The following is a 144,179-nucleotide window of genomic DNA, read 5'->3' on the forward strand; positions in this document are numbered from 1 at the left end:
TGTTACATATATTTGCCGCACCGGACAATGAGCCGCAGATATATACCGGTACAAAAGATTTTGTAAATGTTTATTTACATACCGTATTTTTCGGAGTATAAGTCGCTCCGGAGTATAAGTCGCACGGGTCGAAAATGCATAATAAAGAGGGAAAAAAACATATATACTGTAAGTCGCACTGGACTATAAGTCGCATTTTTGGGTAACATTTATTTGATAAAACCCAACACCAAGAATAGACATTTGAAAGGCAATTTAAAATAAATAAAGAATATTGAACAGGCTGGATAAGTGTATGTTATATGACGCATAAATAACCAACTGAGAACGTGCCTGGTATGTTAACGTAACATATTATGGTAAGAGTCATTAAAAAAACTATAACATATAGAACATCCTATACGTTTACCAAACAATCTGTCACTCCTAATCGCTAAGTCTGATGAATTCTTATACGTCTAGTCTCTTACGTGAATGAGCTAAATAATATTATTTGATATTTTACGGTAATGTGATAATAATTTCACACATAAGTCGCTCCTGAGTATAAGTCGCACCCCCGGCCAAACTATGAAAAAAACTGCGACTTATAGTCCGGAAAATACGGTACCTAAAATGTTTCCAAACAGTGCCTGTTACACGGCAGTAAAGTGGCTGATCAAACAAAACAGAAGTCATCGTTTTGGACCCACTAGCTGTGGAAGCTAGTTCTCTAATAAGCTAAACAGACTCAATAACACAACACTGACGTTTTGGTGAATTTACAAAACTGAAACAACACAAAAATAATGCCATTGTAAGTTAATAATACTAACACAGACACTTGTAAATGTTTTAGCATATTCGCTAATGCTAAAGAATACATTACAATAGCACGTTCAAATATACATGAAAACACTCCTACAGACATCACACATGGAATGGTTTAGTAAGTGTGAATTGTTTTAGTTATAGTGTAAGACTTACAAATGTTGCTTTGAGTAATGAATGAAGAACAAGGTAAAGTGAAATGTATTTGTTATTCCTAATTGTAGTGACCTGACTGATAAAGAGTTGTAAGTGCGCAATAGGCCACAAGTTGTTTTGCCTTTGTTATTAAGTAGAAAGTTTAACCATCACCTTCTTTTTTTGTTTGCTATACAAACACTTTATATTGTGTTCTAAGTGTACAAATTTTATTAAAATATGGATTTTATGTCAAGGCTGGAACCCATAATTTATGTTTATATTGTTTCTTATGGATAAATTTGCTTCAATATACAAACATTTTTATTTACAAAACCTGTTCAAGGACCTGCCTCTGATCACTAATCAAGAGGGTTTATCTGTCAGTGTCGGCTTCCTTGCGACACTGTTTCGTTTGTCTATTGAGACTAATGTTCATGGTGTGCCTTTTGGTCTTTTTGCACATTAAACCTTCTTTTTACCTGCATGTCGCTTCGTGTCTCTGCATCCCGGAGTCACACCAACAACCACCTTGTGAGTTCTTGACACATCAGTTATATTAATTGTTTTGGAACTATGTTGAACTGTATCTTCCCTGTCAAAATGAAATGTTATTCCCTTTGTACTTTGCTACGAGTTCTTTCTATAAACCCGTATTGTTTTTCACCTTCTTTATCAGTGTGTTGCTTTTTTGGCCCCGTGGTGGGTTATTTTGCAGCCGTACTCAATATGAAAAAACACTGTGTCAGTTAGCAAAGAACTACAGTGTCAGCCAATGATGATGTCATCAAGGGCTGACGACACAGGCACATTTTGTATTTTGTTCTACGTTTGTAATTTACGCAGTTTATTAATAACATGACAAGACTGAGACACCAACACGCGAGATTCTGTTTGGGCACTTTATTCTGCAGAATGATACACAGGTGAACAGTTTGTTAGGTGCAAACTCAGACCATCAACTGTGTCTTTGCTCTAAACTTCCTTATTGCTCATGCAAAATGAACAGATTTGAGTGACATATTAAATTTAAGCTCAAACCATTAATTGGTTACTTCTGGCAATCAATGTCAGCAGGTGTATAATTTGGAAGCTCACCTGAAGACAGGCAATACAAGTAAAAATAATTCATTATGGGACAGATAGGATTTTAATAGAAAATGATTCTACACTACAAGTGTCAAGGGCTTCGGCAGCCAGCTGAGGTTAATTTAATTCTCCCCTCCCTTTTTGCCAGCAAAAACATTATCTCTGCTTTCACATTTAAAAGAAGGATTAATTGAATAATTTGTGTAGCAAAGGCATTTGAAGGCCACACTTTATAAAACAAAACAAGCCTGCAATTGGGAGGTGCCTTTCTCTATTTCGGTTCAGTTGGAGCTATTGTGTAGCTGACTAATTAAAAAATGTAAATGTTTCAAATTGAGCTTAGATGATGATACGATGTCTCTTAATGAATTTTAATAATAACGTTTGGACAGCATGTTGGCACATGCACATGTCATAAAATGAGAGTAGCAAGCATTCTGATTCCTTTTTACAACACGCTGACACACATTTGACTTTACATTGTTGGAAATTAGGCAAAGGACACCCAAACTGAAGTGTTTTAAATCAACCCTTGTGTTGTGTTCATATTTTTGTTACTCAGCCAGTGTTTGTGGGTCTGATGGACCTGTTGCATTTTGTGGCTTTTAATGCCTCACAACCAAACACTTTTATGTTAAAATACTGAACAGATGTTTACCTTATCCCAAAAAACGTCTGTAATAAAGTGCTTCGAGAGGCTGGTAAAGGAATACATTGTCTCCAGACTTCCCCCCACATTCGACCCATACTAGTTTGCTTATCGCCCTAACCGCTCCACAGAGGACGCCATCTCCTCTGCACTCCACCTGAGCTTAGAACATCTGGAAGGAAAGGACACACACGTGCGGATGTTGTTTCTGGACTTCAACTCGGCACTCAACACCATCATCCCGCAGCACTTGGTGAGCAAACTGGCCCCCCTTGGATTCAGTACCCCCCTATGCAACTGGCTGCTTGACTTCCTCACAGTCTGTGAGAGTGGGCAACAACACCTCCTGTGCCATCTCCCTGAGCACCGGCTCCCCCCAGGGCTGCGTCCTGAGTCCACTGCTGTTCACGTTGATGACCCATGACTGCTGCGCCGGGTCCACTACTAACCACATTGTGAAGTATGCGGACGACACGACAGTAGTGGGCCTCATCCGTGACAACAACGACATGGACTACAGGGAGGAGGTGAAACATCTGGTTGACTGGTGCAGAACCAACAACCTGGTCCTGAACGTCGACAAGACCAAGGAGATCATCGTCGACTTCAGGAAGCACCAGTCCAGCCACGCTCCACTCTTCATCAAAGGCACAGCGGTGGAGATGGTAAGCAACACGTTCTTATCTGTACTGCAAAGTTCAAATTTGAATGACAATAAAAAGTAAGTCTAAGTCTAAGTCTAAGACCCACAAACGCTGGCTGAGTAACAATAATATGAACGTTGCATGGAAATTCCTCTGCTAGTTTCTGCATCCCACAGGGATTCTTCTTTTGTGTTTCTGCACCTGCGGTTCCCACACAAGGTTGCAACATCGTTTGTCAACACTGTCTGCTCTCATTTTCTCGCACATTTGACCCTCTGATGTTCTGTGTACCTACACTCTGTCCTCCTCCTGTCTAGGCCTGCTGTGTGTGTGTGTGTGTGTGTGTGTGTGTGTGTGTGTGTGGTGTGTGTGTGTGTGTGTGTGTGTGTGTGTGTGTGTGTGTGTGTGTGTGTGTGTGTGTGTGTGTGTGTGTGTGTGTGTGTGTGTGTGTGTGTGTGTGTGTGTGTGTGTGTGTGTGTGTGTGTGTGGTACACAGAACATCAATATCCACACTTCTATTACCCCGGGTTCAGTGGACCCGAACATCTTATATGTAATAGAAATGTGTAGGGGGGGTGTATGGTGTGTGTTCATTAAATATGTATTCTGATATATGTTCTTCACAGAAAATGAGCCAAAGCCAGTGAGTCTCAGCTTGAAAAATTAAATAATTGTATAATTTTTCTTTTAATAAAAATCGAAAACGATTGTAGCTGAGATAGGCTCCAGCGCCCCCCGCGACCCCGAGGGGAATGAGCGGTGGCAAATGGATGGATGGAAAACGGGTCCCACAGACCCGAACACCACACAAGGGTTAAACCGGTCCTAAAGTGACCTTGTTATTGTGCAATACTCACCTTTCTCTCCTCGTTGGAGAAATACAATAAATAAAATAATAAATAAACTCCTTATGTGACTGTTTCAGTCTCTTAGTCTCTCTCAACGTCACATCACACTCCATATTCATCAAGCGCTCCAAAGCCAAGCAACCTTCACAATAATATACCATGCTTGACTGCATTGAATTTAATAACAACATTAAAACATATAACACATACAGATACTATAATGAAATAAGAGGAAAGACATTACACATACTTTAATCTCTGTGGTTGATTTGCAGTCCTGTCTACCTTATTTTAACCTGTTGTCTTTCATGTGTTTGTGCCTTCCTAAAATATTGCCCCATGCTCGTCAGGAAGGATAACCTGATATTTTCCTACCGTAACCTTGGAGGATGTTCATTCAGTTGTTTAATTTTATAGAAATAAAGCAGATAAAAAACATGAAACATAACTATAGTTTATTTCAAATGGCAACTTTCTGGCTTTTAGAATTGTGGTAGTCATTAACAGTTTCATTTTTAGATCAAGCATAGAGAAACAAACTATAGTACTTTGTTGCACCACCTCAGGCTTTTAAAAAAGCTTGCAGTCTCTGAGGCATTGACTTAACAAGTAGCAAGCAGTACTCTTCTTCTATCTGGCTCCAACTTTCTCTGATTGCTGTTGTCAGATCAGCTTTGCTGCTTGTCATGGACAATGTTGTCCAATTTCCCCTACAGATTTTAATTGAATTGAGATCCAAACTATTTTCAGGCCATGACACTGACCTTATGTATCTTTCTTCAAGGAAAGTTTTTACAGTTTTTGCTTCAAGACGAGATGCATTATCATCTTGCAATATTTTGTCATCCCCAAACATCTTTTCGATTTATGGAATAAGAAAAGTGTCCAAAATCTCAATGTAAACTTGTCCATTTATTGAAGGTGCAATGACAGCCATCTTCTCAGTGTCATTACCTTACATTACCATTACATGCAGCCCCATATCATCAATGACTGTGAAAATGTGCATGTTTTCTTCAGGCAGTCGTCTTCATAAATCTCATTGGAACGATACCAAACAAAAGTTCCAGCATTATCACCTTGCCCAATGCAGATTCATCAATGGATTTGACTTTTATCTAGTAATCCATGGTCCACGATTGCTTTTCATTTGGCCATTGTAACCTTGTTTTTTTTCCTGTATAGATGTTAACGACGACTTGTCACGGTTGGGTCGCATGTTTATGCCTAGTCCTTCTCCCAGGATGCAGACGGGAAACTCCGGACGAAGCGTGCAGGTAGGAGATGATTTATTTGTCATAAATCATACGACATACAAAAAGACAGGAAACAAACAAAAGAGACATGTGCCGATCGCACGGGAAGCCAAGGCAAAAACTTACCACAAGAATCAGGAATCGAGAAACTGAGAAACAGGAATTAACCAACGTAACCGTTGCATACTGCAAATAAGGAAGCCAGACAGTGTGTGGCGAGCAACGTGAATAAATAGCTCTCTGATTAGTGCCCGGCAGCAGGTGAGCGTGCCGAACACTAATCAGAGGCAGGGGAAACCAATCAGCACCCATGGTAACCAAAACAAACCCAGGGGTGCACAAAACAGGAACTGAGGGAGTCCAAAACTTAACAGAACATGATCCAGGCAACAGATCATGACTCAACTTTCATTTAGTTTTATTGCAAGTTAGCTTTTCTGCAATTAAATCCCATTTTCTTCAGATGCTTTCTTACAGTTCGGTCAAAGACGGTGACTATCTGTTGATTCTTTGACGTTTTCTTTGGTCCAGCAGTATACTGTTTGTACTTGGTCCAGATTTTAGACACAGCAGACTGTGAACAATCAACATCTTTTGCAACATACCATTGATGACAACAATGTATCCCACTGGACAATGTCTTAAGTTTGCCACTATGCAATTATGTATCAAACCACACTTTTTACCATCACAAAAATATAAATCAAATGCTTGTGTATATTCCCTGCTTTGTGTGATGATCATATATTTATGTGTCAACAGCAGCCATTGAGATCAAGCTGTTTGCAAGCAAAATAAAATCAAACTGAAAAACTGAATCAATTAAGTGTGCTCAAAAAGGAGCGGAACATCCTATTTATGTTATTAATAACCACAATCACAGCAACCTGACCAACCAGAGTCAGTCAGGGAAACAGAGATATGAAACAGAGATATGGATTATTTTGGGTGATCATCACAATGATATTGTTTTAATATCTTATGTATGTTTTCAGTGCTGTCATAAGCATTATTTATATTCAACCAGTTTTTCTGCCAAGAAGAATTTCTGTCGGTAAGAAATATATTATTTTAATTATTTCTCCTAAAAAGCAGAAACAAAAACCTAGTCCGTCACACAAAACATGAACAATATAACAGGAAAGTTTGTTTATGTAACTTATTCTGCTCTGCGTGCATTCTATCAATAAAGCAGAAGGATTTAGCATGGTGATGTAATTAAAACCACTTTGGTATTGTTTGTCCATCTCTGTTCTGTTATGCATCAAGGACTTTGCTAAAAACAAGGTGCAACAAGCAAAGAAGAACGGCCTGTCAAGTACACAGCCACAAACTTAATTAAAAAGTGTAATTAGGGAGTCACAATACATTAGGGTTATCTTTAACAAATCACTTTCAATGTCCAATCCGTCTGAATTGTATGTGCAAAATGTTTTTTTTCATGTTTTTGTATGATACATACAGTATATGCTAGCAAGAGAAGAGCTAATATGGTATATCTACAAATAAACAGATTTCATATGTGATATATATATATATATATATATATATATATATATATATATATATATATATATATATATATATATATATATATATATATATATATATATAGTTGTGAAATTAGTAATTTACACAGAAAGATTTTGGAAATGTTTATTTACATACTTTTATTGTTTCCAAACAGTGTCTGTAACACTGCAGTAAAACAGCTGAGCAAACAAAACAGGAGTCATCGTCATGAACCCACTAGCTGCGGAAGCTAGTTCTCCAATAAGCTAAACAGACTCAATATCTCCACAGTGACGTTTTGGTGATGTTACTGGTGAACAGTGTTGGGTTAGTTACTGAAAACCAGTAACTAGTTACAATTACTAGTTACTTTATTTCAAAAGTAACTCAGTTACTAACTCAGTTACTTACACCAAAAAGTAATGTGTTACTGTGAAAAGTAACTATTTAGTTACTTCTTTTTCCCATTAATGCCCTTTTAGCCTTCATTTCAGTACTGTTATTGCACTGGAGAATAATACAATATGTTGATCACCTTGACATGCATTTGCATCACTGAACTCAGAAAGCAATGTGGTCTACATACAACACACAAAGACAAAGATATGTTTCAAAGGGCCAATTTATTTCAGGCCAGAAAAAATTGACAAAACTATTTTAAATAGCTGCAACATAATGGCACTTTCACTTTAACTCTAAGTAGATAGGATCTTTGATCCAAGACACAACTTACATTTAACTAAAATGTTATTTTCTTTGTGCTCGACAAAAGAAAAGTATTGAGAATGTCTCCATGTTAAAAAACTCGACTTCTGGCTTCGCCATGATGTCTTCTTAGTTGTTATGAGAGTAGCGTATGTGTGTGTGTGTGTGTGTGGCCCTTTAAGATATGACAGCATGAGAGGTGAGTGACGTCAGTGAGTGAGTGGGCGAGAGAGGTGAGGGAGCGGCGACAGTGAGTGCGTGTAGGTGCTCTAGCTTGCTGGATGGCTGCGTGCAATAAAGTCACAAAGTTGCAACAAACCGCCAGGCTCGTCATTCACCCTCAGCTGTAAAGACCCTCTTCCGGGTAAAGTGAAGGTTGTTAGACCCGAAGTACGGCTCTGGAGGAACGTCTCCCCTGCGGGGAGGCGTGCTTTCTGTGGGTGGGGGAAAGCACGCCTCTTCTTTTCCACCGGAGCGCTCCAATAAAACACACTCAGATCTTCAGTTTCCACAAATAACGTAAAATAACGCAGTAACGCATCATGCAGTAACGGTAACTGAGTTACTGTATATAAAAAAATAACGCGTTAGATTACTAGTTACCGCCGAAACTAACGGCGTTACAGTAACGCGTTACTTTGTAACGCGTTAGTCCCAACACTCCTGGTGAATATGTGAAACTGAAACAAAACAAAATGAATGCAAGTTAATTTCTGAAGAAGAATTTCTGTTGGTAAGAAATATATTGTTTTAATTATTTCTCCTAAAAAGCAGAAACAAAAAACAAGTCAGTCACACAAAACATGAACAATATCACAGGAAAGTTTGTTTATGTAACTTATTCTGCTCTGCGTGCATTCTATCAATGAAGCAGAAGGATTTAGCACGGTGATGTAATTAAAACCACTTTGGTATTGTTTGTCCATCTCTGTTCTGTTATGCATCAAGGACTTTGCTAAAAACAAGGTGCAACAAGCAAAGAAGAACGGCCTGTTAAGTACACAGCCACAAACTTAATTAAAAAGTGTAATTAGGGAGTCACAATACATTAGGGTTATCTTTAACAAATCACTTTCAATGTCCAATCCGTCTGAATTGTATGTGCAAAATGTTTTATTTCATGTTTTTGTATGATACATACAGCATATGCTAGCAAGAGAAGAGCTAATATGGTATATCTACAAATAAACAGATCTCATATGTGATATATATATATATATATATATATATATATATATATATATATATATATATATATATATATATATATATATATATATATATATATATATATATATATATATATATTGTCATGTCTGTTTATCATGTTTTTGTTTTGGCCATGTGTTTGGTTTTTTTTAATTCTTTTTAGTTCCTGGTTGCACTTCTTTGTTTGTTTCCATAGCAACTCATTAGTTTTCACCTGTCCTGTCACGCACCTGTTTCACGTTTTGAGTCACGCACCTGTTTTCACTGATCATGTCACTATTTAAATCTGTCTGTTTCTGTTGTTCGTCCTGGCGACCTCACACTATTTCACCCCTCTACTTCATGTCATGTTCACAGTTCTTTGAGAGGGGGGGGTTACCCACATATGCGGTCCTCTCCAAGGTTTCTCATAGTCATTCACATTGACGTCCCACTGGGGTGAGTTTTCCTTGCCCTTCTTAAAACCCATTTTTATTCACTGGCTTTTAACCCAGCATGAGACTTTAAACTGTTTTTAACTTTAAACTTTTTTAACTGCTTTTTATCTAACAAAATTGTTCTTAGGGTAATTTTGTATTTGCTTTTTTAATGTGTATTTTACTTCTGTTTTAAATTTTATTTTTTAGTCTGTCCTTTGCCTTTATTTCTTTGTGGTGTACAGCCCTTTGTTTTTCAACTGTGGTTGTTTTTAAAGGGCTTTATAAATAAAGTTGGTATGGTATGGTATGGTATGTGGGCTCTGTACCGAGGATGTCGTTGTGGCTTGTACAGCCCTTTGAGACACTTGTGATTTAGGGCGATATAAATAAACATTGATTGATTGATTGATTGATTCTTTGCCAAGTAAGTTTTTGTTTATTAATGCCACAGTTTGTGTTTTTGTTTTATTGTTCATAGTTTCTGCCTTTGTGCAAGTTTTGTGTTTATACCCAAGTTTTGTATTTCCGCCTTTGTGCGCGCCTTTTGTTTGCTTCCTTTTTTTGTAGTTTATTAGTGTTAAAATAAATAATGTATTTAAATTCACGTCTGACCCGCGCCAACTTTCCGTTGCCTTCCAGAGAAACAAGACCCAAGAACCAAGTCCTGACAGTAGGTCGCCAGCATAACAGTTTCTCCAAACGAAAGCTGGACGGTTTTGACGAGGCAGCGAGGGAGGTCCTCCGCGCCATGGAGGAGGAAACGCTGCGCTACTCCTCCATGGAGTACAGAGACTCCATTTGGTCCGAGGACTGCGCTGCGTCACCGCAGTTCCGTAGGTGCCGCTCCCGACGAAGGACGTCAGGGAGGGCTTCCGCAAGCAGAGAGGACACGTCACTACCGCAAGCTCCTCCCCCTCCGGGTGGAAGCAAGCCACAGGCAGCCCGGCTTCACCCTGATGACATCACAGCTCAAGATTTTTTTCTGTGAACTCTTTTACTTTTGATCAGCCGCCCTCAACAAAGGACTCTGTTTCTATGGTCAAATATTATCAGAACATGATTTTGGACATTAGAGCATATCAGTCACAGCATCTGAATTTCATGCCCCGCCCCCCAGGACTCAAGCCACGCCCAAAAGGGTTGGAGTTGGGGGTTAAATTTTTATTTTTATTGTCTGCATTTTAATTTTGCTTTTATTTTCTTTCATTTCACTTTGTTGTCTGTGAAGCACTTTGAGTCTGCCTTGTGTATGAAAAGCGCTATACAAATAAAGTTGCCTTGCCTTGCCTTGCCTTGCCTAAATCACCAAAAATGATTCCCGGGCGCGGCGCCGCTGCTGCCTACTGCTCCCCAAGGGATGGGACAAATGCAGAGGACAAATTTCACCACATCTAGTGTGTGTGTGACAATCATTGGTACTTAAAAAAATAAAATAAAAGTCACACAAAAAATTTTTTCACCCACTCAATCCCAGGAAGAAGAAAGACTTTTTGGACAGTTTGGAGGGGAGGATTCTGCCCCCCTCCTGACCTCCCTCCACCCACCCCAAAAGACGGTTCCAGACCGCGGGGAGCGCGTCTGGGATCCGCTCCTTGAGGGGGGGGGGGGCTAGGGCTGGGAATTGTTTAGGTGGGGTCGCTCTTCATCATGCCATGCCACAGCCTCAAGCAAGACCGCCACCACCAGTTCTTCGGTCTGCCAAGCCACAGCCTCCAGCTCGGCCACCACCACCTGTCTTTCGTCACGCCAAGCTACAGCCACCAGCACGGCCGCCACCACCAGTCTTTCGACCTGCCAAGCCACAGCCTCCAGCTAGGCCACCTCCACCTGCTCCACGCCCTGCTCCAAGGCTATCAACATGCCTAGCAGCTCCACCATGCCAAGCTCCACCACGCCCAGCTCCACGCCAAGCGCCACCAGTCGCAGCTCCACGCCAAGCGCCACCAGTCGCAGCTCCACGCCAAGCGCCACCAGTCGCAGCTCCACGCCGCCAAGTGCCACCAGTCGCAGCTCCACGCCGCCAAGTGCCGCCAGTATTAGCACGACGCCAAGTGCCGCCAGTCGCAGCTTCACGACGCCAAGTGCCGCCAGTCGCAGCTTCACGACGCCAAGTGCCGCCAGTCGCAGCTTCACGACGCCAAGTGCCGCCAGTCGCAGCTCCACGACGCCAAGTGCCGCCATTTGCAGCTCCACGACGCCAACTGCCGCCAGTCGCAGCTCCACGACGCCAAGTGCCGCCAGTCACAGCTCCACGCCAAGACCAAGCACCCCCAAGCCAAGACCAAGAACCGCCATGCCAAGACCAGGACCAAGATCCCCCACGCCAAGACCAAGACCCCCCACGCCAAGACTCCCCAAGCCAAGACCAAGCACCGTTATGCCAAGACCCTCCAAGCAGCCAAGACCCTCCAAGCGGCCAAGACCAAGCTTCGCCGCCCGAAGCGCCACGCCAAGCTTCGCCGCCCGAAGCGCCACGCCAAGCTTCGCCACCCGACGCGCCACGCCATGCTTCGCCGCCCGCTTTGTCTTCTGCACCCGCACCTGCGTCATCTGCGGCTTCCACGCCTGCAATGACGACGACGCGCCTGCCTCCTCGTCTGCCACGGTTGTGGCCACTACCTGGTCGTCCGCCACGCCAAGTACGCCCACCTCATCGTCGGCCACGCATGTGGCCCGTCCCGGGTTGCCCACCTCGCCGGTGGCGGCGGCGAGTGGAACGCCGCCGCCACATGACTATGCCTCGGTGGATTCGGGGCCACTTGGCCTGGCGACCCACCGGCATGTCCCTCTCCCGCCCTCCCATGACTCTTGATCCTGTTTTTTGTTTTTGGACATCTGGGATCTGTCCATAAGGGGGGGTTCTGTCATGTCTGTTTATCATGTTTTTGTTTTGGCCATGTGTTTGTTTTTTTTGGAGTCTTCTTAGTTCCTGGTTGCACTTCCTTGTTTGTTTCCATAGCAACTCATTAGTTTTCACCCGTCCTGTCACGCACCTGTTTCACGTTTTGAGTCACGCACCTGTTTTCACTGATCATGTCACTATTTAAATCTGTCTGTTTCTGTTGTTCGTCCTGGCGACCTCACACTATTTCATCCCTCTACTTCATGTCATGTTCACAGTTCTTTGCCAAGTAAGTTTTTGTTTATTAATGCCACAGTTTGTGTTTTTGTTTTATTGTTCATAGTTTCTGCCTTTGTGCAAGTTTTGTGTTTATACCCAAGTTTTGTATTTCCGCCTTCTTGCGCGCCTTTTGTTTGCTTCCTTTTTTTGTAGTTTATTAGTGTTAAAATAAATAATGTATTTAAATACACGTCTGACCCGCGCCAACTTTCCGTTGCCTTCCGGAGAAACAAGACCCAAGAACCAAGTCCTGACATATATATATATATATATATATATATATATATATATATATATATATATATATATATATATATATATATATATATATATATATATATATATATATATATATATATATATATATATATATATAAATGATGAATGGGTTATACTTGTATAGCGCTTTTCTACCTTCAAGGTACTCAAAGCGCTTTGACAGTATTTCCACATTTACCCATTCACACACACATTCACACACTGATGGCGGGAGCTGCCATGCAAGGCGCTAACCAGCAGCCATCAGAGGCAAAGGGTGAAGTGTCTTGCCCAAGGACACAATGGACGTGACTAGGAAGGTAGAAGGTGGGAATTGAACCCCAGTAACCAGCAACACTCCGATTGCTGGCACAGCCACTCTACCAACTTCGCCACGCCGTCCCTATATATATATATATATATATATATATATATATATATATATATATATATATATATATATATATATATATATATATATATATATATATATATATATATATATATATATATGTATGTGTATATGTATATATATATATATAGTTGTGAAATTAGTAATTTACACAGAAAGATTTTGGAAATGTTTATTTACATACTTTGATTGTTTCCAAACAGTGTCTGTAACACAGCAGTAAAACAGCTGAGCAAACAAAACAGGAGTCATCGTCATGAACCCACTAGCTGCGGAAGCTAGTTCTCCAATAAGCTAAACTGACTCAATATCTCCACAGTGACGTTTTGGTGATGTTACTGGTGAATATGTGAAACTGAAACAAAACAAAATGAATGCCATTGTAAGTTAATAATACTAACAAAGACACTTAGGTAGAAAAGCGCTGTACAAGTATAACCCACTTACCATTTACCATTTAATTGTAAATGCTTTAGCATATTAGCTCATGCTAACGATGCTAGCTTCATTACATTGCAATAACATGTACAAATATGCATGACAACACTACTATCAATCAATCAATCAATCAATCAATGTTTATTTATATAGCCCTAAATCACAAGTGTCTCAAAGGGCTGCACAAGCCACAACGACATCCTCGGTACAGAGCCCACATACGGGCAAGGAAAAACTCACCCCAGTGGGACGTCGGTGAATGACTATGAGAAACCTTGGAGAGGACCGCATATGTGGGTAACCCCCCCCCTCTAGGGGAGACCGAAAGCAACGGATGTCGAGTGGGTCTGACATAATATTGTGAAAGTCCAGTCCACAGTGGATCCAACACATCAGCGAGAGTCCAGTCCATAGTGGGGCCAGCAGGAAACCATCCCGAGCGGAGACGGGTCAGCAGCGCAGAGATGTCCCCAACCGATGCACAGGCTAGTGGTCCACCCGGGGTCCCGACTCTGGACAGCCAGCACTTCATCCATGGCCACCGGACCTATGCAACTCCCCCTCGCAAGGGACAGGGGAGAGGAGGAGAGAAGAAAAGAAACGGCAGATCAACTGGTCTAAAAAAGGGGGGTCTATTTAAAGGCTAGATTATACAAATGAGTTTTAAGATGGGACTTAAATGCTTCTACTGAGGTAGCATCTCTAACTGTTACCGGGAGGGCATTCCAGAGTACTGGAGCCCGAATAGAAAACGCTGTATAGCCCGCAGACTTTTTTTTTGGCTCTGGGAATCACTAATAAGCCGGAGTTCTTTGAACGCAGATTTCTTGTCGGGACATATGGTACAATACAATCGGCGAGATAGGCTGGAGCTAAACCGTGTAGTATTTTATATGTAAGTAGTAAAACCTTAAAGTCGCATCTTAAGTGCACAGGAAGCCAGTGCAAGTGAGCCAGTATAGGCGTAATATGATCAAACTTTCTTGTTTTTGTCAAAAGTCTTGCAGCCGCATTTTGTACCAACTGTAATCTTTTAATGCTAGACATAGGGAGACCCGAAAATAATACGTTACAGTAATCGAGACGAGACGTAACGAACGCATGAATAATGATCTCAGCGTCGCTAGTGGACAAGATGGAACGAATTTTAGCGATATTACGGAGATGAAAGAAGGCCGTTTTAGTAACACTCTTAATGTGTGACTCAAACGAGAGAGTTGGGTCGAAGATAATACCCAGATTCTTTACCGAGTCGCCTTGTGTAATTGTTTGGTTGTCAAATGTTAAGGTGGTATTATTAAATAGATGTCTGTGTCTAGCAGGACCGATAATCAGCATTTCCGTTTTCTTAGCGTTGAGTTGCAAAAAGTTAGCGGACATCCATTGATTAATTTCATTAAGACACGCCTCCAGCTGACTACAATCCGGCGTGTTGGTCAGCTTTAGGGGCATGTAGAGTTGAGTGTCATCAGCATAACAGTGAAAGCTAACACCGTACTTGCGTATGATGTCACCCAGCGGCAGCATGTAAATACTAAAGAGTGCAGGGCCAAGAACCGAACCCTGTGGAACTCCACACGTTACCTTGACATAGTCCGAGGTCACATCGTTATGGGAGATGCACTGCATCCTGTCAGTAAGATAAGAGTTAAACCAAGACAAGGCTAAGTCTGACATACCAATACGTGTTTTGATACATTCTAATAAAATATAATGATCGACGGTATCGAAAGCGGCGCTAAGATCAAGAAGCAGCAACATAGATGACGCATCAGAATCCATCGTTAGCAATAGATCATCAGTCATTTTTGCGAGGGCTGTCTCCGTAGAGTGATTTGCCCTGAAACCGGATTGAAAAGGTTCACAGAGATTGTTAGTCACTAAGTGTTCATTTAGCTGCTGTGCAACAATTTTTTCGAGAATTTTGGAAATAAACGGAAGGTGGGAGACCGGTCGGTAGTTTACCATGAGGTCAGGATCGAGGTTAGGTCTTTTGAGCAGAGGATGAATAACCGCTTTTTTGAATGCTAGGGGAACCGTGCCATAGGAAAGTGATTAGTTTATAATATTTAACACTGATGGACCTAATAATACAAACAGTTCCTTGATAAGTTTCCCAGGAAGTGGGTCAAGTAAACATGTTGTTTGTTTTATCCCACTTACACGCTGTAATAATTCCTCTAATGTTATTTCATCAAAAATAGAGAGACTATTTTGGAGGGCAGTGTCCGTCGTATATACAGTCGTATTTGTGTTAATAGAACCCAGTTGTAGCTGGGATGCGTTGTTTTTAATCTCCTTTCTAATGAGTTCAATTTTCTTATTAAAGAAATTCATAAAATCATCTGCCGAGTGGGTGGAGCTACTGGGAGGAGTCCCTTGTTGGGTTAGCAATGCTACTGTACTAAACAGAAATTTAGGATCGTTTTTGTTGAGGCGGATGAGATTTGAGTAGTATTTAGCTTTAGCTAAGGTAAGCATGCGTTTATAAGTTATAAGTTATCACTCCATGCTTGATGGAAAACCTCAAGTTTAGTCGCGCGCCATTTGCGTTCCAGTTTTCTACATGATAATTTATGAGCTCTAATTTCTTCTGTAAACCATGGGGTGCGCCTTTTAGGGGCCCTTTTTTGCTTTAGCGGTGCTATACTATCAATAATTTCGCGCAAGGCATCGTCAAAGTTGTTAGTGAGGTTATCAATAGAGCCGACATAATTTGGGAATGGTGCCATTACCGAAGGCAGTAGGTCAGCAAGAGTCATCGTTGTGGCAGCATTAATGTTGCGGCCGCTATAGCAGTTATTGTTATTATTAGCTTGTTGACAATGAGTCAAAACTTCAAATTTTATAAGGTAATGATCGGACATTACTTTAGTATATGGAAGTATCATAACTTTGGAGGTGGTGACACCCCTGACAAGCACTAGATCTATTGTATTACTGTTGCGATGCGTGGGTTCATGTATTATTTGTGTAAGACCACAGCTATCAATTATGGTTTGGAGCGCCACGCACTGAGGGTCCGATGGGGTATTCATTTGGATATTAAAGTCCCCCATTATAATTATATTGTTGGCGTGCGTCACTAGATCAGCAACGAACTCTGAGAATTCACTGATAAAGTCCGAATAGGGCCCAGGGGGGCGGTAGATAACGGCCAGGTCGAGAGGTAGCAGTGTGACAGACCTCATAGTAAGCACCTCAAACGATTTATATTTATTATTTAGGTTAGGGGTAAGGTTGAAATTTTCATTGTATATTAGTGCGACACCCCCTCCCCTTTTAAGAGGACGGGCAACATGCGCATTCGTATAGTTAGGAGGAGATGCCTCATTGAGCGAAAAAAATTTGTCTGGTTTGAGCCAGGTTTCGCTAAGACCAATGACGTTAAGATTGTTGTCTCTAATGACCTCATTAACTAATAACGCCTTGGGAGACAATGATCTTATGTTTAAAAAGCCCATATTATAGGTATTGGGCTGTTTTGACGAGTTTTTGTTAAGATTATCCGCAGTAGCAATATTAAAAATGTTGCGTTTATTATGCGTAGTGCACTTTAAATAGTTTCGACCATATCTAGGAATTGATATGACGGGAATTTTCCGATTGTTTGCTTGGTACTGCAATAGACTGGACATATCATAATTTGCCACCTTAGTAGAATGCATGTCCATCTCTGACACAGACACAACAGAAAAAACATTATGTGAATTGTGTATTATTCTAAGAGAATTGCTATGCGTACATGGATTATCCAGCCTGGCGCTGGCTAGTTCTAGCTTAACTGACTCCTCACCCGGACTAACAGACATTTTAATTGCCTGTGACCGGGCTTGCTCTAGTGTAGTCAGTCAAGTGAGACTTAAATAGTAGTCTATGTTTCTAGACAGGATGATGGCGCCTTCCTGGTTAGGGTGAAGGCCGTCTCTCATCAGCAAGCCTGGTTTGCCCCAGAAAGAGGGCCAGTTATCAATAAACGTTAGTCCCTGTTGCCTACAGAAGATAGACAGCCACTTGTTAAGCGAGACTAATCTGCTATATCTCTCATCATTGCCTCTCGCAGGCAGGGGGCCAGAGACAATTACTCGATGCCTGGACATCTTTCTGGCGAGATCACAAGTCCTGGCTATGTTTCTCTTTGTAATCTCTGACTGTCTCATTCTAGTGTCATTGGAGCCAACGTGTACAACTATATTCGCATAATTAGTGGTGCGATTAGCCTGTCGTACGTGTTTACTAGGCCTGTTGCGAGTTAGCTCCCTAAGATTAGCTTCAATGTCAGGTGCTCTGGCCCCGGGGATACACTTTATTGTGGCTGGTTTGCTAAGCTTTATGTTTCGGGTGATGGAGTCCCCTATGACTAAGGTGTGGTGCCCGGTAGACTGGGGTGTAGGACTAGCTAAAGAGCTAAATCTATTATGCGTCTCAACCGGTACACCGTAGCTTGTAGGCCGCTTAGGACTGCTACAAGCTGGGCTAGTTAGCTTGCTACAGCTAACGCTAGCAGATGTGTCCGCAACATCTAAAGTTACGACATTACTCTGCTCTAACTGGCGGACAAGGCCCTCTAGCAGAGCCAACCTCTCCGTGAGTATGGTGCAAGACGCGCAGGAAGCCATTACTCACAGTGTTTTCTGTCACCGAGTGAAGTTCCTGCTGTCCTCAGGGAAGTGGTCGCGGTCTGCAGGAGTAGCTTCCTACTTACCTTCTGACCGGCGCTGCCTTTTTCCACGCTAGCTTAGCAGCTAGCTAGCTGAGGAAAGGGTGGTGGGACAGAGATCGGGTGATTTGCAAGTTAAATAGTACCACTAAATATGTTTGAGAAGTGATAAAGAAAGCTGTAGAACAATTAAAAGCACACAGATAGAGCGATACTTAGCCTTTTTCGCAACAGTGAACAGACGGCGAGCAGTCACGCACGGACTATCCCGCGACCCCGAAAGCGACAAGCGGTACAAAACGGACGGATGGAACACTACTATCAAACATGACAGTTAAGTTAGTTAGTTACATTGTAAAACTCACAAACGTTGCTTGGAGTAATGAATGAAGAAACCATACAAGTAGAAAACGTTATGGACAACTAGTAGACAGGCTGGCACTCGTACTTCCGGTTCAAGGCCCTAAACAGAGGAAATACTGTAGACCAGTGATTCTCAAACTGTGGTACGTGTACCACTAGTGATACACAGTCTACATTTAGTGCTACGCCAAATAATCACTTAATAAAAGTACAGGGTTTTATTTCTTTATATTCAAACACAGTGTTACTCTTCAAACTGTATAATGTTATAGTGGCCAAAAAATATTAAACATACTTTTAAAATTAAACCTCTGCCATGTTTTAATGAATACTTTGGCCTAGTACACTAATGCATTTTCTGTTTGCTTAAGTAGGAATGCATTTAATGCATTACATTTACAGAAAACAAAGAAAGAAACAACTTAAGAAAATTCATTTGCACTTCTAATCATACTTGACCTTTTTCAACTCACTTTTTATCATTATTCCTCTCTTCTACAGCGTTCATTGCAGTCAATTACGCAAATGAGACGATGACATCATCTGGTGACTTCTCGCGACTTATAGGACAGCCAATGGCTACTTTTCTTACTGAGAAGTTGGCAACACTGATCTCAGGTCACGTGCAGTGTGGCGGCCCTGTCTTGTGTGAATGAACGCATGTAAATTGTGAATGATTAAATGACAGGGCACTTCTTATGACATTTTAACAACATATTTTCAGTCCCTTCCTGCTCAGTCACTGATGAGACTATAAATGCTAATGTACCCGAATGTTCACAATGTCACTTGTAGCGCGCAGCTGCTAATTAGTCATACTGGGATGGAATCATGGTCGAGGGGTGTGTCAGGAAGTTGCAAAAGATGCAAGTGTATGTTTTAATGATGTTAAATTTGTTATTTTGCGCTTTCAAAAGAAATACATGATTGAACTATTCATTTTTCATACATCATTTTTTTAAAAGAGAGAAAATTGCATTTTTAGTTTAAAAATTAAAATTCAAGTTTGAAAAAAATTAAATAAAAACGTATTTAAAATAAACAAGTTCCCTCCGGATACTCCGGCTTCCTCCCACCTCCAAAGACATGCACCTGGGGATAGGTTGATTGGCAACACTAAATTGGCCCTAGTGTGTGAATGTGAGTGTGAATGTTGTCTGTCTATCTATGTTGGCCCTACGATGAGGTGGTGACTTGTCCAGGGTGTACCCCGCCTTCCGCCTGAGTGCAGCTGGGATAGACTCCAGTACCCCCTGCCACCCAAAGAGGGACAAGCGGTAAAAAATGGATGGATGGATGAAACAATTTATCAGACTTGAAACTGTATTAAATGCAAGTTTGATTAAAAATAAGAAATCTTGTTTCACCTATATAAAAAGTGTGACAAAATATTGTGACAGGAGGGGGTGCTCAAAATAAAATCCTGCTCAACTCGACTCCCTGACATAGAAGGGGAGGAGGGGTCTAATGTCCGAAGATTTGCGAGGTTGATTGTCGAGTCCGAGTCCTCCGAAAGAAACAAATCCTCAAATAGTTGACTATTATAAGACACCTCTGATCATATTTTTACTGCTTGAGCATGTTGCAAATTAAAAAGATAAGTTCCTATCTGCCTTAACCAGACTGCACACGCTGTTCTGCTATGTTACACCAAAGTGAGATAACACTGTTGAAGTGTAATTACGCTTTTTTTTTTTTGTATCATTCTTCCGAACTGTTATGTCAGCAATTTTAACTATGTCTGTGAAGCTGCATACAGATGTGAAAAATGAGAGTTGGCATGGATGTGGTTCAGGGGGTAGAGTGAACGCCTCTTTCTCCATCCCAGTCACTGCTGGAGCGTTCATGTCTTCACCCAGAGTCGCCCACAGAGGCTCTCTGACCAGGAGGCTGACCTATGATGACCTGTGCTGCCCCTTGCTCAGCAAGAAGATTAGTTCAATGCAAATATACATTTTATACTCAATACATACATTTCAGTTATTTTTAAGGCTGTTAAAATTAATTCATAATCCATCCACCCATCCATTTTCTACCGCTTGTCCCTTTCGGGGTCACGGGGGGTGCTGGAGCCTATCTCAGCTGCACTCGGCCGGAAGGCGGGGTACACCCTGGACAAGTCGCCACCTCATCTTAAAATATGAATAATCCAAATCAATACAACAGTTATTCTGATTAAAAAACAATTGACAGCACTGGTTATTAATATTATTAAATATTATTTTCAAAAACATAAGGTACTGTAGAAGGTTATTTAGAATGTTTTAGTACTACGGCATTTGAGCCTGCATGTACAGTATTTTTTATTACGATCAATAATGGGATTACCAAACAATCAAATACCTCAAAAGCAACATTACAGTCCAGAATAAAAATGTATTATCAACAGCAAGCATTTTGTGTTATTTAACACGTGTTAGTCAGCACCCCCCGTGACCCCGAAAGGGACAAGCGGTAGTAAATGGATGGATGGATGGATAGTTTATAGTATCATTGTCCACGTGCCCATGAGGCGCCAGTCCATGTCGTCATATGTGTGTGACACAAGACTGCCCCCCAGCGGCAGAGAGATTAACTGACGCTGTGGAATTAAATGAGCGACGTGTCCCAGATTTATTTATCGTAAGAGGCGCCATTATTTTTAGTATTTACAAGGATGACAGCTGAGAACCGAACGCTGCAGGCAAAATGTCCACAGAAGGCTATACAACTTGCAGCGGGGCTCTACAGTGTTGCTTCTGCATGCAAAACTAGGAATGTTGCTGACACAGAATACCCACTGGAAACCCTCACATGAGCATCATAATAACACTCGCTCAAACACCAGCGATAGCAAAGTTGGTTGACATGGACGAATCCAAAAATACAGTACCATAGTTATGATATACATTATTTCAATGGCAAGTGGGTTATATGTTGCGTGTACACATAAAACTGTCACCATCAGAATTAAACCAGGGTTGCGATACTGCAAATGTTGATGCCAATCCAATACCAAGTAACTGCAAGGCCAGTATCACCATTACGGATACTGAAACTTTAATACTTTTTTTTTTTTAGATCATTTAATGAGTTTATTTGTTGATCATGATGAAAATCAGAATAAAACACTTGATAGATTTTCGGCAAAAACTAAATCTTCAGCAACAAACTTTACCAAACTACATGTGAATTTGAACACATCCGCTCATTGAGCAGGAAAAATTAAGCAATTACTTTGCCTTTAAGGATGGGTTGATATATCATTCATATGTGTACAGTCAAGCAACTTTTCCACTGATGTTGCCCTCAGTTTTGTGTGTCATTACTGAAACAGCTGTTAATTTAACAAAGAAGCTTACAGCCTCTTGTGTATTGTTGTGTCTTGGCCTGCATGTGAAGTCTGTGAAGCGATAATGAAGACTTGGAAAATCAGAATATATGGAAATAAAATGTATAAATGCATGAAAAAATTAACCGTACATTTGTTTATTCAGCAGAGTTTCCTGCAAATTGATCTGATTGCATTATTTATTTTTTTTAATAATGTCCTGCCCAGCTTCTCGGGCAAATCATATAGCAGATGTAGATGCCCATATCGGCTGTTCAGATTTACTACACAAAAGAGAAGTGTAGGATACTTCTCTTGTTGCCTTATTTGTATTTTGACTTTATTAAATGTATTTATATTATCATTTGGAGCAGCCGGGCCGGAGCAGGAGGGGATAGAAAGAGAGAAAAAGGAAGACCGAGGGGGGAATTGTGGGGACAAGAAGGGGATTAGACAGAGAGACAAAAACAACAACAGCAAACACACAACAACAACAACAACAACAACAGAGCAACATCAGCAAATACGACATGTACAAATATGATGGTAAAAGTAATAGCAAATAAGCAGTTAGCGAAAATAAAAAATAATACAGAAATGACAATGAGCATTATTACACTAAAAATGGAGCAATATGAATACCAATAGAAATAGTGCTATTGATAATAAACAATACCAATACTTTACCTTTATTATCAGCAATACAATTGTTCAAATGCAACAATACATATACGTAATGATAACTTGAGATACAAAAGAATGCAGAAAAATGGAGGGGAAGAAAGAGAAGGAACCTACATTAACCTTGTAGATTGTTATAGTAACAATAGGTTAAGCTTTGTCAGTGTGCCATGTGTTATACCCAGTTTACCCTAGGGCAACAACGTTAATATATGTTTGATGAAACGTGATTATGTGCATGAGTGTATGTGTGCATATGTACTTGTATATATACAGAATGTGTATATGTGTGCTTGTACAGTGAATGTATATGTACAGTATGTGTATATGTGTGTTTGTACAGTGAATGTATATGTATAGAATGTGTATGTGTGTGTTTGTACAGTGACTGTATATGTATAGTATGTGTATATGTGTGTTTGTACAGTGAATGTATATGTACAGTATGTGTATATGTGTGTTTGTACAGTGAATGTATATGTACATTATATGTATGTGTGTGTTTGTACAGTGAATGTATATGTACAGTATGTGTATGTGTGTGTTTGTACAGTGAATGTATATGTACAGTATATGTATGTATGTGTTTGTACAGTGAATGTGTATGTACAGTATGTGTGTGTTTGTACAGTGAGTGTATATGTACAGTATGTGTATATGTATGTTTTTACAGTGAATGTATATGTACAGTATGTGTATACAGTATGTTTGTATAATGAGCGTGCGTGTGGATGTACGAACTTTGAGTGTGTAAATATGTACTGTATTTGTATATGTATGTGGAAGCGTAGGTATCTATGTATGTGTGTGTGTATGTATGTGTGTGAGTATATGTGAATTTGCATGTACAATACATTTGACTCCCAGTGTGTGCGGGAGCCAGAGTACGGCCCCAGCCTCCCCGAGAGCCCATCCCACAAACAGTAGGTGTGGTGCCCAGGGAACCAGCGACCACCGCCCCCACGCAGCCAAGCCGGACAGCGACAGGAACCCCAGAGCCTGGCCCACCGCGCCGCCCACAAGGGCCAGCAGCAGGCCGCAGACAGACGCACCCGGCAGAGGACAAGGCACGAGAAAAGCAGGGGGCAGCCAGACCCCAAGCCAGCGAGAGACCACACCTCACACGGACAGAAAGGCGGGGCACCCCGCCCGAGGGGCCCGGAGACCCCCCGCAACCGGACGGGAAGACCGCCCCCGCCCCACCAGCAACCGGGCCAACACGAGCCCCCCCACCCCTGGAGAGCGCGGCGAGGCCAGCCCACGGCCACCCCACCCAAGCCGGCCGCCACAGGACCACCCAGCACGGGGCCACGGGAACCACCCACCCCACCCGCAGGGACCCCAACGATAGAGATGGAACAACCAGCAACCGCCCCGCCGAGTCCCCCCCTGAGGTAGGGGGAAATAAATAAATAAAATTAATAAATAAATAATATTAATAATATTAATATTAACAAAATATATTAAAAATAAGAATAAATAAATAATTAAATCTATTTTTTTTTTAAAAAGACTTAAAAGAAGATCACAGACATGCTGACACACAAGGTCGCTACCCCAACAACTGGCCGACTCGCAGCACCTTGGAATAACCTGCAGCACCAAGCTACCACAGTAGACGCAGGGACCAGACCCAGCAGGCCCCAACCAAGACGGGCCCCCGGAAGGGATGGACGGTGGGACCCAGGAGCTCCAGACACGCAGTCCGGATGCAGTAGCCTGAGGCGCCGACCCCCACCCGACAGGCAGGCCCAGAACGTACCCCCAGAAATATACATACATATCTATATACATACACATACACATGTACACGTACACACACATACACATATATATACATATATACATACATACATACATACACACACACACACACACACACACACACGTACACATACATATACACAGTTTGTCAGCCCCGACAACCTTTACGCGCGCGCGCTGCCACCAGTCACAACATCAGCCACCCCCCTGCACCAGACCCAGCAGCCACGGGCGCCCACACCACAAACAAACGGCAGCAGAAACAGCAGCCACAACACCCCCAGACAGCCAGCACCACCCAATCAAATCAAAGCGATAAAAAAAAACCGCGACCGGCAACCACACGCCAACAGGATCACAGAGACCAGCCAGCGCCAGCAAGCCCAAACACCAACACGCAAACAAGAGACACCAACACCCCCCCCCCCCCACACCAAAAGACCCCACCACCCCAAACCAAACCCGCACAAACACACCACCGCCCAAACAACCGAGACACAGCATCCAGACCAGACACGGGCGCCGCGCCGCCACCACATCAAGTCGCCAACAGAGACCCCACAGCGCAAGGTCGGGCCACACGGGCACGGACCCCACCCAACCGGAAGCGAGACCCGCGCGACGCCACGCACAAATAAATAATAAGATTAAACAAAAATAATAATAATTTAAAAAAAATAAATAAATAATAATAATAATAAAATAAAATACAAATTAAATCTGATTCTGATTGCATTATTAATAAAAACAAATTTAATTAAAAGGGGAACTGCACTTTTTTTTTAAAATGTTGCCTATCGTTCACAATAATTATGAGAGACAAGAACACACGTCTTTTTTTAATTAGGATTTTAAAAATGATAAAAACCGCTTGGAAGATGCGGCTTATGGCTAATAGCGAGACTTCCTTCTCTGCCGCATTTATTTCAGTTTCCATAGCAGCGCACCTCTGACTTCCGGCATCGACTGTGTGTTCCTACTTAAGCAAACAAACAAGTGTGTGTTCTAATAGAATAGAATCGAATAGAATGGACTTTATTGTCATTATATTTGCATAGAACGAGATTAAGGACTCCAATTTAAGGTGCGGTAGTGGGAACAAATATGGGGTAAAAATTAAAAAAAATTACACAACAGGTAATAAAGAAAAAACTAACAATTGAAATAAACAGACTACTATCCAATAAAAATAATAAGCAATCCTGTAATCTAATCACGGCAGACTTGGTAACAGACAACAAAGACGACTACTTTTGGACAAATGAATATTCACAACTTTATCTTTTTGAAGCTGAATATACGGAAGATGAACTGCTGCTTATAGAAGCGAGCACGAAGAAGTCCAGAGAGTGAGGTCGGTGCGATTTGATCTCGCTGCAAATCTGGAACTTTTGAGCTAAACTATGCCGAATTATTGGAGTGCCCAAATCAACTGGAAACGTCCCCAGCCAGCTTAACCAAACAAACCATCGAGTGAGTCACCACTATTCTATTGTTCATAATACATGCAGCAAATCACCGTACAACTACAGTACATATGCTGTTGAGCTGGTTGTGTACAAACAAAACATGAACTGTGGGCTAATACTTTACAAATACTGTAATATGATTGTTCATGTTTTTCCAGTCAGTACAGGTAATTGTCCGATCGCATTGTGTTGTGCATTACAAACTCAAACACGTTTCGTCCTGACGTAGAAGCCAGCTTATCTCTTGCCGTGGTTAGCTTTTACAGCTAATACAAAAGCATGCCGATGTGTTAGTATGCTAGAAAAAGAACTCCTCAGTGTTCACTCTTACAATAACATTGTCACTACAGCTTGGTTATTATACAGGTTACGGAACATAAATGAAGTATTGTTGACGGTTTTTGAATGCATTTTTAAAGTGATTTAAAGGTATAATTGATTGCTCCCATTAGCTGCATTGCTAACTACCTAGAACGAGACGATTTTTACATGGTAGAATGCAAAAAAAACAAAAAACTTTTGTCTTCTTGTCTCTCATAAGGATTGTGAACGATAGGCAAAATTCCCCCAAAAAATGCAGCTGTTTTGGACACTGGACACCTAAAATTGTATTTTAACGTGAAATGTAATCATTTACATCAGGGATGTCAAAGTGTGGCCCACAACTAGAGTTTTGTTAGCCCGCTGAAAATTGTCCAAATAAAATCAAATGAAAACTAACAAGAACAGTACATATGTAAGAAAAAAGATGTAATACACGGGAAATATGTAATATAAGGGCAAAAAGCTCAAACTTTTATACTGATAATTAATAATCATATGCTGAAATTTATCAATTGAGTGGGCTTATTGTTGTGAGTATATGTATATTGTAATAACATACTAAATATGGTTATATTTTAAGTTTATGTATTGTATTGTTGATCAAGATTCATATTATTTTATCAGTGATGGGGAAGGACATTATAAGCTTCACAATGTTTCTTTTATTATCAGGTTTTGGTTGTTGTTTTTTTACAAATGCCGATATTGTATTGCAGATGCTTTTTTTTCCTTTTTGAATTGTGATGAAGAATATTTTTTGTTTGGTCTGTCCGAAATAAATAAAACAAACATATTCATTCGTCACATACAACACAAAGTTGGCACAAAGTGTTGTCGTTAAATATGACGTTTGTTTTTATCATTTTTTTCTTTTCCAAAATAAAAACAACAAAATGTGCGTGATTTGACTTTTCAGTATGCGGCACCTGGTGGAAAAAGTTTGGACACGTTAAGTAGCTCAATATGTGTCTTATCTGACTTTGAGTTGAAAAATGCTTATTATTATTTTGTACGTGTTGAAAAGAGCAATAATTTGGTGGAGTGGCCCACATAAAATATTGTGCAATATATTGTACATTCCTGCTTTTTAATAACCCCCAGAGACATCAAATGTTTTCATCATTTTATTTTAACTATAAGCTGTTTTGCAAAAATAATAATATTACAATAATATTATTGTTAAAGTAATACCTTACTGGTATTAAATTAATGGCTTAACTTAATGTCCGCAGTCATTTTTTGCTATTTCCCTCCGACACCCATCGCAACATCACATTTTCCTTGCTCGCTTCTTGGGTCTGTGATTAAAGACGGGCGAAGTGCTCATCAGGGAGTCTGGCGAATGTGAGGCGTAAGTGCCGTCTGATGCTGAGCCAGCGGGAGAGGGTGCCATGGCGCCTCCCGACTCGCTCATGGTGGACATGGGCCCCCCCTCTTCAAACACATCGCCACCCAGGTGGTGGTGATGAGGATGATGGTGGTGGTGATGATGCGCAGCAGCGCCCTGGCCGTCATCGCCATCCTGTGGCTCCACCTTTACCTGTGGCCACAAGGGGGAGTTGTTGGCCACACCTCCACCTTTAAAGAAGGACGAAGAAATGTTAATTGTATAAAATTAAAATTGCACATGGATGCTGCTTCTATGCGCATGTCTCAACCCTGAAATGTTTTATTATACAGAAGCTCCAATATACTGTGTATTCATAAATGCTCATTGCATACATGAACAAAAAACAGGCTTACCTGAGGTCTGAGGCGAATGGTCACCATCCAGGCCTGAGGACAACCTTTCACCGTGAGCCCCAAGAACCCCCATTGGCAAAGTCTGGTCCCCAGAGGCTAGGTCAGCTTCGGGCTCCTCACTAACTGGGAAGGAAATGTCACTCATGGGTTCCTCCTTTATCCTGGGGGGCTTGGAGTCCTCCAGAGCCTTCTCTGGATTCACCAGCCTTTCATATTCTTCTGACAGATCATTACTGACCTGAAATGACAAAATACAGAATATAAAATCACTAATATTCAAAATAAACCTTGATTGTCCATAACACCACATAATTTAGTAGCCCTTTCAGAATTAAAACACCAATAAGTGACTATGGTGTGATGTATTCACACTTCACAGAAATATGAGTGTTTCCCCCAGAAAATGTGTTAGTTAAGGTGGTGACTCTCCAGGGGGAAAGGACCGGGGGAGGGGTGGGTGGGTGTAAGGATCGGTGTAACTCGGCCTGTCGCCATCACGTCTCCACCTCGTCGCTGCCACCATAGCCTGGGGGGAAATAGACTACAGACTGCGTGAAGAAGCCCACAACTTTTGGTTGTGTTTTCCGCTCCATTTGCTGAATGGTGATATACGATATATATCTCGATATTTTTTCCGTAAGGTAAAAACAAAACAGTCCGAGTTACCTGAGATACTAAATACGTCATTATTATGAATTAGTAATTTACTAAGTCAAAATAATGACAAAATAGTGGCTTACAAAGTCAATTTAATGACTTGTGTAAGTAAGCGTTTGCAATAAGCGTTTGGAAAAAAAGAGTTAAAAGTGGGGCCACATGCTGACATATGTTCAACTCATCATGCTTAATTTAGTACAGCATTTGGGAAGCCTGTAGTTGATTTTTATTATGTAAATGTTATATTTTTATCAACATGTGCTTGCAGGCACGCTGCCATTCGAAACTAGGCTGCTACATTAGTAATGATTAATGTAACTATAGCTGAAAAAATAGTACAATAGCAATAGGAGAGACTATTCATCCCTGAACACCATGGAATTCATATAGGCTTTATGATGCAGTTACATTATTATATCAACTATCAGAGACAGCTTCAGGAAACTCTTCATTTAACATAATGTCCTTTTTTGCTGCTTCAACACAGCTCAATCAACACAGAAAAAGGTAAAGTGAAATAACTTTGTTGTTAACTGTAGGTCAATAATGACAGACAGGGCTTTGCTGTCCTTCACACACGCACGCACGCACACACACCGCACAGTGAGCTAACGTTACGCTAAAGGCTAATTAGCCTTGACCTCAAGGACTGCGAGCGAGCTGAGCTGCCGCTTATGTTTCTAGAACGTCAACGGGCTCATAGTGATGTTACTATTAGTTGACTTGGAAGTGTTTATTATAATTTGGGGAGAGTCCGCTGCATTATGCTTACCTGCTAAACACCTTTCTGCTCAATCCACCGTCTCCTCTCTGCCTGTGCCGTGACCAGTGACTCCAGGCGCTCTGAATACGCACTGCTGATTGGCTGTTACATGCGCTCTGAATACGCACTGCTGATTGGCTGTTACATGCGCTCTGAATACGCACTGCTGATTGGCTGTTACATGCGCTCTGAATACGCACTGCTGATTGGCTGTTACCGCTCTGCATGTAACCAATCAGATGGTTCTGTGGGTGGGACAATGCTGGGTGCTGCAGAGACGTACTGACAGAGGCAAAACTAAGCGGAGCAGCTTGTTAAGACTTTAGTTTAGGCGGTGGCTCTTAACAACAAAGCGCTGCGGGAAACCTTGAATATAATAATTAATATTGATTAAGTCCTCACCAGACAATTAATGTTGTGCTAAATTTGGAAGTGAGGAGCAGTTACGTTAAATTAGAATAAATAAATCTATATATTGCCACACTGTAAAAAAAAAAAAAAAGTTGAGAAAACTTTCAAGGCAACATAATGCAACAAGATTTTTGTGTTTTCTCAACTTTTGACTACTATTGTTGACTTAACTAAGATTTACATGTTGAGATAAGAGTTATGTCAACTCGGATCTTTCAATGTTTCAAATCTTTTTTGAAAAATCTATCTTGTTGTAGTTAATTTTGTGGCGAGTTTGGTCCGTTTTACAAAAGAATAAAGCCACAAATCATATGGAATATTAACTTGTGATCATATGTGATATTAACTTGTGAACATATGTGATATTAACTTGTGATCATATGTGATATTAACTTGTGAACATATGTGATATTAACTTGTGATCATATGTGATATTAACTTGTGAACATATGTGATATTAACTTGTGATCATATGTGATATTAACTTGTGATCATATGTGATATTAACTTGTGAACATATTTGATATTAACTTGTGATCATATGTGATATTAACTTGTGATCATATGTGATATTAACTTGTGCTGCTTTAAATGGAATTTAGATATTGACTTTTACAAAAGAATAAATCCACAAATCATATGGAATATTAACTTGTGATCATATGTGATATTAACTTGTGATAATATGTGATATTAACTTGAGATCATATGTGATATTACTGACAAAAAGATCCGAGTTGACATAACTCTTATCTCAAATTGTAAATCTTAGTTAAGTCAACAATAGTAGTCAAAAGTTGAGAAAACACAAAAATCTTGTTGCATCATGTTGCCTTGAAAATTTGCGTTTTCTCAACTTTTCTTTTTTTTACAGTGCATGGACTTTCACTGACTTCTTAAAATGTTGGTATTGATGCACACCAGTTAAAAATGGTGATGTGGCTTTTAGACACAAAACAAAGTGGCTTCATAAAATAAGACTCTCATCTCCCGTTTGTATGTCATTAACTACCGGTACATAAACTAGTTAGCTCTCTGTGATCACGGCACTGCTAAAAGTAGTACTTTAACGTTAAGACTTATAATAACTAGATCGCTAATACTTGGTAAAATATTTAGATCACAACATGGCTCCAGCACTCCCCGCCACCCCAAAAGGGATAAGCGGTAGAAAATGGATGGATGTAAATTGAGTATTGTTGGCAGTTTTTGGATTCTTTTCTAGAGGGATTTATAGGCGTGACATACGCAATGACGTTTTGAATCCCATTACCTCCATTGTTAGCTGACTTTTGCTAGCGCTTATTTACGAGTAAGAATGCTTTAAAAAAAAAAAAAAGATAAACATATGTGTGCCTGTCTTACATAGGGATAGTAAATGATAGGCAACACTTTTTAAAAAAGTGCAGTTCCCTTTGGGATGGGAGAATACATTCAAGCCCTGGTTTGACTGGGAACGCCCACATTTTAGTTTTGAGCCAACCAGAGTACACATCTTGGATGAAGGCGTGCAGGCAAAGACTGCCCAGCGCCGAAAATCCGCACAATTGCACAACGTTTTCCACTTAAACGCTAGGGAGAATAGACCCCTACAACCTGGAAAAAAACTTTAATTGCCAAGCTGAATGGTTTGTAATTTTTCCATTTACAATATTTGGCAGAACCCATGCATGACAAATTGATATAATCCTACAAATTACAGTGCTGCATTATTCCCTCACCTTAAACATGTAGCTGTGATAATCCTTGATGCGCACTTGCCAGAAGCGTTGCAGGGCCAGCACACTGCCGATGCCCACCTCGTGGAATACCTGCTCCATCACGTCCGGGAAGGGGCTGGCCCCCAGCCGGGCCTCCCTGTCCACTGCTACCCGCAGGAGCCGGGTTAGGCGCAGATAGTGCTCATGAACTAGGTCGGTCAGAGTTTCAAGCACACTCTCATGGGCTGTCTCAAAGCCGGCGTGGGCCAAAATGGTGGCCACTGACTGATAGAGGAGCTGTCTGCAGGACGGCCAACTCAGCTCTGTGACTGGCTCACCTTTACCCCTGATATTGGAGAACCCGTTGAGAAACAAAGTGATAAGACCACATATAAAGACAAATTAAAAAATGCTTACTTATAGAAGTCACTTTCAGGGTCACTGTGGCGGAGCTGGAAGGGCTGCCAGGGAGCTTTGCTGTCAAGCGGCAGCAAGTCATCAGGCATGGCAGGCGGGGTGGGAGGCTGCAAGGGCAGACGTGTTTCGACATCCTCTGGCTTTCCGCCAGCCTCGGAGGACGCCGCGCTCTGACCCTGGGCAGTCGCCAAAAGTGCACGAAGGCGGCGGACGTGCTGGCACAGTTGCACCGTGTGAATGGTGAGACTGCAAGGCTCCGACGGGATGTCCAGCATTGTGGTAGGGCGCGGCCGCTGGGCTGACGGCTGATGTAGGGGAGGATCCTGCATCTCCACCGATCGAAACTCACGCTGGAGCAAATCGAAGGAGCTCCGACTGGGAGGAGCCCCTGCGGGCCCAGGGATCTCACCCCAGTAGCGCATCATGATGAGAGGATGCGATGTTGATCAAAGTTGGTGTTCAGTTGACACACTGAGAAAATTGACACAAACAAGAGACAAACATGTTACAAGTTGCCAAAATAGCTGTAAATATAACAATTCCAACATTTTCATGTGAAATATTTAAATAAATAAGGGCCCTTATTTTGGACACGTCCGGTTCACTTTTTAGAATTTGTGGGTTGTTGACAATCACAGAATGAAACAATAATAAATATCTGCACATCAACACATGTTTACATATGATTTCTAAAGGGAGTCATCAGCCAATTTAAGATACAGTACGCTGTAAACATGTCCATTAAGAGAAACGTCTTCATTTTGTGTTATCAGCTACATTCGGCTAACGTTCGGTTTACTTGTCTCACACACTTAATACGATCAACAATTGTGTCTACTTAAAATAACGATCAACTATATATGGTAGTATATCATTGTTTGATTCATGCAATTTACAATTGATGGAAAACAACGTTTTGCGGTCGACACAAGCTTTAGAAAGGCAAAACATGTTTACTGCTTTGCGGAGCACGACTGGATTACGTACATGAATATTAAATCGACAGAAAGCATGCTTACTACTGTGGAAAAACAGAATAGTAACTCACGTTTTCCATAAAAAAGGTTTGTTGAGGTCAGGACAAATGAGCTTCGTTTTTTCAAATTAATGTCTAACCGGAAGTAACTATTTTGCTTTTTCCGGTGATATATGAAAATATATTTGCTTCCGCAAGAACTAAAGAAAAAAACATATTCTGAAAAAATACCCCTAATTTAATCCAATGATAATATTTGTAATAGTTTTGTTGAAATAGTTTTGTTTTTTAAATGCTTTGTATGTTTTGTATCAAGAGACAAAACCCGGGCACAATTGGCAGTCGCACCAAACAAACATGGCCGCCACGCAGCAGAAAGACATGAGTTCGTCAAACACGAATGAAAAAGACACCAACGCGGTGGAAATAGACGGCCTTTCCTCCATTAATCACGACGAGCAACCCGAAAAGAAAGACATACCCACCGACGACCAAGAAACAGCGGCCCCCTTTAAAAAACCAGCGTTCTTCGCGGTGCCTTCTCTTGCTCGCAAACGCAGTCTGAACGCCGCTGCTCCATCCAAACCAGAAGCTGAGACAAGAATCAAGGAAGAACTCGGCGACGCTCCAGTTGTTAACCCTAATTGTGAGTTATCAGCGGATGATAACAAAACGCCACAAGAGAATATAAACACTGATAAACATAGAGACCTTTCTCCGGTGAAGGTGAAAGCAGAAGCTAAACAGAAAACATGCCAGGTACCGCCTGCTGGCAACATCCCTCCCGTCCCGTACGCAGAGCCGCAGTGGGCTGGCCCGCCACCAGACGACGCGTATGCTCTTGAAATTCTAAAAAACGGCACCATAGTAGACCGGGTGCCCCTCACGCTGAAAAGTTACTTTGTGGTTGGACGTTTACCGGTGTGCGACGTCTCTCTGGAGCATCCTTCTATCTCCAGGTACCATGCTGTCATTCAATACCGCCAGCAGCCCGGCGAGACGAGATGTGTGGGTGAGGAACCCGGCTTCTACGTCCACGACCTCAGCAGCACGCACGGTACTGTCGTCAACAAGAATAAGATTCCTCCTAAGACGTACATCAGACTCCGTGTTGGACATGTCCTCAAGTTTGGAGGCAGCACAAGACTTTTCATCCTCCAGGTAAATAGTTTGTCTCTCTTTCTGATAGATAACTACTTTTTTTTTGTTTGTTTTTAGTTTAACTTTGGGTGCGATTTTTTTTAGTTCTGTCGACTACCATTAGCAATTTATTTTGAATTGGAGAAAATCTGATTATATATTATAATAGCAGTGTGTTGCTGCCACTAATTTGCATAACTGACCATGAAATATCTATACAGCAGCATAAGCGTGGGGACAATGTCGAGCACCCAGGTGGGATTGGTGGAAAATTCTTTCTCACCACCAAGCAAAAACCGCGCATGCTCAGACCCCTTCTACACTAAGCCGGCTAAGGTTATCCAGGGTAAATCCCACCTAACATTATCCTTGTCCACACACACACACACAATAGTCGTTTAAGACCCCCTCCCCCCTCCGTCAGCCGGCGTGACGCGACCTGGTATGCATGTGCGGAAAATGCGCACGTCATAGTCACCTTTGTGTGCAAGTTCTTAAATTGAACTTATCTGAACAATATCCAGTGTTGTGGTATTTCAGTTAACTGCAATCCAGTGTGCTGTGGGGCCCTATTGTGGTGAATCACACCTGAGCCATCATAAATTAATCAAATCATTATTGGACACGTGAAAGTACACAATGTGACAAAAAACATTTTACAACAATCAATCTCGGGATCTAGATATCTGGTCAGGACACTCCTCACTCTTTTGCCTTCACCTTCATTGTCCATTAGTTTTTGGTGACTTTATATACTCTGGACCTAGACGTTGAGTCCGTGACATACAGTCTGCTTTGCCAGTCCAAAAGCATTCGCCGTTTTCAGTAGTTTTCCCTCGACGGCCAGGTAATACAGAGCACACGCTACCTTTTATAGTACATCCACGGGAGCCCGCATTCTCGTTGACTCTCCTTCGACAAATGCACAAAGTTTTTCGGTAAGTAGAATCACAGCTGACCTCAACATTTGAAAGTTATTTTACCGTCTGAGAAGTGTTGTATCGGAAATAGCTGCAATCACTTTCTCTTAAGGTATTCATGTGTGATTTCCACAAGTGTCTGTACAGACGGAAGGAGAAACACGGGCATGTCTAGATGACTCGCCTCCATATTTCCAGTGGTTACCTCCGAGTTACGAAACCGCTTTATTATGAAGCTGGCTGTGGTGCGTTCTTTTTGATGTCACTTCCTGTGTGGGGCGCAGTCTTTCTGGCATCACTTCCTCTCCAAACTCAGTTTGTAAACAATCAATGAGTCCATACAGAGCTCAGAGCCAGAGATTCAAGAAATACACGGCCCCCCGTCCCCGTGTAAAAAATTGTCAGAGGAGGGTGACCTTAAACAATAGTTTAGTGTGGCTGAAACAGGGCTTAGGCTAAATAATTATTCATTTAAGGGATTATCCGGCTTAGTGTAGACATAGCCTCAGAAAAGTAGCGTCAGATTTACCGCCCGTCCGAGCACCCACTGGCAGAAATGTAGATCGGCGCCTATGTACAGCAGCACTGCTGTGAGCTTGAGAAGATGAATACCTATTTTTAAGTTAGCGTCTACAAAAGTGTCCAATAGCGCTCCGTTCACACTGCAGGGCCAGAATATCCAATTCGGATTTTTTTTGTCAAATTCGAATTTGGACAGCCGTTGACATTACCAAAAAAATGCTATTTCTAATGTGAATACAATCTGACACGCATGCAGACATGACGTTGCAGTGTTTACGAAAGTAAAATCATTTTAGTTGGTCTAAGTACTTGCACATTTGCGGTAATTCCAAGGATTTTGTGCAATCAAAGTCAACATTTTCTGGACCGAATTGTTGCGCATAGAAGGTTAAGAAGGAAGAGGACAAGTATTTTGGCTCTTGCAGTTTTACGGGATGATTTGCTTAGATGTCTGTTTGAAGAGCGTCAATGTGGGCGAGCAGTCGGAGACTAGAGTGGTTTTCACCTGTTTTCTTCTCTGTTGCCAACTATTTATTTTGTAATCGTCTATTCTGGCATATAATTGTCGCGTTTTAGCAACGTTCTGGTCGGATGAATGCGACCTGAACGCGGGAGCGTTCACATTGAAGACGCATTGCATTTATATCCGACTTATTTCCACATACAAAAAAGGGCTGGGTCGGATACGAAAAATTCGGAATTGCACTGTCCACACAAACATGAAAAAATCAGATGCAGGTCGCATATGGACAAAAAAATCATAATTGACCTGCAGTGTGAACAAGGCCTTAAAACAATTTTGTGATAATAGAAAATATCGACCAAATCACTGTTGTATTGCCCACATACTGTACTGACACCAGGTAATTGTTGCTGTCGGCGTTTGTATCGTTTTGCCGATGTCTGTTTACATCCAAGAGTTCCATCTTAGCTGTTAGCATATCTTATTGCAGTGCTTCTCAATAATTTTTTGTTAAGCCCCCCTCGGACGAAGAAAACATTTTGCGCCACACCCACTCTCCACTGCGACTATAAATAGTATCGTGTGTCTATAAAATCGTTTTAAGTACACCTCTGTATAACATTGTACCCTTATTAACGTTAAAGAAAAAAATAAAGCAATATAGATATACTTAGATGAAAGAATATCTTTATTAGGATTGTGTTTCAGTCTGTAACAGAAAGGATTTAAAGTGCATCAATTTGCCTGAAATAAAAACATTTTTTATCCTTATTCAAAGTATAAACACCGCCCCACTATTTGAGAAAGACTGGCATATTGTATCCCCCTACTGTGTGTAGTGTTGCATTCTTCGCTATTCCTCATTCTTCAGTGATGATACGTGCAAAAAACGTAGTTTTTTATTCTACCATCGAGGGGAGGATTGCTGACTTAGAAACGGCTTTGCATTGTGGAGGGATGTTAGCCACTACTGACGACGCTACAGTGCATTGACGACGCGGCTGTTCCCTTATCGCTGTCAAATTTGCGGGACACAACTAACATTTTTCATCAACATACATTGCACATACATAGTAGTATTAAAAGTTGTATTGTCTGCCAAATTAAAATAATTTATATCATCTCTATCGCACAAACCTATTACATATTCGCGTTGTTGCCCCATCTCTTATTCCCAAAACTTCTCTGAATATAAGATACTGTACAAGGGCTGGGCGATAAGGCTGAAAAATGTATCACGATATACGTTTTTTATATTGGTATATATCGATAGTTATTAATATTTTTTATGACCTATGGAAAAAATGGACCAAGAGAAAAATGTATTAAATGTAACATTTTATTGCAAATGTAACCTTTCTGAGATTATAATCCCCTCAGATACCAAGGGGGAACGGAAAGGAAATGTCAACACAAGGATGGAAAACACTTAATCAATCAATGTAAACAAAATTCTAAAATCACAATAAACATAAACAATAACCTATTTAAATTATGGCAATTAATTGATGTTATGTAATAATTATTTAAACATTATTGGACACAATAATTGTTTCAAAATAGCACATTTGTTATATTTAGTTGATTATTTAAGTTATACAATTCTGCATTTTAGTTCCTACCTGTTGTTTCCGTACATCCTAATAGGGAACGGATGTGGTTTGGAATGAAAAGATGAGCACAGCGAAGGACTACGGTCCATTTGAAAAAATCCCCAAAACTGCTATAGTGTCGAGGTGACTTCTCTTGTTTTATCGACAATCTCTTCGCTCTCTGCAGCACATATTTTTTATTTCTTTTCTCCCTCTATGAAGAGAATCAACAATGAGATGGCGCAACCAATCGCGATATATATTGATATCGTTTTATCGGGCCAGCTCTACACTGTACATATAGTCGCTATATATGTCGCTCGTCTTGTTTTTTTTTTTTGAAAAGTAAAAAAACAGAGGGTTCTACTCTGAATACACATTAAATATAGCAACACTGGTCCCTCCTACTATGTCCTTTTATTCTCTGGTAGACAAGGTGTGGTAAAAAGCAGCTTTACAATGTCATCTACAGTACAAAATTGGAAGGAGAAGTTACATTCACACACAGTCCCAGTCTTTTGTGATCAAGGACGAACAGGTACAAATAAATACAGCACAAATAAAAATGTGCCGATCAATTAGGCACAGATCTGTATAGGCCAATTTTCATGAAAAGTATGTGATTGTCATTGTCGATTAATGCCTTTGAATGCAGATCACAAAAGCAGATCTCCCTCATTGAGACAGTTTATATCTTTAGTCCCCTCCGCTGACAAGTTACGGTATCAGCTAATAGTGAATCTCTATACACAGTAAATAATAATCACCTCCATTGCGACAAATAAACTGCATTTCTTAGTATCTTAAGTATGATTATCAAGTAACAGTATTACTGAAAGACGATGCTAAACATCTTACTAGAGCAGGCCAAGAGCAGACATGCTAATGGATAAGCTAAATGCTAACCTAGCATAAAACGACACCAAGAAATAAGTGCCAAGTAAATTTGAGCAAGTGTAGATGGGAGCGTGTTGCAACAGAAAGCAATCAGATACTAACTTAAAATTAACAAATAATAAGAGAATGAGGACAGTACACAACCTGTAAGAGGAGGACAGATTGATCCATAAATGTGTGGTGTCGATGCCAAAGGTCATACTGTATATATGCATATACTGATACTCAGTATATGATCGATACTAGAGTGATTACTTTGACATTTTGATTTTCTCAAAACATTTTTTTTGTTATTTTCTCTAATGTTTACAAACTCAGGAAATAGTTTCCTGGACACACAAGGACTTTGAGGGCAAAAACTATCTGTCCATCCATCCATGTCTACCACTTAAGGAGATAAAAACATTACTCGATAATAGTTGTTGCTTTTTTTTAGTTATTGTGTACTATTGACTTGATTTTGCTCAAACAGTTGTATGTAATCCAATAAAATAAGGAACTAGTTCAAAAATTAGGGCTGGGCGATGTGGCTAAAAACTGTGTCGCGATATAATTTTTTTTTATTGGTTGATATCTATAAATATTAATATTTTTCATGACATATGGAAAATATGAACCAAGATAAAAAATATAATAAATTTAACATTTTTATTTCAAATGTAACCCTCTTCTGATTATAATCCCTTCAGCTATTGAGGTAGAAAGGAAAGGAAATGTCAACACAACCATGGAAAAAAAATCAATGTAAACAAAATTCTAAAATCACAATAAACACTTAACAATTACCTCTTTAAATTAAGCTGCTAAAATAAGGAATATCTAAGAAATGCTTAATAAAGTAAAACAAAATAGTTCAAAGTGTGAAAATGTAAACGTAGAGAAACCTGAGAAGAACAATTTTTTGCAGGTTCACTGACAGGAAGTTGCATGGTCTGTGTAACATTTAATGTGGTTTGTTATTCTTATTTAAGTATGCAAATTAATTTGTTATGCAGTAATTAGAATTTAAATATTATTGGACCAAATTATTATTTTAAAGTAGCACATTTGTTATAAGGATAAGGAACGGACGAGGGTTGAAAAAGAATTGATGAGCAAGGCGAAGGCCTACGGTCCGTTTGAAAAAAACCCATAAAAACTGCCATACTGTTAAGGTGACTTTACCTATTTTATCTACAATTTCTTCGATCTCTGCAGCGCTCATTTGTACTTTCTCTTCTCACTCCATGCAGAGAACCAACAGTGCCACAGCAAAATAGTGCAATCAAACCTGATAGTTGATACTGTAATGTGATTGGCTGTTTAGCGTGTCCCTCCCACTGCTCACTGATCATTCCCTGTTTTTCTAGGTTACCAGACCACGAGTGCCTTTGTCTATGCAACCAATCATGCTTCATTCTTTCCGGTTTCTTCCGACCCCCAAAAAAATATATGTACCGGTATATCGAATGTTTTATCGAACGCATTTTTTATTGATACTGATTACGTATTTATCGTGAAATATATTCATATCGTTTTATTGGCCCAGCTCTACCCTGAATACATAGAAAAAATTTCAGTTAATGCATGTGATCGGTATCGGACAGTTTTTACTCATGGGTGATCGGAATCGGCTGCATAAAAGCTTGATCGGAACATCTCTAATACTAATAGTTATAAAAGACTGTCCCACACACGCACCCTTTCACATTCAAATATATTGCACATCACAGTATTGCAAATATTTAAAATGAATGTATGGGCAAGCAATATATGGTAGGTAGCAGCAACTACTAGTCACAAATTAAAAACACAGAACGTAAAAATATTTCTTGTGTGCAGCTCTACTATTTCATGAAGTTATTTTTTGTTTTCTCGCTTTGCAGTGTTTTTTCTTGATATTTGACTTGCCAACGTGCCAACACTGCATATGAAATTGATCAAAAGTCTGTTTTTTATCCGTGCGTAACAGTTGCAGATGATGATATCCTCAGGCAGCAAAATAATTGGTTTTGCCTTTTTTCTGCTTTGTTTTGACATAATGTCAGCTTTCGATGAAATCCTCTTCTCTGCTCTTTCAGGGTCCAGAATTCGACGAGGAAGAAGAGTCTGAACTAACAGTGACAGAGCTGAGGGAGCAATCTAGGAAACAGAGGGCTGAGCTTGAAAAGATAATGATGGGAGAGGGATCTGAGAAAGAGGAGCGGGAGGAGAAAGTTGAAGGCGAAGGTGACAAGAGGAAACTGTCGAGTGAAGAATCTGGATGTTCATGGGGAATGGGTGAGCTTCTTATCTAACATAAACTGTATATACAGTATGGAAATTTTGTAGTGAGAGATGTGAATTAACTCCATGTATCGTCCAAATCCACTCAGCTGAGGAGCCTGTTCCAGAGGAAGATGAGAACGAGGAAAACCCTTTCTCAACCGAGTTCCATGAAGACCAGGAAGCTGCATACTTAAAGGACCCTAAGAAGGCTTTGCAGGGATTTTATGACAGGGAAGGTAAAATACCTGAATCAACAGAAATTAGGATGACGGTTGTTTTTTCTCCTGAATATACAGTATACATTTTTTTTTCTTAGGGGAAGAGCTGGAGATTGAGTATGAAGATCAAAATCATGGCACCTGGCTCTGCAGAATAAAGTAAGTGTCCTGAAGACCTTGTAGACATACTACAGCTAATTGTTTAATAAAGCTTTCCAAGCTGCTGCTCGGCTTGTATTTCCACGACAATCTACCTGTGTATGTAAGAGGGTAATAGATGTGTAAGTTATGAATTATGAAAAGCACAATATCATACTGTTTGTGTAGAAAAGTTGAATCAAGGCAATTGGACTTTTCTTGTTTAAGACGTTTCAACTTTTGTCCAAAAGGCTTTTTCAGATTTACATTTTTAAGAGATTTGTCTCCACCAAAGATTGTCTCATTCCACGAAAGAAGGGGCCAGTAAACAAGCTGTTTCGCCAACAGGAAGGGAAACGATTAGAGGTGTAACGATATTGTAGACACTGCGGTATTACGGTTTCAAAATCTTCTCAATGATGCCGTGAAGCATAACAGAATCAAATTAAAACTTGACGTGTAGTTTTTTTCTGGCTTTTTTGCTTTGGCGGGTCTGAAAATATATTATTCTTAACATTCTTGCCACTTAATTTTACACACTATGGCATTTTACATTTTTTATTTCTTTTTTGGACATGCAGATATATCACAGTAATATCGTAACGTTGCCTTAATACCGTGATAATATCGTACCGTGATATTTTGATATCGTTACAGCCTTAGAAATGACTTACTATTATACAGCAGCCATCACCAAATGTTGGACTTCAGTCCACATCTGGACCATGGGACTTCCCTTGCCAGACCCGTGACCTATTAAAGTAAGGTTGCGCAATTATAGATCAGATCAATTTGACCAAAATATTTTAATCCTATCATCATGTTTTGTTTCTGCATGTTAATGACACATTCTAGCTGTGTCCCGCAAATTTGACAGCGACAAGTGAACAAACAATGCAATGTAGCGTTTTCGCTAGCAAGCTAGCGACTAATATCCCTCAACAGTGCACCTCCTAAATAACTAGCCTTCGCCTCCATGGCAGAAAATAAACTGTTTCTTACAAGTATTATTATCACTTTACTAGAAGACAGAAAATAACTAAGCATGCTACACTACACACTCTAGGAAGATACAAGAAGTCATGCTTAGGTATAGCTTTTGAATGTAAACAGTGGTGGGTGAATTGATTCAAATATATATCAATGCCAAGTATAGTATCGGTATATAATCGATATTGCAGTTTGATCAATGTTTTTTATTATCACAAAATCGTTTTCTTTTTTTTACTCACTTAAGAGCCCATTTTAGTTTTGCTTTTGTTTTGTTATTTCACTTAATTATACATTTTGTATGTAATAAAGGATAAATGGGACTAAGGAAATAATTTAAATAATTGATATTGTTACACCGCAACCTTGTGTTTTTGTCAGTTGACAGTTGTGATCCAAGTTTGATCATTTAATGACTCTGAACATTTTAAAGGGGAACTGCATTTTTTTATTGTTTGCCTAACATTCACAATTATGAGAGACAAAAACACGTCTTTTTCATTTTTTTTTGTTTAGGATTCTAAAGATTAAAAAAACGTTTACAAGTTGCGGCTAGCATTGCAGCTAATGGGAGCCACCTATATAACTTTCAAAGCCCTTTGAAACTACTTCAAAACCCTCCATCAATGTTTTATAAACATGCTGTAAGTATATATATATATATATATGTATATATATATATGTATATATATATATATATATATATATATATATATATATATATATATATATATATATATATATACGGAAAATGTTGTACATATTATATTATCTGTGTCTGTTACTACATGATATATATATAATGTAGCAACAGACACAGATAATATAATATGTACAACATTTTTCTTATTTTGGTTATTTTAAGCATTACTAGAACTCCTTTCCTGCGGGAATTGATTTTATTGCTCACAGCAACGGACTTCCCACTTCCGTCAACAAACGCGTGTTTTCGTTTGCACTTTAATTTTATTGACAGTTTATTTAAGAAACATTAGTATTATTATTATTAGTTATTAATTTACTTATAATTTATTCATTTTAGGACAGCGTTATTGAATGTAAATGTATTTGTTATCAGTTTTGATGAGTCCATTCTCTCATTAGGATTGTGAACGATAGGCAACATCAAAATAAGTATGAACATTGTTATGCTGGATATAGTCCGATAATTATTTTGCTAATATCGGATTGGGACACCCCTGGCAAAGATGTTGAACATTGTAACGTAATTGTTCCCCAACAGTCGGTTGCACTCTTCACATGCAAGACCCAAACTGCATACTGAATTGAACTGATGAAAACTGGACTTCATTTCTGCTAGAAATGTGTTGCATAGATGTAGTTTGATCATGCTGCTGTCTGCATGTCAGGCTGCCAGTGGACGACGCCCTGGGCCGACAGCTTGTTGCCGAGGTGACCCACACGGGCAAGAAGAAAGAAGCAATGGTCCAGTGTTGTCTGGAATCCTGCAGGATGCTTGAGGCTAGAGGAGTGCTGCGCCAGGAAGCAGGTGCGGCCAAGCTCTTGGAACAGGCAACATCTTAAAAACTTTTTGAGTATTATAACAAGAGTTTGTTGTGTTTGCATCCAGTTTCCCGCAAGCGCAAGAAAAAGAACTGGGAAGATGAAGATTACTACGACAGCGACGATGACACCTTCCTGGATCGGACTGGCACCGTTGAGAAGAAGAGGCAAGAGAGAATGAAGAAAGCAGGAAAGATTCAACAGCGAACCGAGACTTATGAATCATTGGTAAGGCTCAAAGCATAATGACAGATTCATAGTATAGTGGAACCTCCAAAGTTGAACACAATATTAAAACTGTTAAATCATAAGAAATCACGTCGGAGGGGCGCGGATCCATCTATAAATTGGTTGTGTCAATACCGAGTATAGCATCAGTATATGATAGAGTGATTAGGTCGATATTTTTCTTTTTCTTCAAATTGTTTTGTTTTTAATACCCTGGGCACAGGATGACTTGGAGGGCAAAAAACAAAACATTTAAATGAGTAGTAGATTTAGCTTTTGTTTAGTTATGTACTATTGACTTTGCTTTGCTCAAACAATTGTATGTAATTAAAAAGAATACATAATTAGTTTAAATATTGTGGTAAAATTGTTAAACTGTCAATAGCACTTACTATAAGTACAACGGAAAATTTGCAGTTAATACATGTGTACGGTAATGGTTTTGGCCGATCTCACTGATGAATGATCGAAATCGGCAGCATAAAACCCTAATCAAAACATCCCTAATTTCAAACGTGATTGACAGAATTCAATTTTTTATAAATACATTTTCCCCATAAGAAATTATACAAATGCACCTAAATCCATTCCAGAGACATTCAAAAATATGATCACAAAACACTTTGTTTTAGGTAATAATTATAATTTACATGCAGTAAACAATGTAAAATACATAAATAATAAATTAAATTGATAAATGAACATTTAACATAACTTTTTAACTTTATTAAAGACTGCGATGAGCAGAATGAGAGGGGAGAGAAGAGCCACGCGAACGACATCTTTGTAGTTGGTGATCAGTTGCTTGAATTAAATATTTGTTTTTTCACCTTCTTTATTGTGTTAAAATTAATAGGATTATGTTTGGATAGACAGGGTAACGGACTAGTTTGTTAGGCACAATGTTTGGCGTTATGTGTCTGTCGAGAAAGCGTGAGAACACATCTTGAGCTTTTTGATGACCTTTGATGATGATCAATCTGTTGAACTATGACTTTTGGAGCATCCGACTTCAGTGGCTCTACTTAATTTGTGGTTCTTGCTTGATATGAATTCAAGATGGATGCAGTTTGATGATCCTTTTTCCTCCAGATTGCCAAGCTGTCAGAGGTGGAGAAGGAGGTGGCAGAGACACAGAAAAAGCTTGGCACGGGTGGGAAAGGTGAGTCATCGTCACATAAACTGTACATGTATTGGTTACATAATCATCATGATCACCTCCTTATTTCGTACCAGATGCCTCCAGCTCTTCCAACGATGACACATTGGATGCGTTCATGACTGCTGTGCGCAGCGAGGCAGCCATGGATGCCGTGGAGCGCAGGAAGCTTCACGTGCACGTTGCACACCTGCGCAAAGACGCCCAGCGGCTCCGCAAACTGGTGGAACTCACACGGCCCACACAGCTGCCCTCACTGCTCCCCAGGTAAAACGTGGCTCCTTCCCACTGCCAACCCCTCTTTTGTGGCGTAACATGTAAAAATAATATAACATTGCTGACTGTAATGACTGTGATTGGTTGGCTGGTAGAACATTATTTTCTGTGCAACTTGAGTTATAAAAAACAACTGGTTCAGGCCTACAGCCTATGGGGTGGTGGAAAAAAACAATTAAAATCCGAATCGTGATTCATGTTTTTTTTAGTTTCTTTTTTTTGTACCTGTCCTTATTACGTTTATTATTTGGATCAACATTTGCAATAAAATGCATGGATTTGCCTGAATGCAAATCATTTACATTTTAACATACCCTAGTACCAATTTGGTACTTGAAAAACGGTGCCTGAACCAGTACAAATTACACAATGAAATACAATTTTTTTTTAAATAAATAAATAAATACATCAACTTTATAAATAAAATTATATCCAAGCAATACATTCAATAATAACAAATTAAATCCTCAACAAATTTTCATATTAATGGCAGCAACACAGAACATAGCGAACGTGCACAATTTGACTCTTGTAATATTGATACTCATAATTCCCAGTGTTCATAAATGCAGCCTTGTTCGCTGTAGCAGTCCTTGATGCATAATGAAAGTGTTGTGTTGTTGTTGCTGCTTGGCTACTATATAGCTTAGCACTGCGATGTTACGAGGGCTGTTTTTGACGTGTTCAGGTCGGCAATAAAGTTTAAAAAGAGTTTCTGTCAGGACGCTACATTACTAACAAGATGTTACTTGTACAGTATTATCGCCAAGTATTTGTGGCAGTTTGCTGAGACTGCATTCATTTAGCGCCAAGGGTTTTTTTTTCAGTCTGGGTACTGTCACTTATAATGGCACCGGTGCTATTATGGAACTGGCTTTTGGTGCCTATCCCTATTGATTCATTCCAGCTGCAACAACAGTTCCCCCTCTTTTTAATAACCTATGTTGTAATTTTTATCTATCTTTTGTCAAACATTTGAACCGATTACAAACCAGTCAATATTGAGCATTGATTTATGTCTCTAATGTTTAAAACACAGATACTTTAGTCCCTCATACTTAGGTTTTAGCTCAGTAGTCAAGACGCCCGCCTCTCACACCGGCAGCGTGGGTTCGCTCCCTGATCTGAGCAGTAGGAAAAAACAATGCAGTTGAGAGAGATAGAGAGCACACAATCGCTACACGAAGCAGAACTGTTTGTGATTGACAGCCATGAACACCAATCATTGCATTTCGCTGTCAAAATCGGGGGCCCCTGATTGGGTGGAGGCCCCCAGGCTTCAGCCCTGGTAAGCTCATGCATGAAGGCAACCTTAACTATGCAAAAATACCAAACTTGATACTTTGTAGGTAAGTGTTTCATGTAGTTTAGAATTATTCACATTTGGGCCAGGATATGCGTGAAGGGTTACTTTCACTGCTTGAGTTATTTGTAGCATAAACAGAGTGTCATTGTCTATGAACCTGGATGGAAAATAGCCTACTAGCTAATACAAAAATGGACAAACAAACAAATATGATTTGTTTCCCCTACCTTTTTGTTAACAGTTCGAGCGGCTCAGAATCCGAGAAACCAAAGAAGGCCTTGCCCCTTTTTGGTGCCATGAAGGGAGGAAGAAAGTTTAAGCTGAAGACTGGCACACTTGGGGTTGGTGTACTTTATTTTGAAATTCAGTCTTTTGGTTATCTGATGTTGACCTAATAATTCTACATCGGTTTTGTGTAGATGTTGCCTCCTAAGCAGCCCAGCTTGCCTCCCGAACTCTTCATCATGAAGGAACTTCCCCCTGGAGGAGAGGAAGAGGAGGAGGAGGAGGAAAAAGATACAGTGTCCGAAAAAACTGTTGACCCTGAAGAGTCGACCAACGTCATATCCCAAGAGACTTCAGGACAGGAAGAAGAGGAATTAGTGCCACCAAAAGGTCAGATTACAGAAAAAGTGGTGTAATAGACACTGTGCCCTAATTAATAACAATTAGGTGGATGTTATTAATTTTACAATGACATTAAAGACATCATCTTGGAGTTTGCAGTGGTGTTTAAAGTGAAAGTGCTGCAGTTTGCATGAGGACAAAATACTTAACTTTTTAGTATTGACCTAGAAATTAATATTAGAATATAATGAATTAGTAGTTGCTTGTTATAAAAAAATATATAGTTACACGTTCACCTTAATAGACACCGATGGTCGTTATTTTTAAAGAAATATGCAGTTTTTTTAATGTAAAACTTTGTGGTTAGTATGTTTGTTTTTGGGGGTTTTTCAATCGTACTAATGAGTTTAAGTGGTATAGACAATGGATGGTGTAGTGCTTCATGACTTACTTATGCCACTATGTGGCAATAGATTCTCGAAAGCAGGGGTCCCCAACCTTTTTTCCACCAGGGACCGGTTTAATGTATGCATTATTTTCACGGACTGGCTTTCCACGTGTGGCAGATAAAAACAGGCAAAAAATTAGCATGAAAAATCAACTCACCATAACGCTGAAGTAGTGGGAGCCCTGAGCGTGTTTCCTTGCGAGGAGATGGTCCCCAGTATTTCTTAACCAAAGAGCTGTTGGGCCGTGAGCGCCGCCTAGAATGTAATATATCTGTTTTTTCAGCTGTGGTCCGCATAGGCGGCAGCTGTACTTACGGTAGTTGTAACACACTTTTCTACTACTTGTGGCAGTAATGACAATATAAAAAACACAGAAGAAGTCTGGCGCTAATGTCATTGAGAAATGTGTTAAGCGCAAAAATTATGACTAAAGTGGTGAAGCTGTATTTTCATTTGTACTTTAATTTTATTGACAGTTTAGTTACGATTTTAGCAAAACATAATACATATTGTATGTTAATTTATTTTTTTGTAATAAGCCTGACCTAAACCTAACATTTATTTGTTAGATTAATAATCTTTAGGATTTCCACATCCTTATATATAATTGTACAAGGTAGTAAACTGTAAGTAGGTTAGATATTTTATTTTATTTAATATTATCAAAATCAAAAGTAAGATTACTAATTCAGTGTTAATATTGGAGTGGTCCCCGGGTCCCTTTGTAGTGGAAAAGTTGGGTCCTGAGGTCAGACAGGTTAAGAACCCTTGCTATATACAATGACTCTTCAGATGGAAATTAGCCTTTGGCTATAATCTGGCACATTAATATATGTTCATTAATGTGCATGAATGGACTATAACAAATGGTGACTTCCTATCAGGAGTTGTAATATACATCTATAAACAAGTGTATTGGTGTGTTTAGTGGGACAGGTGAAAGTCAAGTTGGAAAAAATGCATTGGTTTGTAAATTAAATAATGTTTCTGTGCGGCCCGGTAGTAAATGCGTCACGGCAAGTGGTCCCCGGATCGATGGTTGGGGACCACTGCTCTATAGTACTTTGTATACACATAGACTGATACGTGTAAACGGTCCGGGGACCACTGCTCTATAGTACTGTATATACACATAGACTGATACGTGTAAACAGTCATTAAAAAATCTCCTTCTGATGTATCTTTTTTTTTCTTCTTTAATCAGAGCCAAGTCCCAAAAAGAGGACAACTAAACCATGTGCGGACACTGACCCGCCGCCGCCTCAGAACACAAAACCCAGTTCTAACCCACCAGTTGCTGGTGAGTCCTTAGTAATTATGACGTTTTGAGCCTACCCTGACATTTCTGTAAAACTTTACAGAATCCAGAGCCAAGGGTGATGAGGAGCCTAGTCTGAGAAAGAGAAAGAAAGTGATGGTAGGTGGCACTTCTTACACTCAATGAGCTCATGTTACATACTGTATACTAACTCTTTGTGGTGTGCGTGCGTGTGTGTCTGTTCACATAGCCGCCAGTGCAGCTCTCAGGCCAGTATCCTCAAGACGACCCTGATTATTGTGTCTGGATGCCGCCCACAGGTAACCTTTCCTAACAGCTAGAACTTTATTCAAGAAGCTTGTATTGAAATTGAAGTATTTACATTTAATTGGACATGATGAGTTTTGACTGAGTGAGCTTTAATGACCTATTGGAATTATTTACACATGGGCCATTCTATCAACTCTGTGCCATTTGCTTGCTCTAACACTCAAAACTAAACTTATTATGTTAAATGTTTAAACTCAAAATGTGATCATACACATAATGAACTACTCAAATAAGGAAGGCCAAATGAAACACAATGGAATAATTAAATATTTAAGTAATTACTTAAATGTGCCATTAAATAAATTAATGTCATGAATGTATTTGATGTAGGGCTGTCAGACGATAAAATTGTTTAATCGCAATTAATCGCATTTTGGTCATTGTTAACTCAAAATTAAGCAGGAGTTTGCAGCATTATCACGGCGAAAAATAGTCCTTTCTTGTCCGGAGAACAACTTGCCATGGCCTTGAACATGATATTTCCATAAGGTTGCCTTTCTTTTGTTCATTTATGCTCGCTTGTGGCTCATCAGTAGCAAGTGATACTGCAGCCAAGTTCCCCCACTACGACACTACGATACTGAGTGCCGTTATTGAAAATGATATCTAACGCGTTATCGCGTTAACTTTGACAGCCCATAATTTAATGTGAAATTACATTGAATTTTTAAATTACTTTAAACCAGGGGTGTCAAAAACATGTGGTTTTATCTGGCCCGCAAGATGAGTTTGCTAAGTATAAAAATACGTACAACATTTTGAATGAAAGAAACGGCTGTGTCCACTGGCCAGAGTTCGCATGACTTCAGAGCACATAAATGTGCTGAATTAACATGTGGCCCTTTCTAACTTCATGTAAATGAGTCCAAATTCACACATTTTGTTGGAGATTATGCTACATATCAGTTTGCGCTCCTGTTTGGAGTATGTTGTCCATGTTTCGCTGCCGTAGAGAAGAACACCTTCCACATGCGCTGCCTTCGCCGCATCCTCGGCATCCATTGGAGTGACAAGGTGACGAATGCCCAGGTCCTCGAACGCGCTGGTCTTCCTACCATGTTCACGCTGCTCAGACAACGCAGGCTGCGTTGGCTCGGCCACGTGTGCCGTATGGAGGATGGACGTATCCCAAAGGACATCCTGTATGGCGAACTTGGCTCTGGCAAGAGATCTGTTGGCCGGCCAAAACTGCGCTTCAAAGATGTCTGCAAGCGGGACATGAAAGCCCTGGACATAAACACTGAACACTGGGAAGATGCAGCAGCTGACCGCAGCAAATGGCGCAGTGTCCTTCACAAACAGCTGAAGACTGGCGAGGAAAAGATCCATGCCACAGCCAATGAAAAAAGAACCAATCGGAAGACACGCACTCCTGCAGTTGCGCCTTCCAGCTACATCTGCAGTAAATGCGGCCGTGTTTGCCTCTCCCACATCGGACTCATCAGCCACAGCAGGCGTTGTCGCTGAGTTTAAACTTGACCTCTGGACTGGCGCAGTTTCCATAGTCGTTACGACTGACGGAGGCCTGATGATGCTACATATGAACAGAATAAACCACGTGATGTTAGTACATCAGTTGGGGAAAATGAGTAAATTACATTATTTTGATGTTATTATTCATTTCATCTTCTGATGAAATGAATAATACTTCTGCACTCTGACCATAGTATCAGATCAGTCATACTGGAAATACAGAAACATTAGAGAAAGATGTGCTGTCTATCATTCATAATTACTATGTTATATTTTCTTTTTTTTTATGCATTCTAAGTCGTAAATACATATATAGTCCGTCAATGGGGGCTCTCTATTCCGCCCACAAAATCCTCTAAATAACCATCAAAACCCGCCAACAATACTCTATACACATATCGTGACCTGAATATTAACCAAATATTAGCGATGTTGTTATTATAAGCGCTAACGCAGACAAACTATTTTTTAACGGCGGATTGATAACACACAGCTAAGTAGCCCTCTACTGCTTTACTGTGAGCTGGCCGCGATGTCCTGCTGCTCCTGCATCATCGCGTCTTGGCTTTTCAAAGTTATTCTAGATTATAAATCATGCCTCTCATCTGGATATTAGGAGGATTTAGGCTTTAGCCATACTTCTGGAAGTTGTTCATCTGTGACATTCAATTTGTACCCAAAGACAGTGTCTGCAGGGAGACTTTTCCCGTTTAACCCTTCGTGTGGCTCATGATTAATTCTTTATCTAAACGAGAAGATATGGACATCCTATCAGTCGTCATCCAAGTAAGAGCAGACATTGTACAGTAAGCGATTGTTTTATTATGTTTGTATTTCTTGTTTAGCACTTAGCAATACTGCTACATGATGCTTAGTGTTTCACTAAAGCTGGATCTGTTTAGCGGAGCTTCTAAAACTTGTAGATCATCCTCATATTAAAGATGAAAAATATAAGTTTCTGGATCATCATTTTTCACAAAATAATCGTCGTTGGCTCTTAAAGTCTGCATGATTTGCATTGTTGTTGGTGAGAAGTGATCAATGGTTCCTACCTCTACATCACGTGACTGGCTTCCTGATTATCTCTTAAAATGGCTCGGGAATCTCAGTGAGATTTATACTTTGTTAATCATATCTATTTACTCGCAAACTTTGCAAGTCTTTGGGTGTCCTACATCAGATATATATGATAATAGCTTCAATATAGAGGCAACTTGTTTTTCCACTCTACTGGTATTTTAATTTGAGGTAGTACTCTACATATTTTCTTTCCTGTGGACGCAAATAAGTAAACACAATAAATGGTTAATTCACAACACAATAAAACAATTCAAGCTGAGCCGCTTATAAAATAAATGGAAATATGTTTCATTCTGTACATTGATTGGTTTAATAATCTAAACTAGTGTTTTTTCACCACGTATCACCATAATGACCAACATTAAAATACAGTGTAGTAGCCCTAAGTATGTATTAAAAACAAGGCAGAGGTTTTATTTAACAAGTATATTTAATATTACATGTATTAATATTACACAGTTTGAATATAGAAAAATAAAACACTAGACTTTAATCGAGTGATTATTTGACGTACAACTAGACGCAGCCTGTGTACCTTTTAGTGGTATACGTACCACAGTTTGAGAATCACTGTTCTAAACATCCCAGCGTTATTTCCAATTCATTCTTTCAATATATGTGGACGTTCTCAAGTGATTCTGTTCATCACTTTTAGGTCAAACTGGAGATGGCCGCACCCACCTTAATGACAAGTACGGCTACTAAGGGAATAGACGTCCATCCTCCACACTCCCGCTGTATTACTCAGCAAGGCACTTGGATTGTACTTTGGTGATATCGTCTGAGGGAGCACAACTGATATCAAGACACGCCCACTGACCCCATTCACCTCAGCACACAACAGTCCCACTCTTGTCTTTTTCCAAGCAGAAGACACACAAAATGGTGGCGCAAGATCGAACTGATGTGAATTCAGCTTTTTTTCCCCCCCGACGTTTTTAGTCTCTGGCGGCTCTTCTTACACTTCCAACCACCTGACATCCAATCTGTATCCCTCCCCTCTTTGGCTCCACTTGATCACAGGCATTACTCCCCTCCCTCCAAAAGGAGAGTGTATAGCAGGAAAGCAGCTTTTCTGACCATCTGGACACTTGGATGGCTTACTGAATGAAACACAAGCTGATAATGACTCAAGCTACAGTAAGCAGAGTTGTGTGTCAGCACACACACCTTTTCCAAGTTCTCTTTTTAACAGGATTGTCGTTGGAAGTCAAACATTGTTAGACATTTGAGCTGTCACTGCTGCTCCTTTCATTTAATTGTTTTTGTCATGTCGCGCTCAAGTTGTAATTATTGTACAAAAAGTGTAAACAAAAAAAAAAAGTGTGTACACAACCGCGCGCTGTGATGTGATGCAATGACCCATTCATCAACGACCGTCTTTGGCTCCACACCTTGCAGTCCCCGTTCTCATACACGCCACAACTGTGACTGGTGTTCAAGTGCGGCCGACACTAGGTCACTCAGTGCAGCGGTCACAGGGCCAATCGTGGGCTTAAGCCACCTCCTTAGGGGTTATTAGGGGCACTTACATAAGGTCAGTTAGGTCTCAACATATTCGGTTTATGTAAGACAAACTGTCCTCAGATTGGAGAGCACCAAAGGGACGCTTGGTGGTTCAAAAGATTGTTTATGAATACAGGTGCTCCAAGTTGCACTACAGTGAAGTCAGACTCACAATGCCGGGTAGTAAATCGCATAATGGAGCGATTGATGTTCAATATTGGTGGGCATTTTCACTTCCATGGTGATGGCATTCCTTTTCTTTGGCACACTTCCTCTAAGAGGACCTGTCTTACAGCTGGGAAACACGACCAAGAGCAAAAAGTTCAGAGGCGTCCCGATTCAACTTTTTCACTCTCAGTACGATACAGATATTGATCCGATACAATATCAACGTTATCCATTTTCTACCGCTAGTCCCTCTCGGGGTCGCGGGGATAGCTGGAGCCTACACAGAGCCCACACAGACAGACAACATTCACACACTAGGGCCAATGTAGTGTTGCCAATCAAGCTATCCCCAGGTGCATGTCTTTGGAGGTGGTACCCAAAGGGGAGAACATGCAAACTCCAAGCACTAACCACTGTACTACCGTGCTGCCGATATCAGCACTGATTATTTTTTGTGTTTAATGTTAGAGAGGGCTTGATCAACCAAACTTGCTCACACAAAACAACGGTATGTATAAAAACACTAACCTGTTTTAGACTGCAATATTGGACTAAATTGTGTGCTATTGTGTGCTTGGCTGTTGTGTAGCTGATAGCGACTTATAGCCTCATAATGTATGGGTGTCCTAATAAAACTTTTTTACTTCCGATACGATATTTAAGCCTTAAGTGTTGGCTGATACCGATAGTAATCCGATATATTAGCAGGAATCATAGATAGATAATCCATCCATCCATCCATTTTCTACCGCTTGTCCCTTTTTGGGAAATTCCAGTATTACACGCTTTAAAAATGTTGTAGTGTGGAATTGTAGAAAAGGTTTTATCGAGTGAAATTAGTTAAACAGAGAACAAGGGTAGGTTTGAAAAACACTAACCCTATGGTATCATAGTATACATGTTTATTATTTTAGAGTGGTAGAATGTTGTTAAAGAACTGAGCAAGTAAAATTATTTAGAGAAAAATGGTAGGTAAAAAAAAACAAAAACATTACAGATTTATGCATTTGAATTGGAGTGTTAATTTGTGTTTTGTCGACATCTAGTGGCCGCAATAAGTCATTACGTAAGCTCATGACGGTAAATTAAATGATGCGGACTCCTTTGTTACTGGATACTTTCTAGTATGCTTGTGACTGTTTTGAAGTAATATGCACCTAAAATTATTTGATACTTGTAAATACCTCATCTTAAGTGCCCCAACTTAAGTGATTTGAGATAAGCGCTCTCTCTTGGCTAATTGTTATGCTCTAAGTTGCAAGCAAAAATTAAAGTTACACGAATCCCCACCATTAGTTGGCGTAGCAAATGGCACAGTGAAGCCCGTACGATTCTAATAAAACATCTGGTCTTACTCGCGAGCGTTAGCTTATAGGTAAAGATGAACGGAACGTCGTATTTCCAACTATGAGAAGGAAGAAAGTGAGCGTGAAGGACATTGCTGAGAAGAAGAATTGACTGAAAACGTGTCGCTAACTTGGCGAAACAATCGTAGCATATCACTGCTAGTCTGCACCATACTGAAGCAGAATGCGACAAGAATGTTAGAATTATATCCAAACAGCATTTATCCATGAAAATATGGAAAAGCAGCTGATTGTGTGGAAGGAAATACCGTAAAAAAAATTCACTCTCCATGATAAATACTGTACATTACATTATTTAATCAAACTACTGTAAGTGTTAGTATACAGTCTAGTGTTTTTATGAAATACTTTTATCTAAAAATAGTTTTTCTTTTTAAAAGGCATGTTAAAATTGTGCTGTTTTGGGGACAGGATTACAATTCATTCCAAAGGGCGATGTTGATTTGAGATAAAGGTGTTTTAAGCTAAGAGTTCTGTCACAGAACCAATTGAGCGTATAAATTGGGGTACTACTGTACTGAAAATGGGGTTTTAGAAATGTTCTAAATGTTTACTTTGTGCAGGACTTTTATTCCAGTGTCTAGCTTGTGTGCTTAGCTGTTGTGTGGCTGTTAGCTCCTCGTAGCCGATAGCCCACCCGGTTTAACTCTTGTAAATAACTTCACCAAAATACAAGACCAACCTTGTGTGCTTACTGGAAGACATGTTGTCATGTTTTTGCATGGTTGCGGACAGAGTGACCCCAAGGTGCAGGGGCGGCAGGCGACATGCAGGTAACAAGTTCTTTAAAATGAAGGACGGTGCAGGATTGTTTTGCAAACAAATAGCTAGTGCACACAGCATGAAGCCACAATAGACAATGAGCCAGCAAGTGAAGGAGGAACTAATTAACAACAAAGAACAGGTGTGTTGGCAGGGCAAGGAACAGAAAGTAAAGGGGGCTGTATACCATAGAAACCAAACAGGAAATCATGGAAACAAAAGAAAACAATCAGCATAACCAAAAATCTGTCACGCGTACCAGTTATATAATTCGATACTTGTTTTTTTGCTGATATCGGACCAATATCTGATATCAAAGTCGAATTGGGACACCTTTACTAATAAGTGATGTTATCCTTCCTCAGTATCTGTAAGCAGGAAGTGTATTTTTCCACTGTAACTACTCGTATTTACAGACCAAAATGAGGGTTTTAATGAATTTATGGGAGCATGTCCAAAACCAGGCAGCACGGTGGAAAAGGGGTTAATGCGTGTGCCTCACAATAAGAAGGTCCTGGGTTCGATCCCTGGGCTTGGGGTCTTTCTGTGTGGAGTTTGCATGTTCTCCCAGTGACTGCGTGGGTTCCCTCCGAGTTCTCCGGCTTCCTCCCACCTCCAGAGACATGCACCTGGGGATAGGTTGATTGGCAACACTAAATTGGCCCTAGTGTGTGAATGTTGTCTGTCTGTGTTGGTCCTGTGATGAGGTGGCGATTTGTCCAGCCTAAATGCAGCTGGGATAGGCTCCAGCATTGCACCCCGTAACCCCCGAAAGGGTCAAGCGGTAGATAATGGATGGATATATGTCCAAAACCTCAAAATGACAATAAAACATGCAAGTCCTTGCCAACAGCCCTTCACACTGTCACACTATCCTTGTGTTTTGGTCACATTTTCCCAAAATAATTGAAATGATCTTGCGGACTACAAAACTGGTGTATGATGTATAAAATATGTACTAATATGTTTTCAGAAGGTGTCCACAGGATTGAAACCTATATATATGACTTAACACTTCATAGATTTCAAAACGTATTTAAAAAGATATTATGAAAAAAATAAAATAAAATGTCTGTTCTCAAACACGTATTTGTATATCTTCTCAATTGCTCTGTACACTTCTATCCTAATTATTGTTGTTCTATTTTCTTGTATTAGATTGATTAACATTGTGTTTTTTGTAAATAAGATAATAAAAAATTGTTAAACATTTTTAGGCCACTTCTGTGCGTATAAGTCATACGTCAGCAGCCAAGAGGAGATTTTGTAACCTGTTTAAAAAGGTTTTGTTATAATTTATTTACCAAACTTTATACAGTGCATCCAGAAAGTATTCACACCGCTTTACTTTTTCCACATTTTCTTATGTGGCAGCCTTATTCCAAAATGGAATACATTATTTTGTGTCCTCACAATTCTACAGACAAACCCCCATATGACAATGCGAAAAGTTTTTATTTTTTATTTTTCAAATGTATTAAAAATAAAATAAAAAAATGACATATACATAAGTATTCAGACCCTTTGCTCAATACTTTGTTGATGCACCTTTGGCAGCAATTACAGCCTCAAGTCTTTTTTAATACGATGCCACATGCTAATTGGCACACCTATCTTTGGGCAGTTTCGCCCATTCCTCTTTGCAACACCTCTCAAGGTTGGATGTGAAGTGTTGGTTTTCATCCAGGATGGCTCTGTGCATTGTTGCATTCATCTTTCCCTTTATCCTAACTAGTCTCCCAGTTCTTGACACTGAAAACCACCCCCACAGCATGATGCTGCCACCACCATGCTTCACTGTAAGCATGGTATTGGCCTGGTTTCCTCCAAACATGACGCCTGGCATTCATGCCAAATTGTCCAATCTTTGTCTCATCAGACCAGAAAATTTTGTTTCTCATGATCTGAGAGTATTTCAGGTGCATCTTGGCAAAAATGGCTTCCGTCTGGCCACTATACCATACAGGCCTGATAGGTGGATTGCTGCAGAGATGGTTGCCCTTCTGGAAGGTTCTCTTCTCTCCACAGAGGAATGCTGTGGCTCCGACAGTGACCATCAGGTTCTTGGTCACCTTCCTGACTAGACTAAGATAAATGCAGCAATGTACAGAGACATCCTGGATGAAAACCAACACTTCCCATCCAACCTGATGGAGCTTGAGAGGTGCTGCAAAGAGGAATGAGCGAAACTGCCCAAAGATAGGTGTGGCAAGCTTGTGGCATCGTATTCAAAAAGACTTGAGGCTGTAATCGCTGCCAAAGGTGCATCAACAAAGTATTAAGCAAAAGCTGTGAATACTTATGTACATGTGATATTTTTTAAATTTTTCAATCATTTTGCAAATAAATAAAAAAACAGCAACATTTTCGCATTGTCATTATAGCGTATTTGTATATTTTTGAGGACAAAAATTGATTAATTCCATTTTGGAATAAGGCTGTAACATAACAAAATGTGGAAAAAGTGCTGTGAATACTTTCCACATGCGCTGTATTATGAGAAACATGTTGAATCGAGAATCGATTCTGAAACACCTTCTACCTTCCTAGTCACGTCCGTTGTGTCCTTGGGCAAGACACTTCACCCTTTGCCTCTGATGGCTGCTGGTTAGCGCCTTGCATGGCAGCTCCCGCCATCAGTGTGTGAATGTGTGTGTGAATGGGTAAATGTGGAAATAGTGTCAAAGCGCTTTGAGTACCTTGAAGGTAGAAAAGCGCTATACAAGTATAACCCATTTATCATTTATCATTTATAATTGAATAGTCACCCCGGAATTGAATCAAGAGGTGCCCAAAGAGTTCCAGCTCTAATGAAAATGGATTACATTTGGGAAGCCATTTTAAAGTTAAAGTACCACTGATAGTCACACACATACTAGGTGTGGTGAAATTACCCTCTGCATTTGACCCATCCCCTTGTTCCACCCGCTGGGAGGTGAGGAGAGCAGTGAGCAGCAGCGGTGGCCGCGCTCGGGAATCATTTTGGTGATTGAACCCCCAATTCCAACCCTTGATGCTGAGTGCCAAGCAGGGAGGTAATGGGTCCCATTTTTATAGTCTTTGGTGTGACTCGGCGGGGGTTTGAACTCTTGAACTTTTAATGAAACGACTTGGCGGGGCGAGATTGGGCACCCCTGCACTCAACTAAATGTTGCTCCAAACAAGAATCACTCTCGAACAAGAGGCCACAGGGCATTTATTGATCCATTTAGTGTAACAAGGAACAGAAACTTGTCACAATGTTACATTCACTTCGGCGAAAATGGTCGTTATGACGGCGACATTGCATGTCCGATCCAACGGTCAGCTGGCAATTCTCCGATTCCGTACGACACAACAGGAATGTTATTGAAAGGCATGTCTAGAAAAAACTGGGCTATTTTTACATCTTACCAACGGTCCTGTTCTACCTAAAAAGTGATGAGGTACAATATTAAAAATAATAAAAATGGCACACTACAAGTAGGCTATGCATAACACAGCACATCCGTTACACTTGCCAAATGTGCAGCAAACTATTGTACTCATTCCTTCTCGCTCTTTCTGCAACACAGTGGAACTCATGCAGGGAAGAGGCTACAAATACTTGACGGGGACTAACACTAATCATATTGGCTGAGAAACACATCAATGGTCAACTAGGTAGAACTAGTCATATGTGTTGGTATAGTTCACCGTCACCTGCATATTCAAAGAATAACATGTTGTTTTCCAGGCAGGCAAATATGACGTTATCATCAAAACATGATTAAGATAGTGGGTGACCATGTTTGTACATTACTTTGGAAACCATTTGATTGTCGTCCATGCAGCTTTCCCCTTGAGCCCATCCAAAGCTAAATGAATGTGATTTGTTGTGCGACATAAGCCATGTGCCTTTCTTTACCAATACCACGATTTAGTCAGGTACAACTATATGTATACAAACCTGAAATATCCTTTAGAAATGTTAGGCCATATTATTCCCCCAAGAGTAATCATCAAAGTGACATCGATACAGGGTGGGAATACCTGAGTGTGCAATAGTTGGACCGGTCTGTTTTAGAACAGTCTTTCTTTTGAGAGAAGGGACGTTTTCAACGAGCAGTTCCTTCATCAGCAGGGAGGATCCTCAGACAGGGGCACGGTGCTCAAAGACCGGAAGGCGAAGATGGAGGGGTCGTAAGTGTACCTGGGTGGAGCGCGACTGCCAGTCAGAGTCTGAGGATGCAGAGATAAGAAGTGTTCACATGCGAGAGCTGTGAAATTATTTTTTTTTTCACATTTCATGAAGACAACTTTTGAAGTTCCTGTCTCTACTGATTTTAAGTGTCAAGCCTAGACATGGCTACCATTCACATTTGAACCAATACGGTACCGATTCCTGGTACCTAGGAATCGAATACCTGTTGTTGACGGTACCAATTGTCGGTACTTTTGTGTGTATTATTAATGATAATTATTCAATCAAATCTAAATAACTGCTTATCATAACTGTGCTGTCCAGTTGTTGTATCTTTTTTCGTATTACCTTTCTCAGTTGCAAGCTTGCATACAGTTGAAATTCAGAGACATTAAAAAGCAGTAGTGTAGATAGACTACAGTGTGTTGCCATGCTAGGAAGTAGTCTTTGCAATTTAGTTGCATCTAGTATATTGCTGAGCCCTAAAAAGTGTTTAAAACAGAGGTGGAAATCTTTAGGCACCTCACGATTCAATTACGACTCAGAGACTATGATTCAATTATAAACATATTATTTATGCATCTTTAATTATTATATTGTACATTGTTGATATATATATAGTATACTAGTATTTAATATTGTAAGTGTATTATATTTAATGATTAATAATATGTATAAAAGGCTCGTCATTTGGGTACTACTACCTTTGGCTCCTGCATCATTTCCTGTTTGATTGTAATGTGCATCTTAGTTGTAGTTTCATTACAAAAGATGTAAAATCGCTTATGCTAATCAGTAGCCTGTATATGGCAAATCCAATGTAAATTAGCATCAAGCTAGTGCATTCTGGAAAAGTGTAGCCTTACTTTACGTTTGAACATTTTCTATCAGGTATTGAAAATTGTAACATTATTACTTTACTTAACCTACTACCTAGCATTATTGGCTGAGTCCTTTTTGAGTGCTGCTTAAATGATTGTTGCCTTGCCAAGTTACTGTTTAGTCTGCAAACGGAAAGTACGTCACCACCAACAAAAGGTATCAAAATATGACACTGTTTGATTTGACATGAATCGATACCCGGTACAACCGACGGAATTTGGTCGGTGCCTCTAAAAGTACCCAATTTGATATCCATCTCGAGGCAAGTCCAAGTTCAAAATGTAATCCAGACTAGGGATGTCCGATAACATCGGACTGCCGATATTATAGGCCGATAATTGCTTTAAAATGTTATATCGCAAATTATCGGTACCAAAAACATGCACCTGGGGATAGGTTGATTGGCAATACTAAATAGGCCCTGTGTGTGAATGTGAGTGTGAATGTTGTCTGTCTATCTTGATTGGCCCTGTGATGATTAAAGATACCAATGATTGTCACACACACACTAGATGTGGTGAAATTTGTCCTCTGCATTTGACCCATCCCCTTGGGGAGCAGTGGGCAGCAGCGGCGCCGCGCCCGGGAATCATTTTGGTGACTTAACCCCCAACTCCAACCCGTGTTACTGAGTGCCAAGCAGGGAGGTTATGGGTCCCATTTTTATAGTCTTTGGTATAGGCCACTGAGCGGATGTGGCGACTTGTCCAGGGTGTACCCCGCCTTCCGCCTGAATGCAGCTGAGATATGCTCCAGCACCCCCTGAAACCCCAAAAGGGACAAGCGGTTGAAAATGGATGGAAAATGGATCGGTATCGGTTTCAAAATTATCGGTATTGGTTTCAAAACGTAAAATGTATGACCTTTTAAAACGCCGCTGTGTACACGGACGTAGGGAGAAGTACAGTATAGTACAGTACAGAAATACAGAGCGCCAATAAACCTTAAAGGCACTGCCTTTGCGTGCCGGCCCAGTCACATAATGTCTACGGCTTTTCACACACACAAGTGAATGCAAGGCATACTTGGTCAACAGCCATACAGGTCACACTGAGGGTGACCGTATAAACAACTTTAACACTGTTACAAATATGCGCCACACTGTGAACCCACACCAAACAAGAATGACAAACACATTTCGGGAGAACATCCGCACCGTAACACAACATAAACACAACAGAACAAATACCCAGAACCCCTTGCAGCACTAACTCTTCCGGGACGCTACAATATACACCCCCCGCTACTCCACACCCCCAGCCCCTCCACCTCAACCCCGTCCACCTCAACCTCCTCATGCTCTCTCAGTGAGAGCATGAGGAGGCATGTTAAAAAAAATAATGCACTTTGTGACTTCAATAATAAATATGGCAGTGCCATGTTGGCATTTTTTTCCATAACTTGAGTTGATTTCTTTTGGAAAACCTTGTTACATTGTTTAATGCATCCAGCGGGGCATCACAACACAATTAGGCATAATAATGTGTTAATTCCACGACTGTATATATCGGTATGGGTTGATATCGCAATCGGTAATTAAGAGTTGGACAATATCGGAATATCGGATATCGGCAAAAAAGCCATTATCGTACATCTCTAATCCAGACCATGACCAAAAGTTTATCAATTCGTAATTAGCTTTTTAAAACTTGTATTTGTTATGTCATGTCCGTGGTCCACCAATCATCAAGTATCTATCATGCCAACGCTGCACACCAAATTTCAGCCAAATCTACTCACAATTTATGCAAGTTGTGCACTAAATTTGACTAAATGCTATATTTTAAGAAAAAAGTAACACATATATATTCACTTCAAACATCAAGAACTATTAGTTTAAACCACAGGTGTGATGTGGCCAACAGAAGCCTGGAAATAATAATCAATAGAGCACTTTTTCTGGCTAAATGTATTTGTTCTTTCAAATTTGACAGCAAAAATATACTGTATACAATTGCATATTCTCAAAACATTATTTGATCATGCGACAACATATTCAAAGCAGTTTTTGGGTGGTAACTTAACTCCTTGTCACTTACTTTTAATTTCACGGCAAGTTATCCATCAATCTGTTATAACCAAATTAATAGGCAATTATGTAATGAGGTTATTATGGGTTTATAGTAGTGTATATATATATATATATATATATATATATATATATATATATATATATATTCACTTCACTGTTATCGGCGGCCCTCTGAGGGTAGCCATTATTGTGGCCCTCAATAAAAACAAGTGTGACACTTCAAGATGAGGTTTGCATGAGTACTCTACAACTAAAATCAGGCTTTGATAAAAAGTTGCATTATAAAACAATATTATAATGTAATACTTCATATCCATCCATCCATCCATCCGTATATTTTCTACCGTTTGTCCCGCATATTAAGTTATTCTTCAACGTCCAAAGTATGGAAGAACTGTATGATCGCAGTGACGTTATTACTTTAAAAACACAGTGTTGTGCAGTGGAAAAAGTGTCATAGACAATTGAAAACATAGGCAGAGTTAACAAGTATCCATCCCAAAGAGATGTTTCACTATGATTATTTTTCAGTGACACTGCAGGTTCAGTGCGATAAATGACTGATAGCAGGAAATGCTCTTTGTGGCTCTGTCAACCCCGCTCTAAAATTAGCCCTGGTCATTCTCCTACCGACAGGAAATGACTTTGTTGAATCTGGCAGGACTTTCTCCAGAGCCGGCAGAGGGGTCGATTGCGTGAGGCGGACTGGGACCTCAAGTGTGTTTCCGAAACATTTTCCATAAAATAAACTCACTCAGGAGCCCTCAATTACTTTTTTCCCACCCAAGGGCCAGAATATTGCTCAGCAGACACAGCAAGGGCCAGTATTGTTAAAAGTACTATACAAATACAACTAATAACATAATGTAAATATTCATGATATTTTTCATAAAACAATAACGATACATGTTAACATTCACCCTGACAGGGATTTGAAGCTTGGTACGCTTGTCCAGATCAAACATTATCACCCCTTAAGCCAGGGCTATAATGAACTGGCGAAACAGCCAGTGGGGGGGGGGGGGGGGGGGGGGGGGGCAACTCATTAACTGTCATCCAGAAAATATATTTGAAGCCAGCAAAGCTAAACATCAGTTTGTGAGGTATTTACATTATTAAACGGTAAATTGTTAGGTAGCTTTTCTGAGAAACAGAATTTTCCAAACTGATATAAACATGTTCTCTGTGGAGGAATTTGCTTGTCAGAAAGTACAAGTTGAAAGACACTAAAGCGAATATTATTGTTTTACACTGGATGTTTACTTTGTCACTTTAAAAGACATCAACTGTTAAAGGAGCTATATGTAAAAATGTAATGTCAAGTCATCATTAAATGGCCCTGATATGCCAAAAGGCATTAATAAATCATGTTCTTTTGAATACTTCTATGTTCATTTCAAAATTAGATTTACAGCTCCGAAATCTTGTTATATTCACTTCGATGCCCCGCCCTCCAGCGTTTGACCAATTAGAAAGTCTGTGAGTGCGTTACATTAAGGTTGCCAGTTGCGCACCGCCATCTTCGTCTAGCTACTGCCACTGGTAAAGTTACTAAGCATGTCAGACCTTAGTAAATCTAAAAGGTGTCATTACGATTCTCAAATTAATCATGACAAAGCCAGGAACAAAACAAGGATTTGTATCGGGGATGCCTTTGAAAAATGGAGACAATTGAAGGCGGAGAAGATTTTTTCATTGGACGCCAAACTTGCTAATTTCCTCCTTGATAGGTAAGTAAGGCATTTACGTTTTCTTATTACTTGTAATGAATGGAAATGGGACATTTGATATGTAAACTATATTGTCCAATACAGTCTATGATCTTGTCTAACAAAGCTAGTATGTTTGTGCAACAAATGCTTAGCATGCTAGCCCGGTCAATGGCACATCGACATATAGGCTAATGGGGGAAAAATATGCCTGTTAGCCTGTATGTCGGTGTATCATCAAACTGGCAGGGCAAAATATATTTTCAACAAATTAAACCTATGTGGAAATGGGTAGTGTCAGTGCCTATTACGTTCTCAATATGCTGATACACTGAGGAAATGGGTTCCGACTAGGGCTGGGCGATATGGCCTTTTATTAATATCTCAATATTTTTAGGCCATGTCATGATACACGATATATATCTTGATATTTTGTACAGAACGCCACTACAATATTTTAAAACAAATAAAGTGCACTTTTGTGCATGAAGTCACACAAGATATTTCAAAAACTGTAAAATTAAAATGAGCTGCATAATAGGAAATCAAATTGTGTATGTCCTTCGGTAAGTGGTAGGTTACTACGGACGTTATCTCCTTCTGTTTTTGACTATTTTTTCATACGGTGTTGATCTGGAAATGGAAGACGGCAGGCTCAATTGGGTCAGTGCTGGTTGCTTCGGCATGTTGTTGGGTGTGGCCGGAGATGTTGACATGAGGAGTTTCAAGCACTCCTTATTCTCTAGCGGGTGACTTTTCAAATGATGGTACACATTAGTAGTGCTGCTACTTTTTGTAGCAACGCATACTTGACATATTACGGTTGTCTTTTCAACATCTTCCTGCTTGAAGCCAAACCACCGCCAGATGATGGACCCTGTGCTGTTTTTCTTGGGAATTAATTATTCTCCCTCCATTTGTTACCAGATTCGCACCTTCTCTCTCTCGTATTACCACTTGCACCGTTCAGCTTGCACCACCTGCCACAGCTAACGTTACCCACGCCGCTACCTCTCTGCTCGGCGAGGGCATATGACGTTGCACGCACAACGGTATGTGACATATGTAAGAAGGTGCGCTTGTTTTATCTCTCTGTGCGAAGGAGAGACAAGAAAGAGTGAGAAAAGCCTGTAGTGTAATGCCCGCAGCTAAAAGCAACTGCGTGAGAACGTATACTCGAATACTCACGAAATAGTAATTTTCTACATCGCACAGAGACAAACCCGCGATATATCGAGTATATTCGATATATCGCCCAGCCCTAGTTCCAACATTAGCTCGGCTGTTATCATGGCAATGTAAAACGTATGGAGACAGCCAAACCACATGATAAAATAATTCCTTGTTCGTGTTTGCGTATTGTGGACTATATGTACCAAGTTATATGGCAATCTGAAACAGTAGCCTATAGGGATACCTTGGTAAAATATCTCCTTAGTTTTGGGCACACATTAGGCTGCTAAGCATGCTCTTCACCAGTATAACCATTGCTAACCTTGGTTGTAGTTCGTTTTAGTCTTTGTTTTCTTATAGTACTGACAATAACCATATGATTGCCATTTATTGTGCAGGACGTACTTGTTCTTGAAAATTGGTTAGAGATTTGTTATTGACAAAACGCTTGTCTATTCAGCTATTATGGTCCCAGCACCTCAACCCCAAGTAAGAGGCAGTGGAAGTTTTGAAATTCCTTGGAGTAGCCCAGTCGATCGAGCTGGATTCGGCTGTGTATCTGGCAACCTCAGTCAGGGAGAGAGGGAGGGGACTACTGAATTTTGACTGTGATTGTAGTCCCATTTCTGGCCAGATTCCTACATATGGCTCATTTAAGTTTTTTTTTAATATATTTGCTTAAAACAGTGGACACAATTATTTGCACCTAAAATATGTTTGTAGTATAATTAGAAAATTATAGCATTATGTGTGTGTTCAATTACAATAATTATGTTTATCCTAAACATTCTTGCCACTTCATTTTACACACTATGGCATTTGTAAAGTTTAATACTGTTACATCCCTACTAGCTATCAAACAGAACACTTGAGTTCAAACTTGTGAATTACATACTCAAGGCACCCATTTGGAAGTTAATTTTTTTTTGTAATATGATTTTGTAACTAAGATGTTGCTGGAACTTTTTTTTTTTTACTTCAGATGCTGTCACTAGTCATTTGTTCAACTTATTTAGTTATACTTGTAGTGTTCCGCAAGGTTCTATTTTAGGTCCTCTCTTTTTCATCATTTGGGCTATTCAACCAGTGGCCAGCAAGTTAGTTAAACAAACCTGTGAAAGACTCACAGTTTTGCAACTAATTCTTAAAAACACTGGAGTGCTGTCATAGAGATGATCTTTGACTAACTTTTTTGCTGTAGGTCCTTAAAGGCCTACTGAAACCCACTACTACCGACCACACAGTCTGATAGTTTATATATCAATGATGAAATCTTAACATTGCAACACATGCCAATACGGCCGGGTTAACTTATAAAGTGCAATTTTAAATTTCCCGCTAAACTTTCGGTTGAAAACGTCTATGTATGATGACGTATGCGCGTGACTTCAATAGTTAAATGGAAGTATTCGGACACCATTGAATCCAATACAAAAAAGCTCTGTTTTCATCTCAAAATTCCACAGTATTCTGGACATCTGTGTTGGTGAATCTTTCGCAATGTGTTTAATGAACAATGAAGACTGCAAAGAAGAAGGTTGTAGGTTGGATCGGTGTATTAGTGGCTGGCTGTAGCAACACAACCAGGAGGACTTTGACTTGGATAGCAGACGCGCTATCCAACGATAGCCGCCGACCGCACGGATGATCGGGTGAAGTCATTCGTCCTTCCGTCGATCGCTGGAACGGCGGTGAGCACGGGTGTTGATGAGCAGATGAGGGCTGGCTGGCGTAGGTGGAGCGCTGATGTTTTTATCATAGCTCTGTGAGGTCCCATTGCTAAGTTAGCTTCAATGGCATTGTTAGCAACAGCATTGTTAAGCTTCGCCAAGCTGGAAAGCATTAACCGTGTATTTACAGGCGTGTATTTACAGGTCCATGGTTTAATAGTATTGTTGATTTTCTGTCTATCCTTCCAGTCAGGGGTTTATTTATTTTTTTTGTATCTGCATTTAAGCACGATGCTATCACGTTAGCTCCGTAGCTAAAGTGCTTCGCCGATGTATTGTCGTGGAGATAAAAGTCACTGTGAATGTCCATTTCGCGTTCTCGACTCTCATTTTCAAGAGGATATAGTATCCGAGGTGGTTTAAAATACAAATCCGTTATCCACAATAGAAAAAGGAGAGAGTGTGGAATCCAATGAGCCAGCTTGTACCTAAGTTACGGTCAGAGCGAAAAAAGATGCGTCCTGCACTGCACTCTAGTCCTTCACTCTAACGTTCCTCATCCACGAATCTTTCATCCTGGCTCAAATTAATGGGGTAATCGTTGCTTTCTCGGTCCGAATCGCTCTCGCTGCTGGTGTAAACAATGGGGAAAGGTGAGGAGCCTTTCAACTTGTGACGTCACGCTACTTCCGGTACAGGCAAGGCTTTTTTTTTTATCAGCGACCAAAAGTTGCAAACTTTATCGTCGATGTTCTCTACTAAATCCTTTCAGCAAAAATATGGCAATATCGCGAAATTATCAAGTATGACACATAGAATGGATCTGCTATCCCCGTTTAAATTTTAAAAAATCATTTCAGTAGGCCTTTAAAAACAGCACAGCGCTCCTGTAATTCCGACAAAATGAATAGACCAAAATCAAATGTCTGCTGTAGAGGACGCTGGTTCTCAGGAATATCCAAAAAAAGGACAAAAAGGAAAGAAGAAGTCCGGCCCCCCCTGGAAATTAAACAATTTAGTTGAATATCCCTGTATTAAAATATCCAGCCACTCACAATGTATTTCACCCAGTAATGAGCAGTGTTCACTATAAGTGTCTGGTTTCATTGTGTGGATGATGTTTGACAGGTCAAATAAAAGGTTTTGTCAGGCTGGATTTGGTCTGTAGACCGTTTGAGGACCGCTGGTCTAAATGTTTGCTATCACAGTTTGTGAGCATCTGACATACATCAAAGCACAGATGTATTACTCCCTGTAAAATCTATGTATGTAATTTGGTTTGTCTAAACAGTGCAAATGAAACTATAAGTGTTGCTATGACTTCAAACATTCTCTTTAAGTATTCAGCATTTACCGAGCCACTGACATGGCAACAGCTCCATTGAAATAGCCCTTCAGAACAGTTAAATTCACCCAAACTTTCTCATACTTGCAACATTTCTCACATCAAACGTCACCAACACAACATTTTTCTATCATGCATGCAACTGCACGCTATCACTGTGGGCATCTGCAGCCTGAGAAACTCTCATCACTTCATCTCTTTACCTCCACGAGGACAGGGCGGCCTCAGCACACACAAAAGCCACAGTAGTTTCCCTCCTGTTTCCATGTTACATGCCGCCCCCCATGGTCAACCTCCTCATACTCGGAAAAGCTCCCATGCTTGAAGCTAGGGGCCCTATCCTGATCACCTGTCTCTTCTGGATGAGGGCCAAAAAAGGGAAGTAATAAAGGAAGCAAACTGAAACTGTACAAACGGTTAAAAGAGTTAACCCATGCTTCAAAATAGCTCATCAGCCCATGTGTTCTCCTTTCAAGACAATTCATTAAAGTATGCCCACAGATATCACTGGTGAAAAAGAGAAGAGTAAATATCTGAGTTTTACCGTAGCTAAAACAGATGTGGTGCACTATAATGGTTAATGTAATTTAAAGGTGTCCAGATCCAATATTGATATCAGATATTGGTCTGATACAAAAAACAAGTATCGGAATATATTAGTTTGCATCTAAAATCTCTGTATAAGTGCTGCGATACAATCAGTCCTACAGTGTGTTTAGTTATGCACAGCCAGTTACATCTAAAAGTCCTCCAATAAGTACACAAGGTTGGTCTTTTCTGTTATTGTAGTGAACTTGAGTCATTTACAAAAAGGTGAACATTGTAGGTTATAGGCTATGTGGAGTTAGTAGCAACACAACAGTTGAGCGCACAATTGCACACAAGTTAGACATATGTATAGGAGTTCCTAATTGAACTATAATGAAAGTCTAAACACAACATTTGTCAATATGAACAAGTATCACATTTTTTTATTTGCATATTACTTACAGTTTCAGTCTCCAAGAAAGAAGCATTTTAGAAAGTATTCAGTAACAATCGTGTCTGCATCATTAAATTATTTTGCACAATGATACCGCAAGTGTTTTATCTTAACTTGTCTTGTATTTCAATTTCTCTTATGATACTTAGTTGATTTTTCACAGTGCCTGGCTGTCATAGGTATATTTTTATCTTATTTTGCCATTTCTAGTACCTTTTTTTCTCAAAACCTTGCAAACCTAATCTTCTAAAGCTGCTACAAATTTAAATTTCTCTTGGAGATGAATAAAGTATCTATATGCATCATTATCTTAAATAATGAATTATTGTGGCCACTAGGTCTTGCCAAAACAACCATTACCACTGCACTTCAACTTAAAGACAGCATAATTCCAGACGGTTGATAAGAAGTAGGTTAGTGTTTTTCATAACTACTCTTGTTCTCGGAGTAATTTGAGTAATTTCACTTATTTGAGCCTTTTCCAACATTCCACACTACAAAATAAACAAAAATAGGTACTATAATTCATGCTGATATTGTATGGAATTAATATTGCTATCACCCAATACTCAAGGCTCTAATATTAGTATCTTGTCAGTAGTGAAAAAGTTGTTTCAGGACACACCTAGTATTTACTACAATATTATTTGAATCAGTTACATTGTACAGTGGTACCTCAACTTACAAGTACCCCAACTTAAGTATTTAAGATACAAGATGTTGCCTTTCAACCATCGGAACTGAGAAAGTGACTGTGAAAGAGAGCACCGAGAAGAAGAAGTGGACCACACCCACTGAATCAGAGAAACAAACCGTTAAAAACATGACCTACCGTGTAGCCGACCCCGCAAGGCAGAATGAGCGCAGAGCGCGGATGACACAAACAGGACACCAAATGTGTAAACGATGAACATTTATAAATAAAAATATGGGGGTTTAATGTTTTTTTTGTTTTTGTTTTTTTGTCATAAAGAAATACAATCATGTGTGCTTACGGACTGTATCCCTGCAGACTGTATTGATCTATATTGATATATAATGTAGGAACCAGAAATATTAATAACAGAAAGAAACAACCCTTTTGTGCGAATGAGTGTGAATGAGTGTAAATGCGGGAGGGAGTTTTTTTTGGGTTGGTGCACTAATTGTAAGTGTATCTTGTGTTTTTTATGGTGATTTAATTTAATTTATTTTATTTTTTATTTTTTCTTGTGCGGCCCGGTACCAATCGATATACGGACCGGTACCGGGCCGCGGCCCGGTGTTTGAGGACCACTGATTTAGATAATGAGGTTCTTGAGGTTACTCTTGTATATAACTCTTATTTCACGTTGCCGCTTTAGCGACATTGTGTGATAAACAGATTGTTTAATGAAGACTACAGTATAAAGGATTGAGAGCCTATTGTGGGTCAACATGTTTGTGGCGCTTCTCACTTTCCCATTTCCCTTAAGATTTGTTATTTGTCTCAGCAATACAGACCTTTCAACAGCATTTGCCAGACTATAAATGGAATACGACTTCATCCCTTGTAATACACCACAGGGGACCTGCAAACCCCTCTTCTTTTTCCTCCTCAGCTGTATGTCTCATCACCAGTCTCCTTTCCTCCTTTGTAGATGTTTTTAATACAGATTTTTCCAGATTGTGCATACTTCACGCTTCTATATGTGGGACTAGAGATGCTGTTATAGTTGGTGCATGCGCGTGTGTACATAAACAAGTGTGGGATGAGGTTCCATTGACACTATCCCACACAAGGTGATAATGACGTCACTCCTCTCAACACACTGTGCATCCTTCTGGAGTGGGCCTCTCTGTGCCACTGCCAAGTATTAACTAGACCAACTTCTCCCATGCACTAAATTTGAAACCTACTGTACCAAACCCCAAATTGATTGTTACTGCAGTGGGTGGATGATTAATAGCAGAGGTTGTGTTTAGAGCAATACTTCTTTGGAAGATGACTATTTTGACAAAATACCTTTGTAAACACAAATCCATTTCACACTGAGAAGTATGAGTATGATTGAAGCACCAAACAAGACCAAACAGAAAAATGTCACATTTCTTTTTATGTATGACTGCAAGATTGAGTTAGGATTGGTGCCGTTTACATGAGGAATCTATCAGTGCTATCAAATCTGCAATTTTGGCTGCTGCTAACAGGGCATGAGAACAAACACTCCTGCCAGATGCTGTCCCTGTATGCAGTTGGACTGACATCAAGGTGCTGGCGACAAGACAGGCTGGACTATTCATGGTGGCCATGGAATCTTGCAACCCTATCACTGTAGTAATGGACACCCCTGATCTGGACTGCACCATATAGTTGCGCATATAAGTAATGTGTTTATGTGAAAATGTGCGTAGATTACAATGAATAACACTTGCGTAAAACTTAACCTAATGGCTACCATCACATTTCAGTGTTTCCCACATGACTACAATTGATTTGTGGCAGTGGTGGCACTATGTATACAGTCGTGGTCAAAAGTTTACATACATTTGTAAAGAAGATAAAGTCATGGCTGTCTTGAGTTTCCAATAACTTCTACAACTCTTATTTTTTTTGTGATAGAGTGATTGGAGCACATACTTGTTTGTCACAAAAAACATTCATGAAGTTTGGTTCTTTTATGAATTTATTATGGGTCTACTGAAAATGTGACCAAATCTGCTGGGTCAAAAGTATACATACAGCAATGTTAATATTTGGTTTCATGTCCCTTAGCAAGTTTCGCTGCAATAAGGCGTTTTTGGTGGCCATCCACAAGTTTCTGGCAAGCTTCTGGTTGAATTTTTGACCACTCCTCTTGACAAAATTGGTGCAGTTCAGCTAAATGTGTTGGTTTTCTGACATGGATTTGTTTCTTCAGCATTGTCCACACGTTTAGTCAGGACTTTGGGAACGCCATTCTAAAACCTTAATTCTAGCCTGATTTAGCCATTCCTTTACCACTTTTGACATGTGTTTGGGGTCATTGTCCTGTTGGAACACCCAACTGCGCCCAAGACCCAACCTCCGGGCTGATGATTTTAGGTTGTCCTGAAGAATTTGGAGGTAAACCTCCTTTTTCATTGTCTCATTAACTCTCTGTAAAGCACCATTTCTATTGGCAGCAAAACAGGCCCAGAGCATAATACTACCACCACCACCATGCTTGACAGGAGGGATGGTGTTCCTTGGATTAAAGGCCTCACCTTTTCTCCTCCAAACATATTGCTGGGTATTGTGTCCAAACAGCTCCGTTTTTGTTTCATCTGACATCACATGGACAAAGATAAGACCTTCTGGAAGAACGTTCTGTGGTCAGATGAAACAAAAATTGAGCTGTTTGTTCACAAACTGCACCAATTTTGTCAAGAGGAGTGGTCAAAAATTCAACCAGAAGCTTGTGGATGGCCACCAAAAGCGCCTTATTGCAGCGAAACTTGCTATGGGACATGTAACCAAATACTAAGTATGTATACTTTTGACCCAGCAGATTTGGTCACATTTTCAGTAGACCTATAATAAATTCATTAAAAAAAAAAACTTCATCAATGTTTTTTTGTGACCAACAACTATGTGCTCCAATCACTCTATCACAAATAAATAAGAGTTGTTGAAATTATTGGAAACTCAAGACAGCCATGACATTATGTTCTTTAAAAATGTATGTAAACTTTTGACCACGACTGTATGTGCTCTCATTTCAGTCTCTGCAAAAGTCTCTAACTATCTCACTTTGAAAAAATGTATCTAGAGGGGTCTGATTACACGGCAAGTTGGCAACATTAATTCCTCCTGTGTTTTCTTATTTCCTGGTAGACCAGGTGTGTTAAAAATTTAAGAGCGAGGGTGAACAGGTAGATCCAAATCTATTTGATGAATGAATGTATTAGAAATACTGCATTTACCCACTAGTACTCATATTTGTTATGAGAGAATTAGGTGTTAAACTTACCCGAATCTTTATGGTCCGTGTTTTCCCTCCACAGTGTTTTTTCAGCAGCATTTTCTGTGAGGGAAAAAAAAGCTAAGTGAAAAATACAAAGCAGCATGAAGTACACCTGTCATACTATATGTATGTAAAACTAACTTTAACACAGTGAAAGTTGAGATCAGTACTATTCAACTGATGTCCCGGGAATGACACCATACCGGCACCCAAGTTCAGTTCAAAACTTGGGAGACAAACATTTTAGCTGCAAATTACTAAAAACACAGGAGTGCTCTTGTTGTTTAGAGGAACTTGGACCACTGTAAACACATCAGATCCATGCATTTACATTTCAACCTCGCTAGCAAACATTTAATGTAGTTAATTAAATGTAGTTTCCAAAACTATTTAGTTGAATATCATAGATGGATGCAAAACAAACCCTAGTAAGTAGCTAAACAGGGAACTTTTAATTCCTTTACTGAAGCATACATAAGCTTCTATTAGAGGAGAAAAATCTACTGTGACTAAAAATGAACACTGGCAGTCAATTAACAATGATGCAGTAGGATCAAGGAAGTGAGGCCAAACCAGCTGACTCACGAAACTAAGCAGTCAGTCAATGAAGCTTATGCAATATCCTGTCTCCCACTACCCTCCATATCCACACAACACCACTATTCTCAAAAAATCAGCAGGGAAGGAGAGACCACACAATTATCAAATTGTCTCCAGTCCAGGAGGTAGCTTCTAAGGGGAAAGGGGCACAGGAAAGAATGAAGGCACAAGACTCCTGCTGTTATATTGGAGAGCGCGAGTGTGCACTGTCTGGACGCTCAACTACTGACAAACCTTATCATTTCCAACATTGTCTTTATGCATAGAAGCCGCTTGAAACAAATTGTTGTTTACAGACAGAGCAGCAATATGAGCATATTCATATTATGTTTATTATCGTTGGTACTGTATATTTTGTAGTGGTGTACAACTGCACTGCTTCAAATAACACCTTCTGCAAAGAAAAAAAAACATGTCTAAGCAAGTCATTGGATGACCTTAGCTAGTACACTAAAAATATAAGTGCTGTAAATCCATGATGATAAAACTAGTCAAATAATCTGCAACAAACACTTGCTCTTCCAAGAAAATCTGCCACATTTGTGCATTTGGACAGGGATTAACATGGGGGGATTATCAGACTCAAAGAAGGAAAAAAAAACGTTGACCTTTTAACCCGGTAAGTCATAATACACTTATAACTGGGGAAAAAAACAATATTTATACATACATATATATATATGCATGTTGCATTGGGTCACATAGGTTACGCAAATCTGACAATTATGCCCCTAGACATCTCTTGAAAAACGTTTGGCACAATGAGGAAAAACACTGGGAAACTTCTTAGTCCAAATGCACTACCCCTCTGAAGACTACACTGATTAACAACCAATTCTGACCGTCACATAACATCTGCTAAATATAGTCAATAGGCTGCTTTTAACATTACTTACATTTTGATGGAAAATAGTGAGTGTTGCTGGAAGTTGTCCAGTTTAAGGGTTAATGGGAGAATGGGGAAGGCTGCGAGCTACCTCTGTAGGCCCCCTATTGTACTCCCTGCAGCACCTCCCCTTCCACTTGACTGAGTGTGCACACACACTTGCAGACAGACACACAGCCAAACAACAAACTCATAGACATGAGGATGCACACATGGAGAAACAAAAGAGACAGGCAGGATGATAGACGCATAACTCAGCGTGACACACACACTTCCCTTTTTCCACTATTTGCCCCATTCCTAGCAGCACCCTGTCTTATCATCTGCTCTTTCTCTCTAAAAACCTAATGGACATATGGACCCCAAAAACTGTCTTAGCAAACACACACACACCCCGTCTCATTTATGATCAGAGCCAAAAATTTGACTGGATTGTCATTAGTAAACCAGCTTCTCCATGACTCATTTGTGAATGCTGTTTTTTCTGTTGTGTATTTAATCCTATCCTTCTGCCACCACCCCTTCATCGTTTTCCTGGCTTGCCAGCCTTTGTGAGAAACGAGGACGGACATCTGCCGTCCCTGTCTGCCTCTCCTTCATCCCTCTCCAACCAGACCACCGTGGTGGAAGACGTCCGGCTATGGAAAGGGGAGACTTTGTTTGCTTGTGTGAGAGTGAACACTTGTGTTGCCATGTGTGTGCACAGAGTAGCTGGGTTGACTGGAGAGAAATCTTTGTGTTAAGTATTTGTATTCTTAGAGGAGTGGCATCCTGTAACCTCACAATATCTAGTGACTATATGAAACACTGACACAATAGAATTGAGTTAGTGCTCTTTAAACACAACCAAAAATGGACAGAACATTGGTTTATTGGTTATTTCTAAAACAAAAGAACATAAACCAAACCTTGGGTTAGGTTTTCTGCTGTAGAGTTTCATATCTTTAAGAGAGGGTTAACGAACAAAATCAGCATGTTATCAAATACTTATTTACCCCATTGTAGGTATGTAATTATTCCACTCTTAATCTTAGTAGCATTGCAAGCATCCATTTAAAGTGTGATTTAAAGACTATATTGTATGTCTCATTCAGAACAGGTAAGATATTACGTTTCTCAAGCCAAAATGTAACAAAGTATCAAAGTCAAGACTTTGTGTGGACTTACCAATGCTAATTCCACCAAGGTTAAGTTTGTTTCCATTGGGATCAAAGGATCCCAAAATAAAACCCCAAAAATCAATAATTAATAAGTTTACATGTCTATGAATGTTCAATTGTTCAAATAAACCGCTCCAGTTGCTAACATATGAATGCTTGCCACTCAGCACTAACGCAAAAATAATAACTAAAGTCTGACATAATTGTCAGTTTTCACCCAAAGAAAATGAAATGGACCACAAACCTGTTGCATCTTCTCTAGATCAAGACTTGGTCTCCCCAACTCCCCACTATAGCTGTGCCGGTATTTTCTGTAAGGTGCTGACTGGTCAAAGTGGGTCAAGATGATTGGCCGAGTGACTGGCTGGACCACCTGGAGTTGAAAGCGCATGGGTGGTGGCTTCAGGCTACATGGAGGGCTAGAGCTGAAAAGCACAGGGCTGGAGACGGCGGCCAGACAAGCACCAGACTCGACCAGTGTCTTTGTAGTAGCAACGGGCGACCCACAACCACAGAGATCTCGCACCTCCTCGTCGCTGGACGTGCTGCTGTGGTGATCACCATGGCGCTGAGGGAGTGAAGACATCCACTTTCTGTTGTCCCCATAGCTGATTCGCTCTAATTCTTCCTCTGACGAGTGTCGATCCAGATTGGCGTCAAGAAGAAGGCGGAGGCGTCGTAAACGAGCTGGAGAGAGGGGACCCTGGTTGTGCTGCTGGCTAGTAGCCAGGGGGGTGAGGGCACAATTTCTCCGTCTCTCTGTAAAAAAAAAAAAAGGACATGTTTGATAAGAATATTAACAAAACATTCTGTTGGCCAAGCGGGCATACCTCTATCAATTTGTGCAAGCTCCTGGTTCTCTCCTTCTGAATCATCACTCTCCCCACCCTCACCACTGCCATGGTAAGAAAACTAGGGGCAGAAAAGGGTTTGTATCTGTGTGAAAATGTGCAAAACAATAAGACCTAGAATTTAAGATTACATTGGCATGGTAGGCATTCCCCAAAAATGCATTCCTTTGTCCTGCCAGATGTTTACAATTACTATCATGGATTCCAATATATAAGGCCCACTTTTATCAATGACATGAGACGATCAAATACTTGTTCAAAAACTAGTTAAGAAATACGGAATATGAATACAGACTCAGAGACCGCAACAAAAATATAAGTATCAGAATTTCAGTATGTACCTCAACAAATAACGGCAAAATTGTTAAATCACTGTGCCTGTACAGGGTTTCCCGCAGCGCTTTGTTGCTAAGGCGGCCGCCTTATCAACAAAGAGCCACCGCCTAAACTAAGGTCTTAACAAGATCTCCAGCCACACGTGCGCATTTAAAAAACTATCTCTGTCCCCAAGCAAACACATACACTGAGTGTCATACACATGCCAAAATACTGGGGGCGCTGTAGCCTAGGACTTAAGACCATTTTAGCCAATCAGAAACATCCAAAACGTCATTTCCGGAGGTGGCATATAGCAAAAATAGCGGGTCACGGCAAGAAAGAATTATATATGTGGACTGACAGAGAAATAGAGCTACTTTTAAGCATCATTTTGGAGTTTAAAGTTTACAAAACTCAATAAAGTGTTGACTGGGAAACTTGCCAGTCCAAGTATGGTGACATTCTTACCCTATTTTGGAACGGTACGGACTTGGAGGGACATCTGAGAAATTTTCTCACCGGAAAGAGGACATCACAAAAATAACTATCGACACTAAACTAAAAGCGATTCGTGGAAAGTACAGACAAGCAGTCGACGCAGGTGGAAGAAGTGGTTACGGTAGAGTTGTTTTGCTGTACTTCCAACTACGCCAGCAGATCTGGGGCGGTTCTCCATCAACTACATCCATTCAATTTGGAATAGAAACATCAGATATTGACACAAGCTCTCACAGGAGTTGGGATTCTCCATTCACCCTTGACAGCCTGGTCACAGACAAAGATATGCCGAATGATGTACAAGAGCAGCAAGATTCCAATGGGAGCAATCCACAATCTTCTGTGGTGAAAGATACTTCAGGTATGTGGGCACTAACTTCACTGCTAGGAAGTAATATTGTTAAAAGGCAGATAGATGGGGCATCAAAACATTTTTATATGAACTGCACTGCAAGTACAAATGCTCTCAGATGACCACTTTCAACAATGTGGAATCATATTTTGCCCATTTGTTTGAATATGATCACTGTTTGACAACAGTGTGACAAAAATACTTGCTTTGGAATCAGAAGTTAAGATGGCAAGCATATATTAAAGTTCAGCTGTTTTACATGTATTTAAATTAGGGTTGTATTGAAATGCTTTGAGTAGTTTCTTGTAATAAATAATACTGAGTTAAGTAAAACTGCAGTTGCATTAAATGTTGTTTTTTTTTTGTCAAAATTAAAATACCTCAAAGTGCTTTATTGACACACATTGTCCCGATGATGTTGAGGGCCATTTGACATGTTGTAAATAACATGTCACTATCTTACACCTGTGCTAAAGTGGGTTTATCCCAAATAACATATTCATGATTATTGAATGTAATTTTGTAAAAATCCTTATAAAATGATTTTTTTTTTTTTCACTAGGCAAAACTCAACAGCCACAAGCACGACAGACTAAAACGAAAACTTCCAATGGAGACAAAGTTGCTGAATGCAGTAGAAGAAGATGTTCAGATAAAGAAGAGACTTCTGAACATGATGGAGACATCAGAGAAGCGATCGTCTGACAATTTAGACAAACTAACATCAAATTACTAAGGCAAAATATTGACGTACTAATAATGACATACTTAGTATCTCAGGTAACTAGGACTGTTTTGTGTTTTGTTTATACTTTACGGAAAAAATATCGAGATATATATCGTATATCGCCATTCTGCAAAAAGAGCGTAAAACAACCAACAATTGTAGGCTTCTTTATTTCTCTAATATTTTTATGTATTATAAGTAATTGTTATTTGGTTATTTTTTTTTATAAACAATGTGTTCAATGTAATCAGAGTTTGTAGTCTATTCGACCCCCCAGGCTGTGGTGGCAGCGATGAGGTGGTGGAGACGTGGAGAGACACCACCTTAAATTTTCTGGGGGGAACACTGCCGTGTTCATGTGGTAATCTTTTAAAACTGTTTAATAATAAAATCTACTTTTTAATTGGTTATAATAATTATATATAATTTATCACACAACTCTTATGCTTAAAGGCCGTTGCTATAGTTATTATCTATTGCGCTCTTTTCTGCTTTGTGCAAGGGCACAAAACGTGTTATCTTCCACAGCATATGAGGGGTGGCCTCATCCCAGATGTTTTCTTTGTTTTAGCCCGCTAACAGCCAAGGACTTCAAGTACCTCAAAGAAGATAAGACGACAGCACGCAGACGAAGCAGAGACAAGGCAATCACAAGGCCCCCAGCACATTCCGTCACGTATTGTGCGTACTGGAGCTGCTTTGCATGATATGTGTGACCACTCCCTTTAGACGCAGCCTCAGTGACGTTAACTAGGGAACTCCTGAATAAATAGAGGAGCGCATGGGGCTGTACCTTAGAGCGTGGTGGGAGACTGTAACTGAGTGTGTAGCCCCAAACGTTTCTTCCCATGAGTAAAATTGAACTCTGTCTCTGCCTGATTCCTAGTTCTTCTCTTGTGTAATAGATAGTTCGGTGTTTGAACCTGACAAAATTAACATTTAACACTAAGCTAACTGTGCTGTCCAGTCCCAGCTGTTAAAGCGTGTTTTCTTACACTTCTCGGTCTCATTTGCAAGTATGCATTCATTTCAATTTGTCCTAGCTGTGTTGCCGTAGCCAGGAAGTAGTCTTTGTCATTAAGTTGAATATACCAGACTTGTCTTTTGTTGAGTATTTTACTTATTACAAACCAGCTGTTTAAAAGCTCACTCATCTATCGAAAGCATCAACATATAACACATTAATTTACTACATAGATTATGTACAAACTCGAGCACAAAAATGCAGAAGCATTAAAATAAAAGAAACCAAAATTAGAGCATCAAAAAGTTATATGCCATTATCAGTTTTAGTTAGTTTATTTCAAACATGCATACAATACAATTTAATGCATCAGATATTTCCATTGTTTCATTACAGCATGTCAGAAAAGGAGTAGGAAGAAGCAGATCTTATTTAATCCTACACCTTTTGATATCATAGTAGTTTTATCCCATTTCTTTGTTCTCTGTAAAAGAACAGTGAAAACAATAAATATACTTAATTAATCAAAGTTTACTTATATATCCCTTAATCACAAATGTCTCAATTTCACCCACACCTAGTGTGTGTGTGACAATCATGGGTACTTTAACTTTAAAAGGCTGCACAAGCCACAACGACATCCTCGGCTCAGATCCCACATTAGGGCAAGAAAAAACTCAACCCTATGGGAACAACGAAAAACCTTAGAAGGGATCCCCCCTCCCCCGGGTGACCGGTGCAATGAATGCCGAGTGGATACAGTTAATAATATCATATGTACGTAAACAAATATTAAATGAATCCATAAATATTAGATATATAAACATATACACAATAATTTAAGTTCTCATAAATAAATAGTTGTTTAATTTTTTAGTTCACCTGGGACATGAATGAGATTATCTCTTTTCTTTTTTTAAAAATATTTTTCTTTATCATAATTCTTCTTCGTTGTACTTTGTGTACACTTGTAGTTTGAACAGTTTCTTAAAGTGGATCATATTTGTGCTTTGTTTGATTTCCTTGCTTTTTAATTGTATGGAATACACTGACTAATTTAGCTATTTTTCTTAGTAATGGTAATATGTTTGTGTGCCATATTGTCAAAATGTTTTTCTCAATGTTGCTTTATTTAACATTTGTTAATTACTTATTCTGCAACACATTAACCTATTATAATTAGACGGAGGGAAAGTAACTATTTACTGTATTGCAACCTTTATCGCAAAAATAGTGAATGGTACATATATTAATATGCACATAATTAGTTGCACATATGAAATATGTACTGTACGGTGCACTGTATACACTGTGGAGCGTTGTATATATGAATAATGAATTGAATGAAAGATGATCTAAAATGTTTATTGATCTTTTAGAATAAGTGGCTGTTAGACTGGTTTGAAACAAACAAGGTATTTTTTTATCTGAACAAATAGTAGTTTAGTCTATGCAAATACTTTTACCTACAGCCTAACCCAGCAGACAAAGATGTCTCTACAGCATTAGTAACAATGCAGATACCCTACAGACACACAGTTAAGTAATGCGCCTCACAATCAGTAATTACCACTTTCAGGCCTCGCTTAGCAGCTGCCATCTGTGCTTGTGTGTGTACGCTTACACACATACATGCACACCAGCATACAACGCACCATTCTAGACTCAAAACACACACACACACGCACACGCACACAGCTCTTTTCTTTCTGAATCACTTAATAAAGAGGAAGAGGGAGAAAAGGGAGTGTCATCAAAGCTTAATGCAATGTGAAGATTCCAGTATGATTTCACAAGCCACTCAACAAGTTGTGAAATGAAAAATATTGTTCCCTCAGACATTGCTTTTCATAACATTTGCAATGCGAGCACATCCAAATGCATGATCCAAATTGTGATTCTTAAAACAAAGTCAAAATTACAAATGTATACAGTACTGACATTTAAGTTACTGTATGAGTGCAGATAATTCCTTCTGTGATCACATTTAAACCACTTTATCGTGCGCATAATGATCAATTTGCATTAAAGAAATTGTTTAAATATGTCTAAGCTGGCATAGGCTTCAGCTCACTTGTGATCCTGAATAGGTTAAGGCGTTTAAAACGAATGATGTACTTGCTTAGTTTGCTAATTTCAGCTGAACTAATGATGAATTCTTGGAGTTTCGTAAATTGTCTTAATTATACACTAAAGAGAGTGGAATACGCCTGCACACATCTAGAGAGAATAATTTCACCCATTTTGTTTCAACCCTATCGCTACATTGCCTTAGTGTGTTACCATTGACGTCAGCCATATATTGCATATTGTATTGCATATTATATTACATATTGTATTGTATTGTATTATGAAGAACCCTGTGATTCATTTTCCTGTTATTTATATTCTTCCTTATACATATACCAGGAAATTAATCATGAATGGAAAATGTGTCAGTTGCAGCTGAGATACGCTCCAGCACCCCCCGCTACCCCATAAGGGACAAGCGGTAGAAAATGGATAGATCCATAGATGGATGGATGGATGGAAAATGTCTTTAGTAGGGCTGGGAATATCAATGTATCCCAAGATATAATATTCTATACACGGCTCAGGGTAATGATAATACAATAATACCTCAACTTACGAACTTACCGTAATTGGTTCAATGACCAAGCTTGTAACTCAAAACACTCAAATCAACGTTGCTCATTTGAGTGAATTGGAATCGATTTAATCGATGTTTGACACCCCTGAAACAGCAACATTTTAACATTGATAAAACAAATGCCTTTTAAAAAGAAAAACAAACTCTTAGATAAGAAATAGTTAGAAAAACAGTACAATAGAATGTACTACAAACAACTGCAGTATATTTTTTGTTTTTGATGAATAAATTATTTAATTCAATGAATATCATCCGCTTCTTCTCAACACTGTCCTTCACACTCACTTTCGCCATTCCAATGGTTGGAAAACAAAGTTATGTTGATCTCCAGCTATAGGCTAATGCTAGCGAGTAAGAGTGAATGTTTTGAGTGGATCTAACGAGGTTCACTGTGGCATTTGCTACCATATCTGGTGCGGGGATGCCTTTAACTCAAATTTGGCTCGCAACTTAAAGCATAACAATTCGCCCAGAGACAGGTGGTATCTCAAAATACTCGTAAGTCTGGGCCCTCCTAAGTAATATAGTCATGTCTTTATAAGGGTGAAACAAAACCAAACAACTTACACACTATACAGTCCTTATCCAGCTTTGTCCCATCCACAGTATAAAAGTGAGCCCACACTTTTGATTGACAGTGTGTTAAAGTGTTTGAAAGTGCATTGGCTGCGGTGTCTCTCCTTGACCACAAGCTCGGGCATAACAACGTAAAATGGTGACTCGAGTCAGTATGAAGGTATGCTGAAAGAAGTTTATGGTGTGGGAAACAATACTAAGCAAGAGCATATTGATATTTGTACAGTAAAGTTAAATATTGCGATAGTTCGCTGTATTGAAATATCATCACAATTTCTTCATTCGCATGTTGATGGTTACTTTGAGTGACTTTGCCGCATCACTGACAACAAATTTTGTTGCAGTGACATAATCCACATGAAAACCAAACAAACTAGATAAATAAAATATTTTTTGTAAAGCTAACACTGTGCACCATGTGAAGGGGTTTCAGTGTATGCATATACACCTACATTACACACGAGAGAGCGTGGTTAAAGCTCTCGCCAATCATTTATAAACGTAATATCATAACTGCACATTTCTAAATGCATAATACAACTATAAGCGTGTGATTTTCTCTGTTTGTATTCAAGTTTATTTTATTCAGGATCTAGTACGGCAAGTGATTACAGAGTTGAGCTTTACTCACGAATAAGACTGAATACATACAGCGTAAAATTGCTTTTGTGCATTCATGCTCCGACAGACGACTTGTGTGTCAAGAAGAGTTGAATGAAATCCTTGTCAGTCCCCTGCATCGCTGAGCAGCTTGCTAAGCTGGATCAATGGCAATGTCACTGTGCACACGAACACAAACATGCACGCACGCATGCACACACACACACACACAATCAGCTTTGCTCTGCCACACTGACATGAACACTGTCACACTCCATTCCCCCTTCTCATGAAAGTGCACCGACAGAGTCAGAGATGGGTGATTGTCTTTTCCTCATACTATTCTGAGTCTTACCCATATAGCGTAGTACCATTAGTCATGATTAGTGTAAGCTCCTGGGAATAGTACAGTGACACGGCCTATTCGTGACCTTGAGTCCTGTCTTGTAAATGGTCAAAACCACCATCGTCCATGTACAGAGTGAAAAGAAGAGTGTTGCTGCTCATTTTCAAGTTCTGTTGATTTAATGTTGATTATCAATATAATAGTGTTAAGCAGACAGAAGCAGGCCACATTGCTTTACATCTCATTTTCTAGTACAGTTCTTCCTTAATTGATTTGCTTTATACGAATTGGTACACAATACAAAAACCATGTTGTTATATTGCAAATCAAATTACAAGGCTGTGATGTGATTGATCAAATGCAGCCAACCACACAGATATGGAATGCAACTTTCCCCCTTTTCATCATAAACCTGAAAATAACCCATCATAGGAGTTATTCCCAGTCATACAGTATATCATGTTTGTTTTTGGAAAAATTTTTATGTGTCTGTGGATTCTTGAATTAGTAATTTCTCTGTTTGAAATTAGACTACTAACATAATACTACTACTGTATTTACTACTACTATATTGATTCTAGTCCCCTGTGGTCTGAACTGGAGATGTAATGTTTGAGACACATACTGTAGATTTGTGTATTTCAAAGAAGGTTGGACAAAATCTGCTACTTGCATCATGGGTAATCCACCATTTCCGGGGCTTGACTCACAGTAAGGACTAAAAGTCAACCTCATCCGCACTAAATTTTTGTCCTGCCCAATCCCCCAATCCTTCCAAATGTTTTCCAACAGACCTGTGCATGAGATTTAGGGAGAATAGACGATGGGAATGTACTATAATAAGAAAGCTTTTAGAAGTCTATAGGTGGCGCTACAATTCATGTTTTGACTAATTTAGAGAATTGTTTAGAGCAGTGATTCTCAAACTGTGCTTAGTGTACCACTAGTGGTACGCAAGCTCCATCCTATATTCAAACAAAGTGTTACTGTTCAAACAGTGTGTTATGTTACAATGGCCAAATTATTAAATATACTTAAATAAAACATCTGCCTTGTTTTAATGACTACTTTGGCCTAAAAAGCTATTGTACTTTAATGTTGGTCAGTATGGTGGTACTTGGAGAGCAGAGTATATCCTAAGGTGGTACTTGGTGAAAAAAGTTTGAGAGCCACTTGTTTAGAGAATCTAGATTAGTCTTTCATATCTATATATACTGTACCATTAAAGGTGCCATATGTAATAATTTCATGTCAAGTCATCATTAAATGGCCCTGACATGTCAAAAGGCATTAACAAATCATGTTTTTTTCGAATACCTCTATAACTGATAACAGTAGTTCAGCCGGCAAATGCTCATTTCAAAATTAGATTTACAGCTCCAAAATCTTGATATTGTTTTCATTTCGATGCCCCGCCCTCCACCGTTTGACCAATTACAAAGTCTGTGAGTGTGTTACATTCAGGTTGCCAGTTATGCTCCGTCATCTTTGTCTAGGTACTGCCACTGGTAAAGTTACTAAACATGTCAGACCTTAGTAAATCCAAAAGGCCTCGTTACGATTCTCAACTTATTCATGACAAAGCCAGGAACAAAAGGAGGATTTGTATCAGGGATGCCTTTGAAAGATGGAGACGATTGTAGGTGGAGAAGATTTTTTCATCGGACGCCAAATTTGCTAATTTCCTCCTTGATAGGTAATTAAGGCATTTACGTTTTCTTATTACTTGGAATAAATGGAAATCAACATTTTGTATGTAAACTATATTTTTCAATACAGTTTATGATCTTGTCTAACAAAGCTAGTATGTTCATGCAAACGAATGCTTAGCATGCTCGCCCGGTCAATGACACAGCCATACAGTATATAGCAGAGGTGTGGACTCGAGTCACATGACTTGGACTCGAGTCAGACTCGAGTCATGAATTTGATGACTTTAGACTCGACTTGACAAAATGTAAAGAGACTTGCAACTCGACTTAGACTTTAACATCAATGACTTGTGACTTCAATCAATCAATCAATCAATCAATGTTTATTTATATAGCCCTAAATCACAAGTGTCTCAAAGGGCTGTACAAGCCACAACGACATCCTCGGTACAGAGCCCACATACGGGCAAGGAAAAACTCACCCCAGTGGGACGTCGGTGAATGACTATGAGAAACCTTGGAGAGGACCGCATATGTGGGTAACCCCCCCCCTCTAGGGGAGACCGAAAGCAACGGATGTCGAGTGGGTCTGACATAACATTGTGAAAGTCCAGTCCACAGTCACTTGGACTTGAGCCTTTTGACTTGACATGACTTGCTACTTTCCCCAAAACCTAAAGTTTAAAAAGTTATTTGGGAGCGCTCCGTAGCTTTCATTTTGTACGTGTCTGTCTATCAGCGTGTGTGCTGCGTGTCAGCGTGTGTGCTCTCAGTACAACAGCCAATCAAATTAGATCTACATTGTTTTCATCACACAGCATTCAGCCAATCAAATTGCAGGACAACCAATGAACAAGAGTTGTCAAACAACGCGCCAGTGAGAAAGATTTATACCAAAGTTGGTTTCGTTCGGGTATAAAAACTACGACTTGGTCAACAAAAAACGAATTGCCGTATGCAAATCACGCAGTTCGAATATTACAGACGGAGACGCAACAACTTCCAACTTCGTTCGACATTTGAAGTTGCACAAAGAAGGGTAAGTTTTGAATGTAAGCTAACGTTTATTGGCTAAGTAACATGACTTTTATTTGCTGTGTAGTTAAATCAGTGAGGCTGTAAACTCACTGCTAACGTCATAACCATAGACATCTTATAAGTAGACGCAGCATCGAGCGCTACTGCTTACTGGCGCAGACGAGACGCGGGGCCGCCATCTTGGAGTGGTGATCCGCTCCACTCAGTGCAATTAATTTGGCAGGAGCAATGAACTGTCAGCGCATTTAATTCATTTTACCTCACTGAATACCACTCATTTTCACACGCTTTTTTGTCATACGTGTAGCTATGATAACGGACACATGTTTTATTATTCATAGTTTGCTTAACAGTAATAGAATATTCTTATATGCTATAAGTGACCAGACGTCTGAGATCAAAACTGGGAATATAAGCCCAGAGAAGGGGGAAAAAAACGGTCAGCTATTTTTAAGTTGAAGAAACAATATAATTACGTTATATATACATGCGTATATCCTACATAAACAATGTATGAATACATTAGATATCTATATATCTTATAGACCATATCTCTGTTGCTGCAGCAGCAGAGAGTTTATTCTGTCTTGACACTTTGTATTGATATTTTGTATTACATTCTTCCCTTAAATGATAATGTTTACAGTGATTGTTTTATATGTATTTTTTATGTATGTCGCTTTGGATAAAAGCGTCTGCCAAATACTTAAACATATATAAACACCTGAAAGTCTTTATATCAGCTAAAACCACCAATCTGTTTCACTGGATTCAGAATAAAACCAAATGCTGTCTTACCCAACAATGTTAGTATTTGAATATTGTTACTTGAAGACTTATTCCTGGTTACAATTATACTGTTAAGAAAGTATTGTCTTATATTTTGCCTAAAATGAGAATGCATCATAATCAGTGGCGGCTGGTGAATTTTGTTTTAGGTGGGGCTGAAAGTTTGTAAACCAAACCCCTGTAGGGGCGTCATCCTCCCCCAGAAGATTTGTTTGTGATTTTCACATACAAATATTGAAGATCTTTGCTCCTTCTCAACTCTGTGGTAATGTTATTTTCATAAAATACAACCAAAAGTACATTAATGTTAAATCTTACTTGTGAAAAGTAATCCCCCGATTCCTATTTTCAACAGTCCGCTCATTTGAGCAGGAAAACGCTGAACACCAGCCCGGCATCTTTGTTTTCTACCTGTCAACTGTCAGTTTAGGCTGCTCGCCGGCTCCTCATCACCACTTCAAGATGCAATTTGCTCGCGTCACAGCAACCAATACTGCGTCTACTTATAAGATGTCTATGGTTATAACATCATTTCAAACACAGCAATATGTTGCGTCCACTGCAGTTTGCTACCTTATTCATACTTTTTGTCAAGTGATTTTTTTAAGCAGGGTTGCATGAGGTACCTATACATAACGTTACGTTAGTCAATGTATCACACACAGTAACATAACGTTAGACGGCGGTCAGCAGCACCGCATATTTTAGCCACCTACAAAAAGACAAACATAGTCAAATAAAGGTCAGTTAAAATGTATACTATATTAAGAATATGTGAACATATTGCATAGGGCCCTGACATCTAAAAAGTACAACTCTGTTCATTGTTATGTTCATGTATTTGTTGTGTTTTTCATGTGTACACACACATAAACACACTTACAGTATGAGATGAGATCAATGAGATAAGGTAAGAACAGAATAGAAACTGCTGTGGAACTAGTTACAATGCAATATGCCATGGAAATACAATGTTAACACTTTTGTACAAATAAGTACAGTTGCACTTGTTTTTGCAAATGTGTTTATTCTGTAAAGGAATGAGTTAAATGTTTAAAATTGTTTAAACTATTAAAATGACTGGTTAATAGTGCTATTATGAATTGCAATGTCAGTACTATTTTTTTTCCTGCTATTTCAAATGCACTTGTTTTAATAAATAAATACAGCGGTTTAAAAGCATACACAATCTGTGTAAAAATATTAGTCTGTGGTTAAAAGGACTTGAAAGGACTCGAAACTCAAAATGCAGGACTTGTGACTTGACTTGAGACTTTCCAGTCTTGACTTTGGACTTGACTCGGGACTTGCCTGTCTTGACTCGGGACTTGACTCGAGACTTGAGGGGAAAGACTTGAGACTTACTTGTGACTTGCAAAGCAATGACTTGGTCCCACCTCTGGTATATAGTATGGGTAGTGTCAGTCCCTACTTCCTTCTCAATATGCTGATACGCTGAGGAAATGGGTTCTACAAGACGGCAGCTGGAGAGAGTCAATCCAGCTAAGTCAGCAGGCCCTGACCGAGTCAACCCCTGGGTCCTGAAGACTTGCGCTGCTCAGCTAACTGGGATCCTGCACTCCATCTTCAACCTGAGTCTGAAGCTATAACGGATACCAGTGCTATGGAAAACATCCTGCATAGTGCCGGTGCACAAGAAGCCCATCCCATCGGGCTCAAATGACTTCAGACCTGTTGCCCTGACGTCCCAGGTCATGAAGGTCCTCGAGAGACTTGTGCTGGATCAGCTGAGACCACTGGTGGCTCCTTCCCTGGATCCTCTTCAGTTTGCATATCAGCCCCATGTAGGAGTGGATGATGCTGTTATCTACCTGCTACATAATGCTCACTTTCACCTGGATGGTGGGAAGGGCACTGTGAGGATCATGTTTTTTGATTTATCCAGTGCCTTTAACACCATTCAGCCAATTCTGATGAGTGACAAATTGCTCAGGATGGGTGTCAGTTCATCCATTGTCTTCTGGATTACTGATTACTCGTCTGACAGGACCCAGTTTGTGCGACTGGGGAGCTCCCTGTCGGATACTGTGGTCAGTGGTGTAGGTGCTCCACAGGGGACCGTCCTGTCTCCTTTCCTGTTCACCCTGTACCATACTTGCCAAACTTGAGACCTCCGATACCGGGAGGTGGGGGTGGAAGGCGTAGTTGGGGGCGTGGTTAAGGGCGTGGTTAAGAGGGGAGTATATTTACAGCTAGAATTCACCAACTCAAGTATTTCATATATATATATATATATATATATATATATATATATTTATTTTATTATATATATAATACATTTTGCGAGGTGGCCCATAATACTGGGCTGTGAACGGTGCTGCGCTGCCGCCGCCATGTGCTTCGCTCTCCGTTCATGAATGAGTATATCATTTTGGCCACCGTGTTCAATGGAGAAGTCTGTTCTACAAAATGTACAGGCAACATACCCCTTCCCCTTCGAACTGTCCTGGATGAACTGAAATTCTTGTTTCCATTCGTTTTTGAACTTGCAAGCGTATTTCTTCATCTTGCTCGTCGACGGCGTCGCCATGTCTGTAACTTCCTCATTCTTCTGCTCCGTCTCCTTGTTGTGTGCGCAGTTGTGCACTCTACTCTCTAAAAGCCGTAGATGTTATGACGTCATTGGGCAGGCAAGCTGTTTATATTGTGGGAAAGCGGACGTGAGAACAGGCTGTCCCCACTCAGGTCCGCATTGAGCTGGAGGGGGCGTGGCCTCCAGCTCCGGCTGAATACCGGGAGTTTGTCGGGAGAAAATTTCTGCCGGGAGGTTATCGGGAGAGGCGCTGAATACCGGGAGTCTCCCGGTAAAACCGGGAGGGTTGGCAAGTATGCCCTGTACACCTCAGACTTCCAGTATAGTTCCAGGTCCTGCCATCTGCAGAAATACTCTGACGACTCTGCTGTGGTCGGGTGTATCAGAGAGGGACGGGAATTGGAGTACAGGACACTGATCGCTGACTTTGTGGAGTGGTCTCAGGCGAACCATCTGGCCCTTAATGTTGACTAGACCAAGGAGCTGGTCATCGACTTCAGGAAGAGAGTGACCCCGGTGGAGCCCATCAAGATACAGGGCCGGGAGGTGGCAGTAGTGGAGCAGTACAAGTACCTGGGAATCCACTTGAACAGCAGACTGGACTGGAAGGACAACTGCAAAGCTGTTTACAAGAAGGGCATGAGCAGACTCTTTTTCCTGAGGAAGCTTAGGTCCAAGCTGTTGGAGATATTTTACCAGTCTGTTGTGGCGAGTGCACTGTACTTTGCAGTGGTTGGTTGGGGGAGCAGCACCAGCAAAAAGGACTCAAACCGGATTGATAAACTGATCCGGACAGCCGGCCAAACTATTGGCACGCAGTTGGAGGCGTTTGTGTCAGTGAGGGACAGGAGGACACTGGACAAACTGCTCGCCATCATGGACAATCCTGCCCACCCACTCCACCTGACAATTGAGGGACAGCGGAGTTCATACTCCAACAGACTCCTTCAGCTTCCTTCCCGCACTGTGCGATTCAAGAACTCCTTCATTCCGTACTCCATCCAGCTGTATAATCACTCGCCATACAGCAATAGATGACATCTGCCTATTACCTGACACCTGACATGTTAGCTACTTCTCTTTGTATTTAATGTCTATTTTCTATTTCCTGCTGGATCTAGTCTCTATTTTATGCTGCTGCTGTCACATATACTGTATATACTGTAATATTGTACATGGTCATTGGTATATATTGTATACATGTTATAGACATAATATAATATGTCTGTATATATATTATTCTGTACACATATGTATATATTCGTATATATGTTAGATTTGTGTATCACTATATTAGTCTACTTATACCTGCATTGTCCTTTCCATCATTGAGCTACTGTGTTGAACAATTTCCCTTGTGGATCATTAAAGTTTGTCTAAGTCTAAGTCTATCATTAGCACGGCTGTCATGGCAATGTAAAACGTATGGAGACAACCAAATCACACGATAAAAGAATTCCTCGTTCGTGTTTGCATATTGTGGACTACATGTACCAAGTTATATGGCAATCTGAAACGTTTGAAAGAGTAGCCTATAGGCATACCTTGGTAAAATGTCTCCTCTTTAGTTTTGGGTGTACATTAGGCTGCTAAGCATGCGCTACTTATTTTGACCAGTATAACCATTGCTAGGGTTGGTTGTAGTTCGTTTTTAATGGTCTTTGTTTTCCTATAATACTGACAATAACCATATGATTGCAATTTGTTGTGATATTGTACACAGGCATGATGTACTTCTTCCTGAAAATATCCTAATTTCTGTGTAAAATGTGTTGGTTAGACATTTCTTATTGACAAAACGCTTGTCTATTCAGCTATTATGGTCCCAGCACCTCAACCCCCAGTAAGAGGCAGTGGAAGTTTGAAGTTCCTTTGAGTAGCCCAATTGATCGAGCTGAATTCAGCTGCGTATCTGGCAACCACAGTCAGGGGGAGGGGGAGGAGACTACTAAATTTTAACCGTGATTGCAGTACCATTTCTGGCCATATTCCTACATATGGCTCCTCTAAAGTGAGTAATTTCCCAGCGTGTTGAAATGGGGTAGGGGTGTAAGTGAAGATGTTGTACCTAGACCACAAGCACAGGGTGTAAAGTTTGTAGATTTATTTTCTGTCATTTAAATATGTAAGTTACTAAAATGCCAAAAATGCTAATACAGAATAAATATACCTGTGAAAGTTAAATAATAAGGTTGGGTGAATCAAATTAAGAATGTCTAAGACTACATACACCCCCTACCAAAATGCAAAATGATTCATTCCACTTGGAGAGAGGCAAACCTAACATCGAACACTTCACTCAACACAGACGTCATAACGTCATCAAAGCTGACTTTTAAGCATTCCCACACAGCACTCACATTTTGTACCAAGGATAAGTGATAGAATAATTGTAAAAATATCCATCTATTTTCTACCGCTTGTCCCATTCAGGGTCGCGGGGGTGCTGGAGCTGTCACGCCAAATTTCTTCCCCCTACAAACCCCCCCCCCCCCATTTACTTCCGGGGCTGCGTCCAATAAAATCACAAAGTTGCCGGGGGTCCTTAACCGGCACGCGACTGTCCTTCACGCCTGTACAAAAAAAAAACAATAATCGATTTCTTCAGATTCCAGCAGCTGTCAAAGACGAAGTATCCTTCCAGCGACGGGCAGTCAAAGCCGAAGTGCTATCAATCGCTGTCAATGATGTAAGAGGAAACATGACCACGGAAGTAAATGGGGGGTGAAGGTTTTTGTAGGGGGAAGAAATTTGGCGTGACAGAGCCTATCTCAGCTGCATTCGGGCGGAAGGCGGGTTACACCCTGGACAAGTCGCCACCTCATCGCAGGGACAACACAGATAGAGAGACAACATTCACACTCACATTCACACACTAGGGCCAATTTAGTGTTGCCAATCAAACTATCCCCAGGTGCATGTCTTTGGAGGTGGGAAGAAGCCGGAGTACCCGGAGGGAACCCACGCAGTCACGGGAAGAACATGCAAACTCCACACAGAAAGATCCCGAGCCCAGAATCGAACCCAGGTACACAAAACTCAAAACCAGTGAAGTTAGCACGTTGTGTAAATCGTAAATAAAAATAGAATACAATGATTTGCAGATCCTTTTCAACCTATATTTAATTAAATACACTACAAAGACAAGCTACCTAACATTCGAACTGGTAAACTAAGTTATTTTTTGCAAATATTATCTCATTTGGAATTTGATTTCTGCAACATGTTTCAAAAAAGCTGGCACAAGTGGCAAAAAAGACTGAGAAAGTTGAGGAATGCTCATCAAACACTTATTTGGAACATCCAACAGGTGAACAGGCTAATTGGGAACAGGTGTGTGCCATGATTGGGTATAAAAGCAGATTCCATGAAATGCTCAGTCATTCACAAACAAGGATGGGGCGAGGGTCCTCACTTTATGAACAAATGCATGAGCAAATTGTCTAACAGTTTAAGAACAACATTTCTCAACCAGCTATTGCAAAGAATTAAGGGATTTCACCATCGACGGTCCGTAATATCATCAAAAGGTTCCGAGAATCTGGAGAAATCACTGCACGTGACATTGAATGCCCGTGACCTTCGATACCTCAGGCGGTTCTGCATCAAAAATCAACATCAGTGTGTAAAAGGATATCACTACATGGGCTCAGGAACACTTCAGAAAACCACTGTCAGTAACTACAGATTGTCGCTACATCTGTAAGTTAGGGCTGGGCGATATGGCCTTTTTTTAATATCGCAAAATTTTAAGGCCATATCACGATACACGATATATACTTCGATATTTTGCCTTAGCCTTTAATGAACACTTGATGCATATAATCACAGCAGTATGATGATTCTATGTGTCTACATACAAACATTCTTCTTCATACTGCATTAATATATGCTACTTTAAAACTTTCATGCAGAGAAGGAAATCACAACTAAAAAAATCACTATTTTTTGATCTGGAAATGTTTGCCTCTGCATTTTGATGGTGTGGGCGTGTGGCACCGAACGGAGATGTTGACATGCGGAGTAAGCACTCTTCATTCTCTAGCAGGTGACTTTTCAAATTATGCTACATATTAGCAGTAATGCTACTTTTTATAGCAACGCTTTTGCCCCACACTTGCCAAATTACGGTTGTCTGTTCGACATATTCCCACTTGAAGCCAAACCACGGCCAGACGATGGACCCCCTGCTGTTTTTTGGGGGAATTAATTATTCCTTCCTTTGTTACCAGATTTGCACCTTCTCTCTCTCATATTACCACTCGCACGGCTACGCTAGCATCACAGCTAACGTTACCCATGCAGCTACCTCTTTGCTGCGCGGGGGCGTATACGTATGTGACGTATGTCGTGACAGTATGTGACGTGTGTAGGAAATTGTGCTTGTCTGTCTGTGAGAAGGAGACACAGGAAAGAGCGAGGAGAGCCTGTAGTGTAATGCCAGCAGCTAAAAGCAACTGCGTGAGAACGTATACTCGAATATCACGATATAGTCATTTTCTATATCGCACAGAGACAAACCCGCGATATATCGCCCAGCCCTACTGTAAGTGCAAGTTAAAACTCTACTATGCAAAGCGAAAGCCATTTATCAACAACACCCAGAAACGCCGCCGGCTTTGCTGGGCCCGCGCTCATCTAAAATGGACTGATGCAAAGTGGAAAAGTGTTCTGTGGTCTGACGAGTCCACATTTCAAATTGTTTTTGGAAATTGTGGATGTCGTGTCCTCCAGACCAAAGAGGAAAAGAACCATCCGGATTGTTATAAGCACAAAGTTCAAAAGCCAGCATCTGTGATGGTATGGGGGTGTATTAGTGCCCAAGGCATGGGTAACTTACACATCTGTGAAGGCACCATTAATGCTGAAAGGTACATATAGGTTTTAGAGCAACATATGTTGAAATTCAAGCAACGTCTTTTTCATGGACGCACCTGCTTTGTTTCAGCAAGACAATGTCAAGCTACATTCTGCAGGTGTTACATTAGCGTGGTTTCGTAATAAAAGAGTGCGGGTACTAGACCGGCCTGCCTGTAGTTCAGACCTGTATCCCATTGAAAATGTGTGGCGCATTATGAAGCGTAAAGTACAACAACGGAAATCACTGTTGAACAACTTAAGCTGTACATCAAGCAAGAATGGGAAATAATTCAACCTGAAAAGCTTCAAAAATTGGTCTCCTCCCCCAAACGTTTACTGAGTGTTGTTAAAAGGAAAAGCCATGTAACACAGTGGTAAAAATGCCCCTGTGCCAACTTTTTTGCAATGTGTTGCTGCCATTAAATTCTAATTTAATGATTTTTTGCAAAAAAAAAACATTTTGTTTCTCCGTTCGAACATTAAATATCTTGTCTTTGCAGTGTATTCAATTGAATATAAGTTGAAAAGGATTTGCAAATCATTGTATTTTGTTTTTATTTACGATTTACACAACGTGACAACTTCACTGGTTTTGAGTTTTGTAGTAAATCTATCTGTGGGTGCATAGGAGAAAGTTCGAAACAGAGGAATCACTACGTCTTAAAGACAGGGCGAGACTTAACCTGCAGAAGATTTACTACTACTACTAATGATGTATTATTGTTTTTAGTGCACGTAAACATACCAAGTATGCATGTATGGGGAAGCAATATTGTGTATGGGGGTCCAGAATTTGGTGCTACGCCCTGCCTCTTCTCATTGAGGATTTTAGCTGTAGTGACATGATTCTACAGCAACTCAAAAGACATACAGCAGCATGAATTTGATGGAGCCAGTAATTAAAAGACCATAACAACTGCTTTCTGAGAACCATCTTCACAAATATAGAATAAGTACATGAAAAACATCTAGTAGAAAAAGGAAAGTTTTTTCCTGCGTTTTACTCGCACTCGACAACTGCTGTCAATGTTACCCCACTCCAACACACCAGCAAAAAGGTAAAGTAAAATGCTGTAACATGCAAGTGCATTGTGTTGCATATGTGCTAGTAAATGGTCACATTACAGCACAAACACTAGTATAGCATTGCCATTAAAATTGTCACACACTTATTTTCCAATGTAAACATTTTCAGGCTCCAAAACGCTGTTGTCTTGTACACAAATGACAGTTCCATCAATTTTCAGTTTAAAATGTTCTTGTGTGAAGACAAAACTGATGTAGCCTTTAACAAATGGGAATGAACGTGAACATATTTCCCCATAAGTGTGTTGTTTTCTGCAGGAATAAAACTCAAACTTGGTTTATGTTTCGGTTTTGTCTCGGCTTTTCGGAAACCTCTCAAATGTTGTGTGTTGGGGTTGAGCGCATGCTGCGTGCAATTCTCAACCTAAACACCAGAGGCAGGGTTTTTGGAGCATTTACTCAGTAAGCGACCATGACAGCCTGTCGCTCTTTCATGGATTTATTTGGAGGAAAGTTTGGAGAGGGAGGAGGGATCACGGCGCAAAAGGATAAACCATCAGGAACATGGTCAGGGGTCATATTACAGATTACTTATTGCCCTAGCGTCTCATTGCTTGCAGGATTGATATACCTGTTTTAATTAGTGATGTAAGTTCAGCCTAAATTACAGCGCATTACTGATTACCGATGAATGTGTAATGTTGAACGAAAAGAAACACTGAAGCTCATGTCAATGAACAACTAACATAACCAAACCCTTACAAGCCAAATGGGTTTTTGAGTGATGAGGCAGTAACATTCTGCATTAATTGGTTACTTTTCCCAAGCTAGCCTTTTAATGGCCTAGGCCAGTGTTTTTCAACCACTCTGCCGCGGCACACTAGTGTGCCGTGAGATACAGTCTGGTGTGCCGTGGGAGATTGTCTAATTTCACCTATTTGGGTTAAAAATATTTTTTGCAAACCAGTAATTATAGTCTGCGAATGATGTGTTGTTGTTGAGTGTCGGTGCTGTCTAGAACTCGGCAGAGTAACTGTGTAATACTCTTCCATATCAGTAGGTGGCAGCTGGTAGCTAATTGCTTTGTAGATGTCAGAAACAGTGGGAGGCAGCATGTAGGTAAAAAGATGTCTAATGCTTAAACCAAAAATAAACAAAAGGTGAGTGCCCCTAAGAAAAGGCATTGAAGCTTAGGGAAGGCTATCCTGAACGAAACTAAAACTGAACTGACTACAAAGTAAACAACAACAGAATGCTGGATGACAGCAAAGACTTACTGTGGAGCAAAGACGGCGTCCACAGTGTATAACCGAACATGACGTGACAATCAACAATGTCCCCACAAAGAAGGATAAAATCAACTGAAATATTCTTGATTGCTAAAACAAAGTAGATGCTGGAAATATCGCTCAAAGGAAGACATGAAACTGTTACAGGAAAATACCAAAAAAAAGAGAAATAGCCACCAAAATAGGAGCGCAAGACAAGTAAAAAAACACTACACACAGGAAAACAGCAAAAAAACTCCGAATAAGTCAGGAGGTGATGTGACAGGTGGTGACAGTACACCTACTTTGAGACAAGAGCTATATTGATGCATGCTTGGTTATGTTTTAAAGTCATATCCAACAATTGCGACAACGACTTTTTACTGTCAACTGAGTTTTGTTTTTTAATGATTTCTGCTGGTTGTGTGCCTCTGGATTTTTTCAACGCAAAAAATGTGCCTTGGCTCAAAAAAGGTTGAAAAACACTGGCCTAGGCAGAATAGATGTTTATTACAAAATTATGTGCACAATGGCGGTGAAATCGCTCTGTAAGGGATTTATGAAAGCTGCCCGTGCTGAGAAGTTGAGGGAGTGCAGACACACGAATGGTCAGGAAGAATGCTTACATCCAAGCGGCGCAACAAACAAACATAACCGAACAATGGAGATGGCACACTTTGCACTCAATCCTCGGCCAGGCCTTTGAACGGGAGCCCTTTGGCACAAAATGGCTGCCATGCGACTGTATAGTTGGTCAACTCACAATAGTGTTGTGAATGGGGCAAATTAGTGACCCATGCAGGATACAATCCACCCTTCAACTCACCAAAAAGAGGCATTATGCAGCATGTAACAATCGAGGAGGACTTCCACGGGTTGTGTTGCGGAAAATTGCAGGGGTGAAGTCTGCAGATGTCAGGACAATTATAGCTCACAACAATAAAGTTAGAGTGAAATGTGCGTCATTTTAAAAACACATTTTATAGTCACAATCACTTGCACTGCAAACCCTCAAATACAAATAATTGTAGAGCGTCTGTATACAAATTAGCTGACCAGTAACTGTCTTTCCCACACCTCCCATTGCATCAATTTACTTTCTCAAAAGCAGAACAATATGGTTCAATGACATTGCATGTTTACTGTTTGTATTGCAAGGTGGACCTGTAGTTTGCTCTTGTAAACATCTGGCAAAGACTACTGATTAACAAAAAAATTCAGAACTTCACATTGGATATGATACCTTGTGCAAACTTACCTTAAGTTGAAAAGGGTGTATCTCATTGAGTGAGTGTCTTCTTAGCTTCTTGGTCAGGGTCTTTAGCATGTTGACTTGGCTAGCTTATGGCTTATCCCTTAACAAATACCTTTTAATTGCTGGATCTCTTGTGGCGTTTACAGCTTCATTAGCTAACATGAACGACTTTGCTCGCTTACAATAAGGCACACGGGACTTTTTTTTTTTTTTTCGATGACAGCCACAAAAACAACGTCGTCAGCTGCAAGAGGATCTCGACTGAAAAGGAAATTAAAAAGCCGAAAATGTTCAACTGCGTAGTCGTGGCTTCTATTCAACGGATGTGCGTAGCAAACTTGTTATTCTCGAGTTCATTTAGGTCGGCGTTGTTTTTTGGAGTCTTTCTTTTTTTTTTCCTTCACTGAGAGATGACTTACTCGCCGTGGCTCCCGACTAAACACCACAACTTAATGGTGTTGGGGAGAGAAGAAAAAAAATGTAAATAGTAATAAGTAGTTGGCACTCACACACACACACGCACTCATACACACTCACTCACTCACACACAGGCAAATACGAACCAGCTGCACGAGCCTGTCCGAGTACAGCCCCGCTTGAGCGTCTCGCTCCCTGATTGGCTCTTCTTGTGTGTGACGTCATCTTTGACTGTCAAGGAGGAGGCGAGTTGAAGTCACGTTATTTAGTCTGTTTACTTCCCCTTTTTACTAGCAGGATGATAATTATGCACACTAAGAGGATAGTGTGCTGTTTTGATTTTCAATTTATTCGTACATTTTCTTCCCACAAATAGCCCCTTGGCCTTACTTTGCACCCCTTGTTTTAAATCATCCTGAAATTTATTCAATTGATGATTGCAAATTGACCTATTTCAGTGTTGTTTCAAGGATGTAACAGTTACTTAGAAGAAAAAATAATAGAAGTATTTTGATGTCAAGCTTAGTTATTATGTAGTTAATGCAATGGTGTTCCAAGTTTTTTCTACCAAGAACGCACTCTGAAATTTATGACAGTGTATTTATTCAAGTTCTGTAAAACAGTAAAGGCTAACAAAAAAAAGCCTAATTATTATGTAGTTAATGTAGTGGTTCTCAAACTTTTCTCACCAAGTACCACCTCAGAAAACACTTGGCTCCCCAAGTTCCACCACAATGAGCAACATTAAAATACAGTAACATAGTAGGCCCAAGTATTCAAGTATACAAGGCAGATGTTTTATTTAACAAGTATATTTGATATGTTTGGCCACAGTAACATTACACAGTTTGAATAGTAACACTGTGTTTGGATATTTAATTAATTTATTATTTGGCATACCACTAGATTGGGGGTCAGCAACCCGCGGATCTCGAGCCGCATGCGGCTCTTTAGTGCCGCTCTAGTGGCTCCCTGGAGCATTTTTTTTTTTTAATTATTAAAAATGGAAAAAAATGGGGGGGAAATAATTGTTTTGTCTTAGTATGTTTTTTGTTTGAGGACGAACATGACACAAACATTCCCAATTGTTAGAAAGCCCACTGTTTAATATGTTTGTGTGTATGCTTCACTGATGAGAATATTTGGTGAACATCGTTTTGTCCTACTAATTTCAGCAGTTCTTGAACTCACCATAGTTTGGACTGTGACACAACAGTTTGTTTACATGTAAAATCTTCCACTCCTTCTTTGTCTCATTTTGTCCACCAAAAGTTTTATGCTGTGCGTGAATGCACAAAAGTGCGCTTTGTGGATGTTATTGACTTGTTGGAGTGCTAAACAGGCATATTTGGTCAGTGCATGACAGCAAGCTAATCATTGCTAACATGCTATTTAGGCTCGCTGTGTGTACATATTGCATCATTATAACTCATTTGTAGTTATATTTGAGCTCATTTAATATCCTTTACTTTTATCCTCTTTGTATATCATTTACTTTTGCATGTCTCATGACACATTATCTGTATGTAATATTGGCTGCATTTCAGATAGTTTTTTGTGTGCCATGTTGTTCCAGACCACAGCAAACATTACCTAGCTAGCTAAAGATTGTAATAAATCTATTAAAAGAAGACAGCCTGCCGTTTCCTTTAACTTGGACACACACATCTATACCTTTGGCCAGTAATTTCCAGGAGTTATCTCACCTTCTGAGTAGCCTCTGATTTACTAATGGTTTCTAATGTAAAAATGTGTACAATAAATATTGAATTTCAACATTTCTGTCAACGAAGATTTGCTTCAACCTGCGACACGTAGTCATTTTGATAGTAGGCTATTATAGCTAATTTAGACACTTAGGTCATGTGTTGCCTAAGCCTTCATTATAAGACTTATATACAGCTTTTAATTTTCTGTGGCTCCAAACAGATTAGTTTTTTGTATTTTTGGTCCAGTATGGTTCTTTCGACGTTTTGGGTTGCCGACCCCTCCACAAGATGGACCCCATGTACTACAGTGTGAGAACCACTGGTGTAGTTATTCCAGTGGTTCTCAAACTTGGCACTCCAAGTACCACCATAATGACCCACATAAAAATACAGTAGCATGGAGTAATGTATTTTTTTTATTCCTATAGCCAGACCTTTGTGTTTATTTCGTACCTGACGGTTTCGGCTACAACTGTGGCCTTCTTCAAAGGTTGTCACGGGATGTTGATGTGACGTGTCTGGTCAGCTGATGATGAAGGTCACAGTTGTAGCCGAAACCATCAGGTACGAAATCAACACACAGGTCTGGCTATGAGAATACAAAAATACGTAATTCTTAGAAGACCTAATGAACCTAATTGGACCAGAAGCATAGTGGGCCTAAGTATTCATTAAAAACAAGGCAGAGGTTTTATTTAACAAGTATAATTAACACTGCAACAGTACACACAATTTGAACAGTAACACTGTAGCGGCTCAAGTCACATCATTACAATATTTAATTAAGTCATTCTTTGGCGTACCACTAGATAGAGTCCGAGGTAATGTATATACTAGGGCATAGTTTCATTTTAACATACTGCTAGATAAAATGGAAATGTTAATTTGGCTTGGATTAGATGTCACTAACTGGCAGACCGAAGTCCAAGGTGGCACCCTACATGGACCTGAACAAAATAAATTAATATTTAAGTTTTGACGGGGCGCTTCTATTTTGACTGGCACAGCTATTATAGTCATTAAAGTACTAATTGATCAGCTCACAGAACCTTGCAGAGAATTAGAAACTCAAGCTGCTGCAATATTTAATTTTTTGTTTTTTAAGTAGATTACTTCTTTGTAAGATGCACTTTATTTTAGGATGCACAATTTGTATAAAGATATTTTAATATGTTTCATCTATTTACACTATTTTATTTGCTGAAAGAGAAAATCATACATTGTGACAATAGATACGGGAATGTTTAGTTTTGCAATTTCTATTTCAATGTCAAATTGTTCAGTTTCACACCAGATCCATCCATCCATCCATTTTCTACAGCTTGTCCCTTTAAATGAACATAAATCATAACCCAATGTTTGCCATACCTGACACCTAACCACTCGCCAGACCTTTCCTTGATGAGAGTATCGCTTGGACCCTTTGCAAATTTCAGTTGAAGACCCCTGTCTTAGACCGTAAAACTTCTAAAAATATATAAAAAATAAATAAAAAACTGAATGGTGGCCTTTTTTCATTCTGTCATGCACGTTGATATTAATTGACCAAAAATAGTATAAACATGGTTTAAGCACTCGGGGTAATCATTTTGCATACACTCCTAACCATGCTTGATATATAAGACTGAAAGTCCATTGCTAGTGTTTCCACATCACACTTGTGCAAGTTAGTTTTCTCCCCTTATCATAGATATGTATAGTACATCATGCTCACATCCTACTAAAAATGTTATTTTTTCACTTCTACAAATAAAAGTGTTGATGGCAGAATGACTAAGTACAAATGATTAATTATGTTTGCATACTGTATATAATAAATGAGTATCAAACATTCATCTATTTCCTGCAAAAAGTTTTTACATGTGTCTATTCTAACTGAAATGCATATTCATCTTAGTTGCAATAATACTTTCAAATGTGCAGTTATTACATTTAATTTAAGGTAATTTGATTGTTTTTTTCCGGCTCTTGTTGCTGTGCTGCAGACTACTTGGACTATAAAGTGAACAGCTTGCAATACCTTTAAATGCTTTTTGGCGTACTTGTTTGTGAGTGAGAGGCTTTCCCACTCAACACCTCCCATTCACTAACCTGGTAAACTTTCCAAGGAATCTGTGATTTGAGTACAAGGTCTTCTTGAATAATTGCAAATCCAATTTATTACTGAACGTAGACAGTAAATATAGACTAAGGCCTCCAAACTTAATGTTCCATTTTTTGGTCTGAATCAAAATCACTCGAAAATAACTGACACTTCTGTAATGTGAATTTCTTAGTTTCTTTGCTTGGCAGGTCAATAATAAGACAGGCTGCTCATTTTCAGGGTCTTGACATGAACATTTTTGGCCACATGAGGGCAGCATTTGTATTGCATCTGAAGCAAGGGCTGAGTGTATTACAGAAAAGAAAATATGCATATTTCAGAGTTAGGCACTGGTCATTTGGACACACTGTTAAAGTAGTGTATGTTTTTGCTTATGTAAACTCTGGACCTAAAGTCAACTGTACATCAGATTGATCTTAATATCTGTAGTATCAATACCAACAGTTGTATCAGTATTTGTTTGATACCAGCATACAGTAAGACCAGTTTAGTGTTTCCCATACTGCTTCTCAAGAGGATGCATATAAAAAATGTCAATGTACATGATCAAATACATTTAGTCATTAATACTATTATACATTCATATTTGTGGCAAACACATTATGAACTTCAATAAATACATTTAAAAAAAGTAATTAGATAGATACATTTAAAAAAGGATAAAATACAATTAATATTTTTTTAAACTAATACACACATGATAACGTAAATAGAGTTTGTCATTGCAACTCTGTACCGTAGATCAGTGGTCCCCAACCACCGGGCCGCGGCCCGGTACAGGTCCGTGGATCGATTGGTACCGGGCCGCACAAGAAATACATTTTAAAAAATTAATAAAATAAAATAAAAAAATTCTATATATACATTTTTTTAATTAAATCAACATAAAAAAACACAAGATACACTTACAATTAGTGCACTAACCCAAAAAACCTCCCTCCCCCATTTACACTCATTCACACTCATTCGCACAAAAGGGTTGTTTCTTTCTGTTATTAATATTTCTGGTTCCTACATTACATATCAATATAGATCAATACAGTCTGCAGGGATACAGTCCGTAAGCACACATGATTGTAATTTTTTATGCCAAAAAAAGAAAAAAAAAGAAAAAATACAATACAGTATATATACTGTATACATATATATATATATATATATATATATATATATATATATATATATATATATATATATATATATATATATATATATATATATATATATATATATATATATATATATATATATGTGTGTGTATGTATATATACATATACATATATATATATATATATATATATATATATATATATATATATATATATATATATATATATATATATATATATATATATATATATATATATATATATATATATATATATATATATATATATATATATATATTAGGGCTATGAATCTTTGGGTGTCCCACGATTCGATTCAAAATCGATTTTTTTTTCACTTCAACACGATTCTCAATTTAAAAAACAATTTTTTCCCGATTCGAAAGGATTCTCTATTCATTCAATACATAGTATTTCAGCAGGATCTACCCCGGTCTGCTGACATTCAAGCAAAGTAATAGATTTTTTAAAAAGGTTTTATAATTGTAAAGGACAATGTTTTATCAACTGATTGCAATAATGTAAATATGTTTTAACTATTAAATGAACCAAAAATATGACTAATTTTATCTTTGTGAAAATATTGGACACAGTGTGTTGTCAAGCTTATGAGATGCGATGCAAGTGTAAGCCACTGTGACACTATTGTTCTTTTTTTTATTTTTATAAATGTCTAATGGCCCTGCGATGAGGTGGTGACTTGTCCAGGGTGTACCCCGCCTTCCGCCCGATTGTAGCTGAGATAGGCACCAGCACCCCCCGCGACCCCAAAAGGGACAAGCGGTAGAAAATGGATGGATGGATGGATAAATGTCTAATGATAATGTCAATTAGGGATTTTTAATCACTGCTATGTTGAAATTGTAACTAATATTGATACTGTTGTTGATAATATTCATTTTTGTTTCACTGCTTTTGGTTTATTCTGTGTCGTGTTTGTGTCTCCTCTCAATTGCTCTGTTTATTGCAGTTCTGAGTGTTGCTGGGTCGGGTTTGGTTTTGGCATTGGATTGCATTGTTATGGTATTGCTGTGTATTGTTTTGTTCGATTGATTAATAAAAAAAAATAAAAATAAAAAAATGTACAAAAAAATTAAAAATCAATAAAAATAAATTTTCTAAAAATGAGAATCGATTCTGAATCGCACAACGTGTGAATCACGATTCGAATTTGAATCGATTTTTTCCCACACCCCTAATATATATATATATATATATATATATATATATATATATATATATATATATATATATATATATATATATATATATATATATATATATATATATATATATATATATATATATATATATATATATATAAACCAGCCACTCTGACTGGGATTTGAACCCTATACCCCATTGTCATCACCCACTAAATGACCCAGCCACTTTAAAAGTTGTTTCGTATGGTTGTCCCAATCTGATATTGACATCTGTAATCGGTCCGATACAAGAAGTCCTGCAGCACGTTTACATGAGCAAAGCTCGACAGTTGGTTATCATTTTAATGTCCTCCAATGAGCACACGAGGTCGGTCTTTTCTTGTGTCCTTAATTAAACAAAATTGTGTTCTGAAACCCGACATTTGTCAATACAAACAAGTATCAAATTATCATAGTTGCATATTACTTGTTACAAAGTCACCAAAGCAAAAGTGTATTAGAAAATATCCAGTAATAAACATTAACAACATTAGGAGTAGTAAAGACCATTGGGAAACATCCGCATCATTTAACTTACTGCACCTTGAGCTTAACGTAATTAATTATTTTGGCCACTAGGTGTCACCAGAAAAAAGGCCACTCCTCTTCAACTTAGTCAGCATAAGTCAATTACAGAAGTTTAATAATAAATAGGTTAGTGTTTTCCATACATAGCATTGTTCTCTGTTTGAGTAATTTCACTCGATCAAGCCTTTTCCAACATTCAACACTTATAATAAAAAAAATTATGATTTGTGTTGATATCGTATTGGATCAGTATCGGTATTGACCAAAAATGGTATCATATTGGAAGTAAAACAATTGTATCAAGTCACCCCTAGTATGTATGTTTGATTGAATCATGTTAAAGAACAGAACAAATATGGGATTTCCCGGGCAAAATGTGAACGTTCACGGGTACGGTCAGGGTTCTGTTTACATGTTTTTGTTTGTGGTAGATAATTGGGAAGTGAGAAGTGTTTGTTCATTGTTGCATGAAATTAAAATAAAAACGCATCTTCTATTGAAAAAAAAATTCTGGGTCTCTTTAACCCTGTAAAGGTAAAAATGACTCACCCATCCTCATTCAAAACTGCATGTTTTTGTTTAAAAAATTCCATGATGGCAGCAATTAATTAGGTCCTCGGACAGGAAAAGACAAAAGATAAGCAACGTTTGACCTTTATCAGGATTCCGTCAGTGAAAAACAAAGAAAGACATGTGGTCAATCTGCAAATAATAACTTGCAGTCTTTTGTAACTTTACAAATGTTGTTTATATTGAGATTGAGCAATTTTGGTCTCGGTATTGATCTCTGGGGTTCGCCACAAGATATATTTAGCGCTGTAGAATTGTGTTCACCGAGCTTTACGTATTGCTTCCTGTCGGTTAAATAGCTTTCTACCCAGTTCAGGAACAACTCTCTGATGCTATGTTGTTGTAATTTTTTAGCTAAAATATTATGATGAATTGTGTCAAAAGCTGTTGTTAGATGCATAAACACTGCAGCTGTACACTGTTTATGGTCTATTGCATTAGCAATTTCCTCCGTTTTTTCATCAATGTTGAGCTGTCTCTACAAAGTTAGGAAATGTATCTGTAGTTAAAAGTAACAATGAAAATGAAATCTACCCCAAAACCCAAATATAGGAAATAATAAATTCTGAAACACAAATAAAAAACATGTTACAGTTGTAGCACACAATTTGAGATTTTGTGAAAAAATAAAAAAAAGGACTCTGACCTCAAATTGATTCAGTGAGTCCAGTCAGTACTGTTACCAAATATGGACCATCTTTACACAGGAAACCATGTTTGATTCCACCCAGGTGATTGCGCAATCAGAAAGAATGTGGGGGAAACTGACACAAGCTGATGATGTCAACAGTTTTCCTCATCTGTTGTCTAACAGATGACGAACTATTGAGCGTCATTGTGTCCATTTTTAGCGATGTATACGGCAAGCCTCGGCCCACTTGGCCTTGGAAGCTCAGTGCCCGTGTCGGACGCCCACACTCTCCCCTGTATGGCGGCGCTTCTCCTCTTGCCTCCACTCCCCTCCACTCTTCCCTCACCCACTGACCCACTGGCGGAAAGTGTGGGGGCCATCTGTGGTGGAGAGGCTACTTTTAGTCTTGCAGGCTTCTATTTACTGTTCACTGATTGAAGGAGCGATACAAAGCACTAGCTGACTTACACAATACTCGTTTTATTCTTAAATTCTGCCTCCAGTAGCATATACCCTATCAAAAGATGGCTTAAAGCAGTGATTTTTAAACTGTGGTACGTAGTACGTGGGATCCATCTAGTGATATGCTCAAGAATCAGTTAATTAAATATTAAAACACAGTGTTACTGTTCAAACGGAGTGGCCAAAAATATTAAATATACTTGTTAAATAAAAACTTCTCCCTCGTTTTTTTAATTAATATTTAGGTCTACTACACTACTGTATTTTAATATTGGTCATTATGGTGGTAGGCCTACTTGGAGATCCAAGGGTTTTCTGAGGTAGTACTCGGTGAAAAAAGTTTGAGACCCTCTGGCCTAAAGAATATCTATCAAATGTTGACATGAGGAGGTTTACCCAAATTAATGAATGCATGAAGGATATTTTAAATGCTCCCACTGAAAATAATCTCCTTGTACCAACAAACCACAACGCTACAGTAAATTATTCTAGGCTCTCACTCTCTGTAAGGACTGTTGTTGTTCAGTAAGACTTTCAATTGAGTAAAAAAATAAATAATAAAAGATCCGTTAGTTACTCTAGAACAAGGGTCTTCAACATTTTCCAGGCCAAAGACCTCCAATTTATATAACTTGCATGAAAATATGATTGTATTTTGCATAAAACTGGTCCTAAAGGTACCTTGTTATAGGGCTATACCAACGGTATTCAAATAATAACCGAATTATGCTGTTGGCAACTAAAGCTCTAATCGCCAGCTGGCAACCAGTGTGCTAATGTCTAGCTGAAACTAACCTGCTAATCACTAGATGGCAATTAGAGCGCTAATCGCTGGCTGACAACCAACGCGCTAATCTCTAGCTGACAACTAACGCTCCAATCGCCAGCTGACAACAAGGGCATTAATTGCTAGCTAACAACTAGAACGTTAATCTTAGCTGGTCACTAGAGGACTAATAGCTAGATGACAACTAATGCGCTAATCACTGGCTGGTAACTAGAACGCTAATTGTTAGCTACCTTAGATGCTAACATACACTACCGTTCAAAAGTTTGGGGTCACCCAAACAATTTTGTGGAATAGCCTTCATTTCTAAGAACAAGAATAGACTGTCGAGTTTCAGATGAAAGTTCTCGTTTTCTGGCCATTTTGAGCGTTTAATTGACCCCACAAATGTGATGCTCCAGAAACTCAATCTGCTCAAAGGAAGGTCAGTTTTGTAGCTTCTGTAACAAGCTAAACTGTTTTCAGATGTGTGAACATGATTGCACAAGGGTTTTCTAATCATCAATTAGCCTTCTGAGCCAATGAGCAAACACATTGTACCATTAGAACACTGGAGTGATAGTTGCTGGAAATGGGCCTCTATACACCTATGTAGATATTGCACCAAAAACCAGACATTTGCAGCTAGAATAGTCATTTATCACATTAGCAATGTTAAGACTAGTTTAAAGTTATCTTCATTGAAAAGTACAATGCTTTTCCTTAAAAAATAAGGACATTTCAATGTGACCCCAAACTTTTGAACGGTAGTGTAAATATAAAAATATAATTATATATTCATGTTATATGTTATTTATTCACATGCAACTACATAACATTGTGTTGGCTCAACGTTCATGTGTATTTGAAGACAATTGCATTTGTGGAAAAACTGCAGAGAGAAATATAAAGAAATTATATTTTTCTTAAATCAACCAAAATTTTCACGGCACTCCTGCAGTATACCTCCGCCGACCCCCTGTACCTCTGTTCTAGATTGTATGCTCTGGGGCTTTTTGTCTTATGTTTCTAATGTTACTAAAACTACAACCCTTCCTTAACTAAAGGCTTAGTGGCCACATGCGTGGACAGCACCTTTTAGCTCTTATTTCCAAAATTGTGTACACTACTGAATTGGGGTCTTATGGCCGCTTATGTGGACATCTTATACTGCCATCTGGTGGTGTCAGAAGAGTATAATATACAATGGAATTTGGAAACAAAGTGTAAGAATAAGAATTAGCATATCACTAAACATGAAGTACAGGTTTGTGTACTTATGGACAAAGTACATCATATCAAAAGATGATTCTTAGTTTCTATTCTAATTAGGGTCCAATAAGCCCAAATAGCAAAGAGAAATAAAAAAAAAACATGTAAACAAACAGCTTGGGCCTTAAGAGGTTAAGTTTAATCAATCAAAAGAAGGTCCTGGGTTCCATCCCCAGGCTTGGTGTCTTTCTGTGTGGAGTTTGCATGTTCTCCCTGTGACTGCGTGGGTTCGCTCCGGGTACTCCGGCTTCCTCCCACCTCCAAAGACATGCACCTGGGGATAGGTTGATTGGCAACACTAAATTGGCCCTAGTGTGTGAATGTGAGTGTGAATGTTGCCTGTCTATCTGTGTTGGCCCTGTGATGAGGTGGCGACTCGTCCAGGGTGTACCATGACTTCCACGCAAGTGCAGCTGGGATAGGCTCCAGCACCCACCGTGACCCCGAAAGGGACAAGTGGTTGAAAATGGATAGATGGATGGAAGTACAAAAAATGCATAATTTAACATGCATTTCACTGGAAGTTGGAGTAGACACAAGACATCTTGCTGGGGATTATTGTATAGCTTTTGAATGGAATTTAATGCAATCAGTGGGATGAGCACTGAAACCCGATTCCATAATGGCACCGATGCCAACTTATACAATAGTAACCAGACAGAAAAAAGAAGTTAAATTAATGCAAACTCAGCCGCCTGCCACAATTTCTTATTGGCGACGATATTGCGCAAGTAACATCTTTTAAGGAATGTAGCGTCCTGACAGAAGCACGTAGAATCTGATGCTCTTGTTAAACTTTATTGCCGACTTTAACAGGTGTTTGATTTGTTTGAGCACTGCTGCCACCTTGCTGGAAGCTTGTAAATGACTCAAGCATGAATAAATTCACAAAGGGCCTGGTCTAATAAGATACAAATAACAAGTACTAAATATTGAGTGCAAACTATAAAATTGTGTGTACTATTAGTGGGTGTGTTGCAGGTGTTCTACTAAGACTGTACAATTGATAACAAATACAAAAGTGGTGCAGACAGCCTTATTGAAATGAGGATTTTTAATGTACTATACTGGCTGTCACCACCGAGAAACTCATTTTCCTCTCCATTCATGGCTAGGGATGTACCGGTATTTTTAGGTACCAATTCCTAATTGGGTCAGTCCAAGTGGACCGTGAAACTTCTGGACTAATGATACTGCTATCGGTACTTTTTTATCCAGCTGATAAATAGTATTGCTGAATAGGCGATATGTCTATTTTTACTTATTTTTTTCTGACAGTCCAAATACGTTGACACACACACACACACACAGGACAGAGGATTTCTTGTCCATCGTCTGTCTTGGCGGCACAATTGCCTCCTTTCTCACAGCCATTTGTGCTAGTTTGCATGCACATTTCAAATGTGCTAAATATAGACACAAAACAGTGGCCGCAGAACAGTTTCAGTCTTCTAAATGATTATATTTGCATTGCCTTCTCCCAGTATTGTGGACGTCGTAATAATCAGCATATATTTTGCAGATACATGAAGAAGACAGACACACTAAAACGATTGTGCTGTCTATTTCATTCATTGTACTATCAAGTGTTAGGACACGCAAACCTTTAGTAGATCAGGCCCTAGTCCTGGTGTCGGCAACCCAAAATGTTGAAAGAGCCATATTGGACCAAAAATACAAAACAAATCTGTCTGGGGCTGCAAAAAATAAAAATCCTTACATAAGTGTTATAATGAAGGCAACACATGTTGTAACGAACAAGTTCCCTTGTGGATCAATAAAGTTCGTCCAAGTTTGTCTAAGTCTAAGTGAGTGTCTATATTAGCTATATAAGCCTACTATCAAAATGACTGTCGCAGGCTGACGCTAATCTTCGGTGACACAAATGTTGAAATGTAATATTTACTATACACCTTTTTAAAAAATTGGAAACCATTAGTAAAACGGAGGCTTCTCAGAGGGTGAAATAACTCCTGAAAGTTACTCGCTTAGAATGATCAAAGGTATAGATAGATGGGTGTGTCCAAGTTAAAGGAAATGGCAGGCTGTCTTCTTCTAATGGATTAATTACAATCTTTGCAAGCTGGGTAACTTTGCTGTGGTCTATGGCACAGAACTATCAGAAATGCAGCCAATATTACATATAGACGGTGTGTCATGAGACATGCAAATGTATATCAAATACACAGTGGACATAAGTAAAATATATTAAATGAGCTCAAATGTACCTACAAACGAGGCATAATAAAGCAATATGTACATACAGCTAGCTTAAATAGCATGTTAGCATTTATTACCTTGCAGTCATGCACTGACCAAATATGCCTGATTAGCACTCCAACACAAGTCAATAAAGCTCACCTTTGTGCATTCACGCACAGCTTAAAAAGTTTGGTGGACAAAATGAGACAAAGAAGGAGTGCCACCTCTTTTTTGTGGCAGCATCGGGGAATGTTGTACATGTAAACAAACTACGGTGAGTTCAAGGACCGCTGAAATTAGTTGGACAAAACGCCGCTCGCCAAATATATTCTAATCAGTGAAGCATGATTAGAATGTGGGATTCCTAACAATTAGAAAAGTTTGTGTCATGTTCGTTCTCCTACAGATATCATATTAAAACAAAAATATATATGTTTTCCTTCATCTTTTTCCATTTTCGTACATTTTTGAAAAAGCCCCGGCAAGCCACGGGTTGCTGAACCCCGCCCTCGTCAGTCAATTTTCAAATGTGTGTTTATTCGGTTTTAAATGCGATAACAAAACTCAAGAAAACAATATAAACAAACCTGGTTTAAGTTAGTTTATTAGAAGTTTGACTCAAATGTGTTTAAAATGAGTTTGAAGTTGATAAAAAAAAATAATCTCTATATGTTTTTTTAATGTCCTTGGGTTTTTTTTTTTGTAGTAACATGTAAAGGACCTAATTAAAAGGGTAGATGGCTAAATAGAACAACAGAGGGCAGCAGTGCTTTGTGGGAATGTTTGGAAGCAACCAGTGGTTTCACCACAGGCCTCCTTCCCCATTTATTGGCCAGGACACAGGAAGGGGAGCTAATTTAATGAAAGCAATAGGAAGCACGGCAATCTGCAGCCAACCACGTCACCAACTCGATATGGAAACGCTGCACTTAGTCGAGGGACTGAGCCTGAGCATATTTTCCAAGATGAATGAAGGCAGGGGGGCCACAAGGTGCTACTTCCTCTCTTGGCACTGGCATAATTGCTGAGGTTGCCTAGCGACCGGAAGCATAGAAACAGAAGGTGTCACTTGTTACCTCAGAGCTGGATTTAGCGAAATTGCTAAATCGCCACCAGTGCAGTAAAAAACTGTGAAGGGGAGACTACTGTGTTATTACTTGATATTGTCTTCCTTAATGGACACATTTAGGAGATGTTTGACAAAAATAGATAAGAACTAATAAGGCTTGTTGTGAATAAGGGATCATAAAACGTTACTAATATACAGTAATACCACACTGTTACTGTTGCTGGGTCAACTGCAAGTGGGAGTTAGATGTTTTTGTCCCACATACACCAGTGGTCCCCAACCACCGGTGTTTTTTTAATTAAATCAACATAAAAAACACAATATATACATTATATATCAATATAGATCAATACAGTCTGCAGGGATACACTCCGTAAGCACACATGATTGTATTTCTTTATGACCAAAAAAATATATATATATATAAAAAAAAAATAGTGTTGACCGGTCCGCAGCTACAAAAAGGTTGGGGACCACTGATATACACAGTAGGAGGAGCCCAGTTCTGTTATTGCTCAGACAATATTTATGGGCAAACCACTATAGTAAAAAGCCAGGTATTTAATTCTCAGTTTTACCTCATTAACAATTGAATATCACACTCAAAGGGCACATCTAGACAATAAATTGCTCTGTCCTAAATATATTAATTGTTACTACTGCGTGGTATTGACTTTGATATTTTATAGTTTGCAGTGGTTTTGAACTATATGTTCTATACACTTATGTTCATTATGGTCATGAGTAGGATTTTAATACCGGTACTCGACCGTACCAATTTTCCATACTTCTGTGTGATTTCAAATGTGTTAATAAATGTTTATTGTTTAAAAAAATATATGCTTTATACTTTAACACTGAGCTGTGCTGTCTATTGTTATCTTGTTTGTTTTACACTCCTGTGTTTCATTTGCAAGTACTGTATTGTACTGTATTATATACAGTCAGTTCTCGTTTATCGCTGTTAATTGGTTTCAAACATGACCAAAATAAATGAATACTGAAAATAGGAGAATTATTAATTATAAATCAAATATATTCCCAGTCAAAGTATTGAAAAAAATGTTTTCGAACTTCTAAATATGTTTTTTAACATTATGAGAGCCCTTTAGATATGAAATTACACTCTTTAGTCACCTTTACACTCTTATCATCCGATATAGTAATGCTGCCTGGGGCTGAGCCAATCAGTGGCCACGATACTAATAGGGTTGATGTCATCTCGTGGCCAATACCCTTGTATTTTTGATAGTTTTAGTTTATTTGGCCATTTGTATGCTCGAAAATGCTTAATTTAGGGCCAACATATTGTAAAATATGCTTTAAAAAATTAATTAATTAATAAAAAAATAAAATAAAAAAGATATACATATATATATATATATCCTCAAAAAATATGTTACGTGGTGACGCCGCAATATTTAAAGCGTGATTTGGCCAGGGACGACTGTAGTAAACTTTGCAGGCAGTTTCAATTCCAAGATGTTAGATGGCAGTGATGTAAAGGCGACGATGTGTTCCCTTAGCCAGGAAGTAGTTTTTGCCATTAAGTTGGATGCAGTAGTCTTTTCTTTTGTTGAGCCCTACAAAGTGTCTGTATTTATTACACACCAGCTGTTTAATTGCAACGTGCAACGCAGTTGTACATTTGATTAGCAAATTTGAAGGTGTTGAAATCGCCACGTAAAATCGGTAAAGCTAATCTGTAGCCTATCTATGGCAAATCCATTGTAAATTAGCATCGAGTTGGTGCATTTTTTAAAATAGAGCCTTATTGTACTTTTGAGCGCCTTCTTATTACTTTGTTGGCATGGTAAATTGTTACCTGGAAGGACTCTGCTCTGAGTGCCTGACTGCTTGTTTCCCGGCCAATTGTTTGAGCCAGTCTGTAACCGGACGTGACATAACGACGGTGCAACAAAGGTATTGAAATATGGCCCCGTTTGATTTTACGTGAATCGATACCCAGCAGTACCGACAGAATTTGGTTGGTACCTGTAAAAGTGTCACGACCGAGCGCACACTAGTGCACATTCATGTGTGCGCTGGGCGCACCTCGGGGAGCGCGTCAGGCGTGTGCCAGTCCGGCTGCAGCAAGCAGCTGCAATCAATCGCCAGCAATCAGCACACTTGTCACTGATCAGAGGACCTGCCTTCATAAGCCTGCACAACCTGCTATCCCGCGCCAGAACGTAGTCATCTGTTCCTGTTTAGTAAGTGTATATCTAGCTCTATGCACTCTTGCTCTCTCTCTCTCTGTGTGTTCTCCCCCATCGTGTTGAATTGTCTCGTGTCTCCCTTTTCGTCCTCCCTGCAGCCTGCCTTCATTCCCACGTACGAGCTGTGTGTCTCGTCTCCCCGCGTTCCCTCTGCTTCCCTGGCTGCCTCTTGGATCTCAACATCCCGCCTGGACACGGACCTTTGTCGCCGCTCTCCTCCCCTCGACATCACGTCTGCTCACGGACCTTCGAGCCAGCCTAGCACCTCTTGGACTTCCGCCTCTCGCTCAATACGCAGCAGTTACTTTCCACACATAGTCACACACCCTATACACTCTTAGATTTAGTCACACTCCATTCTCTTGTTTATTAAGATTATTACTTATTTATAAATAGAGCTTATACTACGTCCCTCCTGTCTGTGCCGTCTCCTCCTCCTGTACACACAACAAAAAGTGTCAAATTCAAACCCTTGATTTCTTGGCTGCGAGGCATGCTAACCACGAAGCCAACGTGCGGCCCTACATTAAAACTTCAAAATGTCTGTTATGTGATTTTCAGCATGTAACATTGGAAACATGTGGCGTAACCAATAGGTCTTTTGATGACCTTTGCATTGCTTTAAATTAGGACTCCAAATCCAGGATGTATACCCAGGGTCAGCTGTTTATGATAATTTATTTACAATGGTGGAGCATATGGGGATTCTTTTGAGGCACCTTTTTGCTCCTCTTTCACTGGTAAATGTTTCAATTCCTTTCTCATCCACATACCCTTGCTATCCTATAATCTCCATCACTCACTTGTCTCTCCTCATTCCACCCCAGTCCACTCCACTCGTGTTCAAATGTCTCCCAATCCAGACATTCAACCTTCATTTTCCCTTTCCTCCTCTTTTTTCCATGGTCTCCATCTCAGCCTCCATTTCTGGTGCCTGCACAGCGGATGGCAGCAGCCCACTCAGTCCTCTGAGGGAGCAGAAGGTTTATCCACTCCCACTCAGGCTTTGCGTCATGGAACACAGAGAAATAGAGCCAGATGGGAGGAGGACACATGAGCCGCCTGTTTTATAACATTACTCTTACAACGCCGTGGTCATCGTGCATGGACAACTGCGAATAGTCGCCGGTCGTTGTATATTCATCATACAAGGTGAAACATTGTAAAACACTTGGAGGAAGGTTCATATATGCTAAGATAGCGTAATACAATGTGTTGTATGGCTAATGTATTCAACATGTAATTTTTTTTTAAAAGAACTTGTCGTTTTTGGCGTCAACAAACTCAACATCACAAACCTGTTGCCTCTGTAGAAATTCAGCGTGAGAGCGTCACCATGATAGTGTAACCGTAGCAACGTGATGCCCATCAGTTCATGACATCATACATGACACGATTGGTCACATTTACACAGGGACAATTCACACTTGTCTGCTATTACTGGGTTTGCTCAAACCAGATTTTTTTTTACTCTAAGTGTAAACGAGGATTGCACAAGATCCTGGTCAAATAACCCTTTCTGAATGTGTTTCTTAAATAAATAAATAAATGGCAGAGAGATGGCACTCACATTGTACACAAGACATATGACATACAGGAATAGAAATACTAAACACTGGACTGCACATTATGGAGGGTCAAATGGGACACAATTAAATAAATAAATAAATATTTGAATAATTACCTAAATGTGTCATTATATTTTTGTCATATTTTTGGTTGTTGTTATCGAAATAAAGGATGAGATAAGACAGATAACTGGAATTAAATACATACATGTGTTATTATATGTGTGTGTTTAATGTAAAAGTACATTTAATTATTTAATCATTTAACTAATTATTTCAATAATGACTTAATTATTTAATTCATTATTAATTTAATTATTTCATGATTTAATGAATTATTTCACAATTTAAATGATAATTTCATGATTACATAATTTTTTCAAGGTTAAATTCATTATTGCATGATTTAATGATTCATTAATTTATTTAATTAACTTGTGTGACAGCATTTCATCAATTTACTTTCTTTGTCAAACCCAACCATCACACAGGTTCACGAAATAAATAAATAACGAAATGATTAAATAAATAATAAATAATTAATTAAATCGTCAAACAATTATATCAATATTCAAATAATTTATTGAACAATTAATTAAGTATTCCATCCATCCATTGTCTACTGCTTGTCCCTCTCGGGGTTGCGGGGGTGCTGGAGCCTATCCCAGCTGCATTCGGGCGGAAGGCGGGGGAAACCCTGGACAAGTCGCCACCTCATCGCAGGGCCAACACAGATAAACAGACAACATTCACACTCACATTCACACACTAGGGCCAATTTAGTGTTGCCAATCAACCTATCCCCAGGTGCATGTCTGTGGAGGTGGGCGGGAAACCGGAGTTGAAATCATTATTTTAATACACACACATTTAATAACACACATATTAATATAATTAACTTTCTAATTAAATAATGATATGTTTAAGTAATTATCAAAATATGTATTTATTTATTTAATTTTGTCTCATTTGACCCTCCAACACACTGGATGACACGTAGCAAGGCAGGGAAGAGAAGGTATCAACAATAAGACCACTACACTGCTAAGTTATCGATGTGCTTTTCATAGTAGAATATCCATTTAAATGTTCATTGATACCATCTTCATCCTTGATGATCGCCACGGCATTTGAGCAGCCAGTATTAATTTCTCCACTTCACATCATAACACAAACGTTAAACCAGTATTTCTGTAATCTGTATTTCTTCTTTTTTTTTTAATCTGTATTTATTAACTAAATCACAATTTCTTAAAATGGTAGCTCCTAATGCTGCCCTCAAAGTATGTTTTCTCTGGTTCAATCACCGTATCCTTAGTCGGTTTGCAGGATTAAGATAAAAAAGACATAACCAACTTCCTATTACTCTTTTGAGCACTGTTGTTATAATTTGTATGTGTTCTTGGTTTTCCTTCCCAGATGCTCTTATTTGGCATTCAAGTTCCACCTTGCTCTCCTACCAGTCGCTGATTCATTGTGTTACAGTGTGGAATGCTGGAGCTTGCTGCCTGATCCCAGGTTGCAGAGAGGAAAAGCAATGTGCAGGTAAAATAATTTAATGATGAAAAAAATGTATCCTAACAGCTGATAGCAAACTAACAATGAGTAATGAACCAGCGCTTGACAGGGGAATTAATTGGAACAGGAAAAATACGCATAAAACAACTGTCACGCAGAACGGCACAAACATCTTATTGTTTAGTACAATAAACATTATATACGGTAAGGCGAAAAGACAATAAATCACAATATACGTCATTAGTCTCACCCATGAAATGGTTGGGCATGGTGCTGACAAAAGCTTGGAAATAGTTTAGTTTAGTTTAGTTTAGTTTAGTTTATTATTTCTATGAACAGTTTTGCATTCATAAATTGACAATTTTACAGACCGAAAGAGTTTAGGCTGAAGTTGAGCACTTATTTGGCCTAACCCTATAAACAATCTTAAATACAAGATGTAGTAAAACCAGGAGACATCGGGCTCAGATCTTGAGCTTCATAGAAGTGTGAAATTTCCTTTACACAACATATTATGAATACACCTTGTACACAACATGAACACTGTTTAAATATATACACAGTAAAGACTAAAGACATGGACGAACAGTTGTGAAATATCCCTGTTCACATGTTGGTTAAACATTTGTACCAATAATATGTTATATACAAACACTCATACTTACATTATTATTTATGTCCCAAATTTAGTTTTGTAACAAACATTGATCATATTATTAACTACTGGTGTTGATTCAAGAGGGATATATTCTTCTAAGACATTGGTTTTAACATTTCTTTTAAATGTGTGAATGGAACTGGAACATTTTAAGGAATTATCCAAGCTGTTCCACAGTTGAACCCCCCTGACAGAAACACATCTACTTTTTAAGCTTGTTTTTATGTTAGCTTTCTGAAAGACAGATGAACCTCTGAGGTCGTATGGACTCTCTCTGGGTTTGAACCTCTTTCTGTAGGCAGCATGCGGTTATGAGCTTTATACGTCACAATAGCAGTGTTGAGGTCAACAAAATCATGCAGTTTTAATCTTTTTAATTTAATAAAAAGAGCATTGGTATGAGCATAATAATCCGCATAAGTTACAATTCTAATAGCTTTCTTTCGAAGTAAGAACATAGAGTTGATGTTTCATTTATAATTATTACGCCAGATTTCAATACAATAATTGAGATAAGTGAGTACGAAAGAGTTAAATAACATGTTAGGAGCATTTTGATTTACAGAGTTTTTAATTTTATATAACATAGCAATCATTGTTGCCATCTTTGTCTCGAGTATATTTATGTGCAGTTTCCAATTTAATTTGTCATCCATATAGATTCCCAAAAAAGTAGTTGAATACACCCTTTCTATTTTCATATAATCAATTCTTATGTGACACTCTATGTTAATTTTCCTATTTCCAAAAATGATACATTTAGTTTTATTTAGATTTATTGATAGCTTATTAGCATCAAACCATTGCTTTAGAATGTGGAGTTCACTCTCTATGATCTGTAGGAGGTGGCCAAGGTCTTGTTCAGAACAGTACAAGCTTGTATCATCAGCAAAGAGAATATATTTGAGTTTTTAAAAGACTTTACATATATCATTAATATACAATATAAACAATTTTGGTCCCAGTACAGAACCTTGGGGTACTCCATGTGTTATAATATTTGTATCTGAATCTACATTGTTCATATGCACATACTGTTCTCTGCCACCAAGATAACTTTTCAACCAATCATGAGCAAGACCTCTGACACCATACCTCTGCATCAATGGTGTCAAAGTTCTTGCTCAGGTCCATTAAAACGCCAACAGTGAACTCTTTCTTATCAATTGCAGTGGTTACCTCCTCAACTAATTCCATCACTGCCATGGAAGTGGACCTGTTTGATCGAAAACCGTATTGGTGTTCACTTAGCAAGGGATTCTTATCAATAAAACTGTCTAATCTTCCATCCATCCATCCATCCATTTTCTACCGCTTAATCCCTTCGGGTTTCCGGGGGGCACTGGAGCCTATCTCAGCTACAATCGGGCGGAAGGCGGGTTACACCCTGGACACTGTCTGATCTTGATACAAATCATTTTTCAAGGACTTTTTAAAATTGTGAGAGTAAAGAAATAGGCCTATAGTTGGTGAACTGATGGTCATCTCCACTTTTGAAGATGGTATTAACTTTTGCCGTTTTCCTTTTCATTGGAAAGACACCTTTTATAAAATAAATATTACATATATAAGTGAAAGGAACAGCTATATAATCAACCATTTCTTTGATCAGAGAAATGTCCAAATCACAGCAGTCTATTGACTTCTTGTTTTTCAGAGAATTTACAATTTGTGAAGTAATGTATGATGCTTGTTGCCTGAAGATGTATGAGTCAGCAAGACACCCACTACAAAACCCAAAACCAGTGAAGTTGGCACGTTGTGTAATACGTAAATAAAAACAGAATACAATGATTTGCAAATCCTTTTCAACTTATATTCAGTTGAATAGACTGCAAAGACAATATATTTAATGTTCGAACTGAGAAACTTGTTTTTTTTTGCAAATAATCATTAACTTAGAATTTAATGGCAGCAACACATTGCAAAAAAGTTAGCACAGGGGCATTTTTACCACTGTGTTACATGACCTTTCCTTTTAACAACACTCAGTAAACATTTGGGAACTGAGGACACCAATTTTTGAAGCTTTTCAGGTGGAATTCTTTCCCATTCTTGCTTGAAGTACAGCATAAGTTGTTCAACAGTCCAGGTTCTCCGTTGTGGTATTTTAGGCTTCATAATGCGCCACACATTTTCAACGGGAGACATGTTTGGATTACAAACAGGCCAGTCCAGTACCCGCACTCTTTTATTACGAAGCCACGCTAATGTAACACGTGCAGAATGTGTCTTGGCATTGTCTTGCTGAAATAAGCAGGGGCGTCCATGATAACGTTGCTTGGATGGCAACATATGCTGCTCCAAAACCTGTATGCACCTTTCAGCATTAATGATGCCTTCATAGATGTGTAAGTTACCCATGCCTTGGGCACTAATACACCCCCATACCATCACAGATGCTGGCTTTTGAACTTTGCACCTATAACAATCCGGATGGTTCTTTTCCTCTTTGCTCAGGAAGACACGATGTCCACAGTTTCCAAAAACAATTTTGAAATGAGGACTCGTCAGACCACAGAACACTTTTCCACTTTGCATCAGTCCATCTTCGATGAGCTCGGGCCCAGCGAAGCCGGCGGCGTTTCTGGGTGTTGTTGATAAATTGTTTTCGCTTTGCATAGTAGAGTTTTAACTTGCACTTACAGATGTAGCGACCAATTGTAGTTACTGACAGTGGTTTTCTGAAGTGTTCCTGGACCTATTGTGGGGATATCCTTTACACACTGATGTCGGTTTTTGATGCAGTACCGCCTGAGAGATCGAAGGTCACAGGCATTCAATGTTGATTTTCGGGCTTGCCGCTTACGTGCAGTGATTTCTCCAGATTCTCTGAACCTAAACCCAAAATTCCTTGCATTAGCTGGTTGAGAAATGTTGTTCTTAAACAATTTGCTCAGGCATTTGTTCACAAAGTGGTGACCCTTGCCCCATCCTTGTTTGTGAATGACTGAGCATTTCATGGAAGCTGCTTTTATACCCAATCATGGCTCACACCTGTTCCCAATTAGCCTGTTCACCTGTGGGATGTTCCAAATAAGTGTTTGATGAGCATTCCTCAACTTTCTCAGTCTTTTTTGCCAGTTGTGCCTGCTTTTTTGAAACATGTTGCAGGCATCAAATTCCAAATGAGTTAATATTTGCAAAAAATAACTACTTTTTCCAGTTCGAACGTTAAGTATCTTGTCTTTGCAGTCTATTCAACTGAATATAGGTTGAAAAGGATTAGCAAATTATTGTATTCTGTTTTTATTTACGATTAACACAACCTGCCAACTTCACTGGTTTAGGGGTTTGTATCAATGGGTTAAAAAAGGTCAAAAGAACAGCAAGGCATTGTTGATACAGCTAAAGTTAAATAGTAAATGGTAAATGGTCTGTAATTATAAAGCGCTTTACTATACTTGGATTGATACCCAAGAGCTTTACATTATAAGTCACATTCACTTATTTACACACACATTCATTTACACACCGATGGCTGTGAGGTCCAGAAGTATTTTGTGCTTTCATGCACCGCTGCTGTGAATATGAAATAAAACAGTAAACATGCAACTGAAGTGTAGACTTTAGATTTTAATAATTAAAAAAAAGGAATTATAACCATTTCATCCATAATACCTCCATGTTCTGTTTCTCTATAATCATTGATTGTGATAATTGATGCTCAAGAAGTGACAAGAAGCACACATAATTGTTGATGCACCTTTGGTAGCAATCACAGCCTCAAATCTTTTTGAATATGATGCCAAAAAGCTTGGCACACCTATGTGTGGGCAGTTTCACCCATTCCTATTTGCAGCACCTCTCAAGCGCCATCAAGTTGGATGGGAAGAATTGGTTTTCATCCAGGATGTCTCTGTACATTGCTGCATTCTTATTTCCCTCGATCCTGACTAGTATCCCAGTTTCAGCCGCTGAAAACAATCCCCACAGCATGATGCTGCCACCTGCATGCTTCACTGTTGATGAGAGGTGCCTGGTTTCCTCCAAACATGACACCTGACATTCATGCCAAAGAGTTCAATCTTTTTCTCATCAGACCAATTTTGTTTTTCATGGTCTGAGAATATTTCAGGTATATTTTGGCAAACTTTTTACAAAGAAATGGCTTCCGCCTGGCCACTCTAACTCGAGAATAACATGAATGCAGCAATGTACAGAGACATCCTGGATGAAAACCAATGCTTCCCATCCAACCTGATGGGACTTGAGAGGTTCTGCAAAGAGGAATGGGCCAAATTGCCCAAATATATGTGTGCCAAGCTTGTGGCATCATATTCAAAAATACTTCAGGCTGTAATTGCTGCCAAAGGTGCATCAACAATGTATTGAGCAAAGGCTGGGTGTCCTTGGTTTTTTGTTTTTAAAAAATTTGACTGCCTTTTTTTCTTTTTTTACTTCCTACGTTCCCCGACTCCTTGCTCGTCCCTGGATTCTGACGCCTCTCTATCTCCCCGGATCACCTGCCTGCCCATGGACTTCCTCTTCTCTCGTGCAACACTTGGTAACACACCCTTCAGTTAATCTACACACATAGTCACTCTCATACACTCTTGGATTTTGTCACACTCCATTCTAGTTTATTAGTATTGTTAATTACTATTATTATATATATATGTATGTTACTATATATATAATAAATAATTGTACATACTGACATCTAGTGTCTGTTTGCCGTCACCTCCCCGAGTAAACCATAACAGTATATTCCGGCCAATTGATTAGGGACCTGACGGCACACTTCCTTAGCCCCGCCCCCAGTGACTTTAGCTCCGCCCCCAGTGACTTTAGCTCCGCCCCAGTGACATTTTTTTTCTTCCTCCTTTCTTTTTGCCCCTCTCATTATGTCTTTTTCTTTTCAATCCACCCTGGACAATTTTTCTAGCCCACCTCAGCAAAATCTTGGACTGTTTAGCAGTGCTGTAGGGATAGAAGAATTTACCCGCCGCCTGGCCACCCACCTCCCACCCTTAGTGACTGTCCCTCAGTCAGCTGGAAGCGTCTGGCATCCGCGTTCGGAGGGTGGGGGGGGGGGGGGGATAGGGGTAGTACTAGTCTCTTCCATTTTAGCACTGGTGGCTGTGCTGATGTGGTAGCACAGCTGCACCCAGACAGGCTACCACCTGCCAGACAAATACCCCCTGTCTTCTGCTTTTCTCAGCCGCAGCCACCAGTCACCGAGCTAGCACCTGCCCCCGAGCTAGCGTCCGAGCTAGCACCTGTCCCCGAGCTAGCGTCCGAGCTAGCACCTGACCCCGAGCTAGCGTCCGAGCTAGCACCTGACCCCGAGCTAGTGTCCGAGCTAGCACCTGACCCCGACCCCGAGCTAGCGTCCGAGCTAGCACCTGACCCCGAGCTAGCATCTGAGCTAGCACCTGACCCCGAGCTAGCATCCGAGCTAGCACCTGACCCCGAGCTAGCGTCCAAGCTAGCACCTGACCCCGAGCTAGCGTCCGAGCTAGCACCTGACCCCGAGCTAGCGTCCGAGCTAGCACCTGACCCCGAGCTAGCTTCTGAGCTAGCACCTGACCCCGAGCTAGCATCCGAGCTAGCACCTGATCCCGAGCTAGCGTCCGAGCTAGCACCTGACCCCGAACTAGCGTCCGAGCTAGCACCTGTCCCCGAACTAGCGTCCGAGCTAGCACCTGTCCCCGAACTAGCGTCCGAGCTAGCACCTGTCCCCGAACTAGCCTCCGAGATAGCACCAGCTTCCAGGCTGACTCCTGCGTCTCTGCCAGCTTCCAGGCTGGCCTCGACCTCTGCCCCTCGGCCTGCAGCGTCGACCTCAGCACCTCGGCCTGATCCTCAGCCGTCCTCGTCTCAGGCGCCGACAACGCCTGCTGCTTCCATGCCTGCATTGCCGATGACGTCTTCCCCGCCTGCCCCGCCGATGACGTCTGCCGCTTCCACGTCGGCGATGACATCTGCCGCTTCCTCGCCGCCGAAGTCTGTCGCTTCCACGCCGCCGATGACGTCATCCTCTTTGCCTCCGATGTCACCTCCTCGTCTCCGGCGAGACTCATCATGGCACCACTTGTGTCCGCCTTCCCGACGGCCAAGAGGGTGGCCGTTCCTTGGTCGTCCGTCTCAGCGGCGTTCTTCTCGCCGCCGCCACCAGACTCGTCCCCGGTGGATTCGGGGACACTTGGGCCGGCGACCCACCTCCAATTTGCCCCTCCGCCCTCCCTTGACTTTTGTTCCCGTGTTTCTGTTGGTTCCAGCTAGAGGACATCTGGGAGCTGTCCATAAGGAGGGGGATACTGTCACGGCCTGGGCGCATTGGAATTTGCCCTCATCCTTGCGCACTGCAAGCACCGCAGGACACGCCCCCACACGCGTCGCGCAGACTGCGGCCACGCACCTCCACAGCTGGCGGCAATCATATATCAGCACACCTGCCGTTAATGAAGTAGCTGCCTTCATAAGCGTGGACAACCTGGCATGCCGCCGCCGGAATATAGTCTTCAATTGGCGTGTAGTAAGCGATCATCCTGCTTGATGCAATCCTGCTCTCTCTGTCTGTTTTCCCTTCCGTGTCTCATTGTCGTGTCATCCTACTGCAGACCTCCGTTCCCGTGTTTGACGTTGCTGTGTGACTCGTCATTCCTCGTCGTTCCCCTGCTTCCCTGACTGCCTCCTTCGTTCCCCAACTCCTTGCTCGTCCCTGGATTCTGACGCCTCTCTATCTCCCCGGATCACCTGCCTGCCCATGGACTTCCTCTTCTCTCGTGCAACACTTGGTAACACACCCTTCAGTTAATCTACACACATAGTCACTCTCATACACTCTTGGATTTTGTCACACTCCATTCTAGTTTATTAGTATTGTTAATTATTATTATTATATATATATATGTATGTTACTATATATATAATAAATAATTGTACATACTGACATCTAATGTCTGTTTGCCGTCACCTCCCCTAGTAAACCATAACATCATTCACAGAACTAATTAGTGTTAGACTTAGACTTCCTTTTATTGTCATTCAAATTTGAACTTTACAGCAGTGGTCCCCAACCACCGGGCCGAGGCCCGGTACCGGTCTGTGGATCGATTGGTACCGGGCCGCACAGAAATTAAAAAAAGAAAAAGAAAAAAAAGGTTTTTTTTTGTTGTTTTTTTCAAATTAAATCAACATAAAAAACACAAGACACACTTACAATTAGTGCACCTACATTATATATCAATATAGATCAATACAGACTGCAGGGATACAGTCCGTAAGCACACATAATTGTATTTTTTTAATGACAAAAAAATAAAAAATAAAATAAAAGGGGTGCCAGTTTGCTCACCAAGTGCTGCGGGATGATGGTGTTGAACGCCGAGCTGAAGTCCAGAAACAACATCCGCACGTGTGTGCCCTTTCCTTCCAGATGTTCTAAGCTCAGGTGGAGTACAGAGGAGATGGTGTCCTCTGTGGAGTGGTTAGGGCGATAAGCAAACTGGTATGAGTAGAATGTGGGGGGAAGTCTGGAGACAATATATTCCTTTACCAGCCTCTCGAAGCACTTCATTATGATCGCCACGGGGCGATAATCATTGAGGGAGGAGATTATGGCTTTTTTAGGCACTGGAATGATTGTGGCCGTCTTAAAACATGATGGTACCACAGCCTAGGTCAGCGAGGTGTTGAAGATGTCTGTGAGAACCCCAGCCAGCTGGTCTGCACATCCCTTAAGCACCCTGCCCGGAAAGTCATTAGGTCCCGCTGCTTTCCGGGGGTTCACTCTCCTCAGGTTTTTCCGGACACCCGCTGTGTCCAGGTAGAGCGGCTGCTCATCAGGGCGAGGAATGGATTTCCTCGCCGGAGTGGTGTTAAGTGCCTCAAACCTTGCAAAGTGGTTGTTTTGGTCGTTAAGGAAGCTGATGATGTTGTCACAGGGACGGGGGGCAGCTTAAGATTGTTAGCTGAGTTACTATTCTATTTAAAGTACTTTCTAAAATTTGGACCCAGTCGAAGTGGTTGGGTAAGTGGGGATATCTTACCAGAACCCCAAGCACAGTGGGGATTGTGTAAATTTTGAAAAAAACAAAATATTTTTTTACTGTTATTTAAATATATAAGTAATGTATATGTTTTTTAAAAACAACATCTATAAATGCTAATATAAAATAAAAATAAAAATTGAATAATAAGATTGCTTGAATCAAATTTGAAGTGAAGTGAAGTGAATTACATTTATATAGCGCTTTTTCTCAAGTGACTCAAAGCGCTTTACATAGTGAAACCCAATATCTAAGTTACATTCAAACCAGTGTGGGTGGCACTGGGAGCAGGTGGGTAAAGTGTCTTGCCCAAGGACACAACGGCAGTGACTAGGATGGCGGAAGCGGGGATCGAACCTGCAACCCTCAAGTTGCTGGCACGGCCGCTCTACCAACCGAGCTATACCGCCCCAAATTAAGGACGTCTACATCCCCTATCAAAAATAAAAAATGGTTCGTCCCACCGAGATAGAACTTTCAATACTTCACTCAACATATACTTTGTAACATCATTAAAGCTCACCTTTAGGCATTCACACACGGCATCATTTTGGAACATAGATGAGGTGATGTAAGAAAAGTAAAAATACAGTAAATAAATCTGTGGCAGCATAGTAGAACGTTATGTACAAGTTTCACCCTAGTATCTAATAGCACATGTGGTGCGTTCATCCCATCCATCATTTTCCTACCGCTTGTCCCTCTCGGTGTCGCGGGGGTAGCAGGAGCCTATCCCAGCTGCATTCGGGTGGAAGGCGGGGTACACCCTGGACAAGTCGCCACATCATTGCAGGGCCAACACAGATAGACAGACAACATTCACACTCACATTCACACACTAGGGCCAATTTAGTGCTGCCAATCAACATATCCCCAGGTGCATGTCTTTGAAGCTGAGAGGAAGCCAAAGTACCCAGAGGGAACCCACACAGTCACGGGGAGAACATGCAAACTCCACAAAGACCCTGAGCCCGGGGATCGAACCCAGGGCCTTCTTATTGTGAGGCACCAGCACTAACCCCTGTGCTGCCGTGGTATGTTCAAAGACCCTCAATTAAAGTTAGAAACAGAAGCGTCAATAGTTTCCAAAGACGAGGAGACGTAACTCCCAGGAGAAGCATTGATAATGATTCATTATTATGACTATTCTTATCCACTGATGATAATCCTATATGTGCAGCTATTCTCTACTTTAAAGTCTATAGTATAGGAAAACTTGACAGATTTATAACCATATAAACCAAATTATTTGGGGCAGTTTATCTGGATATGTTCCAGAATGGTTAATCCCATCTTTAAAAAGTCAAAAACAAAAATTAAGGTTTATAAACCAAATCCAGGCATCCATCCATCCATCCATTTACTACCGCTTGTCACTCTCGGGGGCGCGGGGGTGCTGGAGCCTATCCCAGCTGCATCCCAGGGCGGAAGGCGGGGTACACCCTGGACAAGTCCACACCTCAATAATTTGTTTTTAGTGTATGTGAACATACCAAGTGTGTGTGTGTGTACGGCTTGGCATCTTTGGGTTTGGGTGGGATGGATGGCTCTTTACAGTAGGGGTCTTGTCTATGGGTGCCCAGAATTTGGTGCTACGCCCCTGCTTGGACCCCTCTGACGTATATATATCTTCAAGTCACTCATGGCAAAAAAGTGTCTCAGTGAGGCTGGTAAATCATAAACTGGGAAAAAGTGAAAGTGTAATCAAGTAGATGAAGACAAGTGTAGCTAATGTCCGGAGTGGATGTGGAGCGCTTAATGACAAGGGAGGAGGAATTGAGCTGAAGCAAGTGGTCTCAACCTCTTTTTCAGAATTAACCCATAGTGACGCAAACTCCTCCACACAACCTGACAGCTGCCTGGTTACAGTGCTCAGCCTGTCCAATAACGTTCATGCTCATTTCAGCCAGCAGCCCTTCCTACTGGTTGCATAAATACAGCTCAATTTAGCCCCATTAGATGAGTCTGAATATTTACTGTTTGCATGCAGTGTATACACAAGTGGAACCATGATATCGATCCACATTATTTTCTAATGAAGATAAGCTATGAGAGAACATCAAACCCCTCTTCTTTGGTTCCCACAGGGCAAAGTTGGCGATGACATAAGGACAAGAGTAATTGAATTTTAAAAGTACATTCCAATAATTTTACATGATAAAAGCAAGGGTGACTATATTTTACTCAAAAGATAGTAGAAGTTTACACAAAGCTATGGTTAAGAAACACTGCTTTAGAGCCTGCAGACTTTTGGTATGTGCATGTGTATGTTAGCAATATGTGTGTTTGGCATTAAAAATGATAAATTCCTTTACTAGCTGTAAGCGCCATTTGCTTTAAAAAATTATATTATGATATTGTGATATGTGGTACAGTATAATAATAATAATAGTGATTTGAGTTCATTTCAAGGAGTATACAGTGTACGCATGTGCAGAGTAAGTGAACAGTTATGGTGTAATTATCACTGGACTTTATTTTGAAGGATTGCGACTTCCGCCTGCAGCATAGTAGGCTTAAGTATTCATTAAAAACAAGGCAGAGGTTATATTGAACAAGCATATTTAATATTTCTGGCCATTGCAACATAACACACAGTTTGAGTTTAGGAAAATATTCAAGTGATTAATTGGTGTACCACAAGATGGAGCCCGAGAACCACTAGTGGTACACATACCACAGTTTGAGAATCATTGCTCTAACATTTAACAATGTAGAACAAAGAAAAATACACCTTAACTAAGAATGAACGGAAGAAAATTAATTTACAGTTCAAATCATAATTTGCATTGTTCAACTCATGTTTATGTTTCCCACCACGTTATTCCTCTCTCCTACAGTGTCCATTGTAATCAGTTATTTCTGTCTTGCCTCTTGGTGAGGGTGGTCGCATTTTTCCCTGCTCCTCCTCCTTCCCGCTTGCTTTCTTGTGTCCTTGTCTTTGTCTGAACTTTTTTGAAGCCTCTTTCTTGAGCTGTCCTCAAATCTAAACATCAAAATGAATTTGATCAACTGGACTCTCGACGCAATTGACACAGTCTTTTCGACAAGGAAAAGAGGTTCGGGGGAGCCTGGCTGCCCTGATGGAACAATTGCTATACATGTTAAGAATGGACAAATAAAGCTGCTCTGCTCTGCTCTGCTCTTATGCAAATGAGGCAATGATGGCAACTATCAACTTCCACCAACTTTTGTGCGAGCCAATGACTACTGTCCTACCAATTTTTTTCCTAATGCATCATGACACTGAAGTCTCATTAATTTTTTGGAAACTTGGCAGCCCTGCATTCATACACTAATGTAGTTGACACTGGGAGCAAGGTAGGTGAAGTGTCACAGGACACAACGGCCGTGACTGGGATGGTGGAAGCCAGATACGAATCAGGAACTTTCAAACTGCTGTCACAGCCGCTCTACCATTTGAGCCACGCCACCCCTTTTCTATCAACTGGTTTATGCTGCTGCGTCAATCGGTCAATTGCATGAACAGAAACACAACCAATCGAAGTTGAAAGTGAAAAACAATGATGGATTACAGTCAAAAGATTTGGGTTGTGGTGCAACTATGCACCATTTTTAAGATTTGAAAAGAAAATAAATAATGTTATTATAGGAGCATTAAAATCTCATCTGGACCAGAAATTCCAAGTAGACGCTCATCTGCTGTTATGGCAACCAATGTCTGACTGCAAAAGAACAAGAAAATAAACCATCTTCTTGAATCCCAAGGTTTTCACCATGTAGGAAAACAATCCTCGTTACCTCCAGAAAAAAAAGTTATTTTTTTCTTTTAATTGCTATATGGCAGTGCTTTCGTTATTACTGTTTCTTTAGTCTATAACATTGTTATAAGTACACCTCTGCAAAATAGTTTATCCTTATTAACATTAAAGAAAAATAAATAAATATAGATCAAAATACAACATACAATAACTTTATTAACATTGTTTTTAAGTCAGTAACAGAAACGATGTCAGGTTCATCAATTTGCCTGCATTATTATTATTTGTTGAGCTCATAGGACTAGATAGTACAATCCCTCAGATTGTTCAGCACTTAATGTTGAGTGGGAGGTGGGGGGGTAAAGGGCAAAAGCTTCACTCGGGTCTTCAGGTGGGCATCCCCCTTCATTGGTGTTTCGTTGATAGGGCTCAATGGCGACATCTGGCTTCCCACGTGTGCCTTTGCCCCTAGATGTCATTTTGCAGCCCAGTTTCGGTCCTTTCTCTTGATCCAAATCCATCTGCTACTTCGTTCGGCAGCATTCAACAGTGATTTGACAGCCCGCCGGAAGGCCTGACCTCTCACTCCCATTCCTTTCAGAAACTTGGTTATGGACATGGCAACGAAGCCTCTGCACCCGACTTAAACTGGAAGCAATCGGGCACGCCAGCCGCGCTGCTCTGCTTCGGCTGCTATGTCCGTAAACCTCAGTTGTTTGCGCTCATATGCTTCACCAACTGCTGCTTCCCATGGCACAGTTAATTCAACAATGAACACAGTCTTCTGGAAGGTTGACCACAAGACCAGGTCCAGCCTGAAGCTGGTTGTAATGATCTCTGGCGGAAAGATGAGTTTCTGGTCTAAGTCCACCTGCATTTTCCAGTCCGGGGCATAGTCCAGAAGGGTTGCCTCCACTCTTGCAGATGGTTTTGCTGGGAGTTGTCCTGCTCTTACGAACAGAGTGGCGTTTGATTGACTAGGAATTGGGGGAGGGAGGGCCTTGTTGGTATTTCTCCTTTCTTCCAGGGTGATCGCCAGTTGTCTTAAGACCTGGTTGTGCCTCCAGGTGTAGCGGCCTTGAGACAAACTGGTTTTGCAGCCGGTGAGGATGTGACTTAGTGTTGCAGGGGTTTGACAGAGTGCACAAGAACGATATTTTCCAAACCATTGGTTTAAGTTCTTGGGCGTGGGAAGAACATCGTAGGTGGCTCTGATGATTAAGCTGATTTGGCTCCCTTCCATTTCCCAAAGATCCTTCCATGTGAGCCTACGATGCTCCAGATTTTCCCAGCTAGTACACCGTCCCTGTTTGAACTGCGCCACTGCTGTTGCACATCTGTCTGCCTCCTCTTGTTGCCGAACCTGATCAACAACCCGCTTTGTCCTCTGGGCTGATGTTGCCTTATGCCATGTGGGTCGACTAGTTCCAAGTCCAAACCCACCTCTTCCATGCTGCACTTGTTCCACAATGTTTCCATGCCTGAGAGCAGATTTGGCTTGCTGCAGGCCTCAGATGGGATCCATTTCCATATCCAACCGGGGAGCAATCCAAACTGTAGGCACCACAGTTTAAACTTGCCAGGAAGTAAGGTCTTGTCTATGCGGACAAGGCCTTTTATGATTTCTTCCCTCAGCTGATTGCTCTGGTCCGAGTCTTTGAGACGTGCATTGTACGATCGCCCTAGACTCTAGACTGGCAACTCTAACACCAATGGAATGGGAGTATCCTTGATGTATAACCTGTAGTTTGTGAGTTTCCCCCTGACAATGGATATGCTCCTGGACTGGCTGGGTTTAAACTTCATCCGTGTCCATGTAATGTTGGCATGAAGCTTTCCCAGCAGATGTTTGGTGCATGCAACGGTTGAGGTCAAGGTAGTCATGTAGTCCATGTAGGCGCGGATGGGAGGTAGACGCTGCCCCCCTCTCAGACGTTCTCCCCCCACAACCCATTTGGAAGCTCAAATGATCACTTCCATTGCCATGGTAAGGGCTAGAGGGGAGATGATACACACAGCCATTATTCCCACTTCCAAAGATTGCCATGGTGTTGTGTATTCTGTTGTTTTTGTCACAGATTTGCAGATTTGCAGGGGCAAAAGCTTCACTGGGGTCTTCAGGTGGCATTAAATTAAACTAAAAACATTTTTTGATCCATTTGAACCATTTGATACTGAAAACTAAAATAAATTAACTAAATAAGTAATAATGAATTCAAACAACTAACCAAGAGGAATTCTGACCCCCTTATACCAGTTTGCCCATGAAGCACACAAACCATGACACACAACAGTTATTAAGCTTGCTTGCTTCTTTTTTTGCTAATGAACGGCGACTTAAGAAAGGTTATTTTGACGGTACAACTTTGGCAACTGAGCAGCCAGTTATTAGAATAAAATATACAGTCGTTGTTTTACATTGGAGAGATAGGCTCCAGCACCCCCCGCGTCCCCGAAAGGGACAAGCGGTATAAAATGGTTGGATGGATGGATGGACTTGAAAAACGGTACGACTGTTATATTTGCGGTAAAATTCTGACTACTGAGCTGTCAGGTTTTTTTTTTTACAGTAAAATCTATGTTTGTTGTTTTTACAGTACATTGTGAATACTTATGCCTACTATGCTGTAGGCGGAAGTTGCAAACCTTAAAATTTTTAACGTTTTTTTTTATGGTAACAGTATTCTGCCGGCCAACAAAACTGGGCAAATGGCACCAGGGCGGCCCTTAAGACACTCTTGAGTAGAGAGTAACCTTAGCCCATTTTGTAACATTAATTTCATAGTATGGTATACATAACGCCAATTCCACTGAACGAGGTGTACACTCACCAGAAATTATGTATTAATTCCATCCATCCATCCATTTTCTACCGCTTATTAATTGATTGACATAATTCATATATTTGAGTTAAGGCCACGGGGAAGACCCAGGACACGTTGGACTATGTCTCCCGGCTGGCCCGGGAACGCCTCGGGATCCCCCGGGAAGAGCTGGACGAAGTGGCTGGGGAGTGGAAAGTCTGGGCTTCCCTGCTTAGGCTGCTGCCCCCGCGACCCAACCTCGGATAAGCGGAAGAAGATGGATGGATGGATATATACGTTCGATTTAACGTTAACTATAACAGATGATTGTTGCATCTGGACGCCGAGATGAGCGGTCGCACTCTCTTTCGCTCCCGATCGGGAATCCAAACAACTGCTCGGATTATCCCACACTTCCTCCTTTTTCTACTGTGGATCACGGATTTATATTTTAAACCTCCTTGGATACTCTACCCTCTTGAAAATGAGAGTCAAGAACGCGAAATGGACATACACAGTGACTTTTATCTCCACGACAATACATCAGCGAAGCACCTTGGCTTTGGAGCTAACGTGTTAGCATCATGCTTGTCTGCACATCGAGGCAGAAGAAACATGCCCCTGACTGGAAGGATAGACAGAAAGTCAATAATACTACTATTACTTCTACTATCAGGAGACACTGAACTCAACCCTGGACCTGCAACAACACGGTTAATGTTGTCCCGACTGGCGAAGACTAGCAATGCTACTGCTAGCGTTGCCATCGAAGCTAACTCGGCTACCGGCTCATCTCAGCTCAAGCTCACCTGTGCTCCAGTGATCGGCGGCTCGGTGGAGGACATCGCCCCGTTCATCGACACGGTCGGAGGCTCGGCGGCAGCGGTGGAGGACGACCCGGTCATCGGAGAAGGCAGCGACTCAGCGGCGGTGAACGACGCGGCGGCTGCGGTGGACGGCGACCCAGACATCGGTGATTGCGGGGAACTGCACGAGATGGCGGGGGTCCACGCGGCCTCTCCCCGGTCCCAGACGGTCGAGGACGCGGCATACACAGGATTTAGAGGCGCCTTTACACAAACATTTTCGTTATTCTCTTTCTCTTTGTCTTAAAAAAAGCCCGCCAAAAGGAAACCCAACCCCACCCCCAGCAACCCTACCTGGCCTCCCCCTCTCCCCCTCTCCAACTCCGCTCCTCCCCCTTCACCTGAAGGACGATCAATATGCCTCTCTCTCTCTTTCCTCTCTCTCCTTGCTCTTCAACTTCAACAGCAATAATAACCAACAATTTTTCTGGTCAGTACCACAACACAGCGGACTCTGATGCTCTTTTTGGTTCCAGTGGACTACACATCATCCACCTTAATGTGAACAGCCTCTCTGGAGCCAAACTTGACCAAATCAGAGAAATGTTCCTCAACACGAAGGTAAAAATCTTGTGTTTCTCTGAAACCAAATTTGATCAAAGTATTTCTGACTCAGAGATAGAAATACAAAACTTTTCAGTTCTCAGAAAGGATAGGAATAAACACGGTGGGGGCGTTTGTATGTATATTCACCAGGATATTAAATACATAACTCGCACTGATCTTAACCACAATGACCTGGAAATATGTGTGGGCGGAAATCACATTTAAAAACGCTAAGCCGGTACTAATAGGGACTGTTTATAGACCCCCTAATCAGAGTGATTTCTATGGGGCTTTGGAAGAATGCTTGGCAGGGACAGACAACATGGAGAAAATTATAACTGGGGATCTGAACACAGATATTCAACGCAAAGATGCGTCTGTCTTCAGATCCTTCAGCAAGTTTTGTAATCTGCACAGTCTTTCCCAGCTAATAGCGCTACCCACAAGGGTGTGTGATTCCACCCAATCAACCATAGATCTCATTCTCACTTCAGACCGGCCTAAAATTAAAAATAGTGGGGTCATGATCTGTGGTCTTAGCGACCACTATCTAACCTTCTGCACCCGTAAAATAGCTAAACCTAAAGCCAATGGCCACATAACAGCCCAATCCAGATCCCTCAAAAAATACTCCAATGACAATTTCAATTTAAAATTAAATGAGTGGGACTGGTCCCCTGTGCTCGCGAGCAACCTGGTCGATGTTGCTTGGGATCGCTTCAAAACGGCGTTCCTAAAGATACTAAATGACATGGCTCCCGTGAAAACAGTCAGGATCAAAGCCCGCTCGGAACCATGGATGAATCCGGACCTATTAGCTGCCATAAAAGACAGAGGCAGGAAATACTCTGAATACCAAAAATGTAAAACAGAAGTAGATAAACAACCCAATAATATCAACCTCAAATTACTCCTTTCAACTCTCAAAAAGCAATGCAATAAATTAAGAAATCAGTCGACCAACCTGACTAAATCCTTAAAAAAAAATTACATTAACGACAAAATAGATGAAAACACAAATAAGCCACGTGAGCTCTGGAAAATTCTCAACAACCAGCTTCCTGGTTGCAGCCAGAAACTTAAAACAAGACTCACCAACATCAGCATCAAGGAGGGTGACTCCCTCATTACAGACAAAATGGAGGTAGCTAGCAGACTTAACATCTTTTTCAACAGCATAGCCGCAACTCTTGTCAACAAGCTGTCCCACCACTCTGGTCGCTTTGGTGTAGAACACATTAAAGCCTTCTACAGAAAGCTAGGAGTATCCAACGATGATTTCAAATTAGAAATGGTCACAGCTGATGAGGTGTTTAAAAAATTGAGCGCGCTCCACCCTAACAAGGCCACCGGCCTTGATAATATTCCCTCCAGATTCCTCAGGGACTCTGCCTCCATCATTGCCCCGATCATCACGCACATAATAAACCTATCAATTACACAAGGCCAAGTACCAAAAGATTTTAAGATAGCAAGAGTAACTCCCCTCTTTGAAAAAGGAAGCAAATTGGAACCTGGCAACTACCGACCTGTTTCTATTCTCAGTTCCGTTTCGAAAGTAATGGAGAAAATAATTTATGAACAGGTCGATAGTTACTGTCATGATCCGTTACCCGGATCATGGCATGATGTATGTTTTTGGTAATGTTTCTGTGTTAGTCTGTTTCCTGGGAGCACCCTCTTTCCCTGTTTACTGTTGGTTTCCATGGGCACTGATTCTCCTCACCTGTCTTAGTTTAGCAATTAGTGTTCTCGCCAGGTGTTTTGGTTAATCACTCCCCTTTATAGTGTGCGGTCACCCAGCAGTAGTTGCTGGGTCAATGTTTGCTGTAGGCAACATTTACGTCTCATGTTTTTTTTCTCTCATCGCTGTAGCAAAGTCTAGCTTTCCTCGTTTTTTCACCTTTGGTGACATTTTGGTTTTGTTCTGCTCCACGCTTGCTAGCGTCCTCAGTTTTGTATTTTTGTCTTGCCTTTAATTTATTAAAATAATACTTCATCTTAACTCCACGACACTCCTGCTTGTCTCCTGCCTTGGAGGGAACACAACAATCGCAGCCATGCGGCGAAGACGTAACAGATTGACCCAGCCAGACGAAGTGTTCCTGTCCAACATGGACAAGCAAGACATCCTCCGGGAGCTCAGAGCGGACGTCCAGCCATGGGAGAGCGAAGACGAAGCGGAGCTGTCCGAAGAAGACCTTCCGGCCGGCGCTCTGGTGGCATGGGGGCAGCTGATGGCGAAGTTGACGGAAGCAGAGACCCGCTTCCTCCCCCACTCTCAAGCCACCCGGACATCGTCCACGCCACCCGGTAAGCGAAGGCTCGGGCAGTGGGCAGGCACAGAGGCACATGCGTATGAGGGTTGCGAAATGGACACTTTTCCCCCAACGTTGTCTGCCAGGCTCTTCCCGTGCGGCTTCTCCTCCCCTCAGACACCACCTGCTGGCAATTGTCCAGAAAGACGCCAGCGGCGCTCACGCACAAGGCCAGCTCCCAGGCTTCCTAGAGCCCACCCGCCCGTGCCCTCTGCTCCCGCCGAACCCGCACAAGCGCTCCCCCCACCAGCTCCATCTAGCATCTGGAATCTGCTTCCTGAGGGGGGGGGCAGTGCTGGTAGCGTGTCAGCGGGGCAAGCAGACCTCATTCCACTGAGGTTGCTGCCTGCCTCTCCTCCAGCGGGGGAGCTGTCTGCTTCGGCCCTACTTCCTGCTCCTCTGGCTCCGCCCACGCCGGCAGACGAGCCGCCTGCTCCGCCTCTGGCTCCGCCCACGCCGGCAGACGAGCCGCCTGCTCCGCCTCTGGCTCCGCCCACGCCGGCAGACGAGCCGCCTGCTCCGCCCACGCCGGCAGACGAGCCGCCTGCTCCGCCCACGCCGGCAGACGAGCCGCCTGCTCCGCCCACGCCGGCAGACAAGCCGCCTGCTCCGCCCACGCCGGCAGACGAGCCGCCTGCTCCGCCTCTGGCTCCGCCCACGCCGGCAGACGAGCCGCCTGCTCCGCCCACGCCGGCAGACGAGCCGCCTGCTCCGCCTATGGCTCCGCCCACGCCGGCAGACGAGCCGCCTGCTCCGCCTATGGCTCCGCCCACGCCGGCAGACGAGCCGCCTGCTCCGCCTATGGCTCCGCCCACGCCGGCAGACGAGCCGCCTGCTCCGCCCACGCCGGCAGACGAGCCGCCTGCTCCGCCCACGCCGGCAGACGAGCCGCCTGCTCCGCCCACGCCGGCAGACGAGCCGCCTGCTCCGCCCACGCCGGCAGACGAGCCGCCTGCTCCGCCCACGCCGGCAGACGAGCCGCCTGCTCCGCCTCTGGCTCCACCCACGCCGGCAGACGAGCCGCCTGCTCCGCCTCTGGCTCCGCCCACGCCGGCAGACGAGCCGCCTGCTCCGCCCACGCCGGCAGACAAGCCGCCTGCTCCGCCCACGCCGGCAGACGAGCCGCCTGCTCCGCCTATGGCTCCGCCCACGCCGGCAGACGAGCCGCCTGCTCCGCCCACGCAGGCAGACGAGCCGCCTGCTCCGCCTCTGGCTCCGCCCACGCCGACAGACGAGCCTCCTGCTTCCATGGCGATGCCTCCTGCTTCCATGGCGACGCCTCCTGCTGCTTCCACGGCGACGCCTCCTGCTTCCACGGCGACGACGCTTCCTGTTTCCACGGCGATGACGCTTCCCGCGGCTTCCACACCTGCCTCGCCTACCACGCCTCCCACGGCTTCTACGCCTGCTTCGCCGACGACGTGCCCACCTCCTCATGTCAGGCGGGCCGCACCACGGCGCCGCCTACCTACTCGTGTCTGGCGGGCCACACCACGGCGCCGCCCACCTCCTCGTCTCTGGACTTTTTATGGACGCTTTTGGCGCCAACAGCAGCGACGCCCAGGACTTGGGTGTAGGACTCAAAGACTGCTGAGGTTCTGGCGTCAGTCTCGTCCGCCTCCTCAACGGCCACAGACATGGCCATTCCGAGGTCGCCCGCCTCGACAAAGGCGGCGACAATCTACTCGCCGCCGCCACCTGACTTGTCCCCGGTGGCTTCGGGGACACATGGCTGGGCGGCCCACCACCAAGACCTCCCTCCACCCTCCCGTGACTTTTGACTTATTCTGGAGGTTTTTTTTTTTTTAGGGGAGGGGTTTCTAGTTTGGGACGTCTGGGATCCGTCCCTTAAGGGGGGGGTTATGTCATGATCCGTTACCCGGATCATGGCATGATGTATGTTTTTGGTAATGTTTCTGTGTTAGTCTGTTTCCTGGGAGCACCCTCTTTCCCTGTTTACTGTTGGTTTCCATGGGCACTGATTCTCCTCACCTGTCTTAGTTTAGCAATTAGTGTTCTCGCCAGGTGTTTTGGTTAATCACTCCCCTTTATAGTGTGCGGTCACCCAGCAGTAGTTGCTGGGTCAATGTTTGCTGTAGGCAACATTTACGTCTCATGTTTTTTTTCTCTCATCGCTGTAGCAAAGTCTAGCTTTCCTCGTTTTTTCACCTTTGGTGACATTTTGGTTTTGTTCTGCTCCACGCTTGCTAGCGTCCTCAGTTTTGTATTTTTGTCTTGCCTTTAATTTATTAAAATAATACTTCATCTTAACTCCACGACACTCCTGCTTGTCTCCTGCCTTGGAGGGAACACAACAATCGCAGCCATGCGGCGAAGACGTAACAGTTACCTTGCCACTAATAAACTCATGTACAAATTCCAATCCGTCTTCAGAACTAACCACTCCACTGACACATGCCTTCTATATCTGACCGACCACATCAAACATGAGGTGGACGCGGGCAAATACTGCGGCATGGTCATGCTGGACCTTCAGAAGGCCTTTGACACCGTTAACCACGCTATACTGTTGGGTAAGCTCAGAGCAATCGGATTTAACAAAACCTCATGGAGCTGGATGCAATCTTACTTGGAGGGGAGGGAGCAGGTGGTAGAGGTGAACGGCACCGTGCCCCCCCCCCCCCTCTCGGTGAGCTGTGGAGTCCCCCAAGGCAGTATATTGGGACCTTTACTGTTCCTAATATACATAAACGACATGTCATCGGCATGCGACTGTGAATTGTTTTTGTTTGCGGATGACTCTGCCTTGCTGGTATCCGGCAAGGACAAGTCACAGGTGGAGAAAATCCTCAGTGCTGAGCTCTGTAGAACTTGCACCTGGCTCGCTGACAACAAGCTATCCATACACTTGGGTAAAACAGAATCCATCCTGTTTGGGTCCCACATCAAACTTAAGAAAGTCAATGACTTCACCATAAAAGTAGGTGACATTGTTATCACCAGGAAAGATGAGGTCACCTACCTAGGTTCCATTCTAGAGACTAACCTTTCCTGTGATAAAATGGCAACCAAGGTAATCAAAAAGGTTAACCAACGAACCAGATTTCTCTACAAAATTTCCTCTCTGGTCAACAAAAGCACCTTGAAGATTCTGGCGGGACCCCTCGTTCAACCCTTTTTCGATTAAGCATGCACCTCCTGGTACCCTAGCACCTCCAAAACCCTCAAATCTAAACTCCAAACATCTCAGAACAAGCTAGTCAGGTTACTTCTAGACCTCCACCCCAGATCCCACCTCACTCCTACCCACTTCTCTAAAGTGGGCTGGCTCAAGGTGGAGGACAGAGTAAAACAACTTGCACTGAGCCTAGTCTATAAAATCCGCTACACCTCCCTGATACCGAAGTACATGTCAAACTACTTCTTTAACGTAAATGACCGCCATAACCACAACACCAGGGGGTGCTCCACTAACCATGTTAAACCCAGATTCCGGACTAACAAAGATCTTAACTCATTCTCTTTCTATGCCACATCAATGTGGAATGCGCTCCCAACAGGTATAAAAGAAAGGGCATCTCTATCCTCCTTCAAAACCGCAATAAAAGTTCACCTCCAGGCAGCTACAACCCTAAACTAACACCCTCCCCGGATTGCTAATAATCAAATGTAAACAATCAAATGCAGATACTTTTTCTTTTTCTTATGCCTTCTGATCTCTCTCTCTCTCTCTCTCTCTCTCTCTCTCTCTCTCTCTCTCTCTCTCTCTCTCTCTCTCTCTCTCTCTCTCTATGTCCACTACTTGATGTCCATATCCTCCCCCCCTCCACACCCCTGATTGTAAATAATGTAAATAATTCAATGTGATTATCTTATGTGATGACTGTATTATGATGATAGTGTATATGATAGTGTAGCAGAGTATTCTGGGTTCGCATATTATGTGTACTAATATAATATAATAATAAAATAATAAATGGGAGTCATAAGAGCAGGTCCGGTCTCCACAACTTCTTTAATGTTCACCCTCCTGTTTCTCTCCCTACACACCTTCTTCCACAACCACCTTTATAGACCTCTTACGTCACAGCCCTACGGCAACTCTGGAGGGACAAAACTCCTCCTTACCTAACATTATCTGGTAATTTGGGACATCCTGAAAAGTTTGTTACATACGTCCCCCCCTCAATTAGAAACGTCCCCGTTTCGTCACAAACAAAATAGGTAACAAACAAGGGGAAATAGAACAGAGAAAAAAATTCACAATCTTAATGCACCAACAAATCAACAATATTTTAACTGATCCACAAAGTATTGCATAAGATAGCACCCTGGCCCCTCAAAACATACAAAAACGTGCAGATGTGAAGGAGGTCGGTCCAATCGCCCACTGCGAGATAGTTCAGTTGTGCGCAGGAGGTCGCCCCAGTCGCCCCCTGCGAGATAGTTCGATTGTGACGCGCCATCATGCCATCAGACTTGGGGTTATAGGCAGTGAAGGAATCAATAAAGTACCATCTGGTGGTGCTGGCAGAGTCTCTGGAAGGGACAACCACCCCGGGACCCCTCCCCCCCACATGGGACTTACGGGCCACTCCAAAATGTCCATGACCACCCTCCTGAGGGGCCGACAAACCTGTGACCACCCCATGGGAACTTCTGGGCCACTCCAGAATATCCATGGTTACCCTCTGGAAGGGGGCAACAATTCTGGGACCCGCCCACGGGGACTTATGGGCAACTCCAGAATGTCCATGGCCACCCTCTGGAGGGGCCGACAAATCTGGGACCCACCCACGGGGACTTCAAGGGCACCGGCGGGTCCGACACGCTCCGCACTGCTCACACCACCGTCGGATGTCTCCCAGCATGAAGGGCCAGCAGCAAGACCGCCGGGAACGCCTCCGTAACCAGCCGGCTCACATCCGCAGCACACACCTCCAAGCTCTCCACCGGAGCACGCACATGCGCCGATAGGCTGGCCCAGAAGCGGTCCATCAATTGTCTCTGTCCAGCTGAGAAATTCTGGCACCGTCGCCGGGGAAGGGAGCTGTTAAGTCCATTTTTGACATTCATGCCGTGTGAGTGTCTGTCAATCAGCGTCTTGCCGAGCTTAAAAGTGTCGTCGTCACCACACCACGTGTCCGAAAAACAGCCAGGAAGCTTAGCAGCTAACTATACACGTGCAGCTAACTGAAAACTCACGAGTCCCGTGTAACACTTTCTTCTTTTCTTTTTTTTTTTCAACACAGCAGTTAAAATCCCACCGCTGCCACCAATGTAGCCGAGTATTCTGGGTTCGCATATTATGTGTACTAATATAATATAATAATGAAATAATAAATGGGAGTCATAAGAGCAGGTCCGGTCTCCACAACTTCTTTAATGTTCACCCTCCTTTTTCTCTCCCTACACACCTTCCACAACCACCTTTAGAGACCGCTTACGTCACAGCCCTACGGCAACTCTGGAGGGACAAAACTCCTCCTTACCTAACATTATCTGGTAATTTGGGACATCCTGAAAAGTTTGTTACAATAGTATATATCTGTATCATGAATCAATTTAAGTGGACCCCGACTTAAACAAGTTGAAAAACGTATTCGGGTGTTACCATTTAGTGGTCAATTGTACGGAATATGTACTTCACTGTGCAACCTACTAATACAAGTCTCAATCAATCAATCAAAGTATTGTAACACTTGACATGTTAAATCATATGCAATGTTTTTTTAATACATGATTTATATTGTGTGAGTGTTGTTATTTGTTCAAATGAATTATAATAGGAATTAGTACGTTGATTTAAAAAAAACAAAAAACATTTTTGCTAAGCGGAAGTATAACTTTGAAATGAAGCGCACGTCAGTGCTGACCCGGAAGTGTACATCTCAATGTGACTTCCCAGTTTGGCAAATACAGTAGACTAATGCTTTATTATTACGTACTAAACAACAGGTCTTGCTAATTTTTTGGTCAAAAATGTTCCTTACTTCTGTAAACTGTGAGTATACAACACTTTTACATACTATTTAACAATTCGTGGAACGTATATTCAACGTACCTGTCAAGCTAGCATACATGCTAAATACTTGTATTCAACACAGCAGAAGCACAAAACAACACTACCTTGTTTTGTTGTCGACACGTTTTCCCTGCATGGTTATTGTTGTAGTTCATTATTTTTTAGCTTTAACAAGACGCGAATCGTCTTCAAAAAGTAAAACATGAATACCCAGCTCGATTGGGACCATCATGTTGCTCGGCATCACTAATATGACTGACTCTTCTTAATTTTCAGTGGCCAAGGCAAAATCAAAGTAAGTAAAAAAAAAAAAAAGATCAACTCTTGTTCTTTAATTAGGTTTTACACATGACGCGAAAATGTAACGTTTATTTTGTGTATTCTGCCAGGAGCATCCTGGTGCAGATGCTGAGTGCTGCGGGGTCAGGCTACGTCTTCAACACAAAGAGAAGCCGTATCAAAGATAAACTGGTACTCCTCAGACATGATCCAATTGGTAAGATGTATTGTCATGTTTTAGGCTATTTAAAAATGATAAAAAATATACTGGCATTGTATGTATGTAAGGCAAAACAATGCTTGAAACACAACACCAATAAACCAGTGCAAAAGTATTTGTCAACATGCGGTGACCACAATACACAATAGTCAGCACGAAGCATAAGATGTTAACATTAAATGCATGTTGAAAAATATGCCATGGATGAAATTATTGTTTATTGGCATCAATCGCTCTATTAAGTCTATACGTATCTACGCGTTTATTCTTGTTTATGATAAAGGGGCCATATTATGATTTATTTTCTACATTTAAAACACTTCCTTGTGGTCTACATAACATTTAATGGTGGTTCTTTGGTCAAAATTTTGCATAGATTGTTTTACAGGCCGTCTTCAAGCTGCTTTCTGACCGTCTCTTCAGAAAGCGCCGTTTTGCGGGGGCTCTTATTTAAATGTCTCCACTTTGTGAGCATCTGCTCCTTGCCATCTTTGTTGTAGTTTTTAGCACTTTCCATAGCGAGTTTACTGACAGATTAAGATTACAACTATATGCTACGTTGTACTAGAAAGGGCAACAGTGGATTTTGTATGTAAATGTGTATGTGAGTTTCCGCGGGTCCCTCTAAAGCAGGGGCCCCCAAACTACGGCCGCCAGCCTCCAAAATGTGGCCTGCGGGAAGTCCCAAGTTAAAAAATATATTTTTTATTATTATTTTCTTAAATCTGTCCTTTGTAATCAATTTTGTACCGCTTTTTACTCTCAGGGTCTCCTAGCTACTGAGGCAAATCATATTGTCTAAAAATGCATTTTCCCATCGATAACCTACCTGACATCGTGTTTGTCGGGTGAGCGTGCGGCAAGTACGTGCTCTTTCAGTCAATTAGTGTGCGAGAAATATATATATATATATATATATATATATATATTAGGGCTGCAACAACTAATCGATTAAATCGATTAAAATTGATTATTAAAATAGTTGCCGATTAATTTAGTCATCGATTCGTTGGATCTATGCTATGCGCATGCGCAGAGATTTTTTCTTCTTTTTCTTTTTTTAATTAAAAACTTTTTTTTTTTTAATAAACCTTTATTTATAAACTGCAACATTTACAAACAGCTGAGAAACAATAATCAAAATAAGTATGGTGCCAGTATGCTGTTTTTTTCCAATAAAATACGGGATAGGATAGAAATGTAGTTTGTCTCTTTTATCCGATT

The 144,179-nt window shown here is 40.6% G+C and overlaps 4 protein-coding genes across 8 annotated transcripts in view; 2 read left to right on the forward strand and 2 right to left on the reverse strand.

The window, feature by feature from the left end:
- Window positions 1-27,195: 27,195 nt before the first annotated feature.
- Window positions 27,196-33,785, reverse strand: supt7l (SPT7 like, STAGA complex subunit gamma). 3 transcript variants are annotated; one of them, XM_062041734.1, is made up of 5 exons: window positions 33,663-33,785; window positions 31,768-32,238; window positions 31,372-31,696; window positions 27,820-28,057; window positions 27,196-27,654 (listed from the first exon to the last, which is right to left on the reverse strand). In XM_062041734.1, the coding sequence occupies exons 2-5, from the start codon at window positions 32,190-32,192 to the stop codon at window positions 27,347-27,349; spliced, it is 1,296 nt and encodes a 431-aa protein (XP_061897718.1). In that variant the 5' UTR covers window positions 32,193-32,238; window positions 33,663-33,785; the 3' UTR covers window positions 27,196-27,346. The 3 variants fall into 3 exon arrangements, with proteins under 3 accessions (XP_061897718.1, XP_061897719.1, XP_061897717.1); XM_062041735.1 differs by lacking the exon at window positions 33,663-33,785 and adding an exon at window positions 33,455-33,560; XM_062041733.1 differs by lacking the exon at window positions 33,663-33,785 and adding an exon at window positions 32,816-32,916.
- Window positions 33,082-56,581, forward strand: slc4a1ap (solute carrier family 4 member 1 adaptor protein). 2 transcript variants are annotated; one of them, XM_062041731.1, is made up of 15 exons: window positions 33,082-33,576; window positions 33,703-33,904; window positions 40,338-40,536; window positions 40,632-40,760; window positions 40,841-40,901; window positions 43,241-43,380; window positions 43,462-43,622; window positions 44,715-44,784; window positions 44,859-45,048; window positions 46,605-46,704; window positions 46,783-46,978; window positions 48,584-48,679; window positions 48,741-48,796; window positions 48,888-48,957; window positions 52,176-56,581. In XM_062041731.1, exons 1-15 carry the CDS (start codon window positions 33,101-33,103, stop codon window positions 52,223-52,225), a joined length of 2,196 nt encoding a protein of 731 aa, XP_061897715.1. In that variant the 5' UTR covers window positions 33,082-33,100; the 3' UTR covers window positions 52,226-56,581. The 2 variants fall into 2 exon arrangements, with proteins under 2 accessions (XP_061897715.1, XP_061897714.1); XM_062041730.1 differs by having other exon boundaries at window positions 33,082-33,904; window positions 52,176-56,580.
- Window positions 56,582-58,501: 1,920 nt separating this feature from the next.
- si:dkey-16j16.4 (uncharacterized) lies at window positions 58,502-98,771 on the reverse strand. Of its 2 annotated transcripts, XM_062041737.1 has the most exons (6): window positions 98,196-98,771; window positions 76,699-76,780; window positions 76,395-76,627; window positions 76,113-76,241; window positions 73,229-73,282; window positions 58,502-59,523 (listed from the first exon to the last, which is right to left on the reverse strand). In XM_062041737.1, the coding sequence occupies exons 1-6, from the start codon at window positions 98,262-98,264 to the stop codon at window positions 59,419-59,421; spliced, it is 672 nt and encodes a 223-aa protein (XP_061897721.1). In that variant the 5' UTR covers window positions 98,265-98,771; the 3' UTR covers window positions 58,502-59,418. The 2 variants fall into 2 exon arrangements, with proteins under 2 accessions (XP_061897721.1, XP_061897720.1); XM_062041736.1 differs by having other exon boundaries at window positions 76,113-76,627.
- Window positions 98,772-142,291: 43,520 nt separating this feature from the next.
- The window catches only part of mrpl33 (mitochondrial ribosomal protein L33), a 9,754-nt gene continuing 7,866 nt past the window's right edge, over window positions 142,292-144,179 (forward strand). Inside the window, exons 1-3 of the mRNA XM_062041744.1 lie at window positions 142,292-142,435; window positions 142,733-142,751; window positions 142,846-142,952. Of these exons, the coding sequence (XP_061897728.1) occupies window positions 142,414-142,435; window positions 142,733-142,751; window positions 142,846-142,952 (148 nt within the window). The 5' untranslated portion in view covers window positions 142,292-142,413. The remainder of the gene's footprint in view (window positions 142,436-142,732; window positions 142,752-142,845; window positions 142,953-144,179) is intronic.

The sequence above is a fragment of the Entelurus aequoreus genome, linkage group LG03 (genome assembly GCF_033978785.1).
Source record: "Entelurus aequoreus isolate RoL-2023_Sb linkage group LG03, RoL_Eaeq_v1.1, whole genome shotgun sequence".
NCBI classification, from domain to species: Eukaryota; Metazoa; Chordata; class Actinopteri; order Syngnathiformes; family Syngnathidae; genus Entelurus; species Entelurus aequoreus.

Excerpts from the sequence above, each read along its gene's own strand:
- supt7l (XM_062041734.1), bottom strand. The coding sequence starts at position 32,192 with ATGATGCGCTACTGGGGTGAGATCCCTGGGCCCGCAGGGGCTCCTCCC. Across the intron at positions 28,058-31,371 it reads ATCACAGCTACATGTTTAAG|GTCAGTAATGATCTGTCAGA; the intron begins GTGAGGGAATAA and ends TTGTCATTTCAG. Across the intron at positions 27,655-27,819 it reads CCATTCGCCTCAGACCTCAG|GTGGAGGTGTGGCCAACAAC; the intron begins GTAAGCCTGTTT and ends CCTTCTTTAAAG.
- slc4a1ap (XM_062041730.1), top strand. The coding sequence starts at position 33,101 with ATGGCCGCCACGCAGCAGAAAGACATGAGTTCGTCAAACACGAATGAA. Across the intron at positions 46,979-48,583 it reads GGAATTAGTGCCACCAAAAG|AGCCAAGTCCCAAAAAGAGG; the intron begins GTCAGATTACAG and ends TTCTTTAATCAG. Across the intron at positions 48,958-52,175 it reads TGTCTGGATGCCGCCCACAG|GTCAAACTGGAGATGGCCGC; the intron begins GTAACCTTTCCT and ends CATCACTTTTAG.
- si:dkey-16j16.4 (XM_062041736.1), bottom strand. The coding sequence starts at position 98,264 with ATGCTAAAGACCCTGACCAAGAAGCTAAGAAGACACTCACTCAATGAG. Across the intron at positions 76,628-76,698 it reads GCTTGCACAAATTGATAGAG|AGAGACGGAGAAATTGTGCC; the intron begins GTATGCCCGCTT and ends TTTTTTTTACAG. Across the intron at positions 73,283-76,112 it reads ATCTAGAGAAGATGCAACAG|AAAATGCTGCTGAAAAAACA; the intron begins GTTTGTGGTCCA and ends TTTCCCTCACAG.